This window comes from Eumetopias jubatus, unplaced genomic scaffold, assembly GCF_037043125.1.
Source record: "Eumetopias jubatus isolate StellerSeaLion01/CBP00866 unplaced genomic scaffold, mEumJub1_p1.0 scaffold_4, whole genome shotgun sequence".
NCBI classification, from domain to species: Eukaryota; Metazoa; Chordata; class Mammalia; order Carnivora; family Otariidae; genus Eumetopias; species Eumetopias jubatus.
The window spans coordinates 36,357,939-36,502,117 of record NW_028274810.1 but is presented as its reverse complement, the minus strand read 5'-3'; the positions used below and the strand labels follow the sequence as shown (position 1 = coordinate 36,502,117).

Sequence of the window (144,179 nt, the reverse complement as noted above, 5' to 3'; positions counted from 1 at the left end):
CAGAATGAGATTTTTCAGTCGGCTGTAAATCCTCTTGGTTCACAGTTTGAAAGCTTGTTTTTGCACAGATGTTAATACTAATGTATGGCTTTAAAACATTTCATCCATTATGCCAATGCCCTGTTCCAACATCCTCTGTGGAGGGGTTTATGTATTGTTTTACTCACCTCCCTTTACACCAATTCTCACTTGATGGCGAGAAACACAGCCCACCCTCTAATTTCCCAGAGCATAAAGAGAGAGGCAATCTCCCTTCTGAGTTAAAAAATAAGACTACATATGTGCGGGGGGAAATTTATATATCAGTGTTAATAAATAATAGATTTTTACACTGCATCACCTATTAATTATATCAGTCAAAATGCATTCAGGATCAGTTATGTGCAGTTCCATACTAAGGTGCTGAGGACATGACACCAAATAAAATATGGTTTCCAACCGTAAGTTCTAACAATCTAGTGAGGGTTCATCCTGGAGCACCATGGAGGGATGCAACTTATAGTTCTTCTCAGAGGCAACTTATAGTTTTTAACCAGTCTTTAAAAATTCCACATTTTTATTTAGATTCTCATCCCTTTTATGAGAAGGGAAAGCATGAACTCCAGCTTCCATTCTTTTACCCCAGCTGGCAATAATTCCTGAAACATTTTCTTGAGGTATCTTTATCTAAAAAAGGGAAAATGTATAAATGTGGCACCGACATGTAGTAGCACCATGTCTGTGGACAAGTCACCATGTTATCTTGTGACCCCCGTGAGGCACTAGCTGGGCCTGACAACCCTAATAACGTTCTCATTAGACAAAGGCCATTCCGTTCAGCGGAACCCTGTCAAGGGTGCTGAGGGAGAACAACCTGCAGGGGCGGCACGGCCCACAGGATCATGCCTGGGAGTCCGTTTGCAGTGGTTTGCGTCGCTGTAATGAAGCATCGTTTGTCCCTGAGATCCTCCTCATCCCTCAGTGAGGTCTGCTATTCACACACTGGATGTGGATGGTTGGCTACTGGGCTGTGTGGTGGGCCGAACCATGGCCCTCAACATTGTTCGAAGCTCTGGAACCTATGATTATGTCCGACAGCTCTGCAGATGTGATTAAGGATCTTGCGGTGGGGTGACTATTCTGGATTATCTGGGGGGCCCACTGTAATTACAAAGATCCTCAGAAGTGGAAGAGGCGAGGCAGAGGGAGATGTGATTACAGAAGAAAGGCCCAGAGAGATGCCAACATTGCTGGCTTTGAAGACAGAGAAAGGGCTGACACCAGGAGCTGGAAAAGGCCAGGAAACGGGTTCTCGGCTGGACTCCAGAAGGGTAAGTAGCCCACGTCAACACCTGCTCTTCAGCCCAGAGAGACTTGTGTCTGACTTTGGACCTCAAACGGTAAGATAACAAATGTATGTTTTTAAGCCACTGAGTGTATGGTAATGTATGACAGCAGCAACGGAAACCTAATACAGGGTGTAGGTCAGGGAGAGGAGTTAAGAACAAAGGCAGGACAATGTAAGTATGATTTAGAGACCATCATGAGACCAAAGGGTCGCGGTGGGGGCATAGTAGAATTGGAAGTGGAGGAGTCAGTCTGAGTCAGGCTGTGGGGAGCCTGAAACAAGAGATTCATGAGTTTAGACATGATCTTTGGGCCACAGGAAAGCCACTGATTAGTTCCAGTAAGGAGATGGGATGAGCAGAATTTCGGAAGTGGAGACTGCAAGAACACTCGGGGACCTTTTGCAGCACATTGTGTAAAGATGCCCAGGGCTGCCTTGGGGGCTCAGCTGGGTTGGGGGGCAAGTGAACAGACGCTGGGACTGCCATCCCCACTTCTCTAGGGCACTGTGCCTTGTTCCCTGCTTCCTATTTTTGGCTTCTACTTCAGATTTCATTTGAACAAAGGATTTGTATCTAAAATAGAATGAAAACATGGAATGAGCACATCTTGCTATAGAGAGAGGTTACATGTCCTGTTTCAGGTCACCCAGCTGGAAGGTGGGGAAGCCAGGACTTTTCCTAGGAATCCTGACTCCCAGTCCTGAGCGCTTTTGCTGGTGGGCCGGAGGGACTGGAAGGGGGACGTCGATGAGACTACCTGCCAGGTGACTGTAGTTGTGGACTACCGAAGCTTCGAGCATGAAACGAAGGGTTTAGATATGAACGATAAGTCCCAAGGAATCAGTGTGTCTTGGAGACTCCTTGGACCCCAACCAGCAGGGCTTTACCCTCGGGTCAGCAGGTGCCAGTGAGAAACAGGAATCGGGCCCCTTCCCAAGTCCACATATGGAAGGAACGGACACCTTAAAGCTCTAGCAGGAAGGAGAGTCAAGTTAGCAGAGCCAAAGTGGGCACACTTACGGCGCAGGCAGTCCTTTCACCGGGGGGTGGGGGGGTCCAGTGTTGGGTTAACAAAGCAAGAAAGTGCATGAGGTGCCGCAGAGACCTGCACTTGGGCCACTGCCGTGCTCCCAGAGGAACCCCAGCTCAGTCTATTAGCCTCCTCATGACCCCGCTTCCAGCAAACTTGTAAAACCATAAACCAAACAGCTCTGTGAGGGCTCAGAATGGGTGTTTAGGGCCTTGTGGCTGTCTAAGCATACCTTTCAATTGTCAGGGTATTATTACTTTAACAGGAACATTGTAATTACTTTTGCATTATTACAATACGCAAAGCGATTTAAGCAGTAAGAAGGCTTTGATGAATTAGTAGTTCTTTTGATGCCTACAGTTTTGTGGCTCAGGTTCAAAGACATCTTTTAAAAGTTTCAGATCCAGGGAAAAACCACCATAGCTTTTACCCAGATTTTCTTTTTTGCTGACTCCAAACCTGTATATCTTCCTCCGTTCTGGACCCTCCACCCAGAATCCCACCCGCACCTCCAACTCAAGTCGTTCAAGCCTGAAACTCATCACTTTGCACCCCCAGCTTGTTCTTCTCCTCTATTTTCTGTCTGGGTGAATGGCCCTTCCACTCCTCTGGCCATGCAAGCCCAGCACTCTGTGAGTTATCTTTAGCCTTCTCTATCAGCCGCCACCACCTTTTATATCCATATAACAACATCAATCACCACCATGACGATAATAATAGGGGCGGGCATTTCTGAGCACCCATTATATACCCTCAGATACATTATCGCTGATCCTTATAAATTCTGTAAATTGTATACTATTATCCTCATTTAATCATCAAAGATCCTAGGATTCAGAGACGTTATTTCAGCAAAGTCCACCCGCTTATAGGTGGCAGCTGGGGCCAGGATTTGAACTCACATCTGTCTGATTCTAAAATATGAATTTTTCCATTGTCCAGAGCTGCATCCAATAGATCACTAATAGTTCTGCCAAAATTCCCTGTTAAGTGTTCTGAAAATTTATCTCCATCTGCAGGGCTGTTTGCTATGTTAGTTTACACGTTCATTAGTTCTCCCCAGGACCGATGGCACAGCCTCCTCACTGGTCTCTCACCTCCAGTCTTGCTGCATTCTCAACTAACTTCTCTAGTCATGTATTGGTAAGCTGATCGGTCATAAACAAGTTGCTGCATGCTCACCCTGGACCTACTCAGTGAGAATCTCCAAGCCTGCATATATCTGTCTTACTAACAAGCAACCCCCCTCATTGATTCCTATGATCAGCCAAAGAGATCTCTAAGAGGGAAACCCCCAGCTCACAACCTTCAGTGGCTCTTGGTCCCCCAAAGGATAAACTGAATACTCCTTAAACTGAAACATAAGGGCCTTTTATTATCTGGCTCCAACTCACCCTTTCTAATCATGCTAGCCCATCCAATCACTCGGTAAATAGATGCATGGTACGGGAGGCAGAATTATGGACCCCCAGAGACGTGCATGCCCTAATCCCCAGAACTTGTGAATATGTTGCCTTAAATGGCAAAGGGGACTTAGCAAATGTGATTGAAGTTATGGACCTGAAGATGGGGAGATTATCCTAGATTATTTAGGTGGGCCCAACCTAATTTCGTGAATCATTAAAACCAGAGAATCTTTTCTAGCTGTGGTCAGAGACACAACGGTGAGAAAAGAGGACATAATGTAGATGGAATAAGGGGCCATGAGCTAAGGAATGTGGCAGTGGCTAGAAGCTGCAAAAGACAAACGAAACAGACCCTCCCCTAGAGCTTCCAGAAAGGAACCTTGATTTGTTGGACTTCTGACCTGCAGAACTATACGGTAATAAATCTGTGTTGTGTTATGCTGCTGAGTTTACGGTAATTTTTAAAAGCATGAGTAGAAACAAATGCACCTAGTTTTCCAAAGTTGACCTGTTCATCCACACTTCCTACACCTCTCATTTTTCTGCCTGGAGTCCCTGGCCAGGTCCACTTGGAAAACTCCTACTCACCCTTCAAAACCAAGCTCAGATTGGCCGATTCAGACAGGCATTGATGAATGGCTCCTTCACACCTAACAGCACCCAGTATTTTCATCAGTGCTAATACCACCTTTTTATTTACTTGTTCACTTATCCACATCCCCCATTCTCCTCAGGGCTGAGATCTGTCTTGCTGATTTTGTACTTGTAGCCTGGCCTAGTGCCTGGTATTTAGTCAAATTTAGCTCAGCAAATATTTTCTGGGTGGTAACTATGGAGATATTGAAGAAATTGTATTATAATAGCACCTCACATAAGCCTATTGCTGTTGGATTCTGTGAATCCTTAATAGAATTTCAGGGTTTTAAATGTCAAAGGTCCTAATGATTCCCCAGGTGAGTCTCTTTAAGATTAGGAGTTTTTGTTTACCAATTATATTACTTTCTTTTGAAATCCATTTTTTAAATTTTCCTTATATGGAAAGCAGCATTTCTTTCTAATATTTTACTCGACAGAAAAGACAGAAGAAAAAAATTACCTTGATTAAAAGCAAATTCTGTATCCCAATGTCATTATTAAAAAGTGAAGTGTGTGCATCTTCCCAGGAACCTGATTCTCACTGGTCTTCTTGCTCTGCAGCCATTTCCAGAAGTCAGGACCCTTGCCATATTTCCTTCATAACGTGAGAAAGCCCCTGGTAGCTAAGAGAGCCCTGCGCGGACTCCAGGGAAGAAACCAGCCGCTCCCCGAAGGAATCCTGTGGTTTTGTTCTGCCATCCATCACTTGACCCCACTTAGTGTCACAAGGAGCCCAGGGCCCCATCCCATACTTGCCTCAGGGCACAGGAGAGGAACCAGGACAGGTACATACTCCCTGAAGGTACCTGGAGAACTGACATACTTTGTTTTCAGGAGTTGCTTGGTTCTCAACTCTGCGAATTAGAATCACCTGGAATGCTCCTAGCCAATTCCTGTGGAATTCTTATCAATCGGTGTGTGATAGGACCTGGGAACGTGTGTTTTTCAAAGATCCCTGGAGGATTCTGAGGTGCAGCCAGGGTCTTGGTTCCCAATAGGCTATAGTTTTCAAATTTCAGTTGGAATAAGAATCACAGGTGGTGCGTGTGAGGCATGCAGCCTGGGCTCCCCGGGCCCCACCGTGGACCGCCCTGCTCCCAGATACCCAGCCCAGTAGGTCTCAGCGGGAGTCTGGGAATCTCCTGGGCTAACCTGCAGCTCCAACAAGTTTGAGCCAGCCCCTGCCACCGCCCTGGGGGTGCAGACACTCAGTAGCTGCCATCTGGAAGCATCCAGCCCCACCCATGGCCCAGCAGCTGAGGCCAGGACACTGTCCTAAGAAGCAGAAACACTGGGAAGAGACTCCTGGCTAGGGCCCCTCAAACAAAGGCCCCATCTGTCTGCGAGCACCAATTGGTCTGGAGCATGCTGACGATGGGAAGGGGTGAGGAAAAAGCATGACTGCATGCCCATGCCCATATATAGCATACTGCCCTCCTTTCCCACCGCAGGGTAAAAGCCACAGGAACTCCCCCCTCCGGCCCCCAGTCACCATCCTGCCATGACATATTAACATCGTCAATTTCAATGGTAGATTTGAGTTACATGAGAATCCACACACTGCAAACAACCAGTTGTTTTCCATTCATTCAGCTTCAGTTCATCCAGTTTTTATTTGTTCGGCTTAGATTTTGTAACAAAGGTGTTTTCACTTGGGGGTGCCTGGCTCAGTAAGAGCGTGTGACTCTTGATCTTGGGGTTGCGAGTTCAAGCCCCATGTTGGTTGTAGAGATTACTTAAAAATAAAATCTTAAATGTTTTGACTGACATAGTATACCGGGAATGTGTGAGTTTGTCACAGTCCTGGATGAGGCTGCTGCCTGGCGGGTCAGCCCTGCTTACTTACCTGTGGTTTCATTTTGGGATATTTACATAGGCAATCCTACTCATGAAGGACAAGCAAACACTTCCTTACGTGAAGCAGGAGAGAGAACATAGACTTCCCCACTGCTCACACTCCCTTTCCCAAGGCTCTTGGATGCAAGATAGCCTAGAATGAGTCAGGTTGCCTTATCTGCTGAGACCAGTGGGCTTCCAAACCGCCCCCCCACCCCCGAATAGATCCACATGGAGACTTGCAGCCATGGCACAAGAATGGGTTATCTCTAGATCAACTGTGCTCCTGAGAACTCTGAGGACGGTGAGCCGTAAGCAGGCGAGCCAGGAGTCCTCTATGAGGAAGCCAAGTGGTGCCCGAGTGTGCTAAGATCCAAGGGTTTAGACTCCACTATTCCCCAAATCTCCTACAGAAAGTTTCAGGAATCCTTGGAAGAGGGGTGGTCTTGGCTGCTGGTGGAGGACAGAGTCTTCCAGATGGGTTGACATGGCCAAGCAGCTATGGCTTTTTCCGGGCCTCCAGCCCTGACCTGACCCACAGCGAGGGGTTCTAACCTAATCCTTGTGGCCACTGTACCTACTGCTACATGACGTCACACCCTTCCCCTTCTGTAGGACAGGCTGTTAGGCTGGGGCTGCAGTGTCCGGAAGTCAATGTTGGTGTATCTGGAATTAATAACATATCTAGGAAATCTGAGCATGTGAAGAAGTGACCGGATATTCATTTGAATCCACCTCACCAGCTTATCAGTTGCTATCCCTAACCGCTAGCACTGACTGCGGACAGACAAATCTCCACTCTTTCCCTTTGGAATCTTACTGGCTGCAAGGTGCCCACAATTTGTGGAAACAACATCAGAACCGTAGGGAGAGGGACCACTTGCCATTTCTGCACGCACCTGCCGGGGCTCACCTACATTCCAGATTCTCTACCGTGTTTCACACAGCTTATAAGGTATTTTGCTTCATTTTTGAAGCTGATTCGGATCTTCTATAAAGGAGGGGCAGTCACTTTTTACCTGCCCTGCTGATGCTGTGATGCAATCATTAAAATGCCTTCGTTCGGTTAGGAAAGGAGGAGTTTCATTCTTTGTTCTCAATGTGTTATGCTCCACACTCCCATCCTAAAAAGGAAAACTCATGACCCCAGGATGAAGAGTTGCATGTTCTACTGACTGAGCCAGCCAGGGGCCCCTCTCTCCCATTTTTTAAAATGCTGGTCACATTGTATATTGATTACCACTAGATTGATTACCTGACCCACTAATGGACTGTGATCTGCAGTTGGAAAAATGCCACAATAGAAACATAAAAGTGTTCTCAAGCTAAAGAATCTAACAGAAAGCCACAAAGACTGACTAGGAGGTTTGGGAATATTGTGGTCCAGAACATTCTCCCAGAACATACTCAATGGTGGCCTATAGCTTGTGGTCTGGGAAGCACTGGGATGGCAGCACCCTGGGCTCCCAAAATGGGGAATAGGGTAGGAGAAGGCTTTGCATTCTTTTTCCTTTAGGCGCAGCCTGTTCAGGAACAAGCTGCCACTCCTAGCTCTTAGTGGAGGCTCAGAGCTCTGGCATCCCAGAAGGAAAGCTCCCTTCCTTTGAGATGAAACTCACATGTCACTTTTATGAAAGTTTTCTTCTTCTCAACACCTACGGCCGGTAATCCACATCTCATTTTGTGTGCATAACACTTCCTAAACTGTGGCTCAGGGGCATCTGGGTGGCTCAGTTGGTTAAGCATCTGCCTTCGACTCAGGTCATGATCCCTGGGTCCTGGGATCAAGTCCCGCATCGGGCTCCTTGCTCCCCGGGGAGTCTGCTTCTCCCTCTCCCTCTCCCTCTGTGTGTGTGTGTGTGTGTGTGTGTGTGTGTGCTCTCTCTCTCTCTAGCTCTCACTCTCTCCCAAATAAAATCTCAAAAATAAACTGTCGATCAGTTATGCTTTGATCTTATGTCCTTTACTGACCGCCAAGTAGCTCGAGGACTGTTACAATGTCTTACTCATGTTTGTGTGCCTGATCTAGCACAGCATCTGGTACATAGTGGGAGCTCAACTGATATTTGGGACACATGCAAGCAGGCCAGAGGTCTTACACCTGGAAGTTGAAAATGATTTATCTTTGAGAAAGTGTTGCTAAAATTCTGAAGTCTCACTCATCTAGCATTGGCACCTCTTCCCTTTTGCCTGCCCATCCATTCATCCATCCCTCCATCCCTCCCTCCATCCATTCCTCCATCTACCCCTCCATTCCTCCCTCCATCCCTCCCTCCCTCCATCCATCCCTCCATCCATCCCTCCTTTCTTCCATCTATCCAGCCATCCATTTCTCCCTCCCTCCCTCCCTCCCTCCATCCCTCCCTCCATCCCTCCCTCCATCCATCCCTCCCTCCATTCATCCATCCATCCATCCATCCATCCATCCATCCTTCCAACATTTGAGTCTACTGTGTTCCTATGCTAATCATTGGTTACTAAGGTGGGCAAGAGAGTCCTTATCTCTAAAGTGTGTCTATTGCCCCCAAGCCCAGAGTCTAGTGGGGGCAGAAGACAAGGTAGAAAGTAATGACAACATAGTATGAGAAGTGCTAGGAGGAGGGGCCGTTAAATCCAGTTTCCTGACTTATCAAAATCTAGTGTTCTCTCACCATATATTTTCTCTGCTTCTCTCCAACTTCTTGACTTTTTTTTCTTTTTTAAAGTTTTTATTTATTTATTTGAGAGAGAGAGTGAGATAGAGAGAGAGCCTGAGAGGGAGGAGGGTCAGAGGGAGAAGCAGACTCCCCGCCGAGCAGGGAGCCCTGCTTCTCTCCAACTTCTTAAACTCTTCCCCACCAGCGAAGATTTTAAGCTTTATAACCTATTGTTTAGAATTATAAAAAACCATAGAGGTGGGAAAATGTGAAATTGTTCCGAATATGTTTTTTTCCAAGTGTTCCCATAGATCTAAAGTAAAGGTGACAAAACAGGAATTACAACACGGTGTGAAAAGCAAACTATTTAAGTTGAATAACCTCACTTTACTGCTGAGACTCCCCAAGGGCTTCCTTTTGCCATAAGAATATGGCATAAGAAACCTGAACTGAGGCCTTCCCAGGACTACAAGGCTCTGCACAATCCAGCCGTATCCGCGTGTCCTTTCCTGCACTCCTCTTTTCCTTGCTGTGCTCCAGCCAGGGTGACCCCTACTCTCCCTCTGCTTGGTACTCTTCTTCCAACCCTTTGTGTGTGGCAGATGGTGGAGTGCAGCCTAAAAACTCAGCAGAAAGTTCTTCCGGGCCAGTTTGTATAAAGGCAGTTGCCCACCATTATTTTCTATTTCAGAAGCCTGATCTGACCACAGGGTGTAATTATTTCATTTGATTACTTGTCTCTCTTGCTCTAAAGCTCCACAGACTGTTCTGTTCACCAATTTAGCGGAGAAACCCGCATGGTTTCTGGCACCTGGTAGATACTTTATAGATTTTTTTTTGAATACATGAATGTTAGGGCGGGGAGGCGTTCTTGCAGGAGCAAGGGGAAAGCCCCTGCAGCACCCAGCAGTGGAACAACAGCGCCACCTAGCGAGCAGTCGTCATTACTGGAGGCATCGGTTCTTTTCCTGAAATCTGCATTAGAGGGTGGCTCCCGGCAATTAAAGGTGAATTGTAATCCACTTCAAGCAAGCTTGTTTCTTTAGTTCCCTCATTCAAACAAACAAACAAACAAACAAACAAACAAACAAACTGTCGTCAAACACGTCCCACTTCTCCCCCTGCCCAGGGCAGGGCATTTGAAGTCTTGTGGAGGCTGGCTAGCGAGGAGGACTTTGAGAGTTGCTATGGTAACTTTTCTCTGTTTTGCTAATCGTTTGAAAACCTTACATTTTCAAATCTGCATGCTTTGAAAAGATCTGCTTACATCTACTTTGTTTTTCAAGCTTTGCTTTGATTTACTGTCTTTAATTTGCTGCACCTTCTAATTTGTTAAATGACACGTTATTAAAATTCCCCAAGGAGTCAGCAGAAATCTACACTGCTGAGAGACATAACTGCATTCTGGAAGCATCGGCGATTCACATCTGAGCACGGTTTGGAAAATCCATTAGGTTATTAATGCTGAGATGTTGTGGGCAGAACCAGCCCTGTCCAGGAAGCTGTAGCAGGCAACTCAAGTTTTTGGGTGATGCTGGACAAGCCTGCTTCACCTCTTCATTCCCTCTGTCCATCAGCGCCTCTGCTGTTGTGCTCTCTGTTGCTGCTGATCCTCTGTGGGAGGAAAGTGACCCTGATTGCTCATTGCACCTGCTTGTTTTCTCTCATTAGTCACCCGGACAAGGCAGGAAAACAGAATGTTCCGTGCTCAATTAGAATGACGCGAAAATGCATCCCCGAGGTCTGTCCATTACAGATATGAGACAAACATAAGCAACAGAACATGCCATTAGGCGGTAATGGCCAGAGCGGCACCTCGGTCTCAGGACCAGGGAAATGAGGCTGATTTAGGGAGGCCACGCAGTGCAGGACGGCATTGCTGCAGTAGGTGAGTAAAGTGCTAAGTAAAGGAAAATGCAGTCAAACAATGGTCACAAAAAGGCTCCTAGTATTGATGGAGCTATAAGAGCCTCCAGGAGAAAGGCAAAGGTAATTTCCTTTTTTTTGCATCGTGAGAAAAATAAACCCCAGGACCCTCTTAAACATTATGAAACAGCTTTAGGGTCCATCTTGTCCTTCAAGTAACAAGGGAGGCAATTTCTGTCCGCAAACACCGAAGCCCCAGTGTCCTTTCTGTTAAGTGGTATGCACTTCCACTACCTTCCCATTTTATTTTTTAACATAATATGTGGTAGTTGTTTTACATGGATGCATGTTCCTTATAAAAAGGAAGAAATCAAATAACACAGAACTGTATGTGGAAAAAGTGAAAGCTCTCTCTTCTTAGCCCTTTTCTGCTCAGCTCTCCAGAGGGCATTGTCTTGGACTGGTTTGGGAGTAGTTTTCCATATGTATAAATGTATATATACAAGAAACATATATACATATGTAAGTATATGTGTACATTCTGGCTGTGCGATTCAGCTTTAGGACCCAATGATCCCGTGTGTTATTTCTGGAGTGCAGTTTTTCTTGTTGCTTTCACTGGGGTCCAGACACAGGCGTCCTTCTTTGGGTGCTGCTTTAGTCTGCCCCCCAGAACCTGGCTCCCCCAACCCCCTGCCACTTCATGCTATCTCCCTACACATCATGCTGGATCTGTGGATCTTGGACATGCTGTCTGGATTTTGTGCATGCCAAAATCTTCTGCCACCTTCCAGGTTTTTTTTAAAAGCCTAGCTCTGACTGACCGCTAGGTTTCCCAGAATCATTCACCGGAGTAAAGACTTCATCTGCCTTCTTTACCTTCAGAGTCACAAGAGTCCCAAAGCAGCTTCCATGGTGTCTCCCTATCTTCCAGTGTGACACAAAATTCCAGCCATCTTCCCTAGAGTGTTTATATGGACCCTACACCACCTGACCTCTCTTCTCGCCAACTTTGTTATCTTGCTGCCTTAACATCTAGGCTTGGCTCTTTCCACTCTATGGTTCCCCAGATTTGGATACATGGAGTGCACATCCATCACATGCACACAACTTACCTAGTTGGCATTTTGCATACCAGCCATTTTGTTTAAGAATAAAATGAGGGGAAAAAAATGTGTCTTCCTTGTAAAGCTTGTCCCAGTGGCTTCACAATCAAATCATTTTGCCATTTGCTGCTAAGTGGAATTGTGATCTCAGATGGCTTTTGCACCTGCCTCCCCATCCCCCATGTACCCTTCACAGGCATCCCCCCTTTTTACCTATAATTTCTTTCACATTGATTGAGAAAGTATTCATTCAGGGCATAACCCTGTGATAGGCACTGTGAGGGTAATGAAAAAGCCATGGGGCCAACTCTTTTAAAAAGGTGTTAATTGGATTTTTCCCATATAAAACCCCCCATAGCATTTTATTTCCTAACTCTGCTTCTCACAGTCAACTTCATTTGCCCATTTAATGCAATTTGCTCCTCATGATAAGATTCTATTAAGTGATTATTAAGACATTCTGAGTTACTTCAGCCAAGCACATCTATAATCATTACCTACCTCCTGGGGGTGATGCGGGGTATAATTAGTTAAAGCTCACGGTTACCTCCTAGAATCTGGAGCTACAAACAGAGACCACATCCAACACAGCCAAGCCCGGAGCCCCGCATGTGGTCTAGCAGCAGGAAGAATACAGCCTGTCCACATTTACATAAATCACAGAGATCCAGGTTACGTGACAGTCAGTAACTGATCTGTGGAAACGGACAGCATACAAGAAGTTGGCTCCCTCTGTCATATCCCTAAGGGCTGATTTCTTTTGGTTACTAAACCATATGCTACATTAGTCCTAATCTTACTACCAATAAAGTAAGAGGGAGTGGGAGGCAAAGAAGGGGACAGAGAAGGAGGGAGAAATTGCCTCTGAGTGGTTTATTTTTTTTAAAGATTTTATTTATTTATTTGAGAGAGAGAAAGCACGAGAGGGAAGAGGGTCAGAGGGAGAAGCAGTCTCCCCGCTGAGCAGGGAGCCCGATGCGGGACTCGATCCCAGGACTCCAGGATCATGACCTGAGCCGAAGGCAGTCGTTTAACCAACTGAGCCACCCAGGCGCCCGCCTCTGAGTGGTTTAAATATGTCATTGATGGGGGGGGCGCCTGGGTGGCTCAGTCGTTGAGTGTCTGCCTTCGGCTCTGGTCATGGTCCCAGGGTCCTGGGATCGAGCCCCGCATCGGGCTCCCTGCTCCGCAGGGAAGCCTGTGTCTCCCTGTCCCACTCCCCCTGCTTGTGTTCCTGCTCTCACTCTCTCTCTCTCTGTCAAATATAAATAAAATATTTAAAAAAATAAAAAATAAAAAAAATAAATATGTCATTGATGGAAGTACTTGAGTCAAGCACCAAGGACCCCCGGGGTTCCTGGGGTCTGCTCTCTCTTCGCAGCTAGGTTTCTAGTCCACTGGAAGATTAGAAGCATTGAATTACGAGAGGGGGGTGAACTGATTTAGTGGTCGTGCAGACAACGAGGAGAATGGACATGGGTGACGTTCCTGTGATAAGGGATCAGGCTGAAAACCGGGAAGAAGAGACACGAATTCATGGAGAGCGCAGTGCAGGGATATTTTGTACAAGGACAAAGAGCCCCATAAACCCCAGCAACTCCTCACCGTTCCTTTGCCTCACAGCACAACACAAGCATTTATTTCCATAATGACTCCAACACACTCAGAGAAGGTTACCTCAGGGCTGCAAAGAACGGGAATGAGCAGTAGAGGAGGATTTCCAAAAAAAAAAAAAAAAAAAAAATAGTTCTAGACACTGAGATCAGTTCTTAAAATGATTTAAACCAGTTCTTAAAGTAATTCTTCAGTAATAAAATGCAGGAGGGCAAAGTGTAGTTCAACATAAAGACGGGTTCTCTCAAAATTTTCACTGCCTTCAAATGGATCTGGGGACTTTGAGAGGCGAGGACTGTACTCCCGCTTGGAGGCTAAAGCAAAGTGGGGCCTGCCATTTACAGGGAGCCTGCCAAGGGACAGCACGTGTTGGCCTGCTGCACCTTCCGTACAGCCTGAGAGCTAAAAACAGTTTTCACATTTTAAAATGTAAATTGTAGAATGTCCAAAGGTCTGTTAGCTTTTCAGTGTGAACTGTTGCTAAATTTTGCTTCTTGGCTTGTCAAGCCTAAAATGCTTACTATGGGGTGCTCTACAGGGAAAAGTGTGCCGAGCCCCGCCCTAAGGGATTGCAGTTTCCCCAGTCCCGAGGGGCTGGGATCCGAAGCACGCCTTGTTTTCTGATGAGGCTTGAATCCAAGTGGCTCATGGCAAAACTCGCTCACTGTGGAGTAGAGGGTCCCTGCAGGGGACACGGACCGTTGCCAGGACCAAACCTGGAGCTAGTATTTATTAAGGCGTGCATGTTAGAACAAGCAAGTACTGCATTTCCGCCTCCGCTCCTCTTTCTTGCAAATTAAATTTGATACTTTCAGATTTTATTTGTTGGCTGGGAAGAAGGCAACTGGGTGAGCTCCATGAGGCAAACATCAGGAACAGGACGCATCAGAAATCGTAGTAACAGATCCTAGACCTCTCCTGACATCAGCACCAATGGGATATTCCCCAAGGCATCCCACCTGCAAGCGCCAAGGGTCCCTGGACCACCCCAAGGGGTTCCTCCAGGGAAGGATGGAGAGGCAAACGTCAGGGAACATCATGTTGTTTTTACTCTAGAAGAGAAATACCGTTTAGAAAATGAAAGTGCTCAAATTCCCCTAATTTCCCCCCCCCTCTTTTTTTTTTAAACTTAGATGCCATCTCCACCTGTTCTGTCTTTGCTGAGGGATTAGCAGCCCTTGAAAGGCTCTGGTCTCCAGGCACGCTGGGGGCAAGAAGAAAAGGGCGCGTCTGCTGACTAGCACAGGTGTGAGGTGGCCCTTTCAGGAAGTCGGTAAGACCCCTGGGTCTCCGGGAGGAGGAGACACAAAGGGGCAGAAAACCTGACACAGCCCAGTTAATCTTAGCTTAAGGTAATAAATTCCACTGTTCAGGGTTTGAGCCAAGAAAACCTCAGTCTTCAGGGGATTTTATCATCTCCAGGGACAAATGTGTGTTTTGTGTCGGTTTTTAAAATGTGCATGCATCTGTGTATGTTCCTTAGCATCAGTGTGCCTAGACAATGGCAAGTCCCTCTGGGCCCAAAAGCATACAGTCTGTGACATTCAAAATCACACATGGTATTTTTAATTGCCTCAAGCAATTGCACATGTGCACTTGCGCGTACACACACACACACACACACACACACACGCACACACGCACGCACGCCCCCCAGCTCAGTGCTCTGGGACTCCCACCACTGCCTCCTTCTCTGCTGTATGTCCGATTACAGGGGCACAGAAGCAAAGTTTATTGCACAAAAAGGGCCAGACTAATGCCGCAAGCCCTGCCTGGATTTTCCAGGTCTTTCATTTTAGAACCCCCAAGCACAAAAGGATTATTGTTATGCCACATTGAACCACACATTAATTTTGTGGCCCAAGTCACTCCTTAAAGCACAGTTTTCACCCCCTGTGGGTGATTTCATTGTGACTGCTTCCAGAAGCATCTGTGAGAGAGGCTAGAAATACCGAAATATCAAAATACCTTGGAGGGCTAAATTGTGGTCAGGAACCTACAAATAGCTTCCCACGCGCCTAAGCTTCCCTGCTCCCCCTTTCCCCTTCTCTTCCTGCCCCTGCCCTTCATCTTGTTTCTCTCTCCCACACACACCATCTCACGCCTCTCCTGGAGGATGGACTTGGACCACGTACGCGGTGAGCGGCAGTCTGGAGGAGCACATTTCCCGTGTCTTCTCTCTAAGCGGCTCTCCTCCGCACCCCTCCGTCCTGAGGTCCTGCCTCACAGTTAGAACAGGGGGCACTAGGCAGATGGCTGCAGGCAGTACCTTCAGCAGCCTGGACTCCCACTCCTCAGCAGAAAGAGCCAGGGAGTGCCATATGCTGGAGCTGCTAACGTTGCCAGCAGGAGGGAAGCTTTGTTCTTTTGTTGGGCTTGTTTTGAAAGAGGAACATAAATAATCCACACCCACTACTCCTTCCCTGGCAATCTGGGCAGGGCTTACTGGCAGTCCTAAATAGCTCCCTGCACGCGGCTGGGTGCAAGTGCCGCCTTGACCACCAGATGGATTAAGTCTGATTAATTGCCAACAGTAAATAGTCCTCCTAGTGCTTTTCTTACATTTAATCAGTGAATGAGCTTTTTGCTGAGACAATCACGTTTCCCTATAAAAATCAAGATCTTTGTTTTCACACAACCCAAAAAACTTCTCACAAAGTCAGTTGGAACAATGGCCATCCCCACCACCTTAACCAATGTGTGTGTTGGGGAGAGGGGAGAGTGAGGTGTGAGGGCAAGGAGGGGGGAGGGAGGAGGGAAGGTCTGAGTGCTTAGAGGGGTAGAGAGGAGGGGAGGGCTGAGGTGTGGGGGTATAGGGAGTATAGGGGGTATGGGGGAGGGGAGGTCTGAGGTCTGAGGGTATGGGGGGATGGAGGAAGGGGAGGGCTGAGGTGTGGGGGCATGGGGGGTGGGGAGGAGGGGAGGAGGGGAGGAGGGGAGGAGGGGAGGAGGGGAGGAGGGGAGGAGGGGAGGAGGGGAGGAGGGGAGGAGGGGAGGGCTGAGGTGTGGGGGCATGGGGGGTGGGGAGGAGGGGAGGGCTGAGGTGTGGGGGCATGGGGGTGGGGAGGAGGGGAGGAGGGGAGGCCTGAGATGAGAGTACATTGGGGGAGTGTCAAATGAAGGAGCCTGCAGGACTGTTCTGCTATCAGCCAGCCAGGTTTGTTTCTCTTACAGAAATCCTACATGCCTCTCAAAGTCACTCACTGCAAGCTGTGAAAAGTGTCTGAAATTTCTGAGAAGGCAGCACAGCCTCGTTCAACACCTTCTCCAAGCAGTGCTGGGCACATCAATTCTCAATAATAGCTGTTTCATAAGTGAGTAAGTGGCTAAATGAATGACTGCTTTCTGGGTTAAATTCTTGACAGTTTAAAATGTTTGGGAAATACATTTTTTTGAAAGTTTATTTATTTTTTTTAGTTCTCTCTAGCCCCAATGTGGGGCTCGAACTCATGACCAGAGATCAAGAGTCTCATGCTTTTCCAACTGAGCCAGCCAAGCGCCCCTGGGAATACATTTCATATGTATGTATGTTTACATGTACTCATATGTGTGTGCATAGGTATACAGAAAGGATCTAAAATAATCTAGCCAAGGTATTAAAAGTGTTTAATATGATTTATTGCTAGTCTCCGTTTTATGTTTTTCTTGTGTTACATCTGTTATTAGAAAAAGAATTAGCTTCATGTTAAAAAGGAAAGAAAACATGTAACATTAAACAAACCCAAACAGTATCAACCACCATCAGTATAGTAACTACAATTTAACTTTGAGTGGGTGCCACTTGTCCAACACTGTTCTGATCAGCTTACATGCATCACCTCATGTCATTCTCACGACCACACTGGTAAGGAGCTATTCTTAACCCCTTCTCCGGAAAGGAAACCCATCAATGCAAATTATTTATGCTCTAAAACAGCATGCGTAATGCAAAGATAAACAAATGAACACAAGGCACAATTTATAACATTTTCGCGACAATAGCGTGTAGCTGACAGCTAGGCCCCGAAGGTACCCGCAACGTAATGAAGTCCACTGGAGTCACAGACCATGCCTGCCTCGCTGGCTGTGAGAGGAATAAACGAGACACGGAAGCCAGCACTGTCCTGGACCCTGAGTTGGGACTTAATAAGCGCAAGTCACCCAGCAGGCCCCATCACCCATCAGTCCCTTCCCCCCACCCTGGGTGTCTCCTAGATCCTTCAGGGAGAAAGGGACAGCTCAGGCCTGAGCTGCAGCATCTCGAAACGGGAAGAAACACCAACAACAATAACAAAGTAACGAGTGTGAGTCCCTGCGGTGGGTGTTTTACCAGGGTTTCCTCCTTCCGACACACTGTCTACTAACTCTGCCCCTGCAGTGCTAATTTGTATTGACCCCATTGCCAATACAGTGACAGCAACTGGGATTTATGTGAACACTGGGAGACAAGACTGCCGAACGCCTTCTAAAGCACGATCACCCCCTAAAAATCACGTTCTGTGCACTGTGGTATAAAATGGATTTTACTTGAAAAAGAAAAATGTTTCTTTCAGAGTCAGTAATCTATATATGGTTGTCACCTCCATTAACAACTGTTTGCAGAAAGTTCATGGATCACATACTCCGTGAATAGGAGAGACAGCTTCAAGTTTTTATAGATGGTGGAGAGGTCAGGAGACCAAGCTAATCCTGACTCTGCCACTCACGGACTGGGTACGACAGGGCTTCAGTTCCTCCGCCATGCCACGGCAGAGGTGGCTGGGGCCTGGGCCGCTGCTAGTTCTACCTTTTCTGAGCCTGAGCTAACGAAGCCTTTGGAAACAAAGGGGCAGAGTAGTCTTCTCTGGAGGCAGGGGCCTGGGAGGAGTGTATACCCTGGGGATTCATAAAGCCCAAGCTCTGGAATGATGTCTGCGTATCACTCAGAATAGACTTCTTAGAAGGGAGGAGTGTGAACTGGGTTTGGGGGGATGAAGGAAGGACACCTGCTGTTCAGGGGGAAGGGGGTGAGAGAGAGGAGCCTGGGAAGAGGCTTCCCTGCTTGTAAAGTGGGGAGATCTGCTCAATGGGGCAGAATATAGGGTAGAGGTGCGTATAATAAAAAGAGGAATCTCCTATAGGGAATTAGTTCGACAAACATCTGTGGAACATCTGCTGTGGGTGGGGAATAGGCTGGTACTGGGATGACAGGGGACTTCTCCAGGCCCCTGCCCTCGGGGAGACTCCAATCTAGTGGGCTGATCAGGTCACTAGAGGCCACCAGCTGTGTGGCAGAAGGGGAGCAGGAGAGACTCTCCCGCAATTCAGGAAGAGGCATCTGGATCAAGGTCATCAGTTCAGAGATGAGCTGACCGTAAGGCTTTGTAATGTCAGAAGGGGGAAGGAGGGATTACAATCTCTCCTTTAAGAGATTTGATTCCCTTCTCTGAGTCCAGCCCGTGCAAATGGCTTCCACATGCTGCAGGAAGAGGTAGGTTTCTAAAACATAGATGGCTTAGGGTCACTCTTCATAACCACCATCAACTCTCCATTTGCTGCAGGAAACTCCCCTAGTAGGGCATCCAAGGCCCTTTCCACAAAGACTTCAGCCTATTTTCCTAGCCATATCCCCTACCCTGTCCTTATGTGACCTGGAATGTGCCAGGAGCATGCTTTTTATCCTCTCGGCTATTCACGCTCTTGTTTCTCTCCTGTGGTCTTGATTCCCCCTTTCCCTTTAAAGGGCCAACTGAAATATTCTCTCTCCTGGGAGGATTTCCCCTACCTTACAAATTCCAGTTAGCTTAACAAAACCTCCCTGTATCCCTTTTGTCCCAGGGCCTAACACACTGCTCCAGACATATAGACATCCTACAGAGCTAAATCCTCAAAATCTAAAGGGATTTTGAATGAAGTTCCTGATGGGGGACTAATACGCAGACTAGAGTTTCATCTTATGGCAAACCTTGTCCCCTGACCGTGCATAGAGGGATCTTGATGCAACATTTTGGACTAGCAGGGAAAGTATGGTGGTCGATTACTGATGTCTGCCACTGTCACAGGAAGGGGGTGTCAGCATGCATGCCATTTTACAAAATTGTTTCACTAGAAGCTTCCAAAGGGCACGTACTTCTGTTGTTGTTGTTAATATAACATAATCCCTGTTGTTTATAATTTTTTGGTCAATATAATAGGTTCTTGGTTGTTAGGAGCCAGTTTCTCAGCTGTTGCCCTTCCAACTGACTTCATCTACATTTGGCCCATAGATTTGTGGAGGCTTTCACTTGTATAAAAGTTCCTATTATCCATAGCTCTGGCTAGATAATAAGAAAAGGATCTTAAAAACAAAATGCAACTGGATTAAATACCTTCCATTGATATTTGGACTTATGAAGGCATTATTATTATTTGAAATCTTGGTTGTCAATGTTCTAAGCCTTAAAAGCTGCTGGTTAGCTACGTAGCTAATCCTGCCTAATGCTGTCCTCCACATTCAATTAATAATATGTTCTGGATGCTTAACAACAAAACACAGTCTGATTTCCATCTAGCAATTCAGAGAGCAAGATGCTCTTGCCATAAACCAGATACACCTCTTCCCATCCTTATCTGATTGGATGCCCACAGCAAGGGCGTTTGTGCCGGAAGCTGGAGAAAAGTCTCCTGTCTTTGTTCAGACGCTTGTCAGGCAGCCCACGCAATGCCCTGTGATCACAGTCAATTCAGGTAAAACAAGGAGAACTCCAGAATTAAGGCTGAAAGCAGGTTTTAAGCACCTTGGGTCTTTTTTTTTTTTCCACTTTCTCCATTGGCTCTCAAAGTGATTATCTTCCCAAGCAGAGAAAACCACTGCAAAGATATGCAATCCCAAGGGCACACAGCTTTCTCCAACCAGAAACAGGTCTCACAATACAGAGAGGCCACCTGGGATGTCTCCACTGCCAAGGTACAGGGAGGGAACCAGAACAGAGCCAGGATGCCAACACACTGCTAGAGGGGAGGGGGCTGCCATTTGAAGCAATGCTTTGAAAATCTCCTGCTGTGGAGAAACAGGGAAGTGCTAATGGATGTGATGAACCAAGACTCCCAGGAAGCTGGAGAGAGGGAGAGAGCGAGCAGTTCCATCAGCTGAACCATTCAAAACTAGAGCAAGGAAAACACTTTGGATGAGAAACACACTGGGGCACTTCAGTGTGACCCAGGAAATGGGCAGGAGCCCCCAAATCAAGGGCCTAATCATCAGCCCTTTAGCTCCGAAGGAAGTTATTTTGTGTATTTCTAGCTCAGAAACTAGAGGTGGGTGCCTGGCTCCAAACACAAGTCTCCCACACGCTCTGGGAAAGGGTCTGGGGTGGAGGGGGGGCAATTTACAAGTGTGGACGGCAGTGGAGGGGAACACAGAGACCACAGGGCAGCCGAGGCTCTGTCCTCACACACCCCCCTCCCTGCACTTTGTCCAATCCTTGTCTACAGGCATTCGGCTGGGCACCTGCGTCCCCCTGTGCCCCTGTGTTGGTTTCCTATGCCTGCTGTAACCAACTATACAAACCGAGTGGCTTAAAACAAAACACATTTGTGCTCTTACAGTTCTGGAGCTCAAAAGTCCCAAACAGCTCTGATGTGGCTAAAATCAAGGTGTTGGCAAGGCTGTGTGTCTAAGGGAGAATCCATTTCCATGTCTTTCAGCTCCTAGAAGCTGCCTCCGTTCCTTGACTCATGGCCCCTTCATCCATCCTCAAATCTCTCTCAGAACCTCCTTCTACCCCACCCCACCCCCTCTTTTTCCTTATAAGGACCCTGGCAATTATATTGAACCCACCTGAATAATCCAAGCTAATCTCCTGATCTTTAGATCCTTAACTTAATCACATTCGCCAAGTCCTTTTGTCAGTAAGGTGACATATTCACAGGTCCCTGGGGTTAGGACTGGGTATGTCTCGGGGGGCCATCCTTCAGTCTACCACATTCCCCTCCAGTGTCACCTCAGCAGTCAGAACGGCCGAAGTGCCAGGGTGAAGGTGAGCCAGATGGGACCCGGGGGGGGGGGTGGCAGAGCTGGCCTTGTTTACCAGTTGGACTGTGTAGCTAGCGGCTCTTTATTCCAGCACGTTCCCCACTGGTCCCATCTAGCTCACGGTGCCCCTGACTCCTGAGCTGCAGTTCCTGGAAAAGCCTGGCACTTCTGCCACTTTCCGGGTAGAAAATCTACAAGGAGCTTGGACCCTCTGCCTACATCCCTGAGCCCGGACCTCCTGAGGCTCTTCCCTGTTAATGCCTCAATCTTGGCTCCTCACCTGGGGCTTGGCGGAGGGAGAGTTAATATGTTATTTTCCCTCACCCACTTGCTAGAAGAGGTCCTTGAATTACCATGACCCCTACGGGGCATTTGAGTCCTGGTGTACCTTGTCGGAAATTAAAATGCATTTTCCAATGAAAGCGGCATTAAAAATCATGGGGGTGGGGGGAAATGACTGAAATTGTACTGTGTGCAAGGTAGATCACAAGCTAAACCAGTTTGCTGGGGGCCGAGATCTGCCCTTCACCTTGAACTTCATTTCGGTGGCAAAACTTCTGCCAAACAGTAGGCGTTTATCAGCCATCCCTGCCTGCATGACGGTTTCACACCTGCTCTGCCTGGTCCCCACAAGTGCCTCCAGCATCACTCTGCTCAGGTGCTCCCTTCCCAGGGTGTTTATTATTTCAACGGTCGCTTCCTTCCATCACTATGCCGGTGAGACACTGCACATGCCTCTTGCCTTCTAGAAAGGATTTACAACATCAGACCTCAATGGAAGGCGAACGGGAAGAGCAGGGAAATACAATTAATGGGCAAAGCTGTTAAACTCGAGGCAGTCTGGGACAGCAGGTGAGGGAAGTATCTGGTGGTGATTGAGTCCAGCGGTAGATCAGACCTTCCTGAATTTTAATCCCAATTCTGACACTTCCAACTGTGTGGCTGGGGCAAGTATTAAGTGAAAACTCCCCACGTCTCCGCTTCCTAGCACTAACCTATAATGGCAGCACATACCCAGCCCCGTCCATCTTCCTTGCCTCCCTCCCACCAGAAGCAGAGTGTAACATCCGTGTTTTCTCATCCCTGTTTGTAGCTGGAGTTGGCACAGTTCTGGCCAATGGGCTGACGGTGGAAGTCTCTTGCGGAAATAGTTTTCTCTATAATCAAAGACATGGGAGAGCAGTTCTTTCTCCTGCTTTCCTCTCTTTCTGCTTTGGAGGCTGTCACAGGAGAACATGATGTTTAGGGCTGATGTAAGCATGTCACCAGGGAAGGCCAGGAGAACATCGAGATGCTCCCCCGTCAGCCTGGCACCATCGAGCTGCTCCACTACCCTGGAACGTCTCTCCTCTCCACTGATGAGATGATTAAATGACTCTAAGATTTAGGCCTGTGAGAGCTGAGTGTTTGCATTCGTATGACTTAAGACATTCTGATACAAATGTCTGTCTCAGGGGGATCATCGTAAGGATTAACTGAGATTGTGCATGTCAAGTGCCTGGCACAAAGCTTTCACTCTATAAATAGTAACATAATAATTAATACATGCGGAAAATAAAGATCTACAGTTATTTGCTTTTTCGTTTCCTACTTTTCAGTTATCACTAACTCACCAATTTATGCTTGTGCTGAGAAATAAAGTGAGGTCTCAAAGGCTCTACTACATTTGTTGAGTGGTTCATATTCTTATTTGGGCTCCTGGAATAAGAGCTCTTCAAGGTCAGGGGATGTGTCTTATTCATCAGTAAGCCCCATGCCTGCCACATAGGATGCCCATAAGCAGATAGTGTTGGGTGGATGGGTGGATGGGTGGATGGATAGACAGACGCACAAGTGGTAACCCCAGACTCTTTGCAGAATACCTTCTTATCCATCATCAGGCCTGGTAGCCTTTTGTCTATATAACACCAAAACCCGAGCATCAGAATCAGACTCTCATGGGGAATCTGGCTTTTTTTTTTTAATTTTAAAACCCTAACCAATAATGTTTTACAGTCTACCCAGGGAGGTTTCTACCTGAGTTAAGAATACAATGAGTATTCTCCCAGCCCAGCATGAGCCAACCTGTCTTTTGCTTTGATGGAACATCTAAATATGCTGTAAGACCTTTATATAATACGGCTTTTTTTTTTTTCCCAAGAGGAAAGAGATGACTTGCACAGAGGAGTTTTAAGAAAATTGCTTCCTGCAAAGAAAAAAAATGATTTTTATAATACTCACAGGACTGGCACACACCCCCGAAGGAAAAGCCCGTTTACAGTAACCAGGGGGCTTCTAGTAGCCAAGATAATCTGATGTCTAGGGCTGTAGTTATTGTCTCATTTGCTAAATAGATTGCTAAATTTAGGAAAAGATGTTGAAGGAGGGATTGCGGAACAATGCAAGATACTTATACCATGCTTCTGATCATTAGCCCAGCAAATATCACTTGTTGTCCTGTATAGCCTGAAATCCCGCATCTATGCAAATAGATCAGGATGTGTGTGTGTGTGTGTGTGTGTGTGTGTGTATGCATGCGCTTTTAGTCCATTCTTACCTCCAAGTTTTCTTCCTTATGCATTGAAATTCTGCAGGGGAAGACCACCAAAGAGATTTCATTCTCTAACCATTACCTTGTGGTGGCCAGCACCAGTCACCACATTTTACTCTAGCTCATGTCTTTCCATACTCCCGTATGAGTTAGGAATTTCTATTGGCTGCTGATAACAGACTGGAAGTAACATTTAATAAATATGTTGTTTGGAGGTAGGTGGTCCAGGCCTGGTTTGGTGGTTCTGCAGTGTCAGCAGGAACTGAAGCTCTTGTATCCTTCTGGTTTAGCATGTGGTTTCCACTTTGAGGCTGCCTCGTATTTCAATTTTGGTCACAATGACTCCAGCCATTACGCCTGCCTTCCAGACAAGAAGCAGAAGGAAGAGAGGGAGAGAAAAAGCACATTTCAACTATTTTTCCTCTTTAAGAAATCTTCCTGGAAGTTCCACCTAAAAGCATCCATTTATATTTTATTGGCAGAAGTTAGTCATTTGGGTATAACTGTCTGCAAGAGAAGCTGGGAAAAGTAGTCTTTTGGCTGGTATGTTGCCACCACGCATACACCTTGAGCTCACTACTAGGAAAGCAGGGGAGGATGTATGTAGAATAGAAACAGTCAGTATGTGTCCTACCCCATCTTTACTCTGCTTGTGCTTTTTCACTCCCAAGATCTATCTGAGTTCTGATCTCTGATCTGTTTTGTGTTATGGTCCTCCCTTAAATCAGTGTTTAGCTTTTAATGTTCATTACCTATTCCCTATGGAGAGAGACCACTTGTGGTGTTGTTAGTGATGTATTTCAACCGGAACAGACCAAGCTACTCCAGCCAGCCAGGTGGTATTCTCTCTTTAAACAAAAGCCTGATGCCTCCGGGGTAACCTGTCATTATTGCCAACACCACCGAAGAGAGAGGTATAGAAAGAGGCGAACAACCTATTAACTGAGCCTCTACCATGTCCCGTTCAGTTCTTCCAATGAGCAGCCCTAAGAGGCAAGTGCAATTATTAATCTTCATTTTACAGATGAGGAAGTCAGAGATCAAAGAGGTTAAGTAAGTTGTGCAAGATCACAGAGCTGTGAGGAGAATTTAAACACAGATGTGTTTTATCCCAAAGCTTTTCCTGCTGTACATTTAAGTAACTTCTGTACTGTCTCCCCAAAATGAGACCAGGCCCAAAGTATAGCAGGACACACCAGCCCCAGCTTGGTTGGGGTCACTGATTTCAGAGGCTGCTCTTGGCCCTTGGCCAATGTGCATGGTGGAAGCAGGAGGGGAGGGGAAATGTTCACCACTGTCTGGTCCTCAAACTCAGGGCTGCCAAAATTCCTTGCCAGAGTGGCACATGTAAAAAAAATAATAATATTTGTACAGCACGGGGTAACAGAGGCTGATCCAAGCCCCCTCCGACCAGAGGTTGAGGGGTCCACATCTTGTCTGGCCCCATGGCCTTTTCTCTTGCTCTCCTCTCTGCCTGGAGCATGAATGTCCTTTTTCTGTTCAGGCTCTAATCCAAGATCCACATAGCATTGAGTTGGCCTGTCTCTTCAGGCTCCTCCTGTCTGTGACAGCTCTTCAGTCTTCCCTAGTCTCCCATGACCTTGATACTTGGGAGAGGACTGGTCAATTATTTTTGCAGGGTGTCTCTCACATTGGGTTTGTTTGATGTTTTCTTATGATTAGTTTGAGGTTATGCATTTTTATCAAGAATGCTTTAGAAGTGATGTGTCCTCAGTCATCATATCACGGGGCACATGATGCTCGTGCGTCATCACTAGTGATGCTGACCATGATCCTTTGGTGAAGGCAATGTTGGCTGGATTTCCCCACTGTAAAGTCACTGTTTTCTCTTTGTAATGGGTAAGTGTCTTGGCAGAGATACTTGGAGACTATTCAAATAACATGTTTCCCTTCAAATTTCTGCACATAATTTTAGCATCCATCTCTGGATCTTGCCTGTGATGTTTTAATGTTTTAACATTTTATGTCCTCATTCCCTCACTTATTAGTTGTAATTCTGCAAAGAAGATTTGTCCCTTTCCCATTTGCTTATTTATTCATCTATTTATTTATATCCGTGCTGACTCATGGATAGTTATTTCATTCTATGAATTCTACCATTATTTATTTTGCTGCTCTAATTGTTCCAGCTCTGGCTATTGGAACCTCTTTCATGTTAGCTCCTATGTCCTTCTGACATGCTCTTGTCCTTTTGTGGGTTCTTCCTTACTTTCTGGAACACCAAAATGCTCCAGATTCATCCTAGATTTTCCCTACCTTGGTCCTACAATCGACCACTCTTCCAAAGGAGCCCTGGTTCCTTTTATTGGAGAACGGTTTTTAGAAGACGAGATCTGGATGCTAGGTGGCACTCTCTATCATTATAAGATAATTTAGAATTGGGGCGCCTGGGTGGCTCAGTGTTACGCATCTGCCTTCAGCTCAGGTCGTGATCCCAGGGTCCTGGGATCGAGCCCCACATTGGGCTCCCTGCTCGGCGGGAAACCTGCTTCTCCCTCTCCCACTCCCCCTGCTTGTGTTCCCTCTCTCACTGTCTCTTTCTCTGTCAAAAAAAAAAAAAAAAGATAATTTAGAATTAAACTATGTTCCAAATCTAGAGATGAGAAGTATAGGGATTAGAGAAGTCATGTGATTCACAATGTGACATAGGTGGAAGTGGCAGGAAAGTTCAAACCAGATTAGATCCTGCACTCTGAGCCTCTCTGCGGGTGCAAATTCCTCATTTATTATAAACATGAATCACTATTTAGAAGAAAAAGTACAGCTGTGCCAGACAAATGTGATTTCTGGAGGATGTCATATAAAATAGATTTCATATATAAAAACAAACTTGGCATCTAATAAGTATTTTTGGATTGATTTTGTTGAATGAATCATCATTAACATCAAATATGTCTTGGCCTCTGTGAAATATCCTATTGTTCATTATGCTTTAATACCTTTCTGGAACATGGTGGGACACATGTGAAGTAATAAAGAACATACGAAGAAAATACAATGGCAGCTTCACTTTCTGGATCCTCATAGTCTTGGATGGAAACCTGATGGTGGGGTTTACCCTCCCTTTGTCATGTTGCTCTAGTAAGCCAGGAAACCAAGGCTTAGGAACAGTGACCTGAGGCTGGCAAGTGGTGAACAGAATGAAGCGAGAATTGAGGTCTCCAGGCTGGTTCCCACCTGCCTTCGACTCTCATGATCTGACAGCATCCCCAGATGGTGAGCCTGCATGGGCAGGACCACAGAAGAATTCTCCATACCTTGTGACCCCAGGTCTTTGGGGCATCTGAGAGGCCTGTCCATACCACTGGGAAGAGATCTAGCAACTCCACCTCCTTTCTGATCCTCCTGTGTTTAATCCTCAATACTGGAATGTCTTCCTGCTTCAGTAGTGGCTAAAAATCCCAGACAACATAAGTAGAGAAAGGAAAACATGGTGGTTTGACTGAATGAGATCGATGCAGAGGCAGGAGATCTGATTTCTAATCCCAGATTTGCACTAACGGGTTGTTTACACCAAGCAAGATATTTTATCCCCTGAGCTCCTCTTACCTGGCCTTAAAACGATAGGGTCAGACTAGATGACCTCTAAGGCCCCATCCTGCTTTGAAATTCTTGGAAGCTATAAATTCCTTTCAGAATTTCCCTAAAAGGGCCTTGGGCCATCCGCGGTCTCATTGGTAGAACTCTTGCGCCATCTAGTGGCCAATCCGGAGGATTCTTTTTCCTTAGCCTTCCGCTCTCGGGTCTCGCCTCAATTCAAGCAAAAGAACAAAGCAGATACATCCCTTTGCAGGAGTGTGGCTAATTGCTAGACATGGGAGAAACACATATTCGTGTCCTAGGAGGATATTTTGTGCAAACACACTACTTCCTATGGCAAAAGCTTTGGTGTGGTGAGCATGTGGTTCCAAATCCAGGCTCCTGATGTGCCCTGATAAATGCAATCGGGAGGAGGTATGTTTGGGTGACTCCTGTGTGCTAATCTGTTACATGCTGGTGCTTATGCTTTCAGCTGCTCCCCAGTTAACACTCATTAAGCACGCATGTAGTGCTTCCATCCTGAGGCTTTGCCCTGCTGTCAGAGCCCTCCGCCAGACATCTGCAGCAGGAAGAGGAGGGAAGGACCCCTTGGGTCTCCTGCTGATCTGGAACAGTCCTTCATCAACAGTCCTTTGGTACACCCCTCTGGTTTTCCCTTTTCCTGACACTCTCATCCAAATAAAGACTGCTTCTGAAGGCTGCCTGACCCCAGGTGGAATCACCCGAAGTCATCCTTGGGTTGTGCTGCATTTATCCCACACATCCTGGCATTTGCCAAATGTTGCCATCAATCCCAGGATGCCCGCCACTACCTGACTGCTCTTCACTCCTTTCATGCTAACTGCTGCTTAACTGGATGTGCCACAACTTTAGCTTTTAGCCTCTCTATCCTGGTGAGGCGAGTACAGGCAGCATGATTGGTGCCCATTGCACAGGCAAGAAAACCAAGGACGAAAATGGGTGGCTCTCCCCAGGTGTGCGAACAGGGAGTGGTGGGGTTACGAGAAAATGAAGGAGATCTGATCTGCTGTTCAATTATGCACTGTTTGGAAATTTGTTTTTTTATGGTCTCAATGAGGGGCCACTGGTTCATTAATTTTCACCACAAACACTATTGAGAACCATTAATTGCCTGTACCTGAAATAGCTGTGTGTGTACGTGTGTGTGTGTGTGCGTGCGTTTCCCTTGCCACACAAGACAATGTAGTCAGTGGGTAGAGAGAGCATTGGGCTGGAAACCAGAAAAGCTGGGTTTTTGACATGGCCACTGCCAGGCTAGGGGGCCAGGGGAGTCACAACCACAGGCTTTCATTTCCTCAGCTGTGCAATAAAGAGGGGCATTTCTGATTTGGGGCGTGCGTCAATATCTTTAGTCCTGGGTCTACCCAGATAAAACAATTCAGTGAAGTTATCTTTGCCTAGTAACTAAGTATCATTAGTCTGGCCAGTCTAGATTGTTCAGGTAGATTTATTGCTTTATTGATAAGGTTGGGTTTTGTTTTGTTTGTTTTTTCCTGAGTGACCTAGCCTGTTGTTGGTGCAGAGTTCCATTCCCAGGTTATAAATTCCATCAGGGCAGTGATGGCAAATTGGTTTCATCTTGAGTGCCCTTTAAATCAGTGAGCGATGGCTGTCGGGAGTTCTGTTAAGGTTTCTGAGTCTATGATCTAAGGTTCCGTGGGATGGTGATTGATTAGCCATGTCTGCAGTGGGCATGGGCTGGGGAAATGTGGAGGCTAAGGGCTGTATCTGCGATCGTAGTGAAGAATTTGAGAGGGCCAAGGGAAACCATGCCATGCTCACAGGCACAGAGGCACTCGGGAGCTGAGCTGGGATGGGAATGAAGGCCTCCTCCCTTCAAGTTCAACTACTTTCCACTGAAGTTTCCCCTCCTTATTGGTTGTCATGGCAATCAGGGGCTTGGAAGATGCTTTTTGATGATGATGATGATGATGATGATGATGATGATGATGAGATTAATGGTGCTGCGGCAGCAGGCTCTCTGCCTGAGCAGTTGTGTATACTCCTTGCTGTAGACAGAAGGCTTAACACTTGACAGGAGATTGGCCAGATGCCTTTAATAAATGCTCCAAAGCTTCATGTGCTCTTTAAAATATGCCTTTCTCCTCCTGGCCAGTCCCAAGAGAGATTCCTAAAGGATGTACCGTCATAAGTGACAGGTAGCAGCCAGAGAGGACCCCAGGTGGGAGGGTGGAGGGGAGCCGAGGGCAGGGGGACAATGGGGCCAGCCTTCTTGGCCTCACAGAGGGGCAGCTGAATGAACAGTGATGGCTTGTGGCCTTCCAAATGGCAAAGGCATGGTCCCAGAGAGGTTGGCTGCGCAGGAGCTCCCCACCCAGATGGACCTGCTGTACTGTGAAGGAACATTCTGTGTTTCTTGGCTGGCAGCAAGCGCACAGCCTATCGGCCTCCCCTGACTGCACACCCAGGGCCCTGACGGCTTCCTCACGGGGCACCCTGGAGCTTCTGCCCCAAGCAGATGCCTGGGCTTTCTGTTCCCACAGAGCAGCCTTGCCTGCGGCGCTCTGTCCACCCTTCTCAGCTGGGAGGTAGCGCTGTCATCCAGAGCTGTGCAGGGAGCCTCCCCATGGGGCCCAGGAGGGAGGAGGATGCCTGGGTGGAGAAGGTGGCCTGGCTCTGGCCATAGGAGGAGACTTGCAGGGCCCATGCAGGGCCCTGGAGCCTGAGTGCCCTTTGGTTTGCCAAGAAATCAATCTACCCTTTAAAAAAGCATCCATGTTGCCAAAACCCCAGGTAAAAAGGGTGCAGCTCACATGCTGCAAAGGAGGAATTCCCCAAGCTCTGTGGGCCATGAACTGTCTCCAGGGAAGGCCTGGGCCTGGCTCATACTATAGACGGGACTTCCCCAACACACAGCCCTCTCTTTGCAGGCACACAATTCCACAGTGAGGAATAACCAAATCCAAGTCTCACAGCCATTAGAGAAGGGGCTCTGGATCCTGGCTTCAGGTTTAGGAAAGGCCTGGGCTTTTTGGAGCCTTATGCCTTGCAGTCAGTACCTCTGGGCAAGGTCTTTCCTTCTTCTCTTAGGATCCTCCTTGGTTCAAATGCAGGGCCTCTGACCTAACAACGTAACAGCCTTCACAGGCCCTGAGGCTGACTGGCCAAGAAGTCCAATGATAAAAGAAACCCAGTTGCTACTCCTGCTCCAAGGTACCTTGTCTTTCTTCTGCAAGATCATTCCTTTCTTTGCATACATTCCTCAATCACGGAAGCCCCAGGAGGCCAGAAGCTTGCAACACTTGGAAGGATCATCGCCACAGAGTTAGCAACCAAGAGAATTTGGGTCCTGAGGGACTTTAAATCACCCTCAGAGGTAAACTTGTTATCAGTTGGCTAAGATGTGGAACTAAATTTCTGTCTCCAAGGGTTCCATTGGAGGGCCTTGTAGGAGAGGAGCCAACACTCCATTGTTAAGGCTAAACTGAAGCCCAGCTACTTGAGCCATCCTTACCCTTGGGACTGGATAAGGAAATTTCTGTAAGGATTCCTGATCTAAGCTACCATGTCAGATTTTCAGATTTCTTTTTTTTTTTAAAGATTTTATTTATTTGACCGAGAGAGAGAGAGAGAGAGAGAGAGAGAGAGAGCACAGCTGGGGGAGGGGCAGGCAGAGGGAGAAGCAGGCTCCCCGCTGAGCAGGGAGCCCAATGTGGGCTCCATCCCAGGACCCTGAGATCATGACCTGAGCTGAAGGCAGAGGCTTAACCGACTGAGCCACCCAGGTGCCCCTCATGTCAGATTTCCTCATACACCTGGCCTTCTATCACGCATTTCTCAGCACTTTACCGTAAGGCAGAGGCTATCCTTGCGTATATAAATACTCGCTGCCACCCTCAGGAGGAAGGAAGGGTCCTCAGACAAATAAGTGAACAACCTTTTATTGAGTACCTTGTTCCAGGCACTGTGCCAGGCTCAGTGTGCCCTGTGGGTCCTCAGGAGGACTTTAGATGGGGCGGGGGTGGAAATCAGTACAAAATGTTATGGGTGACATATCAGAAGTAACTATTGGATTCAGTGGGGGGCACAAAGCAGGAGTCATCATTTCCTCTGTGGGGAAGGAGATGGAGGGAGGAGGGTGCAAAAGCTTCCCCCCACCTGCAGTTGTTTTGGGAATGAAAGTTACAATGTGGAGCTCTTCCAGATAGTCTTAACACCTGCTTGTCAGGCATCTGTCCTCAGGGTCACAGATGTTTGCCTGCCCAATCTGATGGGAACCAGCCTCCGGGGCGTAAATCGTGTTCTTAAAGCTCCAGGGAGATGGTTAGGACAATAGATTCCCAGTATCCTAATTTTCCACAATTATCCTAATTTCCACTATATTTGTCCATAAGAGTAGAGTTGTCTGAAGAAAGGCCACGCCTCTGGCACAGTCTTGCCCAGGAAATCCCAAACAGATGTTTTCTTCAATAAGAGCTACGTTTATTTAAGAAACACTCCAAGTTGGGGCTACAATATATAAATAAAAGAAAAAAAAGAAGCAACCCATCCACAGCCAGAGACCTGCCCAGGAAATCCAGCTAGGTTTGTCCAGTGGGCCACAGACTTGTGATTTGACATAAAATGACTAGGGGAAAACACTCGCACTGCACGCTGCTGGGCCTACCTCACATCATCACGACAGTTTGGGTTCTCTCTGCATGATTTGGGGTAATATAGTTTTCTTTTTTTTAATTAATTAATTTTAGAGAAAGAGAGAGAGAGAGAACAGGAAGGAGGAGCAGAGGGAGAAAGAGTCTCAATCAGACTCTGCACTGAGCGTGGAGCCCAATGCAAGGATCGATCCCACGACCCTGAGATCATGACCTGAGCTGAAATGACGAGTGCGACCATTAACTAACTGCGCCACCCAGGCGCCTGGGGTAATACAGTTCTTAATGAGAGCATTCATTCATGTGCCCTATCCATCCAGTAGTTACTGTATATAGTTACATTATATAGCATATATATTAACGTGGAAAAACAATGTCTAGGCACAGGCAATAATTCACAGTTAAGGACCAAAGGCAACTTCTAGAATCCTTACCTTGCTAATCTCACTGCTCAGCGTGGATTCAGAGCAACTCAATTCTAACAGCAAGTATCGGAATTTAAGGTCAAGCTAGAGTTCATGGAGCATGCTCTCCTTTTTGCTCTTTGTTATTTTATTTAACTTATTCTTCCCTCTAGTTTGATGTCTCTGCTGTATGCAGGCTTTGGGAAACACACATCTGCTTATTACCATCTCTGAAAGTGCTTAGAATTTACAAGCCTTGCACTTTAGAAAACCTCCATGCCCCTTTGAGGAGGCTCTAAATCCGTCTCCACTAGTGGTTCTGATGTGCCTTATTAGGTTCAATTCGCTGTCTACGTGGATCTTAATGGGAGGTGTGAAACCTGGGTGAGGCAGTGCCGGAATGTTTAGTGCTCACTGACCCTGGGTTACTCTGGCCTTCCCTAGTCGGCTGCAGTACGGAGGCAGCTCCTCGTCCACGAAGCCCCCATACCACTCCCCGCCAGGTGCCACCCACGGGGCCCTAACATCAGGAACACAGGTTGCTGCCCCTCAGCCGCAACCAGGTAGAGCCAGGAACAAAACCCACTTTTGCTTTTACTTATTGAAAACCACGGGATCTGAGCTACGCGCTGCCATTAAAAAGAATCCGTGAGTTTAAAAGCAGCAAACTATCCATTGCCACACGTTACTTCTAAGATGTGCTTTTTGTCCTTGAGGAAGTTGCACCACCCAGGAATGATTCCTGAAGGGAGGGCAGGAGGGAGAAGGACGGGGAGCCTGCCAGGGAGGGGAGCTCCCATGGCAGGCACTTCAGGCTATAACTTTCGGAGAAAGGAGAACGGGCCGGGCCGGTTGGCATGGCCTCCAGCCTGGTGTGGTGATTGGCTTTACACTTCAGGGCTGTAGGGTTCACTGGAGCATGGCTCAGCACCTCCATGGGTCAGGCTTGTCGGGCACTCTGCTGGAGGCTGGTCCCAAATATACAACTGCTCCAGGGCCTGACACCCGGGTTTAGAGTATGCCATTGTATAGAACCGCAGTCGATTCAGAAGAGCTGCGTTGTACTCACCTGCCTTCACTGCGTATTTGCTTCGTCCCCTCCACGTGGCCGACGCTGCCCCCGGCCGGAGACCTCACTAGTGAACCCAGTTGCCATCATCATGGGGCTAGTGTTCTGATGGAAGCAGACAGACAAGGAACAGACGAGAAACACATTAATGTAGAATACAGCATCTGGTTGTGCTCTGTGCCATAGAGAGCATAAAGCAAGGAGGGAGGATCTGAGCTGCTCTGGGTGGGGTGGCCAGGGAAGGTGTGCCGATGAGCTGCCCTTTGAACAAAGAGTCCTGAAAGGACAGCGTGTCAGAGGGAACAGCAGGTGCTCCGGGGAAGGAGGAATCTGGCAAAGGGTGCTGTAGACATTAAAAACAGCTGATGTTGTGAAGTGCTTACTATGTGTGTAATCAAGCACTTTGCCTACCGTGTGTGCTTCTTATATGCACCGTCTCATTTAATTGTCACAAGAGTCCCATGACCCAGGTACAATGATTCTCCCATTTTACAGATGATGAAACAGAGGCCTAAGGATGACCCAATTTGCCTCAGCTCACATACTTAGGACATGGCAGCACTGAGGCTTGAGCTTGGGTCTAATCTCAGCCCAAACACTCACGTTCCTAACCTGGAAGATCTCATGCTCCGTGCTACTGTATTGGAGGGCACTCCCAGACCCTCAGGGCTTAGTGTGGAGGCAAGAATACTTTTAAAGCTGTGTGTTGCCTGGAAGATGCTTTGCTCATCATGCAAACCGCTTTCCTGTATGAATATTTTCTCTCTTACTTAGAGATATTGTTCAGGGCACCTGGGTGCCTCAGTCGGCTAAGTGTCTGCCTCTGCTCAGGTCATGATCTTGAAGTCCTGGGATCGAGCCCCGCATTGGGCTCCCTGCTCAGCGGGGAGTCTGCTTCTTCTTCTCCCTCTGCCCCCTGCCCCCCACTTGTGCTCTATCTCTCTCTCTCAAATAAATAAACAAAATCTTAAAAAAAATATATTGTTCAATCCAAGTTGCTTTTTGGGTGGCCTCCTGAGTCTTTGCTGCTTCTCTGTGGTTGCTACCAGGATGCCCACGAATGCTACTCGGATTAGCTTTCTTTCAGGGCTTCCTAGAGGTGCCAGAAAGTTGCACAGCTCTTTCAAGAACCTGACGTGTGGGACTCACATGTGTAAGGTTGCTTCACTCTTATGGTAGCCCTGAGATCAGGAGTGATTATAAAAGGATAGCCATCTCGGTGAATGGTTCATTCAGCAGAACCACATGGACAGAGCACAGTTTGGTAGAAAGAACAATTTGGGATCAGTAGCTTTGCAATTTTACAGAGTCAGACGAAAAAAAACTCTGCACGCTCCTGAGCAGATAAGTTAGTAATCCTCTCGGAGCCTCAGAGTCCTCATCTACAAAACGGGAATAAGCACGCCAACCTTCCCCAGCCTGTCCTGCATTGACAAGAGAATGTCCACAAGACAGTGTGCTTCTTGTAAAGACCTCCTTCATTCCTCCCCAGAAGAGAAGAGGAAACACATTAACGAACGAGGAGCCTGGGTGCAGAGCTCGACTCCTGTCTCCTAGATGTGAGAAGCCTGGATGCTATGAAATCACCCTGGAATTCGTCCAGGCCCAAACGGAAGTGCTCTGTGTTGGCTCTTCTACTGTCTTAGGAGACAAATCAAGGTCATTGAAGGATATCCCTCCACGCAGAAGTAGCACAGAGAGCACTGAGTCATGTTGAGTGGGAAACCATCTCAATATACACATTTTGGATTTAAATGATCCCAAATACAAATACACCTCTGGGTAGCTGTAGATGTGATTAGTGGTTAAGGGATGGATTTTGAGCCAGTCCATTTGAGTTCAGATCATGGTTCTGCTGCTTTCTAGCTGTGTGACCTTAAGTGACTTAACTGCCATCTCGGTACCTTTAGTCCACCCTTTGTGAAAGATGTACACATAAAGATGAACAATGAAAAATGTAAGATGGATAACCGTAGCCCCTACCCCAGGATTATTGTGAAATTTAATAAGCAAATGTGTACACACACAGTCCCTGACAAATTAAGCAACATTTAAGTGTTGGCTATTAGTATAAGGAAGGGACCAGGTTCAGGGGGAAAAATTCCAGGCCATGAGAAAGACGCTATCACTTAATTATCCAAGGAATGGCATTCCCTAGGAAAAGCAGTCCAAAATGTGCCAAGAAAGGCAGCTCCACGACTGAAGATGCTTGGTGACTCTGGGTTGGGTGGGGACGAAAGTGATGCTCCGTGCCGTTCCAGTCACAGAGAGTAGGAGGGATGGTAAGTGTATGCTGCATTGTCGTTAATTAATTTCTCAAGGGCTGCAGTAATCAGGAGGCTCATTAATGTGTTTCAGTCTGCCTTTCATTTAGAGAACCAATGAGTAGTAAATGTAAATGCAGTGCACTTAGAAACCTTAGAAATTATTCAGCACTGTAGTAGGAGGGGGAAACCCTGCTAATGTCTCTAAGGAAAAGAAAAAACCCACGAGGGCTTCTTTAATCACATGAAAGAGGAGCAATTCTAACTCAATGGCAGCAGAGGCTCCCTGTGGCTTCTCAAAATATTATCATTTGGACCTGGTTTTCCCTCTGCTCTTGTACAATGTTTAAAGATGCCATGCTCTATCCATATTGATACTCTTGCCCAGCAGGGTGCTTAGTCCTGACAGGCAGATTCCAGGGGCCAGGGCTTGCTTGGCAAGGCCCCAGCAAAGGAGTTGCCCTGGGCTCATGGGGATGTGCAGAAAAGGCCCCCAAGCACCTGCCTACTGGAGGCTTGGCTGCTGGGTCAAGTTGGGGGCACCGGCTGCCGACTTCTCTAATTCTTCAAGGCCAACCTCAGGGTTACATGTGCCCCCTTCACTCCAGTCTTGACCTCCCCTGAGGAGGTGCTTGAAACGGTGCCGATTCCTGCTCTGAGAAGTGAGCAGGTTTCAGAGGACCTGGACCTAATCTTCCCCGGCTCTTCCTGTTACATAAATGAAGTGCTTAGACCAATGCCTGATAGCCCTCTATAAGTTTATTATTGTCATTGTGATTCTTATTAACTGCTGGCAGACAGAGGGCCACAGGTTTTCGGGGGTTCTGTCTCTCCAGTTTTCCATGCTGGGCTTCCTGACAATAACTGCTGTACAGGTGGTCACAACCAGCCATAGCATCTTGCACTGTGACTCAGCCTCCAACCTTCTTCTTTCCCCATCCTCATGGTTGGTCCACTTAGGTCAGTAACACCTACTCTCGTTTTTACCATCCCCCACTAGGGGAGAGGGCCAGGTCTGGGTCTACACGCCCCCTCTTGAGTAGGGCATGTCTCCAGTGGGCATGGAGGTGAGCCCACGGAAGGCAGAGATGGCCAAGTCATCTGTGACACACCACACTGCTCCCTGGGGAAAGCAAACATCCAGTCACTTGACACATGTACAGCCCCACTCTACCTTAGCTCCACCTCTCCCAGGGGACCTTGACTATAAAACCCTCAAATGGGACCCCAGCCAACCTTTCCTGAACATCTGTTGAGCCCCTACTATGTGTCAAGCTCTATGCCAAGCGCTAGGGATACGAAATGAGTAAAATATGTCTCTACCCTTAGGGAACATAAAGTCTAGGGTTGAAGTCACATCCAGAAACACAACTGCCATAAATGGAAGCAAGAGGAGGGCATGTAATTCAACCCCGACTTCCTGGAGGAGATGGGGCTTGACTTGATCCTTAAGGGCAAGATTCTGAAGCAAATGGGTGATGTGCTCAGTTTTCCATCTTATTTGCTCCTTATTGTACTACCCCAGAGGAAGCCTCCTGAGAACACTAACAAGTCAAGCTATAAAGATCATAGTTTTATACTCTGATATTCCAAGGAAATGTTTGAGCCATATTAGATCCAAGTTGCTCCTTTCTTAAACTAATTTGATAATGGGGGGCACCTGGGTGGCTCAGTTGGTTAAGGGTCTGCCTTTGGCTCAGGTCATGGTCCCAGGGTCCTGGGATCAAGCCCCTGCTCAGCAGGAGTCTGCTTCTGTCTCTCCCTCTGCCCCTCCCCTCCCCCACTCTGTGCTCTCTCTCTCTCATGCTCTTTCTCTCTCAAATAAATAAAATCTTAAAAAAATACTAGTTTGATAATGGATATCTAATCTTGAGATACTGAGTTGAAAGCTTATAGGGTGAAATTTTCAATCTCTACCTTCGTTCCTAATCTGTAAATAGAGCTTTTGACTTCTCTTTGAAAGGCCTGCTCTTCCATGAAGCTTTCTTATTAACAAGGATTTGTTGCTGCCTCCTGCCCTTAGCCCCCTACAATGCAGTGTCACAAGTGGGAACGTGCCCAGCACCCTGGAGTACATAGTCCTATTGTACCCTTATGGGTCTATATCACTACTGTGGCCTGGACTTGAATCAGCTTCTCAGATGCAACATGCATCATGTTATAAGATAAAGAAGAATCTTAGTTCCAGGCTTTGACACAAACTGGGCCAAGGCTGAAGTTCAAAGTGTTTATTGTAACATCTAGTTTTAAACCTGAATCATGTTTCACTCTTTAAGATTTTTGCTACATTTTAATGATTTTTCTAAAAGTGAAATAAAATAATGGGTAAAGTGCTTACAAATGCTCTATCTACAGTAAGCCCTCAGTAATGTCGCCTATGTTCATTATTATTACCACAGATAGTTCTGTTGAAGATTCAAGCCATTTACACCTCTGGAGGTGGATAGAAATTGACCTACTGTGAGAAATGAGTTTGGCATTTTCTTAATGTATATTACTTTGGTCTCTCTGAACCCCTGTATTGTTCTTTAATGTTTTAGGGTTTATGTCTGGGCCCCCTCATTAGCCTAAAAAGAGTTTGAGGGCAGTGGATCTTCTTAGATTTCTATTTATTTCCCTCACAGCACTTAGCACCATTCCTTGTGTATCACAGACATTCAGTAAATATATCTAGATGCATTCATTGATTGGCTAGATGCATTCAAGGCTGTGTAAACGAATATGAAAGTGTTAATTACCACAATAGTTGGCATCATCTGCTCCATGGTCCTTTTCTTTGCCACCGCTCCTCAGTTCTGGAAAATGAGTAGGAGGAGGTTAATCCTGGGTGGGGTAACAAATCCAAAAAAATACTGTAAGGTATATCAGCTGACCGGTTCACACACCTCAGGGTGTTATCTTTTCCTCATACTATGTGCTGTCCCTGCAGAACTCCTGGTCATCTCTCAACTCCAGGCTCAAGGGCACCCGATGTGGCAGTGGTTTATTGTACTAAGGTGCAAATGACTTCTTCAAAGTTCAGGAGAAACACCGGAGAGGTGGCCTGCTTCCTAGGTCACCCACAGCAAGTTGGAGCAAACTGGGTTGGCTCCATTCACCCTTTCAAATAATAGGCCATTCAGTCTGAGGGAGAGAAATGAATCAGCAACCCCAGGGCCATTGGAGCGGCCCAAACAGCTGCCAGCTGACCGGCCCATTTCAACCAGCCAATTAGTGTGAGCACCACCAGCTGATTTGAGCAAATCCAGGCAGCTCTCTGTGCAAACTCTAGAAGGGCCCACATGTCTGTGTGGAAAATGAAGTTGTTTCACCTTCCCTGGCATTGTTCCACTCCAAGGAACAAGCTTTGTTTCTCTCAAAACTTGGCTTCCCTTGACTTGCCAGATGAAAAATGATGTGAAGTTATTGAAATCATCTGCTAAGGGACATGAATCCAAGCTCAGTGATAGAGGTTTCACTGCTTTTTCAAAGCACATCAGTCAGCCTGTCTTATAAGCAAAATAAAATGTTGCTACCAGGTAAAGACAGTAATTATTTCAATTAGCAATTGTGTTCGATGTAGAAGGTAATGAGGAATAAAGATGCTGGACCCAGCCCAACGATTCATTACATATGCTTCTTTTTCCTGTTCTAAGGTAGCAAATGAACAGAGGCTTCCCCCGGTGTGGACGGACTCATTATTCATCATTTGCTGCCTGATGAAGAGGCAGCACAACCCTGGAGAATACACAGACGTGAGATGCCAACGGTGCCCAGTCCAGCCCCGACCTAATACCGCCTTTGGTGCACAGAGACCCTTGTGGACAATGCAAGCCATGAGGTTGTGTGGTGGTTAGTGGAACAATAATTTTGCGGAAATGTTTACTCTATTGCTGAAATGAAATAAGGAAATCCCAAGGATCTAGAGTATTTTTATTCAACATCATCTTAGACCATTCTTTTAATTTTAAATAGATGAATTTCTAGAACGGAAGAAAGGAAAAGAAGGGGCGGGAGACAGAGTGACAGCAGGGCCACCTTGTTCCAGGAAGACTCTGACCAAACTGGGTTAATATGGCAGAAAAGACTGAGGCAGCTGTTAGTCTTTTTGCAAATGTGGCACATTTGAAGTTTCTGCTTTGATTAGTGCCTCTCTGTGTTATCTGAAAAGTCTATCATGAAAGTTAGAACTGACAGTACTTCAAGGAGTAATTGACAATTCCTTGATTAGAGTGAGAGATTTAACACATATTTCTTAGTAACTGATAGATCAAACAGCCAAAAATATTCAGTGAAGTTATAAAGATTTTGAACAATATAATTAACAAGTTTGATGTAAAGGACTTATATAGAGCACTGCACTCAACCACTGGAGAATATGCTTTCTTTCCCAGATCACATATTACATTTATAAAAACTGATGATGGATTAGGACATAAAGCAAATATCAAATCTCAACAAATTTCAAAGAATCAGTATCATAAGATTGCATCACAATTAAGTTAGAAATCAGTAAAACTGGGCGCCTGGGTGGCTCAGTTGGTTGAGCGACTGCCTTCGGCTCAGGTCATGATCCTGGAGTCCCGGGATCGAGTCCCGCATTCGGCTCCCTGCTCAGCAGGGAGTCTGCTTCTCCCTCTGACCCTCTCCCCTCTCGTGCTCTCTATCTCTATCTCATTCTCTTTCTCAAGTAAATAAATAAAATCTTTAAAAAAAAAAGAAATCAGTAAAACTTATACCTTGAAACCACTATACATTTAGAAATTTAAAAGCACAATTAAAATCAGGAGACAGAAAACAGATTGTGGTTGCCAGGGGCTGGGAGGAGAGGGGAGTGGGGAGTGACTACTTAATGGGTCTGGGGTTTTCTCTGGAGGTAATGAAAATGTGCTGGAACTAGACAGAGGTGGTAGTTGTACAACATTGTGAGTGCACTTCAATCTGATTAACTTTATATGAATTGTACACTTCAATATGGTTAACTTTGTATGAATTTCCACCTCAATAAAAAAGAGCGCTCATTATATCTCTGTGTTTAAATCCTAATCTATGGATACATGGGTGTATACAGTTTGTGAAACTTTTTCAAGCTATACACTTATGACATGTGCATTTTTCTTTGTTTTACGCATATATGTTTACATTTTCTATATTATGCTTCTATAAAGAGCTTAAAAATTAAACACGTCAACTAAAAGAAATCATAAAGTATGAAAAATAAAAACTGCCTGACACTACACTCAAAATTTACAGTATGTAGTGAACTCATTCAGATCAAGGGGAAATATGCTGCGACAGAAGATGATGATGAGTTGTCCAAAGTACACATAAAAGAAAATTTATAGCTTTAAATATTTCTTTGGAAAAGGAAGAAAAGTTTAAAATTAATAAGAGGGGCATCAAATGTAAGAAGGGAGAAACAAAATAACAGAACATTCCCAAAGAAAGTAAAAAGAGGAAAATAATAACCTTAAAGAAACAGGTATCAGAGACAATAATGATGATCATCAAAGCTAAAGTTTGGGTCTCTGAAGAGATGAACCCCTAGAAAGAATGAATACGGAAATTAAAAAAAAATAGAGACAAGACACACATAATATTAGGAATAAAAAAGAAGAATACACAAAGATCACAAATATAATAGAAATACAAGATAGAAAAATTTTATGCCAATAAGTTTGAAGATGTACATTTTATTTATTTACTTATTTATTTTTTGAGTAAAGCAACTGAAGTTTATTAAGTGAAGATACAGAGAAAACTCTCAAGAGTGAGAGGGGTCCTGACAGGGTTGCCAACGAGGGCCTTTAGGGTTGGTCTTTTATAGAAAGCTAACCAGGGAACTTACATTTTAAATGGAAAAATTCCAGAAAAATATACTTACCAAAACTGACTAAAAAAGAAATAGAGAGCCTGCATAATCAGCAGTAAAAATCTTCCCATGAAAGAAATCCTACGCTCTGAGAGTTTTATTTATGAGTTCTAGGAGACATTTCAATTACAGCCTCAGAGTATAACCAGTATGCTAAATAAGCAGGATTTATGGGATGTGATCAGGAAAGTTACTACACTGCTATCTCCTACTGTCCCTTTAAATCTTCTCAGTGAAGGTAATCCTTCCTCTGCCATTGGATGAAAACTGAGGCAAGCCCCTGGACTTTTAAGGTTATTATCGAGTAATAGAAATGCCTGTATTAACCTATAGACACAAACCCGGACTCAAATTAGTAACTTAAAATATCCAGTACAATATAAGATAGGCTTTCAATTTAAAAGTTAAGACTTCTCTTCCCCCAGGGCTGTGGCAGACTGACCACCTGTTTTGGGGGAAGGAAATGGAGTCAGTCTCTTCTCTTTTTCTCTCCCACCTTTCCAATCACCCCCCAACTCCCACCCCACCACCACCACCACTGCCCCATCTATAAGTCAGGGTTCAATCAAGAAAAATCACACCAGTGATTTGAGAACAAAATTAATGTAAAAAACTATTAACTAGATTGAAGTCACTAACCAGATGACTAATGAGACAAGAAGAAAATTCTAAGATATTGTAAGTATAGCAATTTCAAGCAGAAGCTACCATCCCCGGGGCTGAGGGAATAAAAGAAAGATGTTAAAATTCCTGAAACTTCAAACCACAGACTAAAGGACCCCACAGAGCTGAAACCCTGGATCTTGAGGAGGAAGTGATGCTTGGCTGGTGCTGCTGTTCCTGAGCTCAGAGGAAGGAGCTCATGAGGCTGGACCCAAACTCTGAAGAGGACATAGTCCTGTCTCGGGATGAAGGGGCGGATCTGCTGAGCCTGGTCTTACAAGTCTTGCTGAAACCGTAAATTGGACTGGCTGCAGCTATGGAAGGAATTGCCCCCAATGGGGTGAAGAAGCTGTGCTAAGAGAACACTCACAGGGACCAGAGAGGAAGGAAGCAGGGAGGAGCATACCCCTTCCACTCCTCCGGCCTTCCAGTCCCCATCCCGCTCCTTGACTGCCAGAGCCCAACAGGGAATAGCTGGTAAAGCAGACACACGGTTTGCAGGAAGGTGACCTTAGCATCCCAGAGCAGAGGAAAAAAAGGGTGGACTTTTAACAAATGACACACCCCATTCACGCACTGCTTTTCCGATCCTCTCCAGCTTGGGGAGATAGAAAAGGAAGGGAACAGAAAGCCCTTACTTAACTGGTACTGTTATTACAATGCTTTGCTCTCCCTGGACCTGCTGGGTATTTGAAGCTGATTCTTTCTCATGGATGGTTTTCATGTGAACTTTGGCAAACCTATTTTCTTACCCCATCACTGCTGATTTCCTTTGATCTATGAATACACTGTATTCTGGGAGTTGCTTATTAACCTCCACTTAATGGCCAAATAAGCAGCACCCCGCTTCTCCTGTAAAGAAACATGTTTACCTCTCCAAATGACCCAACTCTACTTGAGACAATATAAGATGACCCCATGCCAGCTCCTTTGTATGCATCTGGCTATATTTGAGCCAAAGAAACACTCATGGATTCTTTGCCCAGGCAAATTTGGGGAATGCAGACTTACTCAAGCCCCAGAGCACCTTTCTTTCACTCCATCACCAAAGCAGCTAGCCAGCCCTGCTGTTGCCTTTTGTGTTTCAGATGAGAGCCTGACACAAGTCCACTAGACCAGCCTGTTGTAGGGGACTAAGGGGAACTACTGAATCCCTCTTCTCTGTCTCAATTCAGAGCAGTCCTGTTTGCCAAAGAAATCTACTTGCAAAATTCCCATCACACTCCCTCTACCAAGCCATTTACATGCTTGAAGGGATGAGGAGTTGTTAATGTCAAGGAACTAGTTCCTAGATAATGTCTTTTGAAAAAACTATCTTGGCCTATCATCTCACTTTGGAAGCTTATATCTTGAATCTTTGTACTTCAGTTGAAACTTAATTGAACATCCTCTTGTAGCAATCTTAAATTCCTCCAATTCATCTTATGAGATTAGGCTAACACTGATCCTAAAATCAAAACAGAACTAGAAAGGAAAATTACAGGTTAATTTTATTCATAAGCAAAAATGCAAAACAAAGCAAAACAAAACAAACAAAAAACCCCAAACTATTCTAAACAATTACCAATCCAGCAGCAGAGTATGAAAAAAATAACCCATCATACTAAATTGTCTTTATCCTGGGAATGCAATGTTGGGTTAACATTATCAAAATAATTCATTTAATTCATTACATTAACAGACCAGATGAGGAAAACCATTTGATAATCTCAGTAGATGCAGAAAAAGCGTTTGAGTAAAAGCAACCTAATTTGTGATAGAAATTCTGAAGATTATAATTAAGAAGGTAATTTTTAACAAGATAAAAGCCAAAAACAAACACTTATGGCAAAAATCATTCCTCCTAGTAAAACTTACAAGCCTTCCCTTTAAAATCAGGAATAAGTTGAGGATGTCCAATGTCATTGTTGTATACAACATTATTCTAGTTGCATGAGTAAAATGTAAAAAAGAAAGAAAAGGTATACAAATTGGAAAAGAAGGAATAAAATAATATTAGCAGATAGATATGATGCCCATAAAGAATATTCAAAAGAATCTATAGTCAAATTAGTAGAATTGAGAAGATAATTTAGCAAAGTGGCTAAGTATACAAAACCAATGGCATTTCCATATGGCAGCCATAAAAATCAGAGTAATAGAATTTTTTAAAGATACCATTACAATAGAAACAAAACTATAACAAAATAAAGGCAAGACCTTTATGGAGAAAAACTTTACTGAATAACATTAAAGAAGACCAAAACTAACACACAGATATACCATGTTCATAGGTAGAGAAACTCAATATAAATATGTCAACTCTCCCCAAATTCAATGCAATTAAAATCAATATCTCAACAGTTTATCCTAGGCCTTATTAATTGGTTCCCAAAAATTTACACGGAAGAGCAAAGGCCCACAAATAGTCAAGACACTCAGATACTCTTGAGGAATAAGAACAAGGGGTGTGTGTGTGTGTGTGTGTGTGTGTGTGTGTGTAAGATGGGGTGGTCTGGCCAATTAGTAAGATTGATAAATCTATTTAACTAAGACAATGTGATGCTGGAACAAGGATAGACAAGTAGACCAAAGGGAAGAGTGGTGAGCCCAGAAACAGATCCATAACTACATCATGACTGATCTACTGATGCTCTAGAGCAGTCGGCAGATGCAGCGGGGACGGCAGGAAATGAACTGTTCAATAGTGTGGGAACAAGAGTTTATCCATATTAAATAAAAATGATACCGGATTCCTCCCTCACATCATATGTAAAATAAAGTCCAGGTGAAATGAAGATTTAAATGTGAAAAGAAAAAGCTTAAAAATCTTATGTGTCAATATCGAAAAATATTTTTGACTTTTGGTAAGGAATTATTTTCTAAACGAGACCCAGAAAATTCAAACCATAAAGGAAAAGATTGATAAATTAGAGAAATTCAAATTATGAATTTCTTTTTATCAAAAGACACTGTTAGGAGAGTAAAAAGACAAGCCGAAAATTGAGAGGGCATATTTGTCATGCATATAATTAACTAAAACTTAGTATATAGAATCCATGAAGAACACCTAAAAATCAGTAAGAAAAACAAAAAGAACCCAATAGAAAATGAGCAATAGGAATGAAAAGCTTTTCACAGAAGAGGAAATGTGAATGGCCAATCAATATACAAAATGTACCTTAATTTCATCAGTAATCAGGAAAAACAAAAGGAAATCACAATGAGAGATATTTATACACCCACCAATTGGTACAAATATAAAGTCCGACCATTTTAAGCAGCAGAATGAGGTCTCCTAAACACTTGCACTGGGTGATACTAATCCCTTTGGAAAACACTTCTGACATGTCTAGTATAGCTGAGACAGCATATCTCCTCTGACTCCCGGGAATACGCCTATGAGCCGCAGGCGGTATGTCTGAGGTAGCACCGTTTCTATTAACAGACAACTGAACACAACTCAACAGGAGAATAGACAAATCAATGGTGGTATATTCATAAAATGGTTGGAACAGTAAAAATGAATCAACTATATAACTGAATTTCAGAAACAGAATGTTGAGAGGAAAGGAATACATGAAATATGATATTTTAATAAACTTGGAAAGCAAGCAAAGCAATAGTTTGTTTAGGGATGCGTATATATATATATATATATAGTAAACTATAAACTATGGCAAAGGGATGATAAAACCCAATTTAAAAGCAATGGTTTTCTGTCAGGGAGGCACCACAGGGTGGTGATTGGCAAGACAGTGTTGCCAGATAAAAGTGGGGGTGGGGCGCCTGAGTGGCTCAGTCGTTAAGCCTCTGCCTTTGGCTCAGGTCATGATCCCAGGACCCTGGGATCGAGCCCCGCATCGGGCTCCCTGCTCCACGGGAAGCCTGCTTCTCCCTCTCCCACCCCCCCTGCTTGTGTTCCCTCTCTTGCTGTGTCTCTCTCAAATAAATAAATAAATAATCTTTAAAAAAAATGGGGGGGTCAGGTAACTTTGAATTTAAATAATGAATAATGTTTTTAGTATAACTATATCCCAGATATTGCATGAGACATACTTGTACTAAAAATTATTTATTGTTTATCTGAAATTTAAAATGAATAGGGTATATTTTATTGTCGTTGTTGCTTGTTTTTGACTAGATCTGGCAACCCTACTCACAGGGAGCTTCGATGATATTTATAACATACTATTTCTTAGGTTGTGCAGTAGGTTCTTAGGTTGTCTGCTCATTTTATTGTTTGGTTTTTTAAAAGCAGACGACAAACTTTAATGCAAGTCTGCCCATTTATAATTCCATTTGGTGGATTCAAAGCTTTTGCTAAAAAATCAGCAATAGCGAGACTGAGATGTCAGGTGCTGGCCCTCCGCGATCACCTGAGGATGCATCATATTTCTTGTGGCTGGGCTTTCTCCTTACTGCTCTCTCTGCTCCTCCTGGCGATTACTTCACCCCATCCTACAGCTAGAGCTGTTCGCCTCAGTTAGGTGGGGTATCCCACCATCTTCCTTCCATAATATCTGTGAGTGTGGGGTGTTATGCAATGCATGACCCACTTTAAGCTCATGTTCCAAACAATAAAGGATTTTTTAACCATCAAAGGGCCTTCTTATCTCCCCAGTTCCTCAGAGAAAACATCAGAAAAGAGATCACAAAGAACATCCAGATTAAAGAGGCTATTAGCTGCAAAATCACTTGCCTAGTCAAGTGCATACGTAAAGGGTAAAGACTGCAAAGAATACTAAGGACCCCAAAACAAGAGTAGAACATTCCAGCACAACACAAATAGCAAGGGCGGAGAGTGTGGGGGGCGGTTCTCAAGACATACAGAAGAGATTCCAACCAGATGTGACATTCATGAGCCCCAGGACCATGAGCAGTTGTTCGGCTCACTGTTGTATTCCTGGTGCCTACCCCAAAGACTGGCACAGAGTTGTCCTCAATAAATGTTTGTGGGTGGAATACATGAATGCATAATGAATGAAAGAAGTAGCAAGGGGAGTATTAAAGATTATTATCAGATCCACAGAAAGGAGGAATTTAAAAAGTCGCAGCAGAATCTGCTGATTCTCCTATATTTCTTGTATGGGTACACCTCAGAGATATTGCAGGTTTGGTTCCAGACCCCAGCAATAAAGCAAATATTGCAACAAAACAAGTCAAATAGATTTTTTGGTTTTCCAGTGCATACAAAAGTTCTGTTTACATTCTACTATAGTCTATTAAGTGTGCAATAGCATTATGTCTAAAACAACAATGTGCATGTCTTAATTAAAAAATACTTTATTGCTAAAAAAATGCTAACCATAATCTGAGCTTTCAGGGAGTCATCATCACTGATCACAGACCATCATAACAAAGAAAGTAATGACGAAAACGTTTGAAATATTGTGAGAAGTACGAAAATGTGACACTAAGTGCTCACGAGGTGAGCAAATGCCCTTGGAAAAATAGTGCTGGTAGACTTGCTCAACACAGGGTTGTCACAAACCTTCATTCAATTTGTAAACAACAACAACAAAAAACCCTACAGTATCTGTGAAGTGCAATAAAGCAAAGTACAATAAAATGAGGTGTGCCTGTATATGGGTAAGTAAACTGTTTATAGCTCTCAATACAAAGTGTGGATTCATAAAAGAACTCCTGGTTGAAAGCCACATATCTATTCCAGTCAAGAAGCTGGTGTCCAGAGTAGGCAGAACCACAGAGCGGCTCCCAACAGATGCCACCTTACCTGGGCCTGCTCCTGCCCCGGTGTGCTTAGTCACCCTGACTCCACTGTCTAATACCTCTTCGGTTCCTTCCTGCTGACCCTGAGGGATGACGGCCAAGTTTCTGGTACTTTGCCTATTGCCATAAAGCACTGATATACTGGCCTTCTCCCTCAGCTCTTGCATCTAATCACTCATGCACTAAACATTTATAAAGCATGCGCCAGGTGCTGTACTAAGTCTTGGAGATTTAGAGGTAGGATTTACTGAGCACTTACTAAGGCAGGCACAGCGTTAAGAACATTGCTTAAATTATCTAACTTGCAGCCCTAAGTAGTAGGTATTATTGTTACCCCATTTTATAGATGGGGAAACTGGGGAATAAGACGTGGTCTGTGGCTTCAAGAGGGAAGACAGCCATTTACGATCCACCGGTCTGAGGATTTTCCCAAGTGCCACGGGAACATAGTGTGTATGTGTCCTGAGATGCTGTCTCTTGCTGCATGACCGTAACACCACCCAATCAGCAGCTTAAAACCACACATATTTCTTTTCTCTCAGCCGTGGAATCAGGATCCAGGTGTGGTGTAGCTAGCTCCTCTGCTTCTAGGTCGCTCACCAGGCTGCAGTGGAGCCATCGGCTAGGGCTGGCTTCTCATCGGAAGACTCGCAAACTCCTGTAGTGGTTGACAGCATTCCACTACCGTGGGCTGTCAGACTGAGGGCCTCAGTTTCTCGCTGCCCGCCAGCCACTGGCTGCCCACGCCTGCTTGCCAGTCACCCCTTCCACCGGGAAGCTCATGACACGCAGCCTGCTTCTTCAAAGCCAGCGAAGGAGAGGCACTCCTGGCAAGAGGGGGCACTAGCGTCTTCCGTAACAACGCAGAAAGGACATCCTCTCACCTTTGCTGACTTACTGTGAGTTAAAGTGAAGCCACAGGTCTGGGCACACTCTGGGCAGAAGGGGTTACAGCAGGACGTGAATACAGGAGAAGGGAAGACGGGAACCGCGGTAGCGTCTGTCCGCCTTCTGCTCTTTGTCATCAGCCCAGAGGAGCTGCCCCTGCCTCCTGCCTCCAGAGCTACCACAGCTGCCACGCGTGGCTATGCGTTGGCCGGACTGCCACGTGGCAGGCACCCTGCCCCCGCCTAGGGCTGTGCGGGACACAGTTTGCATAATGATAACGCGGCAGCCCTGCCACTTGCAGTAGTGTTTGTAACACTGCATTATGACCATCTGTTTATTGTTCTCTCTCTTCACTCTACTCAAAGCTCCTTCAAGTCCAAGACTAAGACTTTTATAGCAAGTGCCAAACGAGGGTAAGTGGAGGAAAGGTGGTAGCACCACTAGCTTGCTTGGGGTAGCCAGCAGGAGGCATGGGGAAGACTTGGCAGAGAAGGCGCACGGGTGTGCTCCCTCATCACTCTGCTAGAGCTGGACACTGAACTTCTTTAAAGAGACTTCAGGAATAGTTTCTAGTGAAATATAATAAAAATCTTGGTTTACTGTGCTTTGCTTTCCTCCTGAGTAATCCCCATGGAGATAAAAATAAACAAACAAACACCCTGCTGATTCAACCCAGTACAAACCAGTGTTCCTGTTCTCATAATATGGTAGTGAGAGGTAGCAAGTGGAATGTTTCCTATTTTTCTGGAACTGGCAGGTAGAGCCCAGAACAGAGAAAGGATGCTAAGGTTTCTGCAGTCCAAGTCAGGCCAGCATCCAGCACTGGGGAATGCCTCTCTGCAGGGCAATGCCAGCCACATGCCCCTCCCCACCACCCTGCTTCCCCCACTGTCCTCTACAAGCCCCTAGAGCACTCTGAGAGCTTGGAAGTGAACATAAGATGGAAGTGGATGGAACTACGGACTCTTAAAACTGGTTATACTTTTAAGATTATTATAAAGTCTCCTTTCATTTTCTTCTTATAGAAGCATTTCTGTTTCTTTACGGTTGCCATGTTACAGGTCTTCAGTCATCCACTGTGATGATTCTGACTACTGATAATAGTAACGTGAAGACCAACACCCTGTATTCCAGGTCACGAAGGCACCTGCCCAGGGCTCTACCATTTGGACCTGACCAAAGGCCCAATGTGGGAGCAAATGGAAATTAGGACCAGCAGCCACATGTAAGGAAACCAACGATACGTGCAGCAGTGAATGAGAATCTAAGTACTAAAACCAGAAATAGCTACCATTTCAAAATGATCATTCTATGGTTTTCTCTGTGGGGGCAGAGTTGGTTCCTCAAATTAAACCAATAAAGAAAGAGAACATCAAACGCTGGCCTGCATGCCACACTCACTGCACTGTCTTGGGAGGAGAGGCAGGGATGAGCAGAGCTGAGCTTTGATGGAACTCACGTTATCTGTTCAGTCACTAGAGGCCTTTGGACCTCATGTTCCTCCGCGTGCCAAGGAACGCTTTGACTCAGAACAAAGGCACCCACCAGTGAAGTTCACGGCCTTCTGCTGTTCCCACCAGAGCACAGATCACCTTCACACTGTCCGGACACTGATTCACTCCTGCTGACTGCCTCCCTTGGCCCTGTTCCTGAAGGAGGACATAGTTAGAAAGTTTCTTTTATGTTGCTTCTATTAAATGTGAGCTTTTTGGTGCCCTCGAGTGGTTCTGAGGCAATAAAAACGATTCAGAGGTTAATGCTGTTTTTAAAAATTAATATTCAATTTATTAAAGTTACAGATTAATAAAAACTAATTTTTCCTGAAGCTTCTAAGTTCTGCATCAAATCTTACCGTTCTTTGTATATTATATATAGCCTGTCATATATTTTTAAACTATGTTAAAGACCTTTGAATAATATGTGATCCTATTTCTAAGCTAATACCTTCAAGCATTTTAAATTGCATTTATAAATCAATGCATTCTATCTTTTTTACTACTTCAATGTTTTGATTGAACTAACATAACTTCCTGAGTACTCAAATAACAAAGAACAATAATAAGCCAAACTTATAAGGAGGGCTAAACTTTTAAATATTGCAATACTGTATATATAAACTTAGTAAAAGTATAACTTAAAAATCTAAAGCAATTATTCATACATTATAAATTGGAGTTTAAATTCTGTTCATTCTAATATTAGGTCAAATTGTCTCAAACATTACAGGCACATGAAATACTAAATATATGCTTCTCCCTCACACAAAACATTAATGTACAACAGGTTGACTTCCTTAAACACATCTGTACTTCAATCTAAAGCAGCCTGGAGTTGAGTGATACTTAAGCACGTAGTTCCCTAGGGCTGCTGTGACAAATGACCACAGACTGGGTGGCTTAAACAACGGAAGTTTATCCTCTCTCAGTCTGGAGGCTGGAAGCCTGAAATCAAGGTGCCAGCAGGGCCCTGCTCCCGCTGGAGGCTTGAGAGGAGAATCCCTCCTTGCCCCTTCCAGCTTGGGTGGCTCCAGGCATTCCTTGTCTTCCCTGGCTTATGGAAGCCAAACCACTCCCATCTCTGCCTCTATCCTCACATTACCCTCTCTGTGTGCCGTCTCTTCTGTCTCTTATAAGGACATTTGTCATTGGGCCACTGGGGGATGATCTTATTACAAGATCTTTAATTTTATTACATCCGCAGAGATCCTTTTTCCAAAGAAGGGAACGCACACAGGTTCCAGGGATTTGGATGTGGCGGGGGGCCACCACTCAACCCACTCTACCCACAAAGGGGCTTGTCGTTCCAGTGAATCATGGTAACACCAAGAGGTGGCAGCTGAGCGCCTTTCTGGCAGCAACACTGATGGGACGTTCTACTTCTATTTACAGCACCACTATCAGCACCTTTCAGATGAGCTTGTCTCATAGTTCACGGCTCTGAGTTCACATTCCTCTTACTGGGTTTCTCCATCTCCTCACAGCATTCTACACTAACCTCCTCCCACCTGGACTACACACTTTACTTGATTAATTGACTCTTAATGTATATAAATATATTGTATGGTTCTCTCTAAAGACATAGGGTTATTAAAACAGTATCCAATTGAATTTCTGTATCTCTCTTATGGCTCTGCCTGGCTAGTCGGTCCTACCTCTAAGGACTTTCCACAGCCAGGTGCAAACAATTGGTTAGGAATTCTCTTAAGACTTTGAACAAACTATTGAAAAAAATGAATCTCAATGAACTAATTCAACAGTAGGTCTTTACTTAAAGGAGGTGGCACTGTAGAGTGGTAAAGAAACTCTTCTGCGTATAAGCTGGTAGCTTGGGAAAACTCCTAGTCTTTTTGAGCTGGTGTACCCCTGTGTATAAAGTGTTGGTAACATCATTCCAAGTCACCTCATTGGGGTGTGAGGACACAGTACTCACTGTGCGCACACAGCACTTCCCACAGTGCCCAGTTTATAACAACCACACAAAAAATGTTAGTGATTAGAATACTAGAATTTCAGAAGAGTGTTTCCATGTTTCCTTAGGGACTATCTGAACACAAATTTGGTGTAGACAGAAATATCCCTTAAAAGGAGGTTCCTTCCTGCATATTATATATTCATTCATTTTTATTTATATTCAAATATTTATTGAGCACCAACTATGTGCTGGGCACTATTCTAAGTGCTTGGGATGATGAACAAAACAGGCAACAATCCCTGTTTCAAGGAGCTTAAGTTCTAGTGGGGGGAGCCTTATAGAAGGTGAAAAGTACCATAGAAAGAATGGAGCAGGGGAAGGGGGCAGGGCAGTGCCAGGAGGGGGTCAGGTTGAAATCTAGATAGGATGGTCAGGGTGGAGCTCATGGAGTAGGAAACACTGGAGTAACGAGTTCAAGGAGGTGAGGGAGTAAGCCATATGCAGTTATATGGGAGACAGCACTTCAGGCACAGGAAGCTACAGTGCAAAGACCTTGAGGTGGGGTCATCTCTGCCACGTTCAAGGACAAGCAAGGCAACAGTGTAACTGGAGTGCTGTGAGAGAGGGGGAGAGTAGAAGGGAAAAAGGTAGAGAGATGACAGGACTAGATAATGAAGGTCACTGGCACCACTTTAATAAGATAGGCGGCCATCACAAGGCCAAGAGCAGAGGCCAAGAGCATGATTTGGCTTCTATTTTGGCTTCTATAAGGAACACTCTGGCTACAGTGTGACTAGATAGTAGGAGGGAAGGGTAGAAACAGGGAGACCAATCAGAGGGTTTGGAGTAATCCAGACAAGAGACGAAAGTAGCTCATACCAGAACACAATACTGGAGGTGGGGAGAAGTGGTCAGATTTTGCTTTTATGCTGAAAAGCACTATTTGTTGATATATAGGATGTGCGGAGTGAGGAAAAGAGAGGTGAAGGAAGATGCTAAGATTTTTGACCTGAGCAACCTGAAGGACTGAATTGCCAACTGAGATGGGGAGGGCTGTGAGGAGAGCAAGTTTTGGGTGAGAGGAAATGACGACTAGACATTGAAGGGGGATTTTTTACATGAGTTTAGAGTTTGAAAGAGACAGAAAGAGAGAGGTCCTGGGTATAGATATACATTTGGGAGTTGGCAGCATATAGACGGTATTCCGTGTTGTGTGGACCTGATGATATCACCAAGAGTGAAGGTAGAAGGAAAAGAGAGAGGGACCAGTGGCGGCCCCCCGCAGGATTAAGACGCCAGGGAGAAAAGTGAAACCAGCAAGAGAGACCGAGAAGGCGCAATGAAGAGAATGTTATTCCTTGGAAACCAAGCAGCTGTGTCGTCCTCCATGGCACCGGAGTCTGCACTTAACTCTGGGAATGTCCTCTATGTGATGACAGCGAGCCCCTTCGGGTTACATCTGCTGCAGCCCTCCCAGTTTCCCCTGATTCTTCCTCTCTGGCAAAACATCTTTTGCCTTTCTGCATCGACTTCCATAAAGGATAGAAATGGATTTTCGTAATTAAAAAATAATAAAGGAAATAAAAATCAAGAAATACACCTCAGGATAGCAACGATAATTTTTTAAAAGTATGCCTATAACTCATTCACATAATCTACATAAAATATACACATCACATGCAAATGCCCTTGCAGTCACCGGTTCTCAGGAAGATTCCTGTTGATCCAGTAGCAACAGTGACTTTTACAGCAACCCAGCAAGCTGTACAAAGGCAATCCAAATGGCACTCTGGGTAGTCCTAACTCTGGCCATACACTTCGGATAGTGGGGCAACCTCTTGAGTGTTAGTCCCTTTCTCGTCCCATGAATATCTACTGGAAGAGCCTTAGTCACTAGTGTGAGCTGTTTTTGAACTTAGGGTCTGTCTTATTTCCCTTGGCGTTTTTCTCAATACCCAGAACACTGTCTGGCTCATGGGAGATACTCTATAATATAAAGTTTGCTCAGGGAATGAATGAATGGTGTCTGCTGCACTGATGAATGACTTCTTGGTCAGAAACTTGAAACACAGACAAGCATAGCATTTATACTTAGAAGTTGCCTTTTTTGTTGAATTTATGGCATAGTTTTTGATTGGATCGTTTATATTTCTTTTTTTTCCCCTGTAACATTTAAAAACTGAAAAGTATAGACTTTCTACCCCAGGACTGGGAAGACACTTTCCACCTTATTTGAACCACATATATTTCCAAGAAGAATAGTAGGCAGAAAGAGAGTAGATTCAGCTTTTTAATCAGCTGTACTGTTGAGGACAGATGCTATTCTATTTTTCATCTCTCTCCCTCTCTCTGTCTCTTTTGCTATCATTTCAGGAATTATGATTTTCCATATTCTCAAAGTAAAAAAAAACATCGCTGACAGAAGGCAAGCAAACCAACGTCATCACACAGGTGCATATGAGAAGCTGTATGGCCAAAGGGGCATAAAATAGAGTTATTCTGCAAACCAACCAAAAGGATCATTTCCATCAAGAGCCGCCTTATTAGATGCATAATCAACAGTCTACCTAGGGCCTCTTTCCATGGGAGAAGCCGGGGAGATTAAGATTCATTTTGTCAGCATGTCCTAGTTTTTCATATGATTCTTTGCTGTCTCCAGAATTTTTTTTTTCAGCACTCAGACAACTGTAAAATTGATTGGCTTGAAAGCCAAATAAAATAAAACACAGTAGCCTACTTTATCATTTACTACTAGCTATTTATTATGAGCAGTGCTGTGTTGGGATATTGACCCTGAGATTAAAACTAGAGAAATAGAGATTCTGAGGTTCTGTGGACACATAAAGCTCCCCAGCCATGGTGACAGATGATAATGAGATTATACTCAGAGGCCACCTTTTATCTCAATGGGCCCAACAGGTATCATTTTTTAAAGATAATGAATTGTACAAACAATGCAGGGAACATTTGCTTAGCGGTTCTGCAATGCAGCTTCCTTGGGCCCCAAGTACATTGGCAGGCTGTCCAGCTATCTGGCCACTGAGGACAGACGCTCCCCCTACTCCCTTACTTGCTGTGGTTGCATCATTTGTTCTTTTACTTACTTCAACCCACCTGGCCACAGGAGGCGTCCTTCTCCCTGAATAATCCCTGTATTCATCATGTTCTTTCTTGCCTCCAGGCCTTTTTTCTGAGTATTTCTCCCGCTGAGAAGCCCTCTTACACGTCCAAAATCAAAACCCACTTCCTCCTTGCACACACAGCTTTAGTCTCCTATCTTTCATGGAATCTTGAGCAAAAACTTTAGAGCAAATTGGTCCAGATCCAAATCGTGGCTTTACTACTTATTAGCAGGGTTGCTGAAGGCCACTCACATCACCTGAGTTTCAGGTTCTTTACTATAAAGGAGAGGTTAAAAATTCTTATCTCCAAGATTCTTACCTAATTCTTATCGCATGCAAGACTAAACGTGTGAAGTGCGCAGCACAATTTCTAACCCTAGTAGGCACTCACTCGAGGTGAGTTTCCCCTCTTGGGTTCCTCTTCTCAGTTAAATTTCCAGTCCACACTTAGGTAATTAAACAGACACTGAATTTTTCACAGCAGGATGTCCTGGATCTCAGGCTCTTCTGTGAACCTTCCCTTAACCTTCTTGCTTTAATCCAAGCAAGCCTGGTTGCACATGGCAAGCACTTCAGATATACACCATGGTTGGGCCCAAGCCCCAGAGATTCTGATTTAATTGGTTGGGGCAGAGCCCAGACATTACTTGACAGACAATTCAGTGCTCTGTCTATACCATGACTGCAGCCAAGCAGCTAGACAGGCTGAAGGGAAATACATGAACTTTCTGAGTGGTCTTAAATCTGTGCCCACTAGCCTCACTAGGTGGGCCTTGGTGTGGCGATCCCTCATCCACTCACTGTCCCACTCTCCTGGACATGACTTCTCACTTCCTCTTCTCCCCTCAACCCTTCAAGTCCTCCTGCCTTATCATTGCCCTCTATTGACGGTCGGCAGCACTCACTGATAAGACAGGAGGCAAACCCTGAACACACCACATTGGCACATCTCCCAACTCCCTGCATGTATACCCTGCTTTCTCTCCTCTGGCTGTGAATGGAACGTCCCTGTCGCTGTGACAGACCAGATCCTCCACTTAGACCCTGGAGCTCATTCCTTCCAGCAACCACACCACAACTCTCCTGAATCATCGCTTATTCCCTCTCTACTGGACCATTCCCACCAGTGACTACGTGCTGTAATAATTCCCGTCTTAAAATAAGCCCCCCATTACTGCACATGCACCTCCAACTACTGCCCCACCTGTGGGTCCCTTTTTAGGAAAAGAAAACAATTTAAAATGAGCTAGTCCTCACTGGTCTCCAGTCCTTTCCTCCCAGTGTCCCTTGAAGCCCCTGCAGTCAGGCCTTCATCCCCACCACTGCACTGAAACAGCTTTGTCAAGGCCACCAAAACCTCCAAGGCCAACTCAACAGTCAATTCTCAAGCCTCCCGTTGCAGCATTTTACACAGCTGATCACTCTGGGTCTTCACTGTCTCTTGGTTCTCTTCCTACATCACTGGCTGCCCCTTCTGTCTTCTTAACAGACTCTTCTCCAACCTCAAACATTGCAAATGCCCAGGAGTCAGTTCTCAGACCTTTTATTATCTCTATCTACACTCACTGTCCATATGATTTAGTTCAACCCCATGGCTTTATATGCCATTCATATACTGTGACTCCCAGATTAACCTCTCTAGCCTGGACACAGATTTGTTTATCCAGTCACCTTCCCAACATCTCCACCTGGTTTGTCTCTGCAACATCAAATGTCACACCACAACTGAATTCCTGATTCTCACCCACTCCCAAATCATCTGCTCCTACCGACTTCTCCATTTCAGAGAGAAGAAATTCTACTTTTGGGGGCTGTAGGTAGGTCCGCTCCTCGTGCCCCAGACCTCCCCCCCACCGCCCCGTGCACGGCTTCACGGGGTGGTGGCTGGGAGCTCAGCATTGGCTTTGGCCACCTGTGGCTTTGTCCGTGGCCCAAGTGAGACTCGCCACCCAGAACCGCCAATGACTTCAGCTCACCACCCACATCGGTGCATGAAGGTGAAAGCCAGGCCCCCACACGCGCTGCTGCTCCAGGGCCCCACCGCGCTTGCGCGTGCTCTGGCCTCTGACCCCTGACCCGCGGTCGGCCCGCGGGATTCCCGGATGTCCCGACTCAGCACCACGGTGGGGAGGCGAACTCTGTTCTCAACGTCCAGTAAAGCTGTTAAAAAAAGGAAGGAAAGGAAAGAGAGGGAGGAAGGGAGGAAGGGAGGAAGGAAGGAAGGGAGGAAGGAAGAAGGGAGGAAGGGAAATTCTGCTTTTGTAGTAGTTCAAACCCAAACCCTAAAAGTCTCTTTAAGAAACATCGCTTATTACCATATCAAATCCATCAGCAAATCCTCCATCGTACATGTTTTTCAGTATTATTAGATTAATCATGCCCTTAATTTAAAATTGCTGAACAGTATTCCTTCCATAACAACAAATACACGTACAGAGTGCCCCAAAACTGTGTTAAATGCTTGACATTATTTAATCTCCATAACTAGCCCATCATAGGTGCAATTGCCCAAAGAGGAACTAGCCCAGGGTCATGTAGCTAGCAAGTGAAAAAGCTGAAATACCTAGGCAATAGGATTCCAGAGTCCACGTGCTTGCTTGACTACAATGCTTTACATTTGTTTATCACAGTGCTTGAATAATTACATTGTTTAGAAGTTTCCAGTGTTAGAAATGTTGTTTTGACCACCTTTGTGTACAAAGGCTTTTCCTAATTTAGAACCATTCTCAGAAGTTGAATTGCTCAAAGAGCATAAACATTCTTAATCCCTAAAATGGCTAACCTATTATTAATTAACATTGGCTTTTTGAAATCTGAAGTCATATACAGCTATTAGGGGCTGTTTTCTAAATAGAGAAGAAAATCTAAAGAAGAACTTTAAATAGCTAAATTTGATCCTTGATTTAGTCACTGTGTATCTTACATACTCATTCAATCTTGTGGTCTTCAGTTTCCCCATTTGTATATTCAAGGTAACCCCAACATTACAACTTCCTCACAAAGATGCATTTATCAGGTCCTAATTTCTGTCAAAAGAAGAAACTTTAGTATTACTATCCCCCAAGCAAACCACAAACTCTGAAATTTAGATCTATGGCTGGTCTACTCAGGAAGGGGTTGATTCATTGCATCTTTTAAGATCTCAAAACACTGAGTTCTGACTTTTAAATGACTTGGCAAATCTGAGTTTTACACCTCCCTTGGCTCACTCCTTTAAAAAAAAAAAAAAGATCATCTTCTACTCACTATCCGAACCTGAAGGCAAGATTGAATAGAGCTGTTATTTGTCATGGTTGTATTATCAACTGTGACACAGATATTTTATTTCTCGTGTTCTTTTTATTTTTTTTCCACAGGCAGGTGAAACAATTTTATTTCATAGTTGTCTTTAAAACCACAAAGACACTGGGCGCCTGGGTGGCTCAGTTGGTTGAGCGACTGCCTTTGGCTCAGGTCATGATCCTGGAGTCCCGGGATCGAGTCCCGCATCGGGCTCCCTGCTCAGCGGGGAGCCTGCTTCTCCCTCTGACCCTCTTCCCTCTCATGCTCTCTCTCTCTCTCTCTCTCAAATAAATAAATAAAAAATCTTAAAAAAAAAACCCCACAAAGACACTATGTTCTTCATATAAAAACATCAGTACAGATACCTATACTTTCTAGAAAATGCTTATATAGACCCTCTCAAAGAAAAATGCACACCATTATATGGTTTCAGACAAGTTGCTAGGGAAAAACACATCTGGACTGATTCCTATGTATAGATTATTGTCATCAGTACATGTTCCTGCATTCTTACAGATTTGATAATAAACATACAGACTGGCTTGTAACTTAATGTTCCATTGGTTCATCAGCCTATTCTGCAGGTTCATCAGCAGGTTGAGCAGGCTGTGCCTTTCTCTGTGGTCTTTCTTCAAGACCTTCCAGGAATGGAGATACATCATCATCATCATAAATTGTAAACTCCAAGTCTTTACCAACAATTCCAATGGAAACATTCTTTGTAGTTAGGTCCTGTTCTGCAGGAAGTGTCTCTCGTAAGGCACGCAGACCATGTTTAACCAGTTCATTCAAATTGCACTCCATAAACCCAGACATATATCTGTCCAAGTAAGTACGAGCTGATTGAGAACAGGCTCCAGTGGACATGGCTCTACAGTCAAAATAGTTGGCAGATGGACAGGTTTGGAAAATGGGAGGGCCCATATCATCATAACCAGCAATAAGCCGCCCAACACCATATGGTCTCCGGCCATATCGTTGTGTTGGTATCTGGGTCTTGCTTCCAATTAGAGAGATACAAGACGAGACACAGGAAGAGGTCTGTCAAATACAAATCTGGAATCCAAACACTCTTGGCGCATAAAATTACATAACAGTCTAGCATCAGCAGTAAGTCCCGCAATTGAGATACCAATATGGTTGTCAACATGGGGAATTTTTTTCTGGTGAGCTGCAAGCTCTGACTGTGCTCTCTTCAGTGCAACCAGCACTGCATGGGGTTTTGATTTCAGACCAACTGTGGCTGAACCTTGCTTGACAGCTTCCACTGCAGACTCAAATTGATGAATCCTGCCCTGAGGGCTCCAAACAGTGACAGCATTGTCATACTGGTTGCGAAACATGGTTCCGGCGCGGGTCTGCCCGTGGCCTCCTGCAGAGATGCGGGCTCAGGAGGCTATTTCTCATGTTCTAATCTTAACTTTGATATCACAGGCTTGGATAATGAATAGCCAATAATAAGTGAACTCTGCTTTTATGTTCTTTTTTGTCTTATTCCCATTCAGCCTTCAGAAGATCCATATACTAAAATGTGGAACCCCTAAATTATATGTACCAACACTTTATTTTTTAGAGAACTTTCACCCCTTATTCCAGAACTAACTGTATCCTCTACTTTCAGTCAAGACTAACTAAAGGACACATATTTCAGAAAGGGGAAATTCTCAAAAGCCAAGAAGTCCCCCTTTCCTTCCTTTTTCCTTTCTCCTTGTGCTGGATTGGCTGTTTGCAGTCAGCTGTAATGTTGATCTTTTCTATCTCCCCTAAATCTGAAAGATTGGAAGCCTGGGAACCCTATTTCCCAGAACACAAAGCCAGCAAATACCCCAATCTAGATGCTGCCAGTGCCAGACAGTTATGAGAGATGAGGAAGGCAGAGGGGAAGCCGAAGCCATATTCTTCCTCTAGCAGCAGATGTGAGATTTTGTGGTGGCCTCTGGGTGGCCTTTCACAAATTGCCTGCCTCAGGAGGCAGTTTCCAAAAGTTCTTGAGCAGTGTGGCAATATATCCCAGAAAGTTAGCTGCAAACCTGAGAGCCAATTATGGGCTTCCCGTACCTTTGCTCCTCTAGCCTTTCCAACTGTTTTATAAGTGCCTAATTGCCTATTTAAAATCCCTTCCTGCTTCAAGTACCCAGAATGGTTTCTGTTTTCCTAACTGAAGGCTGGTTGAGGTGTCCCATCTCCCACTTTATATAAACCTGTGATTAGCCATTCACCTAAGAGAAACACAAGTCTAATTTAGATTACCAGTAACAGATCCCTAACCCATAAGCTGTAAACTCATTGTAACCCCAAAAGTAGCCCTTTTATGTGATTTCCTTTTCTTCTGCCTGGTCTTGGGTAATTCTGTATCAAGAATTATACCACAGAGGCCAGATCTAAAAAATATAACACCAATATCACCAATGTTCCAAAGTGATACCTTGAGGATGGCTACCTCCATTCATATCCCTCTTTAATATCTTCAGCTCCCTTTCACTTTATTTCCCTTAGATTATTTGTAGATATGTTTGATTTATGATTTTGCTAATTCTTTTAAGGGCAGGACTTAAAAAAGAAGATTTTATTTATTCAGTATGAAAGAGAGTGCACCCGAGCAGGGGGTGGAGGGGCAGAGGGGAAGGAGAGGGAGAGAGAATCTCAAGCAGACCCTGTGCTGAGTGTGGAGCCCAACACAGGGCTCAATCCCACAACCCTGAGATCATGACACGATCAGAAACCAAGAGTTAGGATGCTCAACCAACTGAGCCACCCAGGCGCCCCTAGGGCAGGACTTTTTATTTGTTCCCTAGCACCTAGCGAATGCTCAAAGATTTTGGTTAAATGTAAAAATAAATATGTGGGTTTCTATTTGCCTTGGAGTAAACAGCAGTTCACACATTTCACATTTAAGTTCACTTTAGCACACATAAGCAGGCCATCAGGTCTCTTCGATTCTCCATTTTGATGAGCAATTCAATTTTATTCCAGAAATCCTTTCCCCTGTATTGATGATGGACTTATAACTACACATTTCACACCTACCTTAGTCTCCTAGATTTTATTTTACTTTTTTAAATATTTATTTTTTTGAGAGAGAGAGAGAGAGAGAGCACGTGCATGATGGGGGAAGCAGAGGGAAAGGGAGAGAAAGAATCTCAAGCTGACTCCCCATTGAGCGGGGAGTCAGATGTTGGACTCTATCCCATGACCCTGAGATCCGATCCGAGTTGAAATCAAGAGTCAGACGCTTAACAGACTGGGCCACCCAGGCGCCCTTCATAGATTTTAGATGGTCTCCCTAGGTGATTCTAGCGTACGCTAAAGCTTGAGAACCATTTTTTTTTTTAAAGATTTTATTTGAGAGAGAGCACAAATGGGGGTAGGGGCAGAGGGAGAGGGATAAGCAGGGAGCCTAACACAGGGCTCAGTCCCAGGACCCCGAGATCATGCTGAGCTGAAGGCAGACGCTTAACCGACTGAGCCACCCAGGTTCCGCAAGCTTGAGAACCATTGTAATATGCAAAAACGGAGTTCCTTCTCTGAAATCCCCACACAAGGAGAGAAATCCAAAGAATCCAAAAACTTAGGGTTTTTTCCATGATTCGTATGTGGGAGGTGATGTATAGAATCACAGAATTTTGGATCTAAAAAGGTCTTTATAGATCATTTAAGCCCCTCATTTAGTAAGCCAGCAATCATATCTAGAGTTTCATTGACAGTTTAGGGCAGAACAAAAATTGGAAAGCTGGTATTCTGAATTTCAATTTACTGATTCCTTTAAGATGGTTGTCACGGACATTTGTGTGAGTGGTGAACTGAACAACTCTAAGTATGTTAATCATACTGTGGTCATGCAGATATATTAGTATAATTTTCTAATACGTAGTAGTAAAGTCCTAAAAAAATTAGCGTATCAGATGATCTTCCAATAGATGCAAGCTGAGTATCTTGAGGAAGGGCTAGCATTTTCCAATATGTACAAACATGTAACCTGGGCTTGTGATAGGCAGCCTCCCTCCTCCCCACTTTTTCCATATAACCATATGACTAATATAGAATGTGCAAGCTCTAATCTCAGTAACAAATACAACACAGATGGTTTATGGAAATTTGAATTGTTCAAACTTGAAGTTGCTGATATAGAAAAATTTCATAAAGTTTTTCTGTACAAGACTGAAACTCTCTAAAAAGCTGGCAAGCACTGCGCATTCCAAGACCGGCTGACCCAGTGAATTGCAAACCGTCTTTGTGGATTGGCATGCAAAGGTATTTCATTGTATCCCTAGCACAATGTGACCCACATTCTTACTGATGTCCGCTGAAACCTCCACATGTGATTTTGGTGACCATTGTACTATCATTTGCACTATAAACCTTCAGCTATGATAAAACACTCCCAACTCTTAATCATTACCATTGATAGTTTACCATCTGTTAATTTTGGAGGGAGCACACTCTAAAAAGCACAGGAGAGAATACTGTAAAAATAAAATACAGCATTAGGACCCCAAAAAACCCAACCCCCGCAGCAACAGCATCTCCCATCCTAACATTCTTCTTCTGTGAAAACTGGCCTTAAATTACGAGTATTTTAAATTAAGTGATGTGTTCAAGAAAGCATCACTCACACAAAATGCAGCTTCCCTTACTTTAAAATTTTTTCATATCTTTAGGTGACTCTAACCCCTATGCCTATGCCTGAAAGACAATGTGTAAAAGTGGAAGGAGCCCTAGGGGTTTCCAATTTGGTATCACATTTAGTAGTCCACCAAGGGGATAGAATTCTCTGGTAAGTATCCCAGAAGTCAGATCTGTGCTTGCACGTTTTAAATTCTTTTTAGTACACAGTGAAATGGATCATCATGTAGAATAACACGTTGGTTATTTTTACTCCAGGTTCTAATAGGGCTTAAGATTGTCTCCAAGTCACCTTCATGGGTGTCTTCACAGGCTTACCTTCACTATGGCTATTCAGTCAATAAAAAGAGGGCGAGCATTCTTCTCCCCGACCCCGAATGATTAAAGGATTAATGGGCTAATAAGCACAAAACACTTCCAACCTCATGAAATTAGTCTACAGACCCAGGACATGGCATGCCCTATCATATGTGGGGTGGCATCAGCAGCCGAACAGAGCTATATCATTTGCTCCCATGTCTCTCCCACCGCCCGCCTCCTGATACTGATGCTGCTTTCTTCAGCCAGTCCTGGATCCTGGGTCATCCAACCATGGCCTGGGCATGTGCGCAGCATGCCCAGTAAAATGGGGCAGTGAAATTTCTAAATTTTGATTGTTAGTATATTTAAAAAGCATCAAAGGGCCAATTGTGAGGGCAATGAGGGCTTACGTTTATTCTATGGTTTAGTATTGTTTGTATTTGGAATTACATAAATGGGGGCCATAATTGTTTCAGTGCTTAGTGTTTCTAAAGATCACATCATGGCCCAAAGTCTACCACTCACTTTAAAAAAATTTCACCAGGGCGCCTGGGTGGCTCAGTCGGTTAAGCGACTGCCTTCGGCTCAGGTCAAGATCCAGACGCTTAACCGAGTCCCGCATCGGGCTCCCTGCTCAGCAGGGAGTCTGCTTCTCCCTCTGACCCAACCCCCTCTCATGCTGTCTCTCTCTCTCATTCTCTCTCTCAAATAAATAAATAAAATCTTTAAAAAAAATTTCACCAAAAATCTTCAATTTATTTCCAAAAATTCTTTCTTTCCAAGCAGGCAGTCCTCACAAAGAACCAAATTCCGTTACCAACACAGATATATGAGAACACCTTGGGCAGTGCTACAAATCTAAGAAAATTAAATCTTGTTTGGCTAGGGGGTAGCCCATGTTTTGAGTCAAGGTTTTTAGAACCATCCTCTCAATGACTTGCAGGTAAGCTTGGGGTCCTAGGATTTGAGGAAAAATGTTCTTTCTTCATTTTTTCTCCAAGAGATGGCTTGCCATGCCCTGGGTGAACCTTGTGATGGTTGCCACTCGTCATTTCCAAATACACACAACTTCTCTACTCTTGCACCATCTCTGAGATATGTGTGTGCATATAAAAACAAAAGCTATATATTTCCATCACGAATTTCCACACTTGGATCCCCTCCAGACACTATTCTGAATATGACATTCTGCTGCAGGGTACTAAAAATGGTGCTTTCCTCAAATAAAACCTTTAAAGATCCCTTAGTAGCTATTCAGGGACTGGAATTCAATTTCAATCCTCCACCCTTTGGCCAGCTGTAGATTCAAAATACTTACATAAAACATCAAGAGAGTATGTACTTCATGGCAAGTCTGATTTTTCTTCTGCAATAGAACTGTGTGTTATAGTTACCACAGACTATATTTTTACTTAGAAAATACACAAAGCAATAATGTACCTCAACAAGAGAGAACAAATTATTTTATTGGTAGCTTTGATAAAGCTTCAGATAGAACCACTTACTATGTGGAGTTTGTGAAATCTACACCTTCCAATCATAATACTCTCTATTTTAGGCCATTACATCTAAAAAGCATGACTTCTCAAATCCTTTTATTACAAGTAGTTCTCGCACATAAATGTTATATCACAATAGCAAAAAAATGTAAACTTCTTTTGCAAACTACATAAATACTATAATAACTGCCTTGAAGTTATTCTTATTTTAAAATCAGAATATATTCTAAATGATTTACATAAAAAACTCTGGTCAGTAGCCTATGTGTATGACACTGTTTTTTTAATGACTTGCCTTTCATGTTGCTTACTTAGTTCTTTGAAGGAGAAAATTTTAAAATTGAACTCAGATCAAAATTCAGTCCAGAAGTAAGACAAGTACCAGAAATATGTCGCTAACTGTGGGCAAAATATGAAACGTGAAAATTATTCCACATACTAAGTCTGACAAGCCACCAGTGGTATGGAGGTAACTGATGATAAGGACTCAAGTCAAGCTCATATTTGATCCTATGTGAAAGGAATTCAGCCAACTTATCAATATACCTTTTACTCTGCTATATGTCTGTATGTCTGTTTGCAAATGAATCACCTCTTTCTCTTCTTTTAGAGCACAACAGGTCATTTCTACAGCTATAGTCCTAGACTGAACAGTCTAGATGGCCAGTGAATTTATTTCACCATCACTGTCCTTGAGGTCTTTAAATACAAACTAGAAATGTATAAACATACAGGTGTGTATACACATCCCATGCACACTTAGACGACCACATCAAGGCCTTTTTTTCTGCTTCAAGAGAAGTTTCTAACATTTACCTTTTTTTGTTATTAACTCAATCTTCTTCCTCAGAATGCTCTTTTAGTTTTAAAAATCAAGTCAAACCTAGAGCCCTTACTGATTTGTTATTCTGAGATTCCTATTGAACACCTAGCTACTGGCCATGGTTTCTTTGAGGAAACAAATATCATAGCTGAAGCCATTTTCAAAATTTTAAATGCATGCAGAAAGAACTACACAGGCTTCCCAAGCAGCTTTATCAAGTGGCTCAAGTAACATTATTATTTATCTTGGCCTACGCCCTTTATCAACAACATCCTTTTAAAACACAAAGAGAATGGCTACAGGATGGCAGCAGGGCCCAGAATGGTGCTCCGAGCGGTTCCGAGGACATCCCTGAGGGTCCCACTGTGTGGTCTTCCCTCTGTTATGCATTTTCTCCAAATGCATTGTGTCCCCTCTTTACTGCCCATGCTTTGAAACTATGTAAAATAATTTTTTTAAAAATCCACCAGCGATTAATTTAGACCTGAAATAACACTGTAGGTGGGCGTTGTTGGAGACAGGTAGCCATTCTTAACAGCTCCTTTCCCAGAGGAGGCCCTGGTGGGCGGAGGACACCCGCAGCTTAGGAACTGTTCTGGTTGCAGACCGTGCCTTGGCTGGCACTGTCTTCCTTATACTGGCTGCCCGGGTCGCTCCTGCTGAGGATGGTGGAGGGGATGCGGGAGGGACGTCTGTCTGGGTTCTTCTCCTGAGAGAAGCAGCAGATCATCTTCTTCATGGTGCTGTACATGTCCTCGTCCTTGTAGGAGTAGATGATGGGGTTCATGACGGAGTTGAGCAACGCCAGCAGCAGGAACCACCTTTTCACGTGCTGCACGCCACACCGTGTGCAGTTCAGGCCGTCGAGCAGCAGAACTACTAGGCCCGGGGTCCAGCACACAACGAAGGCCCCTGCGGGGAGACAAAAGGAAGCAGGCTGCTTACTGAGGTTCTTCTGGCCTAGCTTTCAGTCAGTGGCTTCAAAGGTCCTTAAGGATTTGTTTTGACAATTGCAAAGCAAACTTCCACCCTTCCTCTGAGCACGTGAGACCTGGGCTCCTTAGAGGCCAACAGCTGGGCCCCCCCCTTGACTGTTCACCATGTTCTATTTCAACTCCTTATCTGCTTACCCGGGGCTCGTCATGAGGGGTTCACATTTACCTCCCACTTACTAAGCACTCCACATGCCTTATCTCCGTCAGCTCTCTGAACCACACTAGGAGGCTGCTGTAGTCATCACCCATGCTTTGCAGATGAGAAAACCAAGGCCAAATGCCAGGAGGATATGTGGGAAGGCCTCACACCTTTAGCCCAAGGCTCCACTGTTCTCTACCTCAGATGTTCTAAATGCTTTCCTGACAAGAAGACACTCTGCATCTGTGGCTTTTTCCTAGTCTCTTAACTAAGTCACCTGCTCACAAATTTTCTTCTTTATAAATCCATGTTGATACTGAGTAAGCACTAGTATTCTTTGTGACATAGTCATAGGCCATCTGCTTAATTCTCTGCTTTGGATTAAGTTTTTTGTTCTTGTTGGTTGTTATCAGAAATAAATCTTCCTGTTTCATGATGAGATAGCGATGTGCTTGTAGCAAATTTATTTATTTAGCACAATTTTAGCACCAACTGCACATGAAGTGTAGTGTCTTCTGAGTCACTAGACATCTGATCATACTTAGCTTACCACTAAAGTTTTCCAACATGTTGTTCCTAAAATATGAGGCATGAGTTCAGTATTCCCCTACTTTGTCACCATCACCTTGGATAACAGTGAGAGCTCACGTTTATACCATGCTTACTGTGAGCCAGGCACTGGTGTAAATACTTTCCTTTATTAACTCATAGAACCACACTACGTGGTAGGCATTATTATCATCCCCAGGAAGGGAGGTGCAAGGAAAGTTAAGTAACTTTCTCACCATCAAACAGCTTGTAAGGGACATCTAATTTTGAATGTTGGCGGTCCTTCTCCAGAGGCTGTGTTCTCGGCTACTGTGTATGTGACCTATTCTCCATACTGTGATATGGTTTCTTTCCCCCAAAGTCCTTATCATTTCTAAACGCCCTTGCTTATCCATTCAGTAAATATTCCTTGTGAGCTTACTGCACTAGACAGTAAATGAGGCAAAGACTATGCACTCCAGGAGCTAAAGTGCTAATGGGGAGACAGAATAAACAAGCAAGTCTGTAAATCACAGCACCAACTAGTTATTCTTACTGGTTAGAATTAGTCCTGGACGGTATTCCTCTTGTCGCTTTATCTTCGTTCTGAGAGATACACTAATAAGCAAGTCAAGTCAAGAAGTATAAAAAAGCTGTGCAAGGCCATAAAATGCCATGAGCCTTGGGGTCAGACAGGTGTGCCCAGGTCCTCACTTTATGAGCTACAAAAATGAGGCAAATCACTGCACTTTTCTGAGCCCCCATTCCCTCACTATTATTATTTTTATTTATTCATTTGAGAGAGAGAGAAAGAATGCATGAGTATGAGTGGGGGGCAAGGGGCAGAGGGAGAGGGAGAAGCAGACACCCCGTTGAGCAGGGAGCCTGACAAGGGGCTCTATTCCAGGACCCTGAGATCAGGACCTGAGCCGAAGTCAGAAGCTCAACCGACTGACTGAGCCACCCAAGCACCCTCCCATTCCCTCATTTGTAAAATAAAGGCAACAATTCCGACTGTGTGGGTGGTTGTGAGGGGTCAGAAGTAATGGAAAGTGGTGCCCAACACTGAGTTGGGTTCACTAAGTAGTGGTTATCATGAGATGCTTTGTCAAAGACATTGGCCAAATTTAGATATTTAGGAGTTATCAGGAGGGTTTAATTCCCCATTTCATAATTACAGCTCACCAATGGTTCCGTTTTCGCTCCTTTCTATTATTTTTGATCTGGGAGACCCATGTTATCTGTCTGGGGTTTGGTTTCCTAAACTATAAATTGAGGACATTAGGCAAGTTCTGGGTTTTTTCCAATTTGGGGCCAGGAGACCTTATTGGGTATGCAGTCAATTTAATGGGTTTGGACATGTTTGGAGATTTTTAAATGCAAGAATGGAATGGAATTGCTCAGAGTATATGGCACAGACCAAGGGAAGTTTTCTTTCATGCAACTTTCATTTCAGTTTTACATACTATGTTCATGTGAGTATTGGTTATGAAGCAAACTATTATTTCTTACTGTTGGGCTTTGTCAAAAAGTTCAGAAAACACTAGTTTAGATAATCTTGAAGGCCCTCTCCAGCTTCAATGGTCTGTATTTTCCCTAACAGTAATACTTTTGTTCTCTACTCCTCCCGAGAGAGGGTTACTATGTTGTCAAGAGGCAAGAACTAGACAAACCAGACATCAAAAGCTGTCCCTCCCCATTTTGATGCAAAGACTCCTTTCTGTGTGAAACTGCCTAATTCCAAAGAAATCACAGTGGGCAAGAAACAACAAATGTTGGAGAGGTTGTGGAGAAAGGGGAACCCTCTTACACTGTTGGTGGGAATGCAAGTTGGTACAGCCACTCTGGAAAACAGTATGGATGTTCCTCAAGAAGTTAAAAATAGAGCTACCCTTTGACCCAGCAATTGCACTACTGGGTACTTACCCCAAAGACACAGATGTAGTGCAAAGAAGGGCCATATGCACCCCAATGTTCATAGCAGCAATGTCCGCAATAGTCAAACTGTGGAAAGAGCCAAGATGCCCTTCAATAGACGAATGGATAAAGAAGATGTGGTCCATATATACAAGGGAATATTACTCAGCCATCAGAAAGGATGAATACCCAACTTTTACATCAACATGGATGGGACTGGAGGAGATTATGCTAAGTGAAATAAGTCAAGCAGAGAAAGTCAATTATCATATGGTTTCACTTATTTGTGGAACATAAATAGCATGGAGGACATTAGGAAAAGGAAGGGAAAAATGAAGGGGGGGGGAATCGGAGGGAGAGATGAACCATGAAAGACTATGGTACTCCGAGAAATAGACTGACGGGGAGGGGGGTGGGGTATGGATTGGCCCGGTGATGGGTATTAAGGAGGGCATGTACTGCATGGAGCACTGGGTGTTATACGAAAACAATGAATCGTGGATCACTACATCAAAAACTAATGATGTATTGTATGGTGACTAACATAACATGATAAAAAAAATATAAAATATAAAATAAAATTAAAATAAAATAAAATAAAATAAAATAAAATAAAATAAATAAAATAAAATAAAATAAAATAAAATAAAATAAAATAAAAGACACACACACAAAGAAATCCCAGTGGGAGAGTTCCAACGTCCTTGTGTTAATGGGGAAGAGGGAAAAATATTGATTAACTTCATACTTCATTAAATACGCATGTCAAAATTTAATAGAGTATATAACTTCCAAACCAATGGAAGGGAAAGGATGGAACCAAAGGGAAGGAAAGTAAGATCTCAATATAAAAAAAGGAGGGGGGAAAAGTCAAACATAGAAAAGTGGGACAAAGAAAGAACAAAAGCAGATACTGGAAATGAATCCAAATATACTGACAATCAAACTCAATGTTAATTGTGGTATTATTTTTTAAAAATAGGTGAATCTAAACAATTTGATGTCTAACATTACCTCCATATGTGGTAAAAAAAAAAAAAAACATAAGGAAAAGCAAGATGATTGACATGAAATTTATGATACGGTTATTTCTCCATAAGAGAGGGTGGTCACTGGGGCAGGTCCACATAGGCGATGCTGAAGATATTGGAAATGTTCTATTACATTGGATGGCAGGTACATGGGCATTTTAAAGCTGGTTTTTTTATTCTTTTAAGTGTTATTCTTTATACTATACATATGTTGTTTATAATTTTGTCTGAATGATATTATTTCACACATACACATGTCAAAAGAGGATAAAAGTAAATTGCCAATATGCTTTCCTAAAAACTGTTTTTAAAATCATTTTTTTTTAATCATAAAAGCTTTTTCCCCCCCGCCCAGAGCAAAATTCTGGTTTAGATTAGTCCAGGGGGCCTAAACACTCTAAATAAAGTCTCTAAAATGATGTCTTGTTTTTCACAATGCAGTAATTCATGTATATTTTCCATCTGCATTGAATTACATACAGTAATTCATTCAAACACTTGACAAACTTTTCACTGAGCAATGATTATATATGCCAGGCACTGTTCTAAGAATTCATGGGAATTATCCATTTAATCTTCATGGCAGCCCTAGGAGTATTATGAACACTACCTAATAAAATACTAATGCTACTCTCTTTTTAAACCTGAGGAAGCTGAAGCACAGAGAAGCGAGGTAATAGGCTCAAAGCCACAGAGCTGATAAATGCAAGAGCCAGGATTTGAACCCAGGCAGCCTGGCACCAGAGGCTGTGCTCCCGTCCACGTGCTAGGCTGTTCAGCAATGGACAGAGAATCTTATTACTAAAATGAGTGATGGGGGAGGGAGAAGGGTACTTCTGGCTTTTAGAGTCCCATCTGTGGTATGTCACATCTGACTGTGAAGCTACATATATAACAATTAAGTCATGCTTTGGTTTGCTAGCATAAAGGTTTTCTGTTGGGGGAGGAAGGGAGGGAGGGAGGAAGGGGAGGAGGGAGGGAGGGGGGAGGGAGGGAGAAGTGGGGAGAAGCGGGGAGAAGGGGAGAGGAAGAGAGGGAAGGAGGAAGGGGGTTGGAAGGGAGGGAGGGAGGAAGGGGGGGAGGAAGGGAGAGAGGGAGGAAGGGGGGGAGGAAAGGAGAAAGAATTCCAAGAAAAACATAGGCTGGCTGTAGGAGTAAGAAGAAACAAAAATCTGCTGACCTTTCCTTTATACTGCTTCCAAGAACAACAGAAGGCAAGTCTTCTTTGACAGAGCTGCCCAGACACTCTCGGCTGCCAGAGAGCCCACTCTGGCATGCTGTCTGAGGTGATGGCCGCACACGGGGCAGTAACTCAGGGAAAGACACTGTTTCCGGACTCCTCCACCGGGCAGCCACCTTCCCCCACCGAACATAGCTCAGTAGAGATGCAAAGTTCATCTAACACTTCATTCTTTGTGGGGGGAGGGGGGCCTTACTGTATGTCGGCAGCTAGATATGAGGCCCCCCAAAACGATTTAGAAGGAGAAGAACATGTCAGGAATGGTTTTGGCCTTGGGAATCTGTAATCTCGGAGAAATTCTTCGAGAATACAGGGGATGTCATAAACAAACAGATGGGCAACGGGCCTATTTCTTACAAAGGGGGCAGATGATGGATCCTGGGAAATATACATCAGTCAGTCCCCTATCAAGTTCCAAGAAGTTTTGGAAGAAAAAACTAATGGAAATGTTTTTTGAGTATTTAGACTCAATGCTCAGACCATGCCCGCTGGGTAACAAGCAGAGGTTTCAAAGAGAAGTCATGACAAGTCCTAATCTCCCCCCACCCCCTTTTTTTTTTAATCAGGCAATCACAGATAAGGGTGGATCCTAGGTGTCTATTTGGAAACCAGTGGAAAAAATCAAGTATGTTCCTCTTGGAGAAGAAAAGGCTTAGGAAAGACACCATGTGCTAACTGTCTCAAAAGCCTGAAAGGCCATCAAATAGAAAGAGGATGCGCAGACTTGTCCCAGGCCATTCCAGAAGGTCACCCGGAAACAGAGGGGAACAGGGGAAAGTACAAAGGGGCAAAATTTGGATGTAAGAGTTCTTTCTAAGTAAATGAAGCTATTTAGGAAGGGAACTTGTTGAGTGGGCAGAGAGCCTCTCATCAGCAGAACACGTCCTTTGCCTGGATCATCCTGAGATGTACAAAAGGAAGGCATTTTTCCTAAAAGAGAGATAGGGTTAAGTGGTTTCTGAATTATTTTCCAACCACACTCTACAAAACTGTGAATTTCGACTCCCAATAGAATTCAAACAAATTTGACTTGTTTGTTTCCCGGACACAATTATCAGACGGTATGGTTAAAAACTGATGGAGATGAATACTTTGAGCTAGCTATTCCCAAACTTGGCTGGTCATCCGAATTACCAGGGGAGATTTTAATAATGCAGATTCCCAGGGTGCCTGGGAGGCTCAGTCAGTTAAGCATCTGCCTTCCACTCAGGTCATGATCTCAGGGTCCTGGATGGAGCCCTACCACCCCACCTCAGGCTCCCCGCTCAGCAGGGGTGGTGGGGGGGAGTCTGCTTCTCCCTCTCTCTCTCCCTCTGCCTCACCTCTCACTCATGCGTATGCACTCTCTCTCTCTAATAAATAAATAAAATTAAAAAAATAATAATGCAAATTCCCCGGTCCCACATCAGACCCAAGAGTTAGAACCTCTGGGGTGGGATGTGGAAATCTGTAGGATGAAAAGGTTCCCTGGCTGGTAATGATGCACAGCCAGTTCTGTAAACCATTTCTCTATGCTGACTCAAAAGGGTTTATTCAAGCCATCCTGTCAGCAAAACTGTAGACTCCATAGAGACTTAGCAAAAAGTCATGGAAAAGAGAGAGGGGGCAGAATTCTTTAAAATAAGCAAATAAGCATCTCTAGAGATCAATACCTTCAGCTTCTATTTGGAAAAATGTTTGAGCACATCATATACATAAACAAATGTATGAACGCTAGCAGTACAACTAGACCACAGGCAAGGCATGCACGTCCTCCTCGGGCCTTTGTCTGTTCTCTGGTTTGCCCTGCCAGGAACGCCTTCCCGCCTCCTAATCTAAGGTCTACTTTTCTTTCCAAGCTTAGCTCAAATTCTGCCTTCTCCACTGGACGTCTCCCATTGTCCAACCCACAGCGATCACTCCTTCCTCTCGACTCATGGGGCACTTTCCCCATACAATAGCCACACGGCACTGAGCACATCACCTGCTTACTTCACTCTAACATCACCCAAGAGCTCTGGGCTCGGGGCGATACAGGCACCGGTCATTTAAGACTCACAGCCCTGTGAGGCTGTCACTCTTACCATTAGCCCAATCTTGCATACAGTGATTTAAGTAGTGATTTAAGTAGAAGTAGCTCAAGAGTTTGTCTTGGGTCCAGAAGCCAACAAATAGAAGAGTCATAATTTGAACGCAGGCCTGACTCCCCCATCAAACTCGTGGGCACTGGGCTCAACTGGAGATAGTTTTTAATACATACATCCTCTTTCTCAGGCCTGTTATAAGCTCCCTAAGGATGTGGGCTGTGACTCATCACCAGTCTGTATCCTCAGAACTAAGTATGGAGCCCCACACTCAGTAGCAGAGATGAGGCAGTTGAAGGTGAGTGAGATTTCCTAAGAGGCCTCACGGGGCCAGGTACCGCACCAGCTGCAGCGTCTGCTGTTGTTATGGCGTCCAGTCCGAACCTGGATGCGATGTGTGACAACTCTGACTATGGTCAAGGAAAGTGTCAGGTGAAGTGACAACCAGTTGAGTGAGCGGAGTGTTGACGGTTAAGACCAGCCGTGCAGAGGTGAGACACAGCATGATGCACTGGGGGAATTCCAAATAGTTCAGGATGGTTTTAACCCAGAGAGGTGATTGAGTAAGTAGGGTGAAGTCTGAGATGACCTGGGTGGGGCAGACCCATGTTGCCTATTCACGGTCACCTTCACACCACACCCCCCTACCCCCATACACATAAACACACCCAGACACCTCTGAGCAAGGGCCCTGCGCACAGCACTCAGGAGTTTGGATTTATTGTAAAGATCAGACCCCATAGCCTTTGCCCTCAGATGTCCATTGTATGTAATGAATTAACTTCTCTTCCAAGCATATAGAATGGTAGGAGTCATACAGTAACCTTAGGAAGATAAAGAAATAGTTCTATGTTCCATGGTTCATAAAAGAATCCCATTGAGAAAGGCTAGATCAGAGGTTTTTCAGACTCAATTGCAACTCATTAGTGAGCTGTGAAATCAATTTAGTGGGTTGCAACCAGCAATTTTCTAAAAGATGAAATAGAATAGAACTGAAAACATCAGAGTGCATCAAGTATAGTAAGGGTGCGTTCATGAAGCTTGTTTCAGTTACACGTAAAACGGTGTGTGTGTACTAGGCCATGATACAGAAGGTACACTATTTTTTTATTGTGAGTCCTGATTTAAAAAAAAAAAGTATAAGCCACTTTTACAGATCAGTGATTTTTCAAATCCGTTTTCTAAAAAGTAGAGAAACACTTCCCAAAGGAAATCTCTTGTTAAAGTTCAAAATCAAAGCTTCTCTGACTAAAGAAAGAGATGAGGAGCAGGGGGTGAGGAGGAGTTGAGTAAAGCCCTTGAAAGCAGAATCCACACTCCGCTTCACACTACACCTCCGCCCTCCACATGTGTACACACACTGAGGCTCCCTTGGGAGCGCCGCTGACCCCTGCTTGAAAACTACTGTAGAATGGTAGTTCTTTGAAGGTTTTTAACCGGGCATGGTAAGTCATTCCTCTCCCTTTTTAAAAAAAAATTTTTATTTAAATTCAATTTAGTTAATATGTAGTGTATTAATTTCAGGGGTAGAATTTAGTGATTCATCGGTTGCATATAACACCCAGTGCTCATTCCATCCATTGCCTTCCTTAATGCCCATCACCCAGTTACCCCATCCCCCCTCCCAACTCCTCTCCAGCAACCCTGTTTGTTTCCTAGAGTTAAGAGTCTCTTATGGGGGTGCCTGGGTGGCTCAGTTGGTTAAGCGACTGCCTTCGGCTCAGGTCATGATCCTGGAGTTCCAGGATCGAGTCCCGCATCGGGCTCCCTGCTCAGCAGGGAGTCTGCTTCTCCCTCTAACCCTCTCTCCTCTCATATGCGCTCTCTCTCTCTCATTCTCTCTCTCAAATAAATAAATAAATAAATAAACTTAAAAAAAAAAAAAGAGTCTCTTATGGTTTGCCTCCTTCTCTGTTTTCATCTTATTTTTTTCCTTCCCTTCCCCTATGTTCATCTGTTTTGTTTCTTAAAATCCACATATGAGTAAAATCATATGGTATTTATCTTTCTCTCTTTTAAGATTTTATTTATTTATTTTACAGAGAGAGACACAGCAAGAGAGGGAACACAAGCAGGGGGAGTGGGAGAGGGAGAAGCAGGCCTCCCGTGGAGCAGGAAGTCCGATGCGGGGCTCGATCCCAGGACCCTGGGGTCATGACTTGAGCCAAAGGCAGACGCTTAATGACTGAGCCACCCAGGCGCCCCACTCTTACTGACTTATTTCGCTTAGCATAATACACTCTAGTTCCATCCATGTCATTGCAAATGGCAAGATTTCATTCTTTTTGATGGCTGAGTAATATTCCAGTATCTCTCTCTCTCTCACATCTTTATCCATTCATCTCTCAATGGACATCTGGGCTCTTTCCATAGTTTGGCTATTGCAGACATTGTTGCTATAAATACTGAGGTGCCTGTGTCTCCTGGAATCACTATATTTGTATCCTTTGGATAAATACCTAGTAGTGTAATTGCTGGGTCATAGGGTGGTCCTATTCTCAACTTTTTGAGGAACCTCCATACTGTTTTCCAGAGTGGCTGCACCAGCTTGCATTCCCACCAACAGTGTAAGAGGGTTCCCCTTTTCTCCGCATCCTCGCCAACCTCTTTGTTTCCTAACTTGTTAATTTTAGCCATTTTGACCAGTGTGAGGTGGTATCTAATTGTGGTTTTGATTTGTATTTCCCTGATGCTGAGTGATGTTGAGCATGTTTTCATGTGTCTGTTAGCCGTTGGTACGTTGTCTTTGGAGAATATCTGTTCATGTCTTCTGCCCATTTCTTGACTAGATTTTGTGTTTTTTGGGTGTTGAATTTGATAAGTTCTTTATAGATTTTGGGTACTAGCCCTTTATCTGATATGTCATTTGCAAATATCTTCTCCCAGAAACATGACAGGGACGTCCACTCTCACCACTGTTGTTCAACATAGTACTGGAAGTCCCAGCCTCAGCAATCAAACAACAAAAAGAAATAAAAGGCATCCAAATTGGCAAAGAAATCAAACTTTCAAATCAAACCTGGGATCGAGCCCCATATCGGGCTCTCTGCTCAGCAGGGAGTCTGCTTCTCCCTCTCCCTCTGCTCCTCCCCCCCTGCTCATGCTCATTCTCCCTCTCTCTCTCAAAAAAAAAAAAAAAAAAAAAAAAGACTCTACCAAAAAAATTGCTAGAACTCATACAGGAATTCAGCAAAGTCGCAGGATATAAAATCAATGCACGGAAGTCAGCTCCATTTCTATACACTAACAATGAAGCAGAAGAAAGAGAAATCAAGGAATCGATCCCATTTACAATTGCACCAAAAACCATAAGATACCTAGGAATAAATCTAACCAAAGAGGTAAAGAGGTATACTCTGAAAACTATAGAACACTTGCAAATCTTTTATTTTAGAGCAAAACTTTCAGTGCCCAGGACTAGAGGTAAGGGAGCTCGAAGTCTGCTCCCACCTGCATCAGAACCACCCGGGGAGGCGGGGGTGGAGGGGGGGGCTCTTTAAAATTCAGATTTCTGGGCCCCACCCAGACCTACCAAGTGAGAAACTGATGAAAATAAGATCTAGGCATCTCCAGGTTGAGCTAGCTCCCTGGGGAAATGCTTTCGTATAGCAAAGCATGAGAACCACTGGGCTAGACAGGAAGACTCACCTGAAGACTGACTAAAATTCAGGTGAGAATGATAAGGATGGGAAGAGCAGCGCTGGCGGGGATGGACAGAAGCCGATAGTTATTAGCAAATAGTAAGGAGGAAGAAACTGGAGGACTTGATGAGAACTGGCTGTGGGAACTGAGGGAGAGGTGACTGGGTTGCACATGGTCAACCAAGTTTGATAGCCAAGCAGAGAGGCAGCGGAGGGACAGGTTTAGAAGGTGGAGACCGTGTTCAGTTTTAGGCCTCAGGTCAGTGGAGTACCTGTGGCTCCTCAAGCCAGAGACTTGTAGAGGGCAGGCAGCCGGCACTCTGAGAGCTCCAAATTGAAATGCTGACTTGGGAGTCATCAGCAGTGGGTGGGCACTTAGGCCATATGTCCTTTCATTAATAAATATTTACTAAGCAATCACCTACTATGTGCCAACTACTAAGAGGGAATATTTTCGTGATGATTACATTTGGATAACAAATTCTAATTTCCTTCTATTGCTAAGTGACTGGTCAGTTACATTGACAAGAAGCAATTAGGTTTTATTTTAATGAGGCACTATGTTCTTTCAGTACCTGTTTAAGAGACTCACTAATTGTCCAATTAGACTATAAATGAGCTTTCCTCTGGTAATTAAATAAACTAGTTTCAGTGCTATACTCAAAAACCAGTGCGATAGGTTTAGTGTTAATTTTTAAAGCACAGTGAATCATATACTAGAACGTGCAATTAGTGCTGAAATGATATTTAATGACTGCAATTTAAGGTAATCAGAAATATCAAATTCAGGAATGTCTAACACTTTGGAAGATAGAATTACAAATGAAAATATTGGTGACAAATGAAATCAAAGATCTTTCCAAGTCCCTAATCAATATCATGTTAGACAGTCTATAAAAGCCCTCCTCTCTTATTTGGAAGTTTTCAAAATAGCTCAAAAAAATCCTTTGGTTAATACTTCATCTCCACAATATATAGGAAAACAGAAAGAAGAACACCAGTCCATCTGGAAGAAGGGCCTCTCCCTAGAATGTAATTAAGATAGTTCAAGCATTCTTGGGGTTTTGGTGACAGGATGTGCAGAAGATGAAGACCTCAAGGTGCGTGAAACCTGTTCCTCAGGACTCATACTTTTTTTTTTCCTGTTCCACTGGTCAGACTTGGATCCATAATTTCATCTGTTTAAAAATTCACACATGCAATTAAAAAAAAAATCCTGACATGTGAGCGGCACATAAATAAAACATCTGGAACAATAAAAGCAATCACTCACACAGAATAGTCACACTCTGGCACATGGACTACTCATTTCATCAAACAGGAGGATATATTTTAAATATGTTCACTCTGTTATTCTTTGTTTCTAGTCCAGGAAAAAGTGGCAGGGCCCAGGCAATAATGCTAACCTAGTAAGCCGCAGGGCTGTCTGATTTACTAAAATAGAAAATTACAACTCTACATAAAAATCAGGTTGTGAACCTCATCTGAGGGAAGCTCTCTTCTTATTTGAAAAGAAATTTAATTTTAAAGTAAAATTTTAACGTAAAAAGCTATCCTTGACCACAATTGTTAAAATATGCAAGTCACACACTAACAGAATATTTAAGTGGAAATGCTCTCAGGATAGCAAAGAATTTGTTCAATAATTTCAAAATAACACTTCCAGATGTGGTTTGCATTTAAATTTGTATTCGTTTACCCACAGTGTTTCAGAAATCCAATAATTCAGAAAATAGATTGTCACATATGTGAAAGGAATGAAAATATATACTTTTCATAAACCTGACTTATTTTTACTACAGAAAGCAAGAAAACACTGAGACACTTCAAATAGAAGATGAGCAGTTAAGCATTCCACAAATGATTCATTTAACACTATTGTCCCTTCTGTTGGGTCTTTTGACTCTAACAACTGGTTTTAGACACTTGTTTTATGTTTGTGGCCAGCTTTGGAAAATTGAAAATCTCAGTGCCATGGGGTTACGAGATAAAATTTAAAGGAGAGGTATATAGCAGCTAGAACCACAGCTAAGGCCTAATTCTAGTGTTTAACTCTGGGCAACAGCAGGAAATCATAAACTGAATAAGGAAGAGAACACCATCTCCACCTCCAGATGCCTCTTTAAGCATAATATGTATGGACCAACAATACCTCGGTACCTCATTAACTATTACATCAAGGGCTCTCCACCATCTAAGAAAAGGCGTGAGGTCAGCTGCGTACATTGGCAGAGTAACAGCTCCTTGCTGGGTATAATTTCAAAGATGGACAGATCCCAACTAGTCTGTCCAAGGATTTGAAATTCTTGCTCGAGTCAATCTTTTGGATTAGGGAGGGCTCTGCTGCACCCTACCTAAAAATGTAAACATACTAAGCCAGAGGCATATAATATTTTATCACATAAATGGTCATTGGCACAGAGCAGGGTTCTGAGGGGATGTCAAAGGGGTATCTTCGATGCAGTTCAAAATTTTCAAAAGGGCTATAGTAAGGGACACTGCACAGGAAAGTTGACTTGAACAGAATACAAGATTCTGGCCACCCAGATGGCACGAAACACCATTCTGAGCTCAGAGGAAGGGAACAGGAATTAGTAGGAGCGTGACCTGACTTAGAGAAAGTTGGATCTGGAGGAGCAAAAGCATGTTAGAGCTTAGGAACTACAATGTCTTGACATAAGAGCTATCACCTCCCATCCCATGCCCCTGGCTGCCATTATTAATCCACCACACTACCTGTGTCTGAATCCACATATGGCCTCGAATCCTTCACAGCACAGTTCCAAGCAGCCTCTAGCAATCTGATGGAATTTGCCCTTGAGATGAAACCCACTTAACCATCCTTGTTATAGTAAAAAGAGCATACGCTGGAGATCAAGCAGACACTGAGTTGACCATGGGCAAATCCATTCACCTTCTTGGGCCTCCCACCATTTTCTAAGCTATGGAATGAGCATGATGATACTGACCTGATAGGATTTTTGTGAGAATCTAATGAGATAATGCATGGAGTGTCCGACACAGAAAATGTTAGTTCTGACTGCCCAGATACCAGATAGTGTTGGTATCTCCATATCTCCCCTGCTGTGCTTCCTAAGGCAATTCATAAACACATCCAGTAGGATGCTTCAGTTGCTGTTGTGTACCCACATGTGAATGCACGTGCACACACACACACAATTTATTACACTTGGTCCTGATTCTGCACGCATTTGGCTGCCCTGGTAGGCTGATATCCTCAGGAAGACCCTTTTGTATCTCATTCAACTTGAGATACCCAGTGCTTAGCCAAGCACCATACACATAGTAGGTACTTAATAAAAGCTCATTAAATGAAGGGATCTCAATTCAAATCCAGACCCTAGGGTATGCTTTTTAAAAGGTCATTATGTTTCTCTTCTCCCAATTTGTTCATCTGTCCATGAATGGGATTGGATTAGAATGAGCTGCAAGGCTCCTTTTGGTTCTCACATTTGATGATTCTGGGTTTCACTCAGAGCTTCCTTCAGTCATGGCCAATGAACAGTCCAAGTAACTAAGGAGAAAGGCAAACATGGATGCTCTCTATGGTGCCAAGTGAGAGGGAGAATTCTGTGGTAAATTTAAGATGCATGTCACATGATTCTAGCAGAAACAGGTATCTGGGTGGGGACACCCAGAATGCTCTCAGATATCAATGTTTATTCAATTAATACACAGTGAGCATTTGTTAAGTGTCACCATGCTATTCACTGGGAATTGCAAGTCAAAGGACACAGAGGAATAAATGATTACCATGCAGGGTATGCATGAGATATTGTAAGAGCATACTGCCTAATGGTCTTCGCAAGAGTTGAAATTACCATTCTCTACAGTGTCACCATGGATTGAGTTTTTAAAAGGATAGAAATGTAGGGGTGCCTAGGTGGCTCAGTCGGTTGAGCATCTGACTCTTGGTTTCGGCTCAGTTCATGATCTCTGGGCGGTGAGATTGAGCCCTGTGTTGGGCTCTGCACTCAGCAGAGAGTCGGCTTTAGATTCTCCCTCTCTCCTTCTCCCTCTGCCCTTCCCCCACTCATGTGTGAGCTCTAGCGCATTTTCTCTCTCTCTCTAAAATAAATAAATAAATCTTTAAAAAAAAGGATACAAATGTTAGGAATACCCTATGGCAGTATAGGTGTTATTACATTGTTTTCAATATAAACAATATTTTTGACATATTAAAAACAATACTGTTGAAACACTGATAGTTGAAAACAATATTGATAGAAACAATAGTATTGAAAACAATATTGATGTAGATGTTCATAATATATTGTCGATTTACATAAAACACAGTTACAAAACTGTGAATATAGTATTAATCCATTCTTATTAAAAAGAACAAGTTAGGGGGCACTTGGGTCCCTCAGTCAGTTGAGTGTCCAACTCTTGGTTGTGGCTCAGGTCATGATCTCAGGGTCGTAAGATTGAGCCCACGTCAGGCTCCAAGCTCAGAGAGGAGACTGTTTGGGATTCTCTCTCTCCCTCTCCCTCTGCCCATCCCCTTGCTTGTGCTTGCTCTCTCTCTCAAATAAATGAATCTTTGAAAAAAAAAAAGAACAAGATGAATTTGTGTATATACATGTGTGCACTTAGAAAAGATCACAAAATATACAGTATATCCAAATACCCAAGCAAATATAATCTCTAGGCAACATGATCCAGGTGCTCTTTACCTTCTTCCTTACCTCTCTCATTACTGTCTTTAATTTTTTGCTGGGAGCCTTTTTTTTTTTTATAATAAGCTCTCACCAAAGCTAGTTTTGTTTCTATTTTGGGAACAAATATATTTGCAAGCACTAGATTTCTACTGCAAAAAATGGCATAAGACTGATCCTATGTAGCTGAGAAACAAGAAGGTCAAGACTGTCTCTCCCAACAAATGTCTTAATGGGTGTTTCACTCTAGGTTACCTACGGGTAGTTTCCTAAATAGGAAAATGCATAGTAAGGGTATGAGAAGGTCATTAAATTGTAAAACATGTCATAACCTTTGAAGTAGAACCAATAAAAACCAATTGTGTAAAATGTGAGGTTTGTTATCGCAATGTTAATTAAAAAACATTTTCCATTAGTTGTACATTAATCACAAGAGAGACAATGTAAAGAAAGGAAGACATGCTATACTGTATGCTGGGCCAAAAGGTCCCGAATGATCACTTCCCCTTCCCTCCAAGAGCATATTGAGCCCCAACAGGAGCCGATGATAGCACAAATTAACCAGGACACAGAGGTAAACAAGATGAACAAAAGTTCTTTCCCAGTTTTTGACTTCACCAGCTCCTTCTCATAGTTTAGGTCTCAGCTCCAAGTGTGCCCTTTGGAGAGGTCTTCCTTTGTGCCATATAAAGTAGTACCCAGCCCAGCCATTCCTTAAAATATTATTCTGCTTGGTTTTCTGGTATCACTCTCTGCACTTAAGATATCTTGTTTATTAGTTGCCTGGTTGATTGACTGATTTACTAATTGTCCATCACCCCAGTTGGAAAGTAAACATGAAGGTGGGGCCTTTGCCCATTTAATTTACCTACATACACCTTCCATGTATATGGTACTTTCTAGTTCCTTTCTGGAGGTTCTGATTCTAGGAGTCTGGAGTGGGGCCGAAGGATCTGAACATTTAACAAATATTCCAAGGGATTCTCCTGCTCAGGGCAAAAGTGCAAAGTGCTGGGTTTTATACAAACCCGGGTCTTAACTCTCACCCACCAATCCAAAAGTTTGATGACCATATCTGTTTCCATCTCACTGAGAGAATGGTTTCTTGGGGATCCTTCTGCTGGAAAGGAAAAGTTTTCAATTCTGATATAGTCTGTAGACTTGTATAAAATGTAATTTGGTAATACCAAATGGCACAGGCCTATAGGAGCTTATGAAAAACCATTATTGGTCAGGCTTATACTCAAGAAAAAAAACTGTTGGTAAAGTACAACCTAACTAATTAAACTTACTATAATGGATCAACTATGCCATCAGAAAAAGAAAAAACAGTATTTGGAAACATATTTCTAGTTTGCATTTAGCAAATTTGCAGAGTTTGATCAAAGAAATATGAGAAGATGGATGGCTTATGTATATAGCAAAGTAAGGTTGGAGGACACAAATAGAATATGTGTAAAAGAAAACAATGGAAGGAAAGACAGACACTGCGAGACATACATGGAGATGCCATTAAGATATCCCATGAGAACCTGGAAATGGGAGAAAAAGCTTGCTCTTTTGAGTTAAGCCCTAAACCCAAGTCACTTAAAGAGTTATTATGGTCCTGGGATCTGCAACAGCTTTACTGAAATCTGACTAAAGGCAATAACATCTCAGAGAAAGAATGTCCCTGGAGCCAGGGATGTCTAGGAGTACCTTATGCAACTCCCAGGGAGAAAAGTTCTCGGCCAAGGTCAGTCTGTTCTTGTGGCTGAGAGGTCTCTAATGTTCTGATTCAGCACAAAAGGCAACCTCTGATTGTAACTGGACTTGCCAGGTATTGAGTATCCGAACCCCTTGGTAATTAAGAGAAAGGGCAGGCCAAAGGGAGGAAGGAAGGAAGCAAGTGAGTAAGTGACACCTATGCTTTGTTCACATTCTTGCCTCTGTCACCTTTACTGCCTGGTAACCTCCTCCTTATTCTCTCAACTCCAGCTCATTTGTCCCCTGCTCTTCATAGCTTTCCCTAGACACCACCCCCAGGCTGAGTCAGATGTTTCCCATTCCATGTTTCCATGGTACTCTCCAGGTGCTCACTGTCAAATCAGACATCATGAGTGGCTTGTCCCTCCACGGTCAGCTAGACTGAGAGCACCTGAAGGGCAGAAATGCTGCCACAGTCACCTTGGGTTACTGACACCTGCCTGGGACTGGATGCTTAGTAGAAAGCAAGCAAGGAGAGCTGGAATGTCACAGACACGAAACAGAGGTACCACAGGAGGAAATTAAATATTCTCTCTGCTGGATTTTCATTAGAATGACGCATCCCCATGTACTGGTTTCAGACAGAACATTTCTCAGGCAGTCGGCTCTGATCACATTTCTGTGCCATCAAGGAAAGTGCAAGGCACCACAGGAGACCCACGTTATGAATTTACTCAATGGCCTGTTCCCACACTGAGCAAGTCGGTTGGTTGGAATTCAAAATAAACTTTGTCATGAGCACAACTGATATATGTGGCATTGAGTTACTCAGAAGAGCCCATTTATCGTTGGTTACTTTATGGGCAGTTCTAGGCTAACTGCAAGTTGATTTGCAATGGTCTTTCATTGATTCATTCTTGACCAGCTATATCCTTTTTACCCTTGCTAATGTGTGAAAGAATTTCCAACAGTCTCCACCCAAACTGTGAGCCTCGCCTGGCCTAAGGCCCCGACAGTTCCTGCAAAGAGCTTTATAGGGTCACCTCTCCTTCTTCTGGTTATTTCTTCAAGACCCCTCAGTCCTTTCCATATGCCTCTTACACCTCTGTATTTGAAAATAAACTAAATTAAACCTGAAAACATACAACTGCTTACTCTATTTACCCTGTATAATGCAGGGATATATACATATGCATTTACATGCACACTTTAAATACATACACTTGCTTTATTTTATATACAAATATTTAATCCAGAGTTGGTAAAATCAAGTATTGGTAAAAATCTCCTTTAGAGAAAGACTGAATATTCCAGGCCCTTCGGTGGGAACACAGTTCTCTTTTAAGACATTGTTTCTACAGAAAATTAGATGGATCTTAGTTTATATCACTTTATCCTGGAAAGCAAACAGCTAATTTCAGTGTAAGGACTGTCTGTGCTAACAGTGCAATATTACCTAACCAACCGTCACATTCCCCTATGGGCAAGATGATCATGGTTCCCATCTGTGCTGCCAATCATAAATATGCTTCCTTACCACTGAAGAACTCCTATGTGTGCTTTTTCCTTTCTTGGGTCCTCCGGTAATCATTAACACATTTATTAATCTCAGCAGTAAGTGTTGGGCAAATAAGATGCAGTTCCTGCCCTTAAAGTGTTTGCTCTCTAGTAGGGCAGAAAGGGCACACACATAAAAAGAAATTACTGTTAAGGCAGTAAATGACACATAGCAAATGAATGGAATGGGGGAATAATATAGGAACTCAGAGAAGAAATCTCCACATCTTGGGGTGATTGAAGACCTGATGGAGAAAAGGGGGCTTGAGGGTGATCAGGAAGGAAACGCAGGAATTACTAGACAGGAAGAAGACTCTCAATTTGTCCCCCAACCCACTGGCCAGATGCCTAGCATAGGAATACACCCAACACCTTTGAGATCAGGCACCATACCTTACGCTGTAATGAAAGAAAGCCGAGACAACTCCCAGTGCACGTCTCACCCAGTGGATCTGTAAACTATGTTATCACAGGAACCTGGGAGGCCAAGGACTCCTCTTCTGAATTGGGATGGTTTATTATAATCTAGAACGAAGAGTCTGCGGCTCTTCTTATAGTCCATGTTTTTCCACATTTGGGTTAATCAAACTCATATAAGCCACATTACATCAGTGTTTGAAAGAACCTTCTGTTTAAAAAGTTACTTTTACTAACCCAGTAATAAAATGAGATTAGTAAGTCAGAATGTATACTCTGTAAATTTTAAACGAGTGAAGAAGAAACATCCAAATCACATAAACACAGATGCTAAGAAAGATCATTCAAGGGCGCCTGGGTGGCTCAGTTGGTTAAGCGACTGCCCTCGGCTCAGGTCATGATCCTGGAGTCCTGGGATCGAGTCCCGCATCGGGCTCCCTGCTCAGCGGGGAGTCTGCTTCTCCCTCTGACCCTCTTCCCTCTCGTGCTCTCTATCTCTCATTCTCTCTCTCTCTCAAATAAATAAATAAAATCTTAAAAAAAAAAAGAAAGATCATTCAAAGTTTAAAGGACTCCTTGAATTAGACCATCTCTTTACAAACCAATCAAACACCCTAAATTCAATGAAGGGCAAATAAAAAAGCCTGGGATGCGTCTTACTCAAACTGTGGAACAAAAGACATCATGACAGTCAAATAACAAAAGGCTATCTTCTTATCCCTTTAACCATCCCCAGGAAAAACATTAAATGCTTCCTCTTTCAACATACACCTTTTTCTTTTCCTGAAACAAACGTTCATTATTGTGTACAATGACTACTTGGTATTTTTACCTAATGACCTATATATACTGAAGGATTTACTAGTTAGGTAAACTTGGATGGTTAAACTCTTAAGCCTTGCTTTGTCATCTGTAAAACAGAGGCAATAAAATCCCTGTGCCCAGGTTGGTGGGGCCCAAGTGAAAGAAGGAACACAAGACTTTTCACCGCAGCATTTAGCACAGGGTCATTGTCATGATCATCATCTCTTATCATGCTCCAGGAAAGACCTTTTGTGATCTCCTATCTGGAAAACCTACAATGGCATTGGTGAGACAGGGAACATGGCATAGTGTTTTCACAGCTTGGCTTCGAGAGCCAGACTGCTGGGTTCAAATCCAAGACCCACCACTTGCTTTTGGGTCACCTTGGGCACTTTCTATGAAACCTATTTAACCCACCTGTACCTTACTTCGCTCCCTTACCCGTAATATAGAGAGAATAAGAATACCCCCCACCCCGGGGTTGCTGTAAGGGCCAAATAACTGATGATTCATAAAGTATACAGATCAGTGCTTGACACGGAAGATGACTTCATGTGTTAGCCATTCCTATGCTGACTCTGCTCCTCGGGTCTAAAGATGGTCAGAATCAATCTCAAGAGTCTAAAAAGGGTGAAAAAATACTAAGGTACTTGAGTTACATGAGATGCAGGAATGTCCTGTTGTTCCCTAAGGAATCCCAGAGGATTTTAAAATAAAGGGAGTGTTCTAGAACATAGCTGTACAGAAGGAACCAGGTGAAAAAGCCATGAATGGCAGGAGTAGCAAGCTGAGCCCTATCTAGTCCACATATTTCTATTTTAGCACCAGCAATGCTGCAAATATTTGTTTTCATTTTCATGCTCATTTTCTCCACTAGACCAGCTAGACCTCAAGGACTAGAACTATATTCAGCCAATTTACTTTTGTATCCCCAGTTCTTAGCATAGTGCCTGACAAAGCGGGCACTTAATGTTTATTAATGAGTGAATGGTCAGATAAGTGAATACAAGAATGGTCTAAAGATACATGTAGATATTTGTCCAAGTGCAAGAAGACCTTTTATTCTTTTAAATTTTTTGACTTGGGTATAGTTGACACAAAATGTTACATTAGTTTCATGCGTACAACATAGTCATTCTAAAATCAAAGACAAGAAGTGACAAGTGTTGGTGAGGATGTGGAGAGAAGAGAACCCTCGTGCACGCTGGTGGGAATGTAAATTGGTACAGCCACTGTAGGAAACACTGTGGGAAACCTGAGCTACCTCAGGAAGACTCTTTTTTTTTTTTTAAGATTTTATTTATGTGAGAGGTAGAGAGAGAGAGATTGAAAGCACAAGAGCAGGGGTGGGAAGAAGCAGACTCCCCACTGAGCAGGGAGCCTGATTCAGGGCTCCATCCCAGGACCTGAGCCGAAGGCAGACGCTTAACCGAGTGAGCCACTCAAGTGCCCCTCAAGACTTTTTAACACTAACAGAGCCAAATTTGACTCTTGGGATCACTCGACCCAGCCAATAGCAAGGAAGAAGATAAATGAACAGGAGTAACTGTCCTATAACCTGGAACCTCAATTTCACAGTTCCTAGTTTTTACTGTATGGAGTTTTTATTATGAATCATCTTGTTTGCTTGCCAATTCTAATTAGCCCATCCTGAGCTAATGGATTGCACAGGGCCTTTGGCAAGATGGCTTTGTTCTTTGCAAATGATACACACCCATGCAATTAAAGTAGTTAATGTTGTGCCTACTTCAAATGAGACCAAGTTATCTTCCCATACTTAAGAAAAAATCTTATAGAGTAGGTAAATCTAATAAAAATTTTTTGAGAGTCACAAACTCTGAGACTTGCAAGAATTTTTAAAGTTTGTCTATCTATCCTATCCAGTGAAAGAATCCCTAGGTAACACTAGACATGAGGGACACCTAATACCTATGTAACACTTAAAACAAGAGGGATCTTGCCTCACTGCACTAGACAGCCAGCTCCATTGGAGAATAGCTTGAATCTTTATAAAATTCTTCTGATAATGAGTTCAAATGTCCTTTCTATAATTTTTATCCTTGACCCTAGTTTTAACTTCCAAGCCTCTGAAATATAATTTCTTTTCCAGGTAACAATTCTTAAAATGTTTTAAGAAAACTGTTATGTTCCCTCTCTTCTTTTTTTTAGTGACACTTCCCCAATTCCTTCATCTGTTCTGGATCCTTCGATACCTCAGATGCTGACTACACTGACAATATTCCTTTCCAAATGTGATGTCCATAATCAGCCTTACGGTGCCTCCATGGACTTAACTTGTATCCAGAGAAAACAGGACAATGTCTTCTCTAACTGGATTTTTCACGTTCGATTAGTATGCCTAGGATCACATTCCTCTTTGGGCAACCACACAGCATGATATCCTCTACACAGCAGCACTTCTGGTCAGTAAAAACCCTTGGGTCTTTCTCTTCTTTTGCTCAAACATGCATTGTTTTTGAAGGAGGTCTACCTCACCTTCGTGATTGTGTAGTTGCAACGTGTGGCTGGGTGTGTTTTATATAAACCTAATGACAGGTCTATTCTTATAAAATGCTATTCTTGCTTGCTTTGGCATATCATTGTGCTCTGTTGACAGCTGTTTAAGTCTGGGATCTCTTCCCTAACAGATTACTCTCACCTCTTTTTGCCATGTATGCAAGCAATGTTTTTTACATCTTCTCTAAGTTATTGCTGTTTTGCTGAGGAAATACAGACCAAGTGCAAGAATCCTGGCAGTCCTTGAGATTCTTGCCAGGTTAATATCAATCCTGTCTTTTATCACCAGGCTTGAGATATATAATTGTTTGGTTACTGGTGAACCACCTGACTGCTCCATCACCCTGCCCACAGTTCTTGATAACCAGAATATTATGTCCAATTACCAAGGGCCTTCTTGACAGCCACATGCACACCATCCACAGCATTCCCATTATCTACTTACCCGGCAACTTTACCACAAAATGTAAATTAGGTTGTTATTTAATTTATGTGGTATCTTCTGAACACCACTTCTTTTTGTTTTTTTACTTAAAAATCCATTCTACAATTTGCTGAGCATATGATTCTTCATCAAACATAAAAATAGTTTTGCAAATAAATTCATGACTTATTTTCTGACCTTATACAAAATTGTTCATTTACAAAATATTTTAAAAATCTCCAAACATAGTCTGAAAATGAAATTTAAAGTTCTAAAGTTCACAAATGTATTCTTTTTTTTTCCCCCACATATACATTGTGTCCTGGGAAAGAATAATAACATTTCATTTTCAATCACCGTAATAGCTTACATGGTACTTTAGGAAATTAGAAAAAAACCTTAAAACCACATGTCTCAAAATTAGCCATTTCTGTGCTTTCTAATGGCCTCATTTTATTTATTAAAAAATATTTTATTTATTTATTTGACAGAGAGAGTGAGCGAGAGAGGGCACAAGCAGGGAGAGCAGCAGAGGGAGAGGGAGAAGCAGGCTCCCCGCGGAGCAGGGAGCCGAATGCGGGCTCAATCCCAGGACGCTGGGATCATGACCTGAGCCGAAGGCAGCCGCTTAACTGATGGAGCCACCCAGGTGCCCCAAAGCAAAGTTTATTGAGCAACAGTAAAGTGATAGTAGAAAGCTTCAGAAGAGGGAGGGGACCTGAAAGGGTTGCCCTAATGGCATCATTTTATAGATGAGAAAACTGAGACACAGAGAGGTTAAGTAAACCTTATTAGCAAATAATGCAATTAAGGCTGATCCACCCTGTGACTTAAAATACCTATATTCTTAAGAAAAAAGTAATCCCATCACTGAAAGAAAAACACTCTATCAGTTATTAATTCTAAAAACTCACTTTCTATGAACACAGCACTTCAGTTATTTAAAGAAAGACAGAAAACTCCCCTAGGCTGATTCCATAGAGTCAGCACCTATGCTCCCTGCAGATTCTGAGTTAGTTTGGGGCCAGCAAAGAGAATCTGGGGTCCTTTCCTATTCTAGAAAAAAAACCAAGGTGACATTAACTCTGATGGAATCAACAGAAGGTATATGAAATGCCAAACTTAGGCAGGAGTTTCTCATCACAAAACATGGAAATATAGTCCATTAGTAAAGTCTTTACTGCATATATATTACACACACACACACACACACACACACACACACACACACACACACACACACACACACACACACTACTCATATCAGTATATTGCCACAGAAAAGGAAGGCTGAAATAACTACCGGTGGTAATGAGATATGGAAACAGGAGGACAGTGAGGCTTTACAGGCCACTTCTTTGCTGGGCCACCGTAAAATCAAAGGGTAGGAACTGAACATTCTTATTTGCACAAGAACTAGGGTGAAAAGAACATTATTTGGAACTAGAAGAAAAATGATTCAGAAATGGTATCCTTACAATACACATAATTTGGTCCTATCATGTCTACTTGTGAAATACCACCCTGGGATGTTTGCACTGGATGGCCTCTAAGGTCCCTGCTGGTAGAATAGGATAGACTTTTAGAAATCTCCCTAGAACACCAGAGCTCTGAAAAACACATATTTGGAGGCCTAAAGAGTCCCAGGCCAACTCGTGGAGAAACAAATTGCTACTCACTTCCCACCGGGGCAGACCCTGGAGGCTAGGAGACAAGACGGGGGTCCTTGGAGGAAAAGGTAGCTGTGGATGGGGATCACTGTTGCCAGCAGACCCATGCCAACAGTCGGGTTATTAGGCTCTCTGCCTGAATGCTAAGAAAGCCGTGCCACCCAGTGTTGAGGCCGGATCCACCAGGAATTCCTCCACAGACCACCTTCTTTCATTATAAACTCCACCATCTCTCAGGGTCCCATTCTCCATGAATCTGCATTCATGTGTACAGGTTATATGCTCTGAGTTACAGGTATCAGAATCTCTTTCCTCTCAGTTGTCCGGGCCAGAAATTTGGGTGTCATCCTTGATGTCCCCTTGATAGAACACTTGGCAACAGTCACCAAGTATTATCAATTCTACCTCGTCAGTGTCACTCTAATCCGTTCATTTCTTTCCATCCAGCCTATCTGTCCCTTACAACAGATCACCGTCATCTCTAGCTTGGATTAATTTAATAGGCTTCCAAATGGCCTTCCTGCCTCCAGTCTTTACCCCCTTTAATTCATTCTCCAAAATGGGGTCAGCCATCTGTAGGTAAAGAAAGTCTGATGAAGCTACCTCCCTGCTGAAGGACAAGCCCAAACTCCACAGCCCGACAGACAGTCCTTCATGACCTCACCCTGACTGACCTGCCAGCCTCCTTGTTCCTCTGTGCTCTTATTTGCAATGCCCTGAGCTGGTCATGGTATCCTTCATTTCTGGGTCTTTATCCTTGCAGCTTCCTCTGCCTTCAACATGCTCTGCACAACCTAGTTCTTCACATGACTCCACAGCTCCCAGTGCTGGCTTAATAAAAGCCGTAGCTGACGCTCAATGTGAGGGGTTCCGCTCTAAGCATTTTTATGCATTAAGTTATTTAATCCTCACATCAACCCTCTGTGATAAGTATTATCATGTTCCCCTTTTATAGACAAGCTGGCATGATCTCTCAAAGCTGGGTTATGTGCTTCTAAGTGCTCCCAGAGCCCCCTGCGTTTATCATAAAATGCACTATTATACATTTTCCCCATTTTCTGTACCATAGACTACAGGCCCTAAAGGAAAAAGACATGTCTGATTTGTAGTGGTCTCCTAGATGAAGCTCACTCAATGTCTGCTGAACTAATAAATAATGACAACGCTCAACAATATGGGATAGAGGTTGGGGGCACATTCTAGAACCCACTTGCTTGCATCCAAATCTCAACTCTTCTGATTACTAACCGTGTGAACTTGAGCAAGTTATTTAACCCCTCTGCCTAGAATGGGGATAACGATAATATATACTTCATATAAGAGTTAAATAATATCTGTAGAGTGCTTCGAGGAGTTCCTGGCATATATAATGATTATATAAGTGTTTGCCATTATTAGCATTCATGTTAACGAAGGAACTAAAACCACTTGAGAAATGGAATAAATATCATTACCTCAATTTTACAGGCAAGAGGAGCTAAGATCAAGTGATGATCCTCAAATACATGCTGGTTCTAAAATTAAATATCATCATCCAAAGATCTGTTACAATGCACCGGAGACATAGCTGAAGGATTCCTTACAAAATATCCCATCAGTAGACTTGTAAAAAACAGCAACAACAAGGACAACAGCAGAGTGGGCTCCTAACCAACTCCAAAGAAGAAATGATCCAGAAGTTTCAGAGCACACCACTTACTTGTATAAAGGATATATTGCTACACATGAGGGCCAAATTTAGAAGAAAGTTACAAGGAAATGTTTCCTAAGACTAACAGGACCATCTCTGATTTGTGGGAATGTTTAGGACCAAAGCAGCTCCGTTTTATAGTGAAAATTCCCTGAACAAATTACTTACTGACAGTAAAAAAAACTTGCATCCTCAGACCTTGACAGGGGATTTAGTTGTTTGCTCTTAAAAGCAAAGCAGATAACTTTTCAAAATAAAAATTTTGTCTAAGAAAAGATATAACCAAAGGAGTAAACACTGTGACAGGGTTTCGTGGCATTAATTAAGTACTGCATTCCTCGTTAGGCACATTGTCTTTGCTCAGAGGTTACTGAAATGAAGACCCCCTTGGCTGAAAACAATGTCTAGTTTTCACCAAAGGAGACACAGAGAAAAGTTTTATTCAGAGTTGACCTTTTGCTGAGGAATCCAAAGCCTTGACCCTCAGGTCCGTAACCCATTTAAATGCTCATGGGAATTTCCGGGTGAAAACCAGAACTTTTACTCTAATGTTATCCCTTGGTTCTCAGCAGTAATCCAACCTTTGGCAATGATTGACAATGAAAATAATAAAGTATTCATTGAGGTTCATATCTTTACTTTCTAAATCATATATCAAAAATGAATTCCTGAAACTCCATTTCCTATTTTTGTGATAGAGATTAAGCCCTACTTAAAAAACAGCAAAATCATGAAAATTTTTATTTGCCTGAGAGGTTTGCAAGAACAACCAATGGCACCTCATGACAAATAACGTTTTACTCATTAATTTAATTTTTAATATTTTGAGACAAGACCCCATTATGACTAAAAATCTGAGAAGCCCTGGATTTTGTTGAAGAGGAATTTGTCCTTTTGTGGAAAAGAAAAATGGATGAAGCCACTGTGAGATTCTAGAAAATTCTCAATTGTTCTGTCATTTTCCAAGCTTATACCTCTACACTTTGATGTCATTTGGCGTGCATGGCTTTATGTTTTGGGATTAAAATGGACACCAACAAGTCAGATTCCCTCTTTTCTGGTGACTACTTCTAGCTGCACACCCCTCTCAATTAATCTCTCTGTCTCGGTCTCTCAGGACTTTTTTTTTCTTAACATATAATATATTATTTATTTCAGGGGAACAGGTCTGTGATTCATCAGTCTTACACAATTCACAGTGCTCACCATAGCACATACTCTCCCTAATGTCCATCACCCAGCCACCCCATCCCTCCCACCCCCCTCCACTCCAGCAACTCTGTTTGTTTCCTGAGATTCAGAGTCTCTTATGGTTTGTCTCCCTCTCTGGTTTCATCTTTTTCCATTTTTCCCTCCCTTCCCCTATGATCCTGTTTTGTTTCTCAAATTCCTCATATCAGTGAGATCATGATACTTGTCTTTTTCTGATTGACTTATTTCACTTAGCATAATGCCCTCTAGTTCCATCCACATGGTTGCAAATGGCAAGATTTCATTTTTTGATGGCTGCATAATATTCCATTGTATATATATACACCACATCTTCTTTATTCATTCATCTGTTAATGGACATCTAGACTCTTTCCATAGTTTGGCTATTATGGACACTGCTGCTATAAACATTGGGGTGCACATGCCCCACCAGATCACTACATTTGTATCTTTGGGGTAAATACCCAGTAGTGCAATTGCTGGGTCATAGGGTAGCTCTATATTCAACTTTTTTAGGAGCCTCCATACTGTTTTCCAGAGTGGCTGCACCAGTTCGCATCCCCACCAACAGTGTAGGAGGGTTCCCCTTTCTCCATATCCTTGCCAAAATCTGTCATTTCCTGACTTGTTAATTTTAGCCATTCTGACTGGTGTGAGGTGGTATCTCATTGAGGTTTTGATTTGGATTTCCCTGATGCCGAGTGATGTTGCTCTCTCTCAGTATTTAAGTATCACATTCCTTGTCTCTAACTCTGTCTCTGTTTCTCTTTGTCTGTCTCTCTGTCATAAACACACACCCTCCAGCCACATGGCTATCCAGGGAAAGCTCCTGGCATGTTTGATTCCACCCCTGACCAAAACTAGCTCCTTTGAAGTGCCAGATCTATAATGGACCAATCAAAATTCCGTTGCAAGTCTGCAGCTTCTGGTCAGATGTGAATGGTCTAAGTGTTGGCATCTGATTCCAGGCTGGGCCAGGTGAGTCCCTTCCCAGAAAATTTATAAATGCAAGAAAGACGGAGGCCTTGATATATACATGCAAGAACTATCGGCTGCCATGTTTTGTACAATAGAAAGAGAAGTTAGCGGGGGTCAGGGGGAGCAGGGGGAAGAAAAGAGTTTGCAGAGGGAGGTAAGAATAAAATACGCACATAGGAGAAACCAAGATAAAAAAAATGAATAGGCTTTCCTGGATAGCACAGGGCTTTCCAACTTCTGGTTCCAGGTGTGTCACCTTTGTTCTTCTTTTTCACCTAAGTGACAAGAATTGGTTCCTGTTTTTATAATCAAAAGGATAGTTAATACATGAATAGAACTCCAAATTTAAGTACAGGGCCCTAAACTGAAATATATAGTTTCTTCCAGATATATCCTGGCTACCACTATCAGATCAATCTTTTGCTGTAATTTTAAAGTCTTAGTCAAAAGAAGTTCAGTCCATGGTCAAAAGCCAAAAAGTTCCCAGAGAGTTTAAAGAAAGAAAGAAAAAAAAAATGCTATAATGTATAGGCTACACAAGTGCTTTTATTTATTTTTTTAAAGATTTTATTTATTTATTTGACAGAGAGAGACACAGCGAGAGAGGGAACACAAACAGGGGGAGTGGGAGAGGGAGAAGCAGGCTTCCTGCGGAGCAGGGAGCCCGATGCGGGGCTTGATCCCAGGACTCTGGGATCATGACCGCAGCCACAGGCAGACGCTTAATGACTGAGCCACCCAGGGGCCCCTACACAAGTGCTTTTAATGATGTAAATGAATTAGTAGAAATCATCTTCCCTACATTTCCTTTAGCTTCGTAAGTTAGAGCTTTGAAGAGATATATTAAAGAAATACACTTAAGTAGATTAGTTCTCATTTTGATAAAATAAAAGTATTCGTGCAAATTATAAACCTCATCAGCCTGTTTATTCATAGTCCTCTTAAAAATCCTCATTAAAAAAAATGACCTGTTAAAGTACTTATGAGTCAGCACATTTTTTCTTTATGTAGGTAAATGAGGGTAGATTTGGGAGTTTCTTTTAGAAGCAGAAGATAATAATAACAGTCCTATGTTTGAATTTCAAGTTCAATATCACATTTGGCATGGATTTCAAAGTCTTCCAGGGGTGTTTTGTTCACAAGGAAGTTTTTCTTGTTTGAGCCCTCTTGCATAAGACTCTTGGAGGAGAGCAAAGAAAAAAGATTCCCTACGTGTTGAGACATGAAGAAATTAGTGTAAGACACCCAAGAAGCCATGCTTTAGCCTCTTTAAGCTGAACATGTCTGATTCCACCCGTAAAAGATGAGGTCAAAAAAAGGGGACCAAGTACTGAGGAGAAAGGAAACTCCCATCTTGGTCTTTACACTGTAGAAATCAAGTCAAGCCTGGTGGGTGACAGGGCTGAGCCCAAAGTTGTTAGTGTCTCTGGAGGAGGCTCCAGCCTGCAGAAAACTCTAACTCCTTTCTTCATCCTCACACTTAAAACTGCCTCCTTTCTTTCATCATGTCCCCACCCCCACCCCCCCACCCCCCCCGGCCCCCCCGCCCCGTAAACAGCTATTCCTCAACCCCCTGGCCGCTGCCCTCAGCCGATGCTGGGGTGTCTGAGTTGGGAGGGAAGATGGGCGGTGATCCAGCCTCAGACACAGGAGTAACTTCCCAGGTCTGGTGAGTGGAAGCTTCTCTCTGTGACTACCTTCCAACAAACTTCGTTTTAAATTATGATTTTTTTCCCTTCAGTTGTGTTAAAATACATGTAATAGTGAACTGAGTTCTTAGGAAGCAAAGAAGTAGGAAGGACCCAATCATGAGTGTGTAGGGCTAATCTTCTCCACACTGGAGGGGCAGTGGGCCTGGTTCACATTTTTATGAGTTTCATATAGACGGTCTTCTTGCTAGTGGGAGAGGCTGTGGGAAGCTCCACATCTCCTGGCCATTGACAGAGGCTTTGAAGGCTTGCAGGGGTTAAATTCTCATCAACACTAATAGCACCACCCTCCTAAAGAGATGTTAGCTTTTCACCAGTTCATTCACTTGAACATGACCTTTTACAAAGAAAGTAGGTAGCCTGATTATCTTCTTGTGGCAGATCACAAGTCAGTGAGGCTTTGAGGCCAGGGGACCTGCCAAATCGCCCCTCTCTCAGGGCTTCTGCTCTTGCGGTTGCTGGGCCTGCCTCAATGGAACTGTCCCCCATCGTGAATGGGCTCAGCCCTCACTGCATTTGGGTTTCTATGCAGTTGGCACGTCAGCGGAGAACCACCCGGCCTAAGTAGCCTACCCTTCCCCTGTCTCTGCCCCACCACTGTTTATCCCTTCCCCTGCTTTATTTTTCATCAGAGAGCTTAACACTACTTGACATTGTATTCTGATTTATCCATTTCCTGGCTCACCCACATGAGAATGTAAGCGCATGAAGGCAGCAGCTTCACCTTGTTCATCACTCAATTCCTGGAACCTAAATAGGGCCTGGCCCATAACAGCCCTCAGTAAATGCTATTTGAATGAATAAATAGGAACGAAAGGCAAATATCTCAATTTCTAAATTAACATACGCTCACCTCCCTGTCAGCTTTCATTTACTCCTCTATGCTTTCTGTGCCTGGTTTGCCGACAAGGGTTGGTAGATGGAGAGCTCCACCCTCTCCAACGTCTTGTGCCAAAGCAAAAATGCTTCATGTAAAGGTGTGTGTTATAAAAACCTGGTATTGACAGAAAGCATAAGGAGAAAGACACCGCACTGTTTGTGAGAGTGTGGACTGAGACACCCAGGCGTCCCAACAATACATTTCTACACAAAAATCATTATTATGTGTGTATTAGGAGTACACACACACATATTATTTGCAGGGAAAGGGTCTACAAGACAACACAGCAAACTGTTAACAGTGGTTCCGGCCTTTCTAAAGAGAGGACTGAGGGTGACTTCCACTTTCTAAATCATAAGTTTCTGTAATATGTAAATGTTGGCAACCAGCCAAGGACTACATTCATAATAACAAAAATAATAAAGGCTTTAGACATGTTTAAAATCTGGAGCCAAAGCACTTTCATATTTATAAAACTATTTACATTCTGAGCTCTAGCCTTGATGTCCAGATTCACAAGTTTTGTCACCTCTCTAGGCTTTATTTATTCCTGAGCCATAAAATGGGGCTAGGAATTTCTGTCCTGTCTGCTGCTTGGGGTTATTGGGTGGCTAAATCAAATTCACAGGGTGAGGTTTGAAAATATTTTGAAATTACTAAGTCAATTCCAGAAGCCACTATGTATATTATTATACTCTTGTTAAAGTTTCTTGTTAGCATTAAATTTCATTTACTCCTAAGAATACACTCTAGGAAGGATTTGTGTTAGGACTTTTACAGGTGAGGAAACAGGTGGAGAAAAATGAAATTTCTCCTTCAGACAGCAGAATTAGAATCCAAAGCCAACTTTACATCTTCATTCCATTCCAGGTGGAATGGAGAGGAGAGGGAGAGGAAAAGTCCCTGCAGAGCATGGCCCCTCCCAGATGAACGGGACTGGGCACAGTCAGGAGCAGGAAAATGCACCCTTAGGAGCATAAAATGAAATAAAACTGCAGTGAGAAAACTGTATGCTTCTTATCCTGCCAATGTGTTGGTCCAAGGCCAATTTACCCCTTTAATTATGCTCAAATAAATGCTTTTATGCACCCCAAACTGTAAGAGTTTAGGAAAACCTCTTCAGAATAAATAGGCAAGAATTTGAAAAAGAAGAGAAAATGTAGGCTTTGCTAAAATAAACATGCCTTTGCTTGGAGGAAAAACGTGACTTTTAGAAAAAAGCAGGAACAGTCATTCTACCAAACTGCAGAAAGGGATACTTCATCCACCGGGAAGTTTCTAAAGGTTTGCGTGTCGTGGCAATGCTACCGTTATATACAAACAAGAGGGCAGGACGATATACAAACAAGAGGGCAGGACGACGTGTTCTACCAGTCCCACGCAGCCGCGATCCTAAAGCTTACTGCTCTTGCCAAGGCTTCAAACTAGAGGGCTCATTTCTAAGTAAGGTGGGTGGGCTCCACCGCCCTCAGCCTCTGGCAAGCAAGTTTTAGCTCAACATGACAAAGTTCTCCTTTCTTCCTTTCCCTCCTTCCCTCCCTTCTTCCTTCCTTTTCTTTTTTTTCCTTTCCTTCCTTCCTTCTTTCCTTCCTTCCTTCCTTCTTCCTTCCTCCCTCCCTCCCTCTCTCCCTCTCTCTTTCTTTCTTTCTCTTTCTATGGCTTTCTCACATGAAGCGCTCTCTTAAACATTTTGGGGCAAGATTTCATTCCATGCTTCCTCAGGAGTGCAGTAATATTGGAAGCACAGTTTGCAGGTCATTGTGAGAGGTCAGCAAGCAGTCCCCTGGTGTTAATAGCTTGAGTAATATTGTTTTCTCCTTCAGACCACGCCATTAAATTGTTTTCATTCCCACAAAGGGGATTGTTTGTGTCAGAGCAAATGAGATCTGATTCAAATGCAAACCGGCTAATTTCAACCTAACAAAATAGTTTACTCCTGATAACTAGAAGAACAAGACAATGACAAAAATTTGTTAAGTCTCTTGATATACAGGCAGGAGAGAAGAAGTGTATTAAATAGATGGGCCCCCTCAGAGCGGGGGATGCGGCTTCGGTGTGCTACCTGGAGCTTTTGAGGGACTTTTCTGCTCCTGGAGACGGGTGAAGGGGTATTTTCCAACCTTTTTAAAAATACGATGTCTTCTGTTCTCTAAGAGTATCAGAGATTCCGCTTTGGGTCTATTTCATTGAACTTCTGTTCATAAAGCATTTTTCTGTTGTTCTTTCGGTCATCCAAATGCAAAGCTCTGAAGCAGGCTTCGTCCTTTTGCTGCTCCCCTCGTGCGTGATACGCCTGCCCTTCCTGAGGCAGCCGTCCTTTTAAATCTATTTTTCCAGTTTTCTCACTGCCATCACAGTAACTCTTGCTTCTGTGAAGTGTTTCTGCATGGGGCCTGGGTAGTTTCTTCAAAAAGTGCAGGTCAGGGCTCTACGAGCAGACCGCTGAAGTAGAAAGTGGTGCGTGTGTGCAGGACGGGAGAGAGAGCTTGTACCTGTGTGAGCCTGATACAACGCCCCATCCCCCCGTCCTGAAGCCTCACTTCTGTAACAGATTGTCTGGGCCCTCTTCCTGCAGCTCTCCCAACCAAGCCCTGGGAGTTGGTCAGAGCCCACCTCTCATTAGGAAGAATCTGAGGAGCCCCCAGCCTCCGTTGGGCCACATTCCTGGCCCCACTCGTTATGTCTCCACGGTAGCCTGACTGGTACAAGGTCTGCTGCGACTGGGCCTCTCCCTGACTCCTGCCAGTCTCTCAGGGACCTGCAGCCCTCCAGAGGAGGCATCCGCCCATCCTGATCCCCAGCTCGGCTCAGGTCAGTGACCAGATTCCCATTACCAGCAGTCAAGTTTCCCTGACTTCCAACGACTGATTTTGAGGTGGCTTCCTGTACCGGGTGGTTGGCGGAAGTGACATCTGTTGTCCCCAGCTCTCCTGCCTGGACCCCAGTCCTTCCTTGCTAGCCCTGGCATTACTCCAGGGCCCGTGCTACTGTGCTGGCCCCTAGGACCTGCCACTCTCCCTTGATCTGCCTGTGGTGCTCCCTCAGCCCTGCCTCTCTCAGCAGGCACGGGCCCTTGTGAACCTGCCCAGATCCAGCCAGCTCCTGGCCCCACTGCCTCCTCTCCTAGCCCTAGCCCTGGCCCCGGCTCTGCAGCCATGCCTGCCTTTCAACTGCCACAGAGCCTGGACAGTGGCAGCTTGAAGGGAACAAACGCTTTCCATCTAAACGTGGTGGCTCCTACCTGTACTACTTTCTGTCATCACTTTGTGACCTGTTCCTGGTCTGGAGGTGCTGGAGAAGCTCCACCCAGGGGGCCAAGGGTCCGGCGGACCAGTTGTCCCCTCAGGTCTCCAGGTGTTCATCTATTTCCCATGCCAAGTGAATGCCCAAAGAGCTCTCCAGAAAGCTCAAGAGGATCCCAGGGATGCTAGAAATCTTCATCTGCAATGAAGACATAAAGTGCTATGAGCTTGGCATCCAACCTTTTCCGTTCACTGGATGAGGGGTTGTCTCAGCCTACCGCCCCCAGACTGATAACTACAGAACATGCACTAATATAGTCCAATATGTCTTCGAGGGACCATAAGAGAAAGAGGTTAAGAACCCTCAGACCCTAGTATACTCTCTTTTCTACTGTCCAAGGCTGCTCGTGGCTCATGAGCCCCATGCCCCCTGGCTCAGCCGTGTTCTTTGAACATCTGATGCCTGGTCACACTGGTCTCTGAATAATCCAAGATGGCTGCTCTCTCCTGAGGCCCTGAAGCCTCTTGAGGGCCCCAGGTCCCCAGAGGCTAGGCCAAAGTGCTTCAGAGGGGCTGCAGAGCCAAGTCCCAGAGAACTCCTCAGAATAGAGAACCCACCTTTCTGTGTGGATCCTGAAGGCCACAGCCCCTCTACCCCACAATCACTGAGACTCCTCAGGCTGAGCCCAACTACCCAGTGAACTCTCCTATGTTACCTCCCCTTCCTAAATGCAAAGGAATTCAAGAAAACCCTCAACTTAAGAACTTCCAGACTGCCCCTGCAGGATCCTCAGGCTAGCACTGTCCCCCTACCCCAAAGGACAAAAGTCCAGAATCCAGTGGCCGGTCCTTGGCATTGTCCCTCTCTGACCACATCCAGAGAGACTCCTACAGTCAGAAGGGTCTACATGATCCCTTATTATACAGAGGCCAGCAAAGAAGAATCAGGAAGCCTAAAGATCCTCCAGGCTCACGGCACTCTCTAAAGTGCAAGCTGTCTTAAAGCAAAGGAAAAAAATTTCCCTTCGAAGTTAGAGCAAATGGGGGAGAGTCCAGTATTAGCCCACAGATTAGCACAAACCTCTTATAGGGCCACTTCTTTGTCCTTCTGAGGGTCCATTCCATGCTACTGAAGAGACAGAGTTTCAGCTTCTAAGCTACAGAGCCCACAAGCAGTTGCTTCTGCTATGCCACCACAGCATCCTGAGGATGAGCCCCAGCCGCTGTGGACAGCACCGAACTCTCCTCGGACGACTTCGCAAGTTTGCTGTGTGTCTCTGGAGGAGCAGCAGGACATCCAAGTGGCCATGTCGATCCCAGGAACTTTGCTATACAGGTTTTCCAATCTAAGTAAACTCAGTATAACTCCTCCGGAGCCCAGAGCCTTCAACAGGACATCAGGCCTAATTCCAAGGAGTCCCAGGACCCAGGAGCTTGGAACACATCCTGGGAAGGGTAACACTGATGTTCCAAGGAGGAATTGTTTAAGTCACGCAAAAAGTTCTGACCTTTCATATGAGGCCCGTTTGTGGTGTTCTTTAGGTGAGCCCAGTCATGAGGGGGACTGTTCTGGATAGAGCACCGACAAGCCTTATCTTGGGCCCAGCTGGGAAGACTGAGAACAGACACAGGGCAGGAACAGATGGGTCTTTGCCTCACTGGTGAAGTTCTGAAAGCCCAGTAATGTATGAGCTGTATGTGGGAGCTCCGGGGACTGTCTCAGCCACACGGGCCCTGTGTACCCCCATCAGTGCTCAAGGCTGGTGATAAGGAGCCTTACCCTGAAGAAGATAAGGAAGCTTCTAAGAGGATACTTCTCACAGTGGAGGAGATGGATCATGAGACAACACACAATGGCTGGCCCTTGTAATCCTGCGGGAGGATAAACTCAATGAGACGGGAGTCTCTGCATGTGGTCCTGGGCTAGTTAAGGCTGGGAGGTTATCCTCAGCAGCCAGAGCAGTCCGGCAGGCATGTGGCCTGCACAGTCACACAGAGCCCGTGCTCACCAGGGCCCTGAGCTCTGCTTCAAGATCTGTTGTCTCCATCTTGAAATCCTCAGTAAGTTTGCCTTTGAACTTACAGTTTGTAAGTCAAGTTTGGCGGGATGACAGGGCATGAGTGTGAGCGGAGATGTTCAGAAGAAAGGAGAGTTTTAGATCTTAGTGCCTTTAGCAGCACTTTTCTTCCTGCCTTTTTTCTTTTTTTATAAGGGGCCCATGAATTGTGCAGCCAGTCCTGTCTGCAGCCCTGATATAACAGCCTCCCAAGTAACCAGCTAACGCTCGAAGGAGAGAATTGAAGCCTATAATAACCAGGTATTCTCTGGTGATTTCTCCACCTCTAATCCCATTCCTACCACAGAAATCTCCTTTTATGCCTTAGAGTCACTCACTTAAGGTTTACTTGGTACCCGCTTCAAACTCCCCCCAGCTCCAAAAGACCACTGGTAAGAGCCAGGACATGGGGGGCCGGCATTCCAGAAGGCAAATCAAGTCATGATATCACAGGGTAAGGAGGATCCCGAGCAGCAGTAGGACCTTCCCTGTGATTATGACCAGGACAAGGACAGAGGTTGGAGCAGCTGCTCAGTGCCTGTGCCAGGACCCATCTGATTAATACGTTTGTTAGATCATTATATAAACAATGAATTTTGTTGAGTAACTACTGTGTGCCAGGCACTACAGAAATGAAGACAGACACAGTCCTGTCCTTGACAAGCTCAGTCTAGTCAGAGATACAGGCACTTAGCAAATAAATTATAATAAAATGGGCTAACCACTTTTATACATATAAATAGTATTCTATAGAAGCTCTGGATAATTAACTTTGGGAGAGTCAGAAACTATAACAGAGAAGGATCTTAAAAGATAGATAGGGAGTTTGTCATGCTAAGAATACCCAAGAGGGGCACCTGGCTGGCCCAGCGGGTAGAGCATGCTACTCTTGATCCCAGGGTCATGGGTTCGAGCCCCTTGTTGAGTGTAGAAATTACTTTAAAAATGTTTTTAAAAAGAATTAAAAAACAAACAAACAGGTGGTCTATCTCTAGCACCCATATTAAAAAAAAAAAAAAAGATTACCCAAGAGGAGCATCAAGCAGACCCTGCACAGCAGCAGAATGGGGAGAAGCTTAGCCCCACAGAAGACTGGGCTGTGGGGTAGGGGGGATGTTTAGAAAAGAAGGTTGGGACCAGAATTGTGAAAGTGGCCTCCTAATACCAGCTCGGTAATTTGGGCTTTATCTAGAATACAAGAAGGGCCCAGAAGAGATTAGACACATTTCATTGTGTTTTTAGGATGGTACCTCGGCTGGCGGTATATAGGAAGGCCTGGGGCAGGAACGCTGGGAGGAGGGAATCCAGCGATGATTGGAAGCAACAGAATGGTGAGGGTCAGCCTAAAGGGATTCAGTAGGATCTGAGACACCCCTCAAGTAGATTTGGTGACTAACTGGATATAGATGGTGAGAGAGATGGCCATACTAAGCGTTCCAGGTTGGAAGGCAAGGCAGATGGGACCTCTACTGTAGACGCACAATAAGACCCATGGAGTCGGGCCTGCAGGGCATCTGGCTGCATGTGGGCAATCCACAGCTGGAAACAGATCTGGATCTCGTGAGAGAGGCCGAGGATGGAGACACGGCTTTGAGTAGCATTCACAGAGAGGCACTGGTCCAAGCCCCAAAGGAAGGTCATCTTAAGAGAACTTGGGCAGCTACAGGGGACAGGAACAAAGGGCATTTCCAGGATGGCCAGAGATGGGAGGGACTGGACAAGAGACAGAGAAGGAACTGAAGAGGGAAGAAACCATCAAAGGGTGGCATGAGGCAGGCAACTGTGCAACAGGGAGCTCCAGTCAGATCACTAGAGCAGGCAGTTAGGAGGGCAATGGGGGCTTCATCAGCGCAATCCTAATAGGGGCAGAGCTAGCTTACCATGGCTTGGGGTATTAAGAAAATGGGATAAGAAAGAAAGAACAGTAGTTAGAAAGGGGATGTATGGTCAGGCGCTGCATTTTTCAATGGGCAAGTACACAGCAGAGCAAGAATAATGAGAATAGGCTCCTGGGGAGGCTGGAAGTAATGGGCTCTTGTAGAAAGCTAGAACGTAAGATGAGGCTGTTGCAGATTAGCTAAAATGGTGGAGGGAGGGGTAATAAGAACATTCACATCAGACGACTTCTATCTTCTTGGTTAGAAGGGCTAGAGGGAAGTAAGGAAGGTGAGGTCAGCTGGGAGGTTGAGAATGGGCAAAGCTCAAAGGCTTTAAGAAATCTTAGTTTCCAGGATGAATTCCTGCCCCTGAATCTCAGTTTCCAGGGTGGCTCTCTGCTTCCTGCTTCCAAGTTTCTCTGCCCTTGGCGTTCAGTTAAGGCTGGGAGGTTATACTCAGCAGCCAGAGCAGTCCAGCAGGCATGTGGCCTGCACAGTCACACAGAGCCCGGTCAGCCCAGCTTCTACGTTGATCCCCAGATCTGACCAGGCCAGATTTCTGCAAGTCCATGACCCACTGGCCTGCTCCCCTTCTGCCCCCCTGCTGGGCTTCCCTGGCTGCTCATCCCGGCCCACGTGGACTTGGCCCCTGCTGACAGCTGTACCTTCCTGCTCTGGAAGGGGCCAGCTCTGCCTTCTCTTGGGCATCTGAGCTACCTACCACCCACAGAGCTTTGGGCCAATTCCAGCAATCTCCTAAATCATCTCTCCCTCTTCAACCAGCCCCCATCTCCCTAAAATTCTACATTTAGCAGCTCCCACCTTACTCTCAACCCATCAATGCCCTCAACACCCCACAAGGGCTCTCCATTGCCAGTGAGGCAGTTTAGCTGTGGCTGCAGACCTATATAATTCGGCCTATAGCGTCTTTTAACCAAAGTTGAATCTGTCCAGGCAGCCATAGGTGCCACCCCTCCCTGTTGCCTTCTAAGTCCAAGGCCAACCCAGGCACCCATGTCATCTGCCCGGCCTCTGTAGACATTTGACAATGAAGTCCACACCATCTTGGGATTCAAGGTCTTCCACTCTCTGACTCCAGTCTGCCTCTCAAACTAGACTGTCATTACTCTGCAAACCCCTTATTCCAGAAATCGGTCTACCCTGTCCCCTTTCCCACTCTTGGCCTCAGTAGGGTCTCCCTAGATATGTGTAGGCCTGTCTTCCATCCTGCCCATCCCACCTGTCTACAAGGCTTTGCCCTCTTTTCTACCTGTTATACTGAGATCTGGCTCATATCCTGCCTCTCCAAGGAAGCCTCCACAGACTATCCAAACCCACGGCGTTTTTTGCCTGGGCACCCTCACTTGGCCCTTCTGTATATTTATTTGTTCCTTCAGTTATCCTGGGAGTTATTTTTTTGGTAATCTTCTTATTTTCTCAGATCAGCCTATAAACAGGGTTCCCTTTAAATCTTACGTACAAAAAGCCAACAGAGCAGATCTGCCTCTGTGTAATCTACCTCACATATGACACAACCATTGATTCATGAACCTTGGTCATCTCCTGACAACCATAAAACATCAGAACAAGCACAGATTTGTAGTGCCTTTAAGGGCAGAGGTACCCAATACATGTTTATGATGAGAAAAATCTAAAAACCAGAAATCTCTCCCTCTTCAGAAAACCAAAAGGATAAAACAGGCCCAGTGTTGGGCCATGAACTCTCTGATTTGATGAAAACAAACAACTCTTGGTATATATCATGGTCACTTAGCCATCCAAGAACAGGTATATTTCACCAAGGCAAGAAGGGAGACCCGTTAGAAGAAGCAGGAACTTGGAAGTCCAGAGCTCCGGCCACAATACCAACAGTGATTTACAAGGTGAACCTGGACAAACCTCCCAACAGATACTGATTCTCTGAGGTAATAGGATCTTTCCTTCTCACATGCTGCTGTTATACCAACAGTCTGGTGGTGAGGGAGAGTGGGTGGCTGGAGTAGACGGACAACTGTCAGAGCAGGGCGAAGGGATGCTCACCTGTGGTGACCCCCAGCCAATACTTCTGGTTCACCTGCCCTCTATCCCAGCTTCTACGTTGATCCCTAGATCTGACCAGGCCATGATTCCAATTCCCCCCCAACCTGTTGGCTTTAGCTACACACAATGCAGTGGCCCCCAGCTGAAAGTCTAAAAATACAAACAATGTTAGCACGGACTTGATAAAATTCTACCATGGGTCAGCACATACCATGCTATTCCAGGTATGAGCCCAGTAGTGCGACACCTGGGTAACAGACAATAGCCACGTTCCCCTTTGGCAGAAATGGAGGCCCGGAGAGAAGGCATTACTGACTTCTGGAAATCTCAACCTTCCAGAAGGCTGGCCAGGTGCTGGCAGGAGCACTGGATGTAGCGGGGTAATGGAACATCTCTGCTAAGTGAAATAAGCCAGACAGAGAAAGACAAACACTGTATGGTATCACTTATATGTGTAATCGTAAGGGGGATAAAAGGGAAGAAAAAGCCAGTTTCATAGAAACAGAGAATAGAATGGTGGTCGCCAGGGGGAGGGGAATGGGGAGATGTTGGTCAAAATGTACAAATATTTAGTAATAAGAATTGTTAAGTTCTGAGAATCTAACATACAATGTGATGCCCATAGTTAATAATACAGTATTGCGTACTTGAAAGCTGCTGAGAATAGATCTTAAGCATTCTTACTGCAAAAAAGGAAAGAAGGAAGGAAGGAAGGAAGGAAGGAAGGAAGGAAGGAAGGAAGGAAGGAAGGAAGGAAGAAATTATCTCAATCTTGGTAATTATTCTACAACGTATATGTATATCACGTCATCATGTCAGATACTTTAAACATACCCAGCTACATTTGTCAATTATTCTTCAAAAAGTTGGAGGGGAGGAAAACACAAAGGTAGAATTTGAGAAGTGTTTCTGTACCTCACACTTGGGAAATAGTCAATAATTGTTGAATTGCTGAATATCTTCCAGCTGAAGAGGAAGGCTTCAGGTTTTTTTAAAAAGAAAAAAACTAATGATGTAATGTATGGTGATTAACATAACATAAAAAAATAAAATAAAATAAAGAGTAAAAAAAAAGAAAGAAAACCCACCAGAAAAACCGTTCTGAAGGAGGAAGTGTGCTAGGGAAATAAAAGAAGCTGAGTCGTATTTGGTGTGACAGAACTGAAGGGGTGTGTGGAAGAAATGGAAGAAAGAAGGCAGGGCAGGGACTGTACTGGACATGAGAACAATGAGTTGGAAAAATGACTTTAGACCTGACTGCAGAGGGAGGCATGTAAAGGAGTGAAGCAGGAGGGAAAGAAAGCACCGAGAGCCAGAGAGACCCAAACAGCCACCCAGGCAGAGGGGAGGCACAGACTTCCAAACACGTCTGGGCGGACGGGCTGTGAAGAAGTGAAGGCAACTTGAAATGGTGGGATGGAGGGGCACACAACAGCGGGGCTGAACTTGAACCTGTCCTTGTGAGCAGACAGTGAGGTCTTCTCCATCACCACGTCACCCCTGAGGACAGAGGGTGCGTGTCAAACAGTATTGTGGGAGGCCACAACCCAGGGGGGCCATGTGAGCACTCACAGGATGGCTTGACTCTGAAAAGAATTAGTCATTCTCCGCCTGATAGGACTGCTCAGCCACAAGAGAACTCCTGTGTGCCAATGATCTGATCATTTCAGCATTTCTTAAGGCAAAGCTTTCCCCCTTTTTTTTTTAAACAGGTACTTGATAACTCAGGCATGCAAGGCAGCAAACACTGAAAGTAGGCTTCTGCCCTGCAGAAGCTACCACCAGGCTACTAAAGCTGAAAACAAATGTAGGATCTCCTGGGATTCTGTTAGTGTTTCTTGACTCCTGGTTTCTCTGTGTGTATTGCGTGTGTGTGTGTGTGTGTGTGTGTGCGCGTGTCCACTTTTTAAAAAATTTTTTAATGGAACAAGGACATGTCATTGATGAAACCCATAAATAATATCAAAAGGCCTAGGTTCTGGCCTCAGCTGTTTTCAGACAAAGAGCCAACTTCCCAACCCTGGGATAGGTGGTAACAGTACTCGACTAACAAGGCATGCTGGTAGGATTCATTAGCAAGACGGGACCGTTTCTTAGGAGGAATGTCTTCTAGATTACACACAAGATGGTGGTGCTGTATTACGGGATTCTTATTAAGCTAACACTTAATGGTCAGGGTCTCACTTATAATGTTTTATTCATAAATGTTGCAAAAGTGAAATGAATTATTAATGCAAAGATCATCTGTCAGAGACAGAAATCGCTAACAGCATTTCGTGGCCGGTGTTGGCGTTTACAGGGTCTAGTAATGCAAACTCGGAGCTTTTCAGTTCTGTGGTGCCCAGTGTCTAAGTCGGCCTGGGTCTCCGGGAACTGAGCTGGTGCCATCACCAGCTGTCAGGCAGCCCACGCAGGCAACTTCTTCCCGACCATCTGTCCCCATTACAAAACCTGCCGCCATGGCCTCCCTCTTCACAGGACTTGTGACGTTACTGGGAATAAAAGGGCACTCTGCTTAAATGTAGGGCAGGGCAGGCTCTTCAGAGTCAAACCAAGGCCTAAGAAGAGTAGCCATATTGACTTAGCACGTACTATGTGCCAAGCACTATTCTAGGTACTTGTATATACATTGTCTCACTGCATCCTCAAAACCTTGCCATGCCAGAGGTATTGATATTATCCCCACATCTACGAAACTAAGTCACAGATTGCTCAGGGTCACACAACTTGGAAGTGGCAAAGCCAGGACTGAAATCTGGTTCCCTCCCTATTCCCAAGCACCTGTTTTTGCCGTCTACATCTTGCATAAAGTTTCAAGAGTGGGCAGCTGTCATTCCCCCAAGAGATGTTGTTACATCGGTCACTATCACACGGCAGAAATCTTTATCACAAAGCAAGAGCAAGCTCAATGTTGAGAGTTCAAGTGACTTCACAGAAATAACTAGAAATCAAGGGAGATACAAGTTATAAGCCTCATTACTGGGGTCGCTGTTGTTCTATCCCTATCACTTATGTGAAGCTGCTCGTTAACCTTGAAGAGTGGGGTCCTGGAGCCAATCTGCTTGGATTCAAATTTCAGCTCTGCTACTAATATTAGGCAAGACACCGAAACTCTCCAGGCCTCAGTTTCCTCACCTGGCAATAATAACAGAACCTCCCTCAAAAGAGCTGTCAAGGAGATTAAAGGAACATGACAAATGCTCAGAACCATGTATAGCACAAAGTGAATGTTAACTGTTATTATTTTTGCTACTATGGGTCTATGGGCAAGACACTTAAGTTCACCCAGACTTCCTTATCCACAAAACAGATCTGCATAGCATTATTACGAGGGCCAAGTGAAATGAAATCCCCAAAGCGTGTAACTTGCACTTGCAGTCTTCCTTACTGGTAGGTGCTCAAAAAATGTTCATTTGTTTTCCTCTTCCCAAGACAGCACTACCACTCACCCTTCTAAGACCTCTGTTTGCCATTTTATAAAATGGAAGACACATCATTCCTCAGTCACCGTCTACCTCACAGGCCTATTACAGCCAGATTCTGCCGAAGGCCAGGCTGGATTTGAGGAAACCCGGTTTCTACTTTCAGTTCCAGCTTTTGAAAATCCACTTAACTTCCCTAAACCTCCATTTCCTCATTCATTCCCTCATTCTATTATAATCTCAACATATGTTCCAGACACTATGCTCCATGTTAGATATGCAAAGATAGATAAATAAGGTACTATCTCTGACTTCAAAGCACGCACAATCTAGTTCAAAATGAAGGCATGTAACAAGAAAGTGGATGGATTGAAGTATGAACAAAATAGAGAGGCGGCCCAAAGGACATTGTAAGCAGGTTTACCTAGGTAGGCAAGGAAAAATTCACAGAAGATAAACCCTTGAGTTGAGTCTTACGAGATGAATGGGAGTTTCCCAGACAGAACAAGGGGAAGGTATTCCACCATGTGCAAGGCTTAGAGACGCCAACAAAAAACCATAAACAATTATAGCTGAGTGGAGAGTGCATCTAAGGGAGCAACAGGAAAATAGAATAATATCTTTCCCACTTATCTTGCAGGATTTCCCGAGGCGGAATGAGAACACGTATTAAAACACTAAAAAGGACAGTGCTGCAGAAACAACGTGTACACCTATTATTAGTACTCTAGCAAGGCTTGTGATGGACTTAATTTTCACCCATTTCTTTCCAGTGTGAGAACTCCCAGCACTGTTTCTTTACCACCACTTTGCCTCTTTCCTTTCTCCCCTGAGAGAAAGCAAGGAGGATTTAGCTCTGACCTAAGTGGAGGGGCGGGAGGGAGAAATGACAAGAAAACATCCAGCTCTTTGTTTCAGTTACCACAAACCTTTTCAAGGTCCCTTAACCATAATGCTTCTCATAATTTAAAAGATTTCAGTCATTATTAGCCAGAAAAGAGACCTTGATCCTAAGACCATGGCTTTTCAAACATACTTGACCATAACCCGTGTTAAGAAATACATTTTATATTACAGTCCTGTGCACACACAGAAAGTGTCAATTAGAATCTCCTAACTGATCTCATTACTTGCCACTGGGTCACAACCTGAGGTTTGAAAAACACCATACTGAGAGACAAGGTTTATGGAAGATTTTCTTATGGAAGAGTTCAAGAGTATGGCTCACAACTCCCCTCAGGCTACTTTTCTTTTGCCTTTCAAGACTCTGCAAAAAAGAAGGAAATCCAGCCCATTTCCCAGGAAACAGAACATCCCCGTGTGCACAGCTCATGGCGTGGGTTTTCTGACAATAAATGAGAAGTTTTTCCATGGGGGGCTTCTTGTTTGGTTGCTAAGGCCGATTAGGCTTGTTAACAAGTAGGATTTCAAAATACATGGCTCTCTCTTAGGCAGGGCCTTGGTGCCCTATAGAAAGCAGGATCATATGTCCCCAATGTCTTTTCCATGGGAATATTCAATAAGCAACTTCTCTCATGTAAAGGGCTCATCACACATCATGACTCAGAAATGAACAAGCTTTCTGCCTCAGGGCTGCTAAAATGGGAACACAACGCCTAAATGCCTTTCCACTCACATAGAGATTCAAGATTCACACCACCATTGTCACTACTACCACCTCCCTCAACAAGGAAAAAAATCTGTCCCCTGTCCAGCTCTGTATGCTTTGTGTGCAACCAAAATACTAATGCTGGAAAGAAACACAAAGGTCATCTGGTCTCCCTCTCTCCTTCCAAAGAGGATGGCCAACTAAACTTTCCTGGCTCACACTGAGCTATTTCCTTTTTTTTTTTTTTTTTAAGTTAAATTTATTCACCCATAGTGTATTATTAGTTTCAGAGGTAGAGGTCAGTGATTCACCAGTCATATAATACCCAGCACTCATTACATCATGATCCTTCCCCAGTGTCCATCCCCCAGTTACCCCATCCCCCTCCCCTTCAGCAACCCTCAGTTTGTTTCCTATGATTAAGAGTCTCTTATGGTTTGTCTCCCTCTTTGATGTCGTCTTGTTTTATTTTTCCCTCTCTTCCCCTATGATCCTCTGTTTTGTTTCTTAAATTCCACAAATGAGTGAGATCATATGATACATGTCTTTCTCTGATTGACTTATTTCACTGAGCATAATACTTTTTAGTTCCATCCATGTCGTTGCAAATGGCAAGATTTCTTTTTTTTTTTTTTTTTTTGATGGCTGAAAAAATACGGAACACTTCGTGAATTTTCGTGTCATCCTTGTGCAGGGGCCATGCTAATCTTCTTTGTATCATTCCAATTTTAGTCTTTGGGATGCACAATTCAGCTATTTTCTGTTGTACCGCAACATACATCTGGCAAGGGCCTTCCTTGTGGTGCTATGCAAGTTGAGATGTTTCTACTGTCGCTTTTGATTTTGCCATTTCTCTGACTTAAAATATCTTTCCCTCCTGCCCATTCAAATCCCACCCATCCTTCCAGATCACATCCCAAGCCCTCCAAGAAGCCATCCCCAAACTTCACCTGTCCATCCCATCTTCCTTCTCGGAAATGAGATTCAGCTCCCTGAATTCATGCAACTCTGCCTTTTAGGTGCTATTTAAGAGACAGTTAATATATATTTATGGATTGACTTCCTAATATTTAAAAGAAGGCATATTTATAAAAAGCTTCCATCTTAACCTTTCCTACAACATACATATCAATGTAAGCAGAAAGGTTTAAATGATTAAATCAGATAATCATTACAGAAATAAATATTAAGCTATTAATTTACACATACTTAGAACCAGTAACTACAATGATGGTAAAGCCAGCATTGTTGATCTTTCAAAGATACTATCATTTGGGAGACACTTGTGTTAGGCAACGGAACTTTTACATGCATCACAGTGAGCAACTGAGGGGCTTCCTCCCTAAGGAGATACTATGGTTGATGCTTTTATGGAAAAAGACTCTGTGCTTTGATACACAGTCAACACACTGAACTCTGTGTTGACTTTGGTTACTTATTGTTATAACAGGATCGTTGGATCTTACAACTTGGAAAGAATTTAAAGATTATCTATTCCACTTCAAATGGTGAAATTTAACCAGGAAAAGGTGAGCCAATAATGTACTTCAGATCACCCTTATAGGAAATGACAGATTTGAGGCTAAAACCATATCTTCTATTATCCAAAGAAATCAGGATCTAGAAACCTAAAAACCTCATACAACCCAGCTCTTCAGTTTCACTTCCTCTGTCCCCAGACTTCTCATCTTCTTCCAGATCCTTCTGTCTCACCGCTAAGGAACTTCCCCAGGTCCTCGCCATCAAACTGTCTTCCCGCCATGAACCGATTCCTCCACATTGTTCCATGTCAGCACCACAACTTCTCTTGTCTTACTTAGCAATTTCACTCTTTATTCCGTTTTTTCCCCCCTTATCCAACCACACCTGCCAAAACCACACTGCTCTTGCTTTTTACCCTTCTGTAACCAGTCCAGGCTGAAGCTAGTGACCAAGACTGTCCTACGGAGTCCTGTTCTCCCCACCTAAGATTACACCTTTTCTATCTCACACTGTATATGATACATAATATGCTGAAAAAAAAAGAGAGTTTTCTCTTCAATCAAGAAGGTCATTACCTTCTTGACACATGGCCTTCAAGACACATTGCCAAACAATGATGCTTACAATTCAAGAAGGGAAAATAGCAAATTCAAGGACAATACCAATAAATACTGAATGTTAGTTACTCTTTGCCAAAAACATCAAAATGCTGTCTAGTTCAAGGGTGGAAAAACTGATTAATGTGACCCCCCCCTTCCCTTTCTTACTCTTAACCTACAGTCTTGTCAAGGGGCTAAATGAAGAATGATGTGGTCAAAAGAGAAGAGGAAACAAAGAGGAAACCAGGGAAACCAGTAAAAGTCCAAATAAATCAAAACGGGCTGCAGAGTATAGTGTTAAACATGTGGGCTCTGAAGGCCGACGGCACAGTGTGTGTTGGGGGCCCTATGCATCCATCGCTGAGTGGCCCTGGGCAGGCTGCTCTGCTCAGTTTCTTCATCCGGGCAATGAGGGTAACAATAGCACCTACATCACAAGATTGGCATGAGGATGGAATAGATTACTATTTATAAAACAGTGAGGACAATGCCTGACACATAGTAAGGACTATATACACACTTGTTAGCTAACACAAATCCTCGTTTGAAATCATTCTAACAATCACGCTGTGTGTCTGCTGACTTCCATACCTTCCTGGCAATTTCAGGACCTGGACACATCCTGGTGGCTGCCATCCCACGTCACATATTCCCTGCGTCCTCCACTATGAATTGCTGCCCAAGAATTCCTTCACATCAGGATTTGACAGGAACATGCTCTGGGACCTCTCTCAGAAACAGTCCCCACTGCTGTGGCCACCACACATGGTAGGAAGTGGACTCTCTAACATAGAAGACAAGTCCTGTGAACTCGCACAGCACCAATTCCACCTGTGACCCAGACTGGAATTGGGGGGCAGCCTACCAGAGAGAAAACAAAACAAAGGGAAAATTTTTTGCACCAAATACATCTTCTAGGGCCAGGGCTGGTAGGGCAAAGCAAAAAGTCCTCAGAGCTGTTCACATGTGCTTTCCTAAGGCCTCTCCTCTCTTTCTTCATTTTGTTCTGAACAGACTTTTGGCTATACCAAATGTGATCTCAAAGTCACCTAAAAACTATTTGTTTGTTAAACTAAGCCAACCACACAGCACTACCTCCCAACTGCCCTCTGGTCCCAGTCCCTACCACCACTCTGAGTACTGAAATACCCTCTTCAGCAAATTTCTTGCCTTTGCCCTTGCTCCTCACAAAATGGCAGCCAAAGAGATACCATTAAAATGCAGGTCCAATCATGTTACTCCCTTGTTCAAAACCTTCCCATGGCTTCTCTTCTCACTCGGAAAATCCAAAGTCCTTATGATAACTACACTGTCCTACACGATCTGAGTGGCCCCAACACCTCCCATTAACCCTCCGACCTCGTATGTTCCCACGCTCCCAGCTCGCTCTACTCCAGCCACAATGGCCTCCTTGCTGTTCTGGGCTCCTGTGCTTACTGCATCTCCTGCCTGGTGCCCTTCCCAGACACACGCGGTTCACTTCCTCACCACCTTCACACCTGCTCAAAAGTCATCTTCTAGCTGAAGCTAGAATTGCAAACTAGACCTGCTTAGCCTCTTTACCTTATAAGTGTTATATTAAAATGTATTATAACATTATTTTATCTCTATTTAAATACTTATGTTGTCTTCCCCTACTAGAGTATAAGCTCCAAGCAGGTTGGGGATTTATGACTTTTCTTGTTCACTACTGCATTTCTACTACCTAGTAAGCACCTTGCATACTCTAGATGCTCAATAAACATTTGCTGAATGAATGGGGAAAATGGCTCACTTGGTTCCTCCTTACCTAAGACAGTCATCACCGTCTTCATCAGCTTCATGGGTGTCCTCCGGCGGCTGATGGACCCACTTGTATGTGGAGACAAAACGTTGGTTTTCCTCTTGACATACACGTAGATCCGCAGGTACACCACAACCATGATGAAGAAGGCCACAAGGTTGGACACAGTCCAGAAAATGAGGTAACTCCTGCTGTAAATGGGGGCCAGGGAAGAGCAGGCAGAGATGTCACACAGGCAATTCCAGCCCAGTGTGGGGACCGCCCCCATAAAGATAGCGATGGCCCAGATAAACAAAATGAGCAGCGTCACCCTCTTTTTCGTCAGGTTGCTATGGATCCGCATCCTCATGATTGACATGTGCCTCTCCACAGCAATAACCAACAAATTGGTTAGAGAGGCGGTCAAGCTAGTGTCCAGGAGCCCCTGGCGGAGAAACCAGCGGTTGACCGTCAAAGTTTTTGAAACGGGGCCAGTGTTAAACATCAGGAATACATAGGCAATTCCAGCAAAGAAATCCGCAGCAGCTAGGTTAGCCAACAGGTAGTAGAAGGGGAAATGAAACTTTCTGTTTTTGATCACTGCTGCGATGACTAGAGAATTCGAAAAAAAAATAAACAGGCAGAAAAATGTTCCAACACACAAAACAATTACAAGCTTCGTTCCTGTCCACTCATCGGCAGTGTCTGTGTTGCTCCTATTGTAAAAAAAGTCCATCCGCTTATCATAGTAACACTCATTCATTGTGGAGAAGGACTGAACATCCTAGAAAGAAATTTGAAGAAGAAACAAACGTCACTCTTTGCATATTCAGTCACTGAACCACCAATTGCCACTGCAAAGGTGGCAGAACAAAGCCCCTGTTCTGGCCAGCTTCTGTTAATCCTTCAGATCCCGATGTAAATGTCCCTTGTTCCAGGACTCTAGCCCCTGACCTCTTATGATAGTATTTATCTTGCATCAATAATTGTTGTCTGTTTCCCAGGCTAGGTGCAAGTGTGAGGGAGGATCTCTGTCTCTTTTGATCACCAGTATACTCCCAAGACCCATCTGCCCGGGCTGCCTCATGACGGATATTTGCTGAATGGCTGGCTGGCTGGCTGGCTGACTGCCTGATCATGGATCGGCAATAGCTCAAATACTCTGAGTCCTGCAATATCCACTCTGCATCAGTAATAATGACAGCACAGTACATTAATGCTTTCTCCTGGTGGTTTCCAGCTCATTCATTATTTATGGGTTCTGTTCATTAGGCAAGGGCAAGTTGGTAATGCCAAGCACACTGTCACCAAGATAACTGAGTGTTGAGTTACCCTTCACATGACCAAGCTGATTCCCCAAGAGATAATTTTCTACCACTTCTGATTCCACTCCTGATCCTCCTTCCACCATCTTTTGGTTTCAAGCTATAATGACAATGCACACTTTTTAAGCATGTGATATAGGGCTGAAGACTGTGTTCTCAGTACTCCTCCTTCCTTTTTTGTTCACTTTTTCTTTATTGTCCTAATCCAAATTGTACCAGTGGTGAATGTCCTTACTGGATTTTCCAACTCAATCACTTTAAGTCAGGTTCCTTCCCTGGGCTTTCACCACAGCAGGTGGTGGAAGAGCAGGATTCCATGGACAAGACGGAGCTCTGGAGTTTGAGCAGATGTCCAAGGATGTGACTACATAGCTGCCACGTGAGGGCAAGTCCTCGGGACACATGTCTGAAAGTAGACCCCAAACTGGGGTATCAGGCAGACAGAAGATGCTCATCTCATGACAAGATCTCTTGGACACCAAAACTAAGGGATTCTGGCCAAGGAGGGGTTGGGAGGAGCTCTAAGGATGCCTCTCCATCTACGCTTGGTGGAAAGACTAGGAGTTCTGCCTCACAGTGGTCTGAACAGCTATGAAAGATTCCAATCAAAGGAGACCAGAGTTGAAAGCCAGAAATTTAGAGTGAGAATGTCTGCGGGCTCCCTGTCAAGGAACGAGGCAGCAACTTATTCACTGGAGAACCAGAGATCCAGTAGGCCCAGAAACTAAGCAGTCCACTGGTGGGAACGAAGTGGCTCTAAAAGCAAAAGCTTAATAGAAATCCCCAGCTTTTAAGGTTCTCATAAATTCTGCAGTCCAATACCATATCCAGAATCAGGGTAAGCAGATCAGATACCAATTTGAAGTAGCACAAAATGCAAATATATCTTAGATAGTGTTCTTTTTAATTTATATTTTAATGGTGTAATGATACTTTTAAATGAATTAGGTACATACTTCTCTGCCATAGCAAATGGAAGGTAAAATACCATTTTATAAGCTTACAATAAAAAACTGGGAGTGGTTTCAAGAGACAAATGACTCTAGAGCCTTTCAATTACAAGGAAGGGGACTTGATTTTAATGACAAAACAAAAATTACTCTCTTTGGCAGACATTCACCAATGTTTAACTGCCAATAGAAGATAGCTCCATATAAGAGGCCAATAGACCCATGCTGTATCATGGTAATTTTCTCAAATATAGATATATAATTTTAATAGCTTCATAATGTTCCAGCATATGGTCATAACACGCTTTACTTAACTAATCCCTAAATGTTGGGTATTTCAGTTGCCCCCAATATTTAGCCTCTATAAGCAAGGCTGTGTTCTTGTGCATTAATCTTTACATACTCAGCCAATTATTTGCTTAGGCTTAATCCATACATTTCAAGTTGCTGAAGTAAAGAATATAAATTTATTTAAAGATTTCTGATACAGATTGTCAAACTGCCCTTAAAACAGATGATATTTCTAATCCCACCAGCAGCATATGAGAATTGAACAGAAGACAGCAATCTAGTAAAATTCAATTTAAATATTCAAGGAGAAAATTCAGGCTTTCAATAGTGTTGGAAGTATACAGAAATTCAAGACAAATAATCCAAAAGAAATTTTCATGGTGCAATTATTATGTGTCCTTTCACTAATAAAAAATATTTCATGTATTTTATTTTGCTATATGCTCTGGATAGCTAAGAGAAACACATATCTAATTTAAAAGTTATGTTATCCTTGACTAACTCATCAGCAGTATCAATTAATATGTCAGAAAGATGTTGGTATGAAGATACTACCAATAAAACTTTAAATTTTCCTAATTTCCTTTTGAAGAGGTCTTAACATTTTAGTTTTGGTTCACAAATTTGGTGGAATTTGTAATTATATGATATCCTAAATCCTCAATGATTTTTACTTGAAAAATCTTCCAATTTAACTTTCTCCCCATCAAAACCCAAATGGCACATTCTTAGACATATTTTAACAAAAAATCATCCTGAGACTGAGAAGCAGTTTTATCTTCCAAAGTTGAGAAGTCACAGAAAAAAAAAAAACACAATTAACCAGAATTCCTACCAAGCAGCTCCCTACCTCACAGTCTCAAATCCTACTTTTGGGCGAAACAATGAGAGCAAATAAAGTTCAAGTGGGGAACCTGTGGAAAAGATTCCATTCCACATGGAATACTGTACAGCTACTGAAAATCATATTTACCACGAAGTTGTGGTAATAGGAGAAAAAGCACATGCTATTATTTTAATTATAAATAATTATATATGTACACATGCATATACATACATATTTTATACACACAAAGACATATACACACACATATTTCTTGTCTATCTTTTAAATATAGAAAAATAAGGAAAAAATCTTAAAAGTGTAAATACTCCATTAAGGATGGTGGAATTAGGGATCATTTAAAACAATTCTTTCCAGTTTTTTTCTCTGTTCCACATTTTCTGTAATAAATAGACTTTTAAATGCTAGTTTAAAATTCTATCTTCAGAGCACACATTCTACTTAATGTATTCTACCTTTCTTTGACAAATACAGCTCCGAAAAATCAGAATTAATGTTCAAAGGAAAAGCCTCAAGGATTCACTATGTTCATTATTACTAGCACAGCACAGCACACTTTAGAGTTTTTCAGTGATAATGAAAACACAGTGGTTTTCTACTTAAAATTTCATGTAGCTGTAAAACCTTACACGTTGACAACTATAATCAAATCAGGACGTCACTTTCGCCAACTCTCCTGTAAAACATTTCCTAATGCAATCACCCCAGAGCTCCAAAAATGAATAACTGGCAGTTCTGTGAATTAGTGCTTTTGATTTTTTTTTCCTTCCCTGCCATAAGCTGTCAGCTTGTTGACAGTCTCCAGGACATACTAATGACGGATCACCATATCTTCTTAGCTGCAAATTACCAAAACTTTAGGGAGCTTCTAACAAATGATGAATGTATCATCTCTTGAACTCTCTCAAACCTTAAAATATGATTCTGTTGGATCGAGCCCCACATCGGGATCCCTGTTCAGAGGGGAACCTGCTTCTCCCTCTGCCCCTCACCTCACTCGTGTTCTTACTCTCTCTCTCTCAAATAAATAAAATCTTAAAAAAAAAGATCACATCCATAGCATCAGCATTTGTGGAAGGGATGCATGAATCTCCATCCTATACTATATCTTCCCCCACTAAAATGACACGTTCAATTAAACATCTTTGCTGACTTACTCTCATCACCCATTAAGTAGGTCAGTTAGAGAACAGCTTCACTTAACTGTGCTCTTGGGTTAGTTACTGAATATCTCCATATCACCACTATTCTTAATTGCTAGTATATGAGTGATTGCTTTGTGCCTGGTGAGTTATCTCATTTAATCCTCCCAACAGTGATGAAGATACTATTATCATAACCACTTTGCAGATGAGGAAACTGAAGTGCCCTTCCCGACAGTCATACAACCGGTAAGAGAAGACCCTGGGTTCTGTTGGGGAAGCTGTGCTCCCAGCCCCCATGCTTATGGACAACATTACACTTTCTCTCCCCGGGCAAACAAAACACCAGACAGACCAAGAACTATAGTCATAGTTACAATAACTATAGAATCACCAAAATAGAATGATCTAATCAAAACACATTCAAAGACTGTCTTGTACTATAAAAAAAAAAAATGGGGACATTATAAATAGCCTTTAGGGTTCCTTTTTAAAGATTTATTTGAGAGAGAGAGATCACGCACACAGACACGATATGGGGAGGGGCAGAGCGGGGCGGGGGGTGGGGGGAAGGGAGAATCTCAAGCAGACTCCACGCTGAGCACAGAGCCAAAGGAGGGGCTTGAGCTGAAACCAAGAGTCTGGTGCTTAACAGACTGAGCCACTCAGGTGCCCCTAGGGTTTCTTTGTTTTCTTTTAATAGCCCTGAGAAGCACAGAAGGGGCACTTTTCTGAAAATATGTTTTCAAATTTTATGGTAAGTAGGCCCACAATATGGCCAATTTCAAGATTAATGTTCCTAACTTTAATTCCACCAAATCCCAAGCTGGGTTTATTTTTTTTTTGTTTTTTTTTCCTTTCTTTTCTTCTTCTTCTTCTTCTTTTTTTTTTTTTTATACCAAAGGTTTAGAGGATTTGGCTTGTTGTGACCCAAAAACAAAAGATGTTAAACTTTGGAGCTATTACCACAACTTCAAACTTCAGTAATTTAAGACTTCATAAAATGATGGTTTAGAAAGTCTATATGTGGAATCCAAATGAAAACTTCATGAGCAAAGCTCTCATTTAGACTCTCCCAAACCTGATTCCCTGAAAAAAATGTTCAGCCAGCCCATAATGTGGAAACAATTATGAAAATTAAGACATTTGAAAACCACTCAAGCAGCTTTTATTTCTAGCTACATCTTACAGGACATGGTGCTGCTGGCCTTTTAGCTGGCTTTCAATAACGCTTCCCTCTGTCTCTTAGGACAAAACTGGGTGCATCCTGAATGAGGTCAGTGGGCACTGTGCATATTTTCATCTCCGAGGGCCTGCAAACGTAGAACAGTTCTCTCCTCTCTGGAAACCCCAGCCAGAAGGGAGTTAGAGGTTAGGTCAGCTGATGGTGCCAACGACCAGAGAAAAGAGACCGCTCCTGCATAAGCAATCACTGAATTCTTTTCAGTAATTCACGTTAACGGCAAAATCAGGATAGCATGGAGATTTAAATCCACATATGATCCCTGACATTCATTTTAGCCATTAGTTTCAAAGCCTTTAGTCTTGCTGTTCCCTCTGCCCAGAAACCTCCTCCCGCAGATAGCCACAGGCTCATTGGCCCACTTCATTCCTGCTCAAATGTCACCACATCAGAGATCCCTCCTCTGCCATCCCCTAAAGGGAACCTCACACTACTCTGCTGCGCTTCCACCCTCTGTCCTGCTTGGTCCTTCTCTGCAGCATTTCTCACCACCTGAAACTACTTCCCATGCGTTAGGGAGTCAGGGGCGCTGTGTCATTATGGCACATCCCCAGTACCTGGAACAATGCCCAGCACATAGTAGGCACTCAGTAAACACTTGTTAGACATAGAACGAAATCAAGTCCTTGTGTACACATGCCTGTATGCCCCTGTTTACCCGAACTGAGCATTATTACTTTCTTCTTTGGCGTACTCTCTAATTTGTATCTCACAACTCTCATTTCCCTCCACAGACCTGGCCCCAAGCCCTGCGGCTGAGAGGTGTGAGGAGTAGAGTTTGCCACCCTTGAACAGGGTGGTCTGAAGGGCAGTCCCACAGTAGAGACCTCTCCCTTGTGTGTAGGGACATCAGAAACTATGGCTCCTCTTTGAACATAACTTCAAAAGAGAGGGGGACCCAATGGCCAAAGCTAAAACAATTTGAGAAGCAAAATAAAATAGCATTGGACTATAAACAAATGTATAAAATAAACACCCTTAATGCATACTGATGTGAGTAAATGACAGAATAAAATAACGAACAAGAAAGAGGAGATAAATCTCCCATGCAGAAGAATTCCAAATAAATTGTATAGACACTCTGCTCTAAAAGAGGGGAACATAATTTCTCCCAGAGCGCAGCAGGAAAAGGGTAAGGGGTGGGGGTAGGGAGTCACTTTCCAGCGGAGAACTTGACAAATGATTTTCACGAGGTGATCGAGGTCAACAACAGTGGTGATAAGTCATATTGCCAATCTGTAATCTTGATATATGTTAAGAATGGTACTTAACTCTGTGATCTTCCTTCCCCAAACCCACAACCACAGTCTCACCATGAGAAAAACCTCAAACAATTCCCAATTGGGTGACATTCTGCAAAATTCCTGACCAGGACTCCTCAAAAACTGTCAAGGTCACGAAACCAAGGAGAACCTGAGAAACTGTCACAGCTAAGAGGAACCGATGGAGACACAACATCTAAATATAACGTGTATTCTGGATCCTAGAACAGAAGAGGGACATTAGGCAAAAACTAGGAAAATCTGAATAAAATATGGACTTCAGCTAAAATACTGTCTCCATATCAGTTCACTAATTGTAATAAGCACACCACACTGGTGAGACATAATAGGAGAAACTGTACAGGAGGGTATGTATAACACAGAAACTCTATACTATCTGCTTGATTTTTCTGTAAATATATAACTGTTCTATAAATAAATACTAAAATAGATTTAAAAGAGAGAGGAGGGGATGTTATGAATTTCACTATACTTCAGTAATTTTAAGATAGAGCTCGCGTGTTTCATGAATGGCCACTATCCTAGGTTAGGGTAAAATACACAGAGGAGAGGCAATTTGTTTAGGGTTCAATGTAAATGGAGGCTGTCTATAATAGAGTGCTGGAAGCCTCTGTTATCATTGGGTAAAGCTAATATGTTTACTTAGGGATGCCTGTTAAGTGTCCAAATCTGACACCCTATCTTCGTACCCTAGATCATTTCTCTTAAGAACGCTAAACTCAACTTCGCTTACACTGCACGCCACTCCGTCTCTTAAGAAGGAATGGTAAAGTCAGTCATACAAAATTGCTCTGATGGAGACCCTCTGTCTCCACAAGGCACCCCGTGCCTCTATGGGGAGTAAAGCTCCCAGGCAGCCGCCACACAGAGGAGGGGCAGGCACCCACGGGGTGAATTGGGCAATGACAAACATCCGCGCCTCCAGTCCTCCTCGGCCGCAGGTGGTGACCTGCGGGGGAGCACGGCAGCTGGAGCTCCACAGAATAAACAGGTCACTGTACCACTGCATGTGGATGAGCCCTGCAGGGACGGAGGACCGCCCGCCGCATGTCAGCTGGCTCAGCCACGGCTTTCTCGCTCTCCATTGAGTGGGTGGATTTATAAGAGGCCACGGTATACACACACTTCTTCTACCCTAGGACTTGTTTAATAAACAACTGCGAGCAAACGTATTGTTCCCCAGTTGTCCCTGATGACCGAAGTCTGTCTTAAACCTCTTAATTAAACAGGAAAGTAAACCAGAAAACATACAGAGCTAAACCAAAGGAGACACAGGTTTTATATGATCAGCAGATTCCCTGACTTATCATAATATAAGGTAAATATTTAATTGTGTTTGCTTAATGTATTATACAATTTTAATCCCATCTACCTCATGAGATTAGAAAGATAACAGACACACTTTGTCCTTTGACCCTCTCAAAAGTAAAGATGCTAATCACAATGCTTAGAATATTTACAAAGAATATAACTACGTATGTTCTATTGTATAGGAATAAACTTTAGATCCTTATGCAATCACATGCTTTCCTCTTTGAAGGAGGAAAGTGCCAAAATTTAAAGACTGGACATTTATAGCTGAAAAAGATATTCTTCTTGTACGAAGAACTTGGTCACTGTGAAAATACATTTTGAGAAACTTCAAAGTTCCTGCTTACAGCAAAGACTTTCCACGAGAAGAAAATTAGGTGTCTTTTGATGTAAAATCCACAACAGACAAAATCTTGGTCCAAACCATTTGTCCTAACCTAACCATAGTACTGCATTCCCTTGCTCGTCCCATTTCATGACCTTGTCCCTTGCCTCCAGTCCTAAAAAGGATATTCAAGAGCCTCTTACCCTACACTGTTGGTTCCCAATAATCCCCCCAGCTGTTACCAGCGATGGGTCAGTATTATGATCTGCAGTGATGCCCTCCGTGCTTCTGGAGACCACACCGGCCCAGGTTAGGGCCTGACTAAATCCTAAAACTCTGTAGAGAAAGGGAAATCATATTTTCAAAAACACGTGGCTCTAACAGGAAGCAGCTGTTGTAATCAAAGCTTCCGAGGTTCTACAGGAGAGCATCGCTAGGGCCAAAGGAACAAGTCATAGGGGTCTCGGCAGGAGTTCTAGGCCTTGGTCAGGAAGCAGCACTCATCACGAAAGTGGGAGGCTCACAGACCTCCCCAGCCTGCCCCCTTCTCCCACCCTGTGCCTGCCTCGTGGTAAAAGAGCGTGCCCGTGTCAAGGTGGCCAGGTTGTGGAAATGTATATAAAAGACATGTGAGTGCTGCGCCTGACCTCATCCATTGGCCCCTCCGACCCCCCTCCACCCTTGTGCTCCGTACCCTGCAGGACTGCATCAGCAAGCCTTGCCCTCCAGCTCCTGTGGACAAGGCAGACAGCAAGAGATCTGGAGGAGGCAGGAGGCCGAGGCTGGGAGACTGATTTTCCTTGCCCCTTCCCCTCCTCCCTCCCCTTGGCTTTCAGGTTGAGGGGTGCTAACTGCTCTTTGCTGTTTCCAGCTCTTGGATGATACTGCGCCATCTCTTGTTGGCTTCCATAAACTCTGCCCTCCCCCGGTTACCAAGTTACCGTCCCTCCTGCTCCAGCTACCAGTTTGACTGGATATGTTTCTTGTGGAACACTGAGAATACAGATGCCCTTTCCAGTACGCTGTTAATACAACAAAAAGTGTTGTTTTCAAGGTTTTAAATATGTTATGGATTTTCTTAAATCTTTTAGTAATATTTAGTACACTTTAACATTTCTTGGTTGTGAATATAACAACTCCCAAAGAAGGAAAGAGGAATAAATCATATTCCTGAGGGCACGGACCAGTATCACAATTCTTTTGATGCCTTCAGTATCCCCTTACCTGCACCAGAACCCTACTAAATTTCTCTACACATGGTAGGTGAGTTAATCAATGGGTGATTTACCCACAGTGATAGGGGTTCTATAAAATACAGGTGACGGCACTGGATTCCACCAGATCCCTGCACACCAGAGTCTACGTCACTGATGTCCTTCCGTGTCATCCAGGATCGGTCCCAGCTCCATCCGTGTTGCTGGTCTTAGACGCCACGGATTTAAGTGTTAGGTTGGGCTTAAGGATTAGCCGGGTTTGAAACCTGATGGTACGGCAAAAGAATCAGTAGTCTTTTCTTTATAATGCCTGTGGGGAGGGCGGGGGGCGGGGGGTAAAGACAGTTGTAGCCTTATGCGAAGCAAAAACAATGCAGACATCCCACAAGGGCTATGTGTTGGAGGGCACAGCCGAGCCATCATCCGTGGCAGGGCCGGCGGCAGGGCCGGCTGGGGGCAGTCCTGCATCAGGGCTGCCCTCACAGAAGAGCTGGAGCCCGCCGCCTTGCTGGTGAGGCTACAATGGCAGACAGTCTTGAGACTCTGGGACACAAGCCTGACAGAGTCCCTGAATAGGCCAAGAAGCTGGGAGGCTCAAAGCACTGGTGGGGGTGGTTCTCAGGAATAAGCTCATCCCTATCCCAATAATAGCTTCCTCGTACCCTAGCATTCTTCACCTCTGCTCCTCCACCAGCCCCTCCAGTACGAATACAGACATGCTTCGGGGAGATCCAAGGCCATCCCTGACTCTGGAACCTAGACAAATCTACACAACTGGAACTTTCCTACATGTACACCCTGATTTTCCTGAACTGCCTTTTTATGCACTAGATTCAGATGCTGTTTTAGGCACTGTTGGGGAGAACTCCCCTGAGACTGCACTGTAGGAGCGTCCTCTACCCCAGAGTCAGCCTTTCCCACCAGACTGTGAGCTTCTCAAGGGCTAGAACGGCTTCTTTACTTACGTTTGTGCACTTGATGCCCAATAGAGGGGCATGGAGTAGATGCACAATAAATGTTTGGTTCCTGTGCTGGTTAGTTTCAGTTAGCTGGTAGGGAGTAGAGGAGTTGGAAACTTGATCACATTATGTTGAATAACCAGGAGTAAAAAGAAAGCATAGCTAACCTTTCAAGAAATTTGGCAGAGAGGGGCGCCTGGGTGGCTCAGTTGGTTAAGCGACTGCCTTCGGCTCGGGTCATGATCCCGGAGTGCCGGGATCGAGCCCCACATCGGGCTCCCTGCTCCTTGGGAGCCTGCTTCTCCCTCCGACCCTCTTCCCTCTCGTGCTCTCTATCTCTCATTCTCTCTCAAATAAATAAATAAAATCTTAAAAAAAAAAAGAAATTTGGCAGAGAAATACTAGATACCTCTTTTATGGCATTCAACATGCTTTATTGCATATTTGTTTTGTCTTGACATCACTTCCAAACCTGTTGGAAGCACAGCTGGTATCCTGTCTCCCTGTTCTTTGAAGCACAAACAAGTACTTGCATATAATCAGCACAAAATAAAAATGTGTTCCGTTTTATTGAGTAATTCTCAGATACTTGGTTTCCAGTCCTCTTTGGTTGACTGTGGCGGTTGACAAATAGCTCTTCCCTCCTTGAAATCCCCCCTGCGCCTCTGGGACTCTACCCTTTCCTGCTGTTTCCCCGTCGTCCTCAATACCTCTGTCCCCTGTTCTCCCAGCAGCCCCACGATGTATACACTCCTAGACTTGTCCTCAGCCTCCTCTTCTCTTCCCTTTAAACTTTCTTCCACCCTAACTACTATTGCTTAAATTATTTTCTCTATGTGGATGACTCCTGAATAACCACCTCAAGCCCTGACACCTCTCAACACTCCCCCTCTCAGGCTAAGCTCCCAGACTGCCTTCAAGATAAACAAGAAGAAAGTCACCCTAAAGATAGTATATATGTAGGTTGGAACTCTCAACTTCCCTCATTTCAGCTCTCGGACATAATGAGACCACAATAAAAAATAAAGTTGCAGGTTTCAGGACGCCTGGGTGGCTCAGTCGGTTAAATGTCTGCCTTCGGCTCAGGTCACGATCCCAGGGTCCTGGGATCAGGCCCCGCATCAGGCTCCCTGCTCTGAGGGGAGCCTGCTTCTCCCTCTGCCTGCCGCTTCCCCTGCTTGTGCTCTCTCTCTCTGTCAAATAAATAAATAAAATCTTTAAAAAAAAAATAAAGTTGCAGGTTTAAACACCAGGTTTTAATGTAGGGAGCTAGAATGATGGTGGTCTCAGGCCTCTCTCCTTGTTTGTAGTACAGCATTCAGAAGTTGGCAGAGAGGTGTGGAACGGGACAGGCTTTGTCCCACTCGTACTGGCCAGGACCTTGGGTGTTTGGCTTAAGCTCAGGGTAGACTAGTAGAGCCCCTTTCCCTGATGCCCCACTGGGTCCTCACTACTATAATGTTCTGGGCTCTCAATTTGCTCTTGCTCCAGCCCTCTGGATATGCCCTTGGGGATTCTAACTCAGCTCCAAACCTGAGTATATCCTTGCTGGGCTTCCCCCTGAGAACGGTTCTCAGCCTCTTCTCAAGTGAACTCCCCCTTGTTGACCTTACCACGCAGCAGGCCTCTGACCCTCAGGCTGCAAAGAAGGACTAGCAGGACCTTTGACTCCATTTCTCAGAAGTTCTGTTCTGCCTAGTAGGACACTGAACTCATCCTGCTAACTCATTTGCCCATAATTGTATACTCCCCTGCCATTCCTCTCATGATTATTTTTTTTTTTTTGTATCTAGATTTAGCTTTATGTTCTATGGCACAGACTGCCAAATTGTTTTCCAGTTGTAACGAACTCCATTCCCCAGCCTCCCTGCAGCTAGGGTGGCCACAGGACTAAGTTTCTGGAATGGAATGTGAACATAAATGAAGTTTGCGACTTCCAGGTTAGCCCTAAAACATGCCGTGTGTGCCCCTCCATGCTCTTCCTGCAAGTTGGAATACAGACGGGCCTGTGATTCCGCATTCAGCATTCAGACCAGGGCAAAGCCCTAGAGGAGCATGATTCCCCATAGTTCACAGACAAGTTTCTATCAATGAGGAAATAAGTACCAAAATTGCAAATAAACACCTAGAAACGTTTACAGCACTTTGACATTGCTGTGAAAGACAAAGTGCATGATCAGTGGAATATAAAACACAGCTATTGCTCTTTGCTGTACTGAAAATAAAGAGAACCAGCCTCTAAACAAAGCGAGTTTGAGAAGCACTGCCCTAGCGCACAGTGGAAAAACAAGATGAAAGGGACCCTTCAAACCCGAACCACTCACCTTGAGACTGCGAGCAAGAGTGTCTTTCTCAAGTGTCTTTCTCAAAGTCTTTCTCAAGCCACTGTGTTTTGGGAACTCTGCCCAAGAAGCCTGCAGCTGTAGGGGAAGGTGCTGGAAGGAAACAGAATGGGAACACGCATTGGCTGTTCCTTCCCTGCAGCTCTTAGCAAAGCATTACAAGAAAGAGATGAGCTCAGGCAAGAATTGTTGGTAAGTTTGTAAGCAACGGTGTAAAGGAACAGACAGCATCTGGAGACTGGGAGATGAGACACGTTAACTGCTCTGGGACCCGGAAGAGCAGAAGATAGCATCACCACTCATGGCCTTTCTCGAAGGCCTCTCAAGCAGATGTTGCCGGGAAGCAAAGGAAGACAGGCCTATAGTAAAGAGCAGAGTGAAGGTGCGCCTTCCTGCTCAAGTCCATGTTTTGGAGGCCCTCAAGGTAGAGATTGATGAAGATGGAAGACAGAGGTGGGCCAACCACAGAAGCTGGAAAGTCAGACAAGCTTAAGAACTTGGTTCAGAAAGCAATGTGAATGCCGTGACTGATGAGTGGGGCTGACTAGAAGCAACCAGACGGGAAAGACTAGGAACTTTTTAAGGTTATTATGTTGTCACAGAAGCCACAGCTGGCCCCTGTTCACTCTCCCCACAAGGAGCACACCCTCCCCCACATTTCAGATATGGCCGTAGAGGGGGATAGACAGGAAGAACTTCACGGGAAACAAGGTCAAGTTCAGAGTCCTCTGTGAGGCCTTTCCTGGAGAGCAGAAGCAGGGGCCAGCCACAGAATGACTCCACCGCCAGGGCAGGGAGGTTGTAATTCCTGCCCAGGAGGCTTCATTATTTCTAGGCGCCTGTGACTGCTGCACATCTTCTCCTCTTCTGAATGGGGGTTTGTTTTATTTGTATGCAGTTTTCTCATTTCTCCTCCTCCATCATATAGCAGATGTTGGCCGGTCAGAATTAAGAGAGAAAGGAACACTTCAGCACTGGCATACAAAACAGAGGTTAGAGAGGAAAAGCCTACACCTGTGGAGTCTGGTAAACTAAACCCTCTCAAGGCAAGCACAGCAGGCCATGACACAGGCGGGGCAGGGTAATCAGGGGCAAGGAGCAGAAGCTTTGGCATCAGCGGGACCTGAGTCAGATGGAGGCTTGTCACACTCAGCAATGGCTCTAACCTGGCACACTGCTGATCCAGCCAGAGCCTTTCCCTTTCTCTATAAAAATGGCACCATAACTGCAACGACCATATGGGACTGCTGAAGAATTAAAGCAACGTTTACAAAGTGATTAGCAAGACGCTTAGCACATAAGAAGTAATAAATGGCAGACAGTACTTCCCAAGAAAGTTAGGTAACTCTAAATTTCTTTTAAAAAGTTCATGGAATATACAACTGGCATTCTGGAAGTTTAATTGTTCATGCTCTGACACCTTCATTTAACAAGGAGTGATGACAGAACCATCCCATATCTACCCTAAAATACCTACAGTCCAGGAACGAATTTCTCCCTGCCTGAGAAGGGGCCCAGGGCCATAGTGACTAAGCTGAAGGCACCATCACTTCCTTCTGCTGTGGCTTGAAACAAAGCAGCGAGGCAGGAATGGAGAAGGGGGTGAAGGAGGGAGAGCAGAGACAATGTGTTGTGGTAGAAGAACACAGACCTCAGGTCTGGGTTCAAACACTAGCAGATAAGCAGGTGAGAAGAGTGGTTAGAGAGCATGGCTCCCACAGCAAACACCAGACTCAGCAGTCAGAAACTAAGAGTTTCTCCACCAGGATCAGGAACAAGGCAAGGATGCCCACTGTGGCCACTTCTATTCATCATAGGACTGCAAGTCCCAGCCAGGGTAACCGGGCAAGACAAAGATAGAAAAGGTATCCACGTGGAAGAAGGACGAGTAAAATTGTGTTTGTTCACAGATGACATGATCTTATATAGAGAAAAGCCTAAAGGCTGCACAAAAAACTAATAAATGAATTCAGTCAAGTTGCAGGATACAAAATAAACATACAGAAATCAGCTGCATTTCTATACACTAACAATGGAAAGGAAAGTTAAGAAAACAATCCTATTTATAATAGCATCAAAAAGAGTAAAACATGGAGAAATAAACTTAACCAAAGAGGCAAACACTTACACACTGAAAACTATAAGACATCAATGAAAGAAATTAAAGGAGACACAAATAAATAGAAAGACATGCTATGTGAGTGGGTAGGAAGACTCAATTCTGTCAAAGTGTCCATACTAGTCAGTGATTTAAAGATTCAGAACCAGCCCTATCAAAATCTCAATGGCACTTTTTTAAAAAATCCTAGAATGCATATAGAACACAAAGGATTCCAAACAGCCAAAACAGTCTTGAGAAAGAAGAACAAATTTGGAGGCTACATATTTCCTGATTTCAAAACATATTACAAAGCTACAGTGATTAAAACAGTATGGTATCAGCAAAAAGACATACATAGAGACCAACAGAACAGAATAGAGAGCCCAGAAGCCCAGAAACAAATCCATGCATATATGGTCAACGGACCTTCAACAAGGGTGCCAAGAATACACAGTGGGGAAAAGACAGTCTCTTCCACAAATGGTCTTGGAGAAACTGGGCATCCACATGCAAAGGAGCATGGCCTCGGGAGCTACATGGCCTGAGTCTGAAGCCTTGCTTACCAGCAAGTTAGTTAACCTCTCTATGCCTTAATTTCCTCATCTACAAAACAGGGATAGTAACAGTATCTTCTTCCTAAGACAGCCAACAGACTTAAATCTGACATTCCTTTAGAGTTATTATTGATAGGGTCTTGGGAAAGTTACTTACCCTTTTTGAGTTTCAATTTCCTCTGTGGTAAAAGGGAGACAAACTCTAACTTGTTGGGTTATTGAATAAGGAGGACAAAATGAAGTAGCCAATGTAAAGGCCTCAGCCCACTTGCAAGTCCGGAGGAGTCAGAAGAGCCCAGTAAACTTCAGGGAAAGCCTGTTCCCAACAGGCCAAGAAGTGGGGGTCTCAACAGAGATTTCTGGGAAGGGGAGGCCAGAAGAGGGAACCCCTCCCTCAGAATGGGTGGGTTACCAGCATAACGACCCCAAAGCCAAGGCTTTCTCTCCTCTACCACCTTGTACAGAGTCATGAACTGGTATTTTTCACTACCACTGAAAACATTTAGATGAATATGTGTAAGAGGAGTTTAGCCAGCTGGGTTGAAACAGTCTAATTATGCAACCATGCTTGCTCTAGGCCACTCTGTCTGGATCTTAGAATAATCCATCAAAACACATTCACTGACAGACCACTGAGCAGTGGTCAGAGCGAGTTCCCATCTCTTCTCCCGTTTGATCCCACAGTGCGATGGGCAGCGTAGCATTCCCCACAAACTGGGACAGCCTGATTCACGCTCCCCAGTGCGTGTCCTTCCGGCCCCGCACTCTTGGGCCACACTGACCACTGGAACCCTTTTTCGGTACTTAATTCTATGCCCTCACGAGAAATGAAATACACATATTTGTTCTCCATAATGACATTAATGCCTTTTGCAAGCATTTACTGATTCCAGAAGAAATATAATATGATTATGGTAAGTGTCAATAAAGTTTGTAAGTGTATCTCTACTTAGAAGTTTTGACAAAAGTTTATGGGAAAAAGTCCATATAATCCAATGAAAACAACAGAATAAAACTCTAAATCCATAACAGAAAATAGCAATGATGACTCAGTTTGCCTGCTTCAGAGAAAATTCAGAAGAACAAGCAACCAGGTTTACCTCTAATGCACTGAACAATCTAACTGAAGAAAGGCCTTCTCCTAAAGCATTTTGCTTTCCCCATCAACACAACAGTCTACCAGTTGAACTAGACCACAGAATTCAATTACCTGACTTATAAGAAATTAGACTGGAAATTAACTGAGAAAGACTAGTAATGACTTAGCTGTTCTGACATTCCTTTTCTTTTCCCGCTGTTGGATATTCACGGAGTTTGCATACGTGATGAGTTCCAAATACGTAATGGGTGAGTTCCACTAGTCCTGTCCTGGTGAATGCTACCCCACCATGGATTCCTCTCATCCCTGTCCAGTTAACATTTCCTCAGTGTTCATTCTATGCAGGAGAGAGACAGAGATGGGCAAACATTTTAAAGATGTAAAATCCCCCCCAGGAAGCTCATAATCTACAGCAGTGGGTGCTCAACCTAATCCTCCATACACCCCTGCCCCAGGACATCTCACGATATCCGGAGACATGTGTGGCAGACACAGCCGGGGTGCTTTGGCATCCGGGGGGGGAGGCCAGGGTTCTGCTACACGAGCTACCAGGCACAGGACAGCCCCCGCTGCCGAGAATGACGTAGCCCAAAATGTCAGCGGTGCCAAGCTTGAGAAAGCCTGATCTAACGGGTCAGATGACAACTCAGAGTGTCATACTGCTGCGAGGTGAATATGGTGTGAGCTATCAGAGAGACATCAGATGGATGTGTAAACAGGTGACTGAAACTCAGTGTTGGTAAGAGTCTAGGGAAAATGGCATCCACAGACCACATAGGTGAGAATGGAAAGTGATACAGCTTGTGGGGAGTGCCATGGGGCCACATGCATCAAAAACTTTAAAAACGTTTATAAACTATTTCTATCTTTGCTTTCTTTCCATTCCCATCTTTCTCTCTCTTCCTTTGCCTTCTCTTTCCTTCCCTCCCCAGGACTGAGGGGTCAGCCCATGAGTGAGAAGGCAGTGTGGGGAGAGGCACCACCGAGGCCTGGGCTGTGGCAGGGAGCCACGGAGACTGGAGGCTGCTAATGAAGCTGCAGAGAGGCCTGGGTGAGCAGGCCTGGAAGCCGAGGACAAGGGGCAGTGCGACAGAGTCAGGCCCAGAGGAGGCAGGATGGCCTTTGTGGTTGGGAGACGGGCTAGCATGACTGAAACAGGGTAAAAATAAGTAAAATATAAGTAAAAATATTGAAGATAATGGGCTACAAGCTTCCTCCTGCCAGAGAAGATATGTACAAAGATATAAAGGGGTGAGAATAGAAAGATCCCTGGGTGTTGGATTGGAGTTGGAGTATTTGTTATGAATTCATGATTTTATAATACATGACCTAATGTAGAAAAATTTATGAACATGTACGTGTGTATACATATATACGTCTATTTCCTACCTCTGTCCCGAGAGGTCTAAAGCAATGACACCCCAGAAACAATGGGCACATCAACCTTCCGTATCTTTGTAATATCATTCTTTACCGAAAGGGAGAATGACTAGGTCAGGGAAAGTACAATGTAAGCCTGGAATATATTATGGTGCCAGAAAATTTTTTTTTAAAGATTTATTTATTTGAGAGAGCGAGAATGAGAGAGAGAGAGAGAGAGTACATGAGAGAGGAGAGGGTCAGAGGGAGAAGCAGGCTCCTCGCCGAGCAGGGAGCCCGATGCGGGACTCGATCCCGGGACTCCAGGATCATGACCTGAGCCGAAGGCAGTCGCTTAACCAACTGAGCCACCCAGGCGCCCGGTGCCAGAAAATTTTTAAATGCTCAGTGTGGGGCGCCTGGGTGGCTCAATCAGTTAAGCATCTGCCTTCGGCTCAGGTCATGCTCCTGGGTCCTGGGATCGAGCCCTGCATCGAGCTCCCTGCTCCATGGGAAGTCTGCTTCTCCCTCTCCCTCTGCCATCCCCCCTGCTTGTGCTCTCTCCCAAATAAGTAAACAAAATTTAAAAAACATTTTAAATGCTCAGTGAATAATGGGGATATCAAAAGTACACAGGAGCCAGCTTAGAGGGACTTCCACTGGCCAAATGAGGACAAGTTGAGCGTCAAAATAAATAGTAACAGTAATATTTCAACATTTTGAATACAAAAGGAATCCATGAATACGTGCTAATAGAAATGAATAAATACACGAGGGAGAAAGAAAGTTCTTCCTTAGAATATAATGCCAATGAATAAACATAGAAGGAGTGATGGAAATAAAGAATCACCATGTGGCAACCTTCAGAGAGGTGGCTGATTCAGGCAGAAGTCATCAATGAATGGGAAAGGTAGCAGGTGGGGGTTTAAGGAGGAACAGGCTATTAACATAACCTCAGAGTACTTCCCCACAAACACCAACAGATTTCAAAGGGAAAAATGGTAAATTTAAGGTGGGGGATCTGGCAGACACCAACATAACCAAGCGCTCCAGGCCAGTATTTCAGTGTTGGGACAGTCTGACATGGCACACCTTCTAATGTGATGTGCCGCGAAGAGCAGGGGACCACCAAAGACACATGACCTGAGTCTGGTTCTGAAGAAACACCTGCTCGACCCAGATGGAGAATCCGCCTACAGAGTGTAAGACCTGTAACACCTGCAAGGACCTCAGGAACAGAGTAAGTCGGAGGAACTATTCCAGAAGAGACATGACAAATAAATGTAGCTCGGATCCTAGATAAAGCAAGAAAAGAGACATCTGGGGGATGACTGATGAAATCGGAATGGTTTCTGTAGACTGGATCGTAGACAGCTGTACTAATGTCAATTTCCTGATGTGGTGGTACAATGATTAATTCTGTATGTCAACATAATTGGGTTAAGGGATGCACAGATAGCTGGTAAAATATTTTCTGGGTGTGTCCCTGAGGGTGCTTCTGGAAGAGATTAGCATTTGAACTGGTAAACTAAGTTAAGAAGATCACCCTCACCAATGTGAGTGGGTGTCATCTTCCACTGAGAGCCTGAATAGAACAAAAAAAGTGGAAGAATGTTGAATTTGCCCTGTCGCCTGAACTGGGACATACATCTTCTCCTGTCCTTGGACATCAGTGCTTCTGGTTCTCAGGCCTTCAGACTCAGACTGAATGACATGACCAGTTTTCCTGGTTCTCCAGCTTACAGGTGGCACAGTATGGGACTTCCCGGCCTCCATGACCCTATAAGCCAATTCCTATAATAAGCATCCTCACACATATCTATATCTATCTCTATCTATATTCTATTGGTTCTGTTTCTTTGGAGAATCCTGACTAATCCAAATGCCATGCGGATATAGAAAAAGGTCATACTTATTTTCAGTTTAGTCCAGGGAAAGGGCCCCCATTCAAAGGACTAACCTATTAAAAATAATCAACCAGGGCAGGAGGCACATGAGTCAGTGAGTTCTATATTTGAACTTTGGTTTTGGTCTTCAACAACCAGTTACCCACAAAGAGCTTAACTTTGGATTTCTTTCGCTCTCCTTGGGGGACAAATGCCTCTGACTGACTCTACTGCCCACCTTTGACTTATATGGTCTATCCGGGGGCAGCTCCAGAATTTTTTTTTTAAGATTTTTATTCATTTATTTGAGATAGAGAGAGAGAAAGCAGGGGGAGGGGCAGAGGGAGAGGGAGAAGCAGACTCCCCAATGAGCAGGAAGCCCAACGTGGGACTCGATCCCAGCACCCTGGGATCATGACCTGAGCTGAAGGCAGGCGCTTAACCGACTGAGCCACCCAGGCACCCCCAGCTCCAGAATTTCTGTAGAGGAAGGGCTTTGGGGCAGCCTATTTGTAAGGGGAGACCAGGGAAACCTTAAAGCTTTATTTACAAAGCAAGCCCACTGCTTTCGTTTAGACTGCATGTTTATTTGGACAAACTGGTGGCATTTAGGGAGGGGCTAAAGTGCCCTCCAGCCCAGCCCTGCCACCTGCCAAGCCATCCCCGATGATACCACAGAATCTGCATGGGGCTAAGTTAAGGCCAGGGCTAGCAGCACCTCCAGCCTAATGTCCCAGAGAACAACAAAGACCCAGGACTAGTTGATGAGTTAAGTAGGGGGGCTGACTAACATCCCTAAGAAGGGGTGGAGCAGGCTGTCCGGGGCAGGTTGTTTTTCAGAGTGACACCCAGTCTGGCTCAGCGTGAGGTGGATGAATGATTCACATCTGAGGAGGGGAGGCAAGGTCCATGGGAGCTGGGTGATGTCAGGGGTCAAGGTAAGGGAGGAGTTCAAGGCAAGAGGCAGACAGGTCGGGAGGACAGGGTCAGGTACGGCAAAGGCAGGGTCAGCAGATAAGAGGCAAGAGGAATAAGGAGAAGGATGTCAGCCTGGAGAGCGAAGAGGGGTAGGTGCACCCTGGGAAATCAGAACCTCCCTCTCACTGGGCACTCCTCTCCTGGCTCACCAGGCAGGGCAGGTGGAGAGCAACACATCTTTCAGACTCAATTAAATAATTAGCTTAATTATTTGCAGCACGGAAATGCACTGAGTTGGTTTAGTGCTTCGCAGAGCGAACCTTAAAGACCCGAGTTAGCAAGAAGGCACAGGCCAGTGAGGATGGCCTCAGGCAGCCCCATTCAGTGTCCAGCAGTGGCACGACCATGCTCTTCGGACTCACTGGCTGGTGAGCCGGCTCTGTGTCTTTGTCCACCAAGCACTGAGATGGGCAGACAGTACAGGTGATTCTACGAGGGAATTACAGTTTCTTTGGAACTTTGCCCTGTGCCTGCGATCACACAGGGTTAGGTCATCTCAGTCCTGATACTTCTGTTCCTCGTGTATTCCCCATAGGGCAGTTGTGCAACCTCTGGCAGGATCTCCTCCCTGAAGTCGACTTCTGCTGGAGAGAGGGCGTGGGGGGACTGCAGCATTGTGTGCTCAGCACACCCAGCACCCACACGGAGACCCCACCACCTCCATGCACCTGCCCGGGGTGTTCCACAATGTTTATGTAGTCCTCACTGGGTGCAAAGCTCTTTCGCGTAGACAACTTCATGGCACCCAACAACACATGCACGTAGGTAGAAAAGGAATTATCATCCCTGTTACATAAATGGCGAAATGGATTCAAGGACAACAAGTGATTTATTCAAGGTCACAAGAACTCACAAAGGTGGGGCTGGGACTAGAACCCAGACCCCTGTACTCCAACTGCCTAATTCAGCGTTGTAAAAGCACAGAATCTCAGGGCTTCTGTGGGCAGGGCCAAACCCTCACTTCCACCTTCCCCATCCACGTTGGGACTAAGTTCCGAGGTACTCCTCCACGTCCATGCAGAATCCAGGATGAGCAACAGAGGGCCAGCAAGGCCAAAGGGGAGGAGGCTCAGTACCTGCAGGAGGAATGATGGAGGGAAGAGCAAAAGGACCAGGAAGGTGGGGAGAGCAAGCAAGGAAAGTATGGGGAACACCTCTAAGTCACCTACACCTTAGGGATCTACATTTGCACTCTGGCCAGAACAACGTACATTTGCACCCATGTTTACAGAGATTTCAATATTTTAGTGTTTATCTTGGAGGAAAAGATGGCAACCAGCATTTAAGCAGTATTTCCAGCAGAGACTCTGCTAAGTGCTTTCTCTTCTAATCTTGGGAGGTGGATATAATCTTCATTTTTATAGACAAGGAAGTTACGGCTTAAAGTGAACAAGTATCCAAGGTCACAAAGCCTGGCCTGGAACAAAGGCTGGCCTGATGGGAAGCCCTGCTCTTTTCCTTACACCGAATTAATAACGCCTTGGGCCCGGGGCTCTGCCATTTAGAAGCCTGCAATCAGACTTAACCACTCTGTTGGGTATAATCACCGGCCAGAAAACACTGAACTAATGTATGCTCCGAGGAGAATGGCTAATAGGTAATCTGAGTTATAGTAATTCCCATTAGAGTTACAACGATTCCCCTAGCCCCAGCCCAAAGAAATAAGAGGTTGGACTTAAGTTATGATGCATTCCTGCTCCTCATCAAAAAGATGTAGAACTTGGGGGAGAAGCAGCCCACCTTGGGTATGTATGTATGACTTTGAGAGGGTGTGTCTTTGTTGCTGCTGGGCTACAATGCTGTGTGCGCATATGTCCCCCTAAGTGTGTGTGTTTTGGAAAAATGAGGGAAAGCATGAACATGTTGTAGACTCTCAAACAGGCTCTGAGGAACATACACCAAAAAAAAAAAAATCACATGTCTATTTTCATTTCAGTCTTCATTTATAGAAAACATAGGCAGATCCATTCTATCAAACATCCTGTACAACCCCCAGATACCTAAAATAGAACGGATCTAATATAAAGAGATTGGTAGTTGGTTTACACATTTAGGAAAAAGGACGTGTCATTTATAGTTAAATCAAAGCTAGGAAGTTTGGAATGCTAATGATAACAAAGAAAATTTTTTTAAATGTGCCTAAATGATCTACTTTCCTGGTTATATGGCAGTGACAATCAATATCAGTTATGTCCAGATGGTTAAATGTCCAGATCTAACATGTCCTAGCACATGATACTAGGTCCATACAGTCTCAAGGCACAAGAGACTACTCTGGAAGCTTATCTCAAGTACATAAACCTGTCAGGACTTGTTTGCTCTTTTTAGAATGGTCTAGTTTGTTTAGACAAGCATGATGTTAACACAGCCAAGGTTGTATGTTTCTAACTGTATGACTTCCAGTTGAAAAAAAGGAAAATTCTATTCCCTGGACTCAGACCACACAAAATTGGATCCAAAGTCTCAGGGGAAGCAGGGTTAGCAACTACTGATAGATAGTTCACTGGAAAATCCGACAACTCTGCTTAGCAACAGGGAAGTCCGTGCATTAATGAAATGTCATGCAGTGTACGGACTGATAACCTATTGGTAAAGAAGGGTTCATCCATCTGTAACTGCCACTTATTTTACTCTCCGACTTATAAACAAACAAGTAGGAACCGCGAGAAGCTAAGTGGCTCTTAACTTCTAAAGTAACATTCCAAGACCAGGTAATACTCTGGACAGTAAAGAGGTGAGGAGGGAGAAATGCGTTGCAAGGACAATAACAAATTACCGGAATACATTTCGTGGAAATTACTCTGTTAAAAATTGCTTTTGAGGGCCGTTTTAACGACTACCTTAATAAGACTAAGTTGTTTCCAATATTCACCGTCACTACTCAAATTACAAGTTGAGAAACTTCTAAGCAATTTTGGGTAGTCGCAACTTGCTGCGGGAAAGCAATAAAGTAACATTGCTACAGAACAAAGCACTTTTGTCTGTCGTTGGTGAGGGGGATCGCGGGGACCTTCGCTTACTCACAAAGCCGCACCCCCCCCCCCGGGGTTACCAGTTAGTTAATAATCACTATTTCTGGAATCTTTATGCCCTGCAGACTTCCAGCTTTGCCCTGACACACCATCGTACCGGGTGTAACTGGAGGTTGAAAATGTGACATCCCTGGGCCCCGCCGGAGAATCTCAGTTTACCATCGACGGCCTTAGCCGAGCTTGGAAAAGAAGCACCAGTGCAAAGGCAGAGCGGAGCCTGAGCCGCGCTGCCGGCGCCCGGCCCACCAGCCCACAGCACGCGCCATGCAACGCCGATTTTGCATCCTCGTGGCTTCTCGCTCCGAGAAAAACAGTCGGGGCGGGCAAGAGGCGCCCCCCAGACGGTCTTGTCCCAGGTGTTCGAAGTGGGTTTGGCGCCCGGCTGGCCACCAGGCAACCCAGAAGAGCCGCAGGCCCAGCCCGACGGAGGTGCGCCCCAGCCTCCCCCAAGGCTCCGGGAACCCTCCCCGCGCGCGGCGCCCGCACTCACCGCTCACGCTCGCCCGCCACCGAGCCCGTGAGCGGGGACCCCTGCGGCTGCCGCATGCCCTCGGGGCCGAGCGCGACGAGGCGACCGGGGCCCGGGCCCCGGCCGGGCGCAGGGAGCAGTGGAGGACAAGGCGGGCGGACGGCGGCGCGCCTCCTCTCCAGCGGCCTCTGTGACACGCCCGGAGCCCCGGGAAAGTTTGGCGGAGCGAGGGGTGGTGCCGAGGGGGCGGAGGGGCCGCGTCCCCGCCCTGCCCCGCCCTGCCCTGCCCTGCCCCAGGCGTCCGACCGTTCCCACGGGAGAGCGCCCCCCACCGGCGAGGCACGGATCGGGGCGCCGGGGCCCTCCTACAGATGCTAGCCTGCTGGGGATTGGTCCCCAGGAGCGTGGCCAGCCTGGAGGACGAGATGGCACCCACCAAAGGACCGCGAGCCCCGCCGGGGTTCACAGAGCCCTACTTCGGAGCGCGGTATTAGAGCGCTGTCCCCCTCTCCTCACTCTCCGGGGAGAGACTTGTTTGAAGTGGCTGCGGGTGAGTGCAGCCCACACTCACCCTCCCAGGGGAGGCAGGCTCACCGCCTGGCCAAATGCTTGCTCTAAAACTTGAACCCTAAAGCTACCCGAGGGTGCAGGCAGGCCCCAGAGGCCCAGGATGTTCACGTACTTCTGACCTGGAGCCTTTCCTGGGCACCTTTTTGTTGAAACAGGAAATTTAAAAAACACTTCAAGTTCTTGAAAGAGGCATCTTAAACTCCTGGGGTAAATAGTCCTGGATACTTTGTTTCTCAAAGCTGAAATATAAAGCCTCCACTGACCCACCTTTGGTAAAGAAAGATGCGAAGTGAAACAATGTGCTCAAGACTTTGTTCTCTCTGAACTCTGCACAGCAAAATGAAGTCACAGACGTGCTAAAGGTATGGGCCTTTCTGGTAACCTCACAGAGAGAAATACTGTGAGGTGAGTTCCTTCCTACTCATGCTTCAAAACCTCGGGAAACGCTGAGAGCCTGTGCCCAGAGGTCTGCCTGTAGCCCTTGGCCGTTCATTGGTTCATTGTTCATTCGACATTGATATTGGGACCTCCTGTATGTCAACTAGGAACCATATCCCAGGACACGGACTATATGGTGAACTGCGCGCTACCATCCAAGAAATGCTTTCTCTGAAGATAATATTTTTTTTAAGGTTTTATTTATTTTGACAGAGAGAGTCAGCGAGAGAGGGAACACAAGCAGGGGGAGTGGGAGAGGGAGAAGCAGGCTTCCCGCTGAGTGGGGAGCCTGATGCGGAGCTTGATCCCAGGACCCTGGGATCATGACCTGAGCCGAAGGCAGACACTTAACGACTTAACGCTTAACGCACCCAGGCGCCCCTGAAGATGATATTTTAATAATGTTTTATTCTTTATGTGATGGACCTCATCCCAGAGGGCATGACATCCTGCTACACCTCCAGCTTTCACAGGCATATGGCTAAATTTTGAATGACATGTGCAAATTATTGTTGCTTCACCTGGGTGTTCAGAAAATTCCTGTGGTGTCCTACAGATGAATGGTATAGGGAGGGCTACAACTTGCAGAGCTAGTGCTTAAGAAAGATCATGTTTACTGGAACAAGGAAAAATGTGGCAGATGATATATGAGAACAAGGTCAGGGGAGTGAACAGCTCAACTCCAACAGCACAGGGCAACAACAGGGTGAACACAAAAATTTGCAACCAGCAGCACTTAGCAAATGCTAATGTGTAGTATGTTGAGTAAGTTGTTGTAACTGTAAATGGGCAAGTGTTAACACCGGTTAAAGCCTTCTTTTGCTGGAAATTTTTTCCAGGTTCCAAACAACTTATTAGCAAAGGCACTGGGGAAACATATTGTGTTGTAACTTGGGAACTTCCTGAACTTGAGCATTGCAAAAGAGAACAGGGATTCTGTAAAGCCAAATGTGATTACCTTTAATATATGAGTCCTAAACAAAGGAGAAAGGACAAGGGAACATGGTGAGCTGGGTTGCAAAGGGAAACAGACATTCTAGCTAAATGATTTTTTTAACTAATGTGGGTCAGAAGTGAGGGGAAGGCAAGAAAGTGAGCCAGAAAAGAAAGCAGAGGGAAAGAGGCAGGGAGAACATCCAGCTTATTGACTTATGGGCAGGAAAGGACAAAAGTGACAAGAGGCCAAGCACAAGTAAAAAGAAAGATGCCCTAAATTCTCATTTTTGGAAAGAAGCTTCTGGTGGGATTATCCACCAGAACCTTCTTTAAGTCCTTGTAGGGTCTGTGGTGTCTCACTTCTCTACCAAAATGTTTTTATTAGTAAAACTAAAGTTAACATGAAAAATGATGAACACCAAGGCTGAGGGTATACTTTGCCTTGAAGATCATTGGCTGGAAAGTCACTCAAAACTTTTTCAACAAACATTTGCTGATCAGCTTCTTATGTCCTGAGTGTTGTGTTTTGTGTTCCTGGAGCTACAAAAACTTATAACATTGTGTCTATAAGGGGAAGAAAGGGGCATTCCACAGTGCTTGACAGAAAGGAATTGTGATGGCTTAAGGAGCAATTATAGCCTTGGAGAACCTGTGTCCACCAATGTCTACTTAGCAGGGAATAAATGCTGCAAAATAAATATGTATAAACAAATAAAACTAAAACCCAGCCTGCCACCTACTACAGTGAGAAGCAGTACAGGACTCAGATAAGACTTCTCTCCCTCTCAGGATTTATGGTAAGAGGTTCATGTTCCTCTGCCCCCTACTTGGTTTGGACCTCTGATTGCATGAGCAGAAATTCATAGACTTGTCATTCACAACTTTGGGAAGTCTGAGCTGAATCTCTGTTAAATTTTTGCTCCTCTGGACTAATTGGCAATGAAGATGCCTACAGCAAATGAATAGTGTGAGCAAGTGGAAGGGCATGAAGGCTGTAAGTGGTACCTGAAATAACAGTTAGCTAGAAGGTTCTGAGAAAGATTGAGCAAAAGGTTAACTCTGTAGAACCCAAAGGAAAAGAGGGATAGCATAAGTAAGGTGATGGCCCCGTAGAGTACCCCTCAATTGCATGTAACTCGAAGTGGAAAGCAACAGAAAGTCACAGAAAGTCAATAAATACCAAAAAATCAAAAATCAGACTCAAGCTCATTTAAATTGAGCAAACCATCTCATATGATGTGTGTGAGTCATTCAAAAATACTTCTTAGATACTCATCACTACTTAATTTCTGTGTATTTTTATGCTTTAGAAAAGAGTAACCAATTTTGAAAACAAAAGTCATAAGAATCTTGCTGTAGCAAAAATGAAAATACATTATAAAAGCATCCCTACTCGGTGCCCCTAGACTCAGATTTGAGCCTGTCATGCAGGCATTATTCATGTGCAAAAGCAGCCTAGTTCAGTTGGTTAGATTATATGGTGAATTTAATTAATAATTAAAACAATATGACACTGGTACAAAACTAGGAAGACAAAACATTAGACCAGAATAGCTATCCCATATACAAATCACATTAAGTATAGAAGAAATTGG

General features: G+C 44.3%; 1 protein-coding gene, 2 non-coding genes and 1 pseudogene across 4 annotated transcripts; 1 reads left to right on the top strand and 3 right to left on the bottom strand.

Annotated features, from left to right (window-relative positions):
• The first annotated feature begins 57,436 nt into the window (after window positions 1–57,436).
• LOC114208549 (small nucleolar RNA ACA64) lies at window positions 57,437–57,559 on the top strand. The gene has a single exon (XR_003609057.1). It is a non-coding gene; the product is annotated as a small nucleolar RNA ACA64 (small nucleolar RNA).
• Window positions 57,560–59,302: 1,743 nt separating this feature from the next.
• On the bottom strand, window positions 59,303–60,194 carry LOC114208473 (proteasome subunit alpha type-1 pseudogene; annotated as a pseudogene).
• Window positions 60,195–66,649: 6,455 nt separating this feature from the next.
• LPAR3 (lysophosphatidic acid receptor 3) lies at window positions 66,650–116,696 on the bottom strand. Of its 2 annotated transcripts, none has more exons than XM_088022949.1 (2): window positions 115,946–116,696; window positions 66,650–66,978 (listed from the first exon to the last, which is right to left on the bottom strand). In XM_088022949.1, exons 1-2 carry the CDS (start codon window positions 116,694–116,696, stop codon window positions 66,650–66,652), a joined length of 1,080 nt encoding a protein of 359 aa, XP_087879075.1. The 2 variants fall into 2 exon arrangements, with proteins under 2 accessions (XP_087879075.1, XP_027958182.1); XM_028102381.1 differs by having other exon boundaries at window positions 115,961–116,696.
• LOC114208525 (U6 spliceosomal RNA) lies at window positions 112,740–112,842 on the bottom strand. The gene has a single exon (XR_003609036.1). It is a non-coding gene; the product is annotated as a U6 spliceosomal RNA (small nuclear RNA).
• Window positions 116,697–144,179: the final 27,483 nt, after the last annotated feature.

What these genes read in the sequence shown, in the direction of transcription:
- LPAR3 (XM_088022949.1), bottom strand. Translation starts at nt 116,696, where the DNA reads ATGAATGAGTGTTACTATGATAAGCGGATGGACTTTTTTTACAATAGG. An exon ending in CTTAGGTAAGGAGGAACCAA is followed by an intron (nt 66,979 to 115,945) that starts GTGAGCCATTTT and finishes GTCTCCCCGCAG; the next exon opens with GGGCCTTCGTTGTGTGCTGG.